Genomic DNA, 144179 nt, shown 5'->3' on the forward strand with positions numbered 1-144179 from the left:
GAACACTTTACCTGTTATTGTTTGACATGAGAACTTTTGCCTGAATCATTAGTTCTTTGTTGTTGTTTTTTATTTTTCTTTTGTCTATACTACCTTGCCAGAAACAGAAGAATGTGATTTGGTATATTAAGATTGTTTGGTCTATGTTTGAGTGGGAGTGTCCTGCAGAAGCCAGTATTTAAAATAGGCACACACAATGTAGCCCATATGTAAATAGTTGTGTCTTAATTACCTTCTACAACACCAAATTTAGTTGTATGTGTTTGTAAAAGAAATGGCTTCAGAAGCTATCTCTTGTTTCTGTTGCTGTTAACACGTAAGGGCATTCCTGACCCAAGAAAGGTTCCTTATGTTTGTAAGTGTGGTCTAATCCCCAAATGTGCCCTTTTTTATGGATTCAGTCTCTTGAAGGATACTTCTAAATCATAGAGAAAATTTGGCACTTGGAAGAAATCAATTGCCTTGGATCATATGAGTTATTTTGTGAAACAACAGTTGTCCCTTCAGAAAGGAGTGACCACTTTTGTATGCTAAAGCATTTCATAGCTTTCTAGGAAACTTTATTTAGGTATAAATGGTCATCTTATTATTTTTCAAAAAGGTATACTTTAATAATCTTACAATTTATGTACAGTTTGTGACCAGAATTTGAAAACTGTTTGTCTCATATCAGGTATCTTTAAAAAATTGTACCACTACAGGACGTATCATTTCAAGTTTATTTTGCACAGCTAAAGAATAGCAAAAGATGCCCATTAGCATGATAATGGTATCTTCATACTTACTGTATTTAACTGAAATTTAACACATGTTGAAAAACATACTCATCCATTTTCTCTCTTAATTTCAAATTATGTACTTGTAAGAATAACTTAAAGCTGCACTGGAAATCTGAGAATGACTGACTGGTAACTTAATTTTTTGTGTGTGGTTTTAGAGCAGTCTTTTTTTATTTTTTAGAAGACTTTGTTAACATCTAAACTGCCATTTAATGTTTTATGAGCACCAGCATTAGAAGGAATCACTGCTTTAAGGGCCTTATGTAATGCCTAGTACCTTCTATTTACAGTGAAAAAGAGGAGGCATTTATGGTCATTACCAGAAATTGAATTAAAAGCCTTGCATTTTAAAGCAAAAAAAAAAAAAAAACAAAAAAGAAAAGAAAAAAAGCAATGTAAAATCAAAAAACAACTGTTGTCATCAAAGCAAGAATAAAATATTAAATCAAAACTTCTAGATGCCCTACCGAGGTCCTGAATCGCACAGAACACGCCGAATCAGCCCGCTGCAGACAGGCAGGTCTGTGCACGCCCCACCGAGGTCCTGAGTCTCGCGGAAGACACCGAATCACCCCGCTGCAGACAGGCAGCCACCTGATTCCACACTACAAAGACGCAGAGGACACCAGGCCACCAGACCAAAGTACTGAGTCCCACTGTTCCCGGCCCACAGATAGGGGCTTCTGAGCCGTCGTCCCACTGCTCCTGGTCCAGAGGAAGGGGCTGCCCGGCCACCATCGCTCCCGCTGCTCCCAGCCCAGAGGAAAGGGCTTTTGGGCCACCTTCTGTCCCGCTGCTCCTGGCCCAGAGGAAGGGGCTTCTGAGCCACCATCCCACTGCTCCTGGTCCAGAGGAAGGGGTTTCCCAGCCACCATCCCTCTGGCTGCTCTCAGCCCATAGGAAAGGGCTTTTGGGTCACCATCCCTACCGCTGCTCCCGGCCCCTGTCCCACCTCACCCAGCTCAGAGGAGGTAATCCGTGCAGGCGCTAACAGCCCCCCACCCCAGTCAAAATGAGAAAACACATAAATAAGTCTCAAAACCAGACTTCCAGATCACCTACAGCAACCCCAAAGGGAAATGAGATGGAACACTCTGATACTCAACCACCTGGACCCACTGAACTGGCAACAAAAGGGGATCTGGAAAAAATAAAAGCAGAAATAATTTCTCAGATAACAGGAGAAATTGTGCCCCTAGTGCAAGACATGATTAATAAATCTAGAGAGGAGCTCAGGAACATGATGGAATCCCAACATAGGAAACAAATGGAATCCATAAAACAGATGCAAATAGATTTCCAGGACATGAAAAACTCCAATGAAAGTCTACACAGCAGAATGAGCCAATGTGAGGACAGAATTTCTGATATAGAAGATAAGATTGCAATTAGTGACCAGGAAAAGAAAAATTGCTTCAAAATTATAAGGGAACATGAGAAATCAATCCAGCAGCTGCTAGATGATGCAAAGAAGAATAACATAAGACTGATTGGACTCAATGAAGAAACAGGAGAGAGTGGAGATGACATAAAAAACCTCTTCACAGACATAATGGCAGAAAACTTCCCAAGCAGGGGAAAGGAGCTTGACATACAGATAAGTGAGGCATATAGGACTCCAAATAGCCTTGATCAAAAAAATCTACACATAGGCATATAATTGTTAAGATTCCAGAAACACAACAGAAGAACAAAGTTCTCCAAGCAGTGAGAGAAAAGAAACAAATCACATACAAAGGAAAGCCCATCAGAATCACAGCAGACTTCTCAACACAAACCATCAAGGCAAGAAGAGCTTGGAGTGACATATTCCAAGCCCTAAAAGAAAACAGCCTCCAACCCAGATTGATGTACCCTGCAAAACTATCTTTCAAAATGGTTGGAGAAGTAAGATACTTTCATGACAAAGAGCACCTTAGGAACTTCGTGAATACCAAACCAGCACTCCAAAGAATTTTACACAATATCCTAGGAACAGACATTGAGGATCACAACCCCAGGAAGCAAAGCAGAATGAACCCATCTGGCATGACAAGAAATTAAAAGTCAAGGGGGAGAACCCAACAAAAAGAAAAAGTCATGGCAATGACAAGTCAATGTGTTTCAGTTATAACCATCAATGTTAATGGTCTCAATTCACCAATCAAAAGAAATAGACTGGCAGAATGGGTCAAGAAGCAAAATCCAACAATATGCTGCATACAAGAAACACACTTAATTCAAAAAGAAACTCATAGGCTGAAAGTTAAAGGGTGGAAAACAATACTGCATGTGACAGGAACCTGAAAAAAAGCAGGAGTAGCTATCCTCTTGGCAGATCAAGTAGATTTCAAACCAACACTGATTAAGAGAGATGAAGAAGGACATTACATCCTTGTAAAGGGAAGAATCCAAGAGGAAGAGATGACAATCATAAATATCTATGCACCAAACACTAGTGCACCCAACTATATAAAACAAATACTAACGGACATGAAAAGTCATATATGCACTAATACAATAGTAGTGGGGGACCTCAACACCCCACTGTCACAAATAGATAGATCAACTAGACTAAAAATAAGTAATGAAATACTGGAACTCAATCAAACTCTTGAACAAATGAACTTAACAGATGTTTACAGAGTCTTCCACCCCACAAAATCAGAATACACATTCTTCTCAGCTGCACATGAGTCATTCTCCAAAATAGACCACATACGCACACATAGAACATGTTTAAGTAAGTGCAAAGGAATTGAAGTTGTCCCCTGTATATTATCAGACCATAGTGCTAGGAAATTGGAGATCCATAGCAAAAGAAACTCCAAAAATTTCATAAACATGTGGAAATTGAACAACACACTTCTGAATAACCAATGGGTCACAGAGGAAATTGAAGAAATCAGACAGTTTCTTCAATTAAATGACAATGACAATACAACATATTGGAATCTATGGGACACAATGAAAGCTGTCTTACGAAGGAAATTCATAGCAGTGAATATGCATATTAGGAAAACAGAACGAGCCCAATTAAACAACCTGATGCTGAACCTCAAGCTTCTAGAAAAAGAAGAGCAGGACAACCCCAAAGCTCATACAAGGAAGGAAATTATAAAGATCAGAGGAGAAATCAATGCAATGGAGACTAAGAGAACGATACAAAAAAATCAATGAAGCCAAGAGTTGGTTCTTTGAAAGAATCAACAAAATTGACAAACCTTTAGCCAACCTTGTCAGAAAAAGGAAAGAAAAGGCCCAAATCCATGCAATTAGGAATGAAAAGGGTGAAATGACAACAGACCCAGCAGAAATCCAGAGGATCATCAATACCTACTTCCAGAACCTATACACCAATAAGATGGACAACACAGAAGAAATATTCAGATTCCTAGATACATATGAATTAGCAAAGTTGAACAAAGAAGACCTAAAAATTCTGAACAACCCAATATCAACCAATGAAATTGAAAATGTAATTAAAAACTTAGCAACTAAGAAAAGCCCGGGCCCTGATGGCTTCACTGCTGAATTCTACAAGACATTTAGAGAGGAGCTGCTGCCACTACTGTTTAAACTCTTCAATGAAATTGAAAGGGAAGCAATACTCCCAAATTCATTCCTGGAAGCAAGCATCGCCTTGATCCCCAAAGCAGAGAAAGACCCAACTGAAAAAGAGAACTATAGGCCAATCTCACTAATGAACATAGATGCAAAAATCCTTAATAAGATATTGGCAAACAGAATGCAGAAGATCATCAAGAAGATCATACACCCTGATCAAGTGGGATTCATCCCAGGGATGTAGGGATGGTTCAATATACGAAAATCAATTAATGTAATACACTATATCAATAGAGCCAAGGACAAAAACCATATGATTATCTCCATAGATGCAGAAAAAGCATTTGACAAAATCCAACATGCATTTATGATAAAAACCCTACAAAAAATTGGAATAGATGGTCTCTACCTCAAACTGATAGAAGCCATCTATGAAAAACCAACAGCCAATATCATACTAAATGGTCAAAAACTGAAATCCTTCACACTAAAATCAGGAATAAGACAAGGATGTCCACTATCACCACTCTTGTTCAATATAGTTCTGGAAACATTAGCCATGGCAATTAGACAAGAGAAAGAAATAAAAGGAATAAAGATAGGAAATGAAGAAGTCAAAGTGTCATTATTTGCAGATGACATGATACTGTATATAGAAGACCCCAAGAACTCCACCAAAAGTCTTCTAGACTTAATAACCAAATTCAGTCAAGTAGCTGGTTACAAGGTCAACACACAAAAATCAAGAGCTTTCCTCTACACCAATGACAGACTCACTGAGAGAGAAATAGGGCAAATAATTCCTTTCACAATAGCATCCAAAAAACTGAAATACCTAGGAATCATCCTAATGAAAGAAATCAAAGACCTCTTCTCTGAAAACTATGGCACTCTGAAAAGAGAGATTGAAGATGATATCAGAAAATGGACAGACATCCCCTGCTCCTGGGTAGGAAGGATTAATATAGTGAAAATGGCCATACTTCCAAAACTGCTATATAGATTTAATGCAATTCCAGTTGAGATCCCAGCAGCATACTTCATGGACCTTGAGAAAACAATCCAAAAATTCATTTGGAACAAGAAGGGACCCAGAACAGCAAAATCAATTCTAGGTAACAGAGACATGGCAGGGGGTATCACAATCCCCAACCTGCAACTCTACTACAAAGCTACTGTGATAAAAACAGCATGGTACTGGCACAGAAACAGGCCTGAGGACCAGTGGAACAGATTAGAAGATGCAGAAAGAACGCCAGACACACTCAGCCATCTCATCTTCAATAAAGGAGCCAAACAGCCTCACTGGAGGGAAGACAGCCTCTTTAATAAATGGTGCTGGAAAAATTCTGCTTCAACTTGCCAAAGATTAAAACTAGACCTATATCTCTCACCATGCACTCACCTAAAATCAAAATGGATTAAAGACCTAAATATTAAAATAGAAACTCTGAACCAGTTGGAACAGAGGTTAGGTAGAACCCTTGAAGACATTGGTGTAGGAAAAGATTTTATGAACAAAACCTCAGTTGCCCGTGAACTAGCACAAACAATCAACAAATGGGATCTCTTCTTATTAAAAGGCTTCTGCACAGCAAGAGAAACCACCAGCAGTGTGAAGAGACAACCCACAATGTGGGAAAAAATCTTCACCTGCTCTTCCTCAGACAAAGGTCTACTATCTCGAATCTATAAAGAACTTAAAAGATCAGACCTCCCAAATTTAAAGACACAAGGGAAAAATGGGCATCTGAAATGAACAGACATTTGTCAGACAAAGAAGTAGAAATAGCAAATAAATACATGCTCAACATCACTGGTCATTCGAGAGATGCAAATGAAAACAATGCTGAGATTCCACTTCCCTCCAGAAAGAATGGCTGCTATCATGAAATCAACCATTAACAAATGCTGGCGGAGCTGTGGGGAAAGAGGAACCCTGCTCCACTGCTGGTGGGAGTGTAGACTGGTGCAACCACTGTGGAAATCAGTATGGAGATACCTCAAAGAACTAGGACCGGAAGACCCATTTGACCCCGCTATTCCACTGCTGGGGATCTTCCCCAAAGAATTAAAAGAATCATACCACACTGATATATGTGCACCCATGTTCATAGCAGTGCAGTTTGTAATAGCTAAAACTTGGAAACATCCCAAATGCCCATCAACTGGAGACTGGATAAAGAAAATGTGGTTTTTTAAATAAAATGGAGTACTACTCAGACATAAAAAATGAGAAATTAGAGACATTTATAGCTAAGTGGATGCACATTGAGGGAATACTCTTAAGTGAAATAAATAGGACACACATGTGTAAATACCGAATAGTTTCTCTGGTGTGAGAAACTGAAAGTGTAAATAAGGACTAAATGTATAATAGGTCATGTGAAATAGAAAGAAAAGGGGCAAAGGGGAAGGAAGTGGGAGGGCTAGGGGAAAGGATAGAAGGGAATGGGATTAATATGAGAAAATGGAAAAATAGGAACAAAATCTTTGTAAATAGGGAGGACTGGAGGGGTTGAAGGGAGGGCTGGGCAAGGGTGAAAAGTAGGAATCAAGAGAGACTATTAAAGGTACAAATTTCCCATGATGAATGTCATTATGTTGTATACCTAAAATGTACCAATGATTAGAATGAGTAATTGATAGTGTAAAATAGGAAGAAAAGGTTCAAAGGGGTAGGGATAGTGGGAGGGCCAGGGGAAAGGAAAGAAGGGAAAGGAAAAAATGATGAGAAATGGAAAAAATGGAAATAAAGTCTTTGTAAATAGGGAAGGGTGGAGGGCGTGTAGGAAGGGCTAGGAATGGGGAAAAAATAAGAACCAAGATGCATTATGTAAAGGTACAATTCCCAAAGAGAAATGTAATTGTGTTGTATACCTACAATGTACCAATAAAAGAATTTAATACAAAAACAAAAACAAAAAACTTCTAGGGGCCAGTGATTTAGCTCAGTGGTTGCACCGCCTACCTTGCAAGCACAAGGTCACAGGTTTGATCCCTGGTACCAAAACAAACAAACAAAAAAATCTTGTAGGGCCGGGGATTTAACTCAGTGGTGCCATGCCTGCCTAAGAAGCAAAAGGTCCTGAGTTTGATTCCTGCCAACCCTCCCCCGTACTAAAAAAAAAAAATCTACAAAGCTTTAAGGCCCTTAGGCAGTTGCTCAAAATCTTCACATGCACCCTAAGATTTACTCTAAAATGAGATCAGAAGGCAAATTTCAGAGAAATTCTTTATTATCTTGGTTTAATAAGAGATCACTTAAATTTAGATAAATATTTAATATCATTGCCATACTTAAGGTTTGTAATTCTCAGATTGACAAGTGACTTCTGGAATAAATTTATTTATAGTAATATTTCAATTTCTCTTACTCTATCAACACTAATAGAATGCCCATCAATTGTGTAGTGTGGACCAAAATACTAAATGACAATATGTTCTTTGCTTCCATGTCAACTCCAAAGTTAACAAGTGTACTTTATTATTTTTCTTCTTCAGAGCAGTTGTGGCAGAAAATAGATAAGGTATCATTACCTCCTTTGGTGAAGTTTATTATGGATTAAGATTAGGATCTAAAATATAATCTGCCCAAGTGTGCATGTTTTATAAGCTCAATTTTGTAACAAAAGCATAGAGACATGCTAGGGAGTATTTCCACTCCTTTTCTTTGTATTTCCATCATATGTCTGTCCTCAAAGCAGTAATTATTTCTTAATGTCCTTTCCCTTCACATAGTGATTTTTGATATTTGGTAAATCATTTATCCCTAAGAACCAGCTAGAGAAATTAGGGTCATTTACCTTATGAATCTACGAATCCAAGATTTGAAATACAATACAATGAAACAGTATTCTGGTCAGATTGTTATGTCTAGCACAGTTTCTTGTCTCTTGCATCTTACATTCAAATGCAAACACATTTTCATTATTTGAACTCTGAATATCTCATTGTGAATTCTGTAAAAGGAGATAATTATAATATTCATCGGATAGCTAAACAAATATTGGAACATATCTACCCCAACACTTTTTCTCTCTGTATTAATGAACAGAATTTTGCAAAATTGTCAAAATAATGCTGGTTAATTTAGCTGTCAAGTTTTTTCAATTTTGATTTTGCTTAAGCACTGTGAAGCTCATTCTAGTGTTTTTAGTGCTTAGGCTTTGTAACATGTTAACATTAAATCAGCTTGTAGTTACTGTAGTTATTCAAAGAATTAACAGAAGCACATTGTCAATATAAAAACTGGGAATTAAAATTTTTCCTTGGATATTTTAAAGAAAATAAAAAAGAACTGACATCTAAAGAATAAAATAATCCAGGAATACTGTTGTGTTCATGTATTATTAATATAAAAATGTGGCCATTCATAAACTGGCAATAGGTAGCATTTGTGTCCCTGTGACCTTGATAACAGCATATTAACCTTCCTTCCCTGGTCACACTGAGGTCTTTCATTGAGTACAGTCTTTGCTCATCTTCATGGGTTTAGGCCTTTCTTCTTTTCTTATAGGGCATGGTCAACTCTCTTCTTTCTGCTTCCTACTTCACCTTTTTTGTTTTGTTTTCTTTCTTGATTTTTTTTTTTTTTTTTTTGTACCATGGATCGAACTTGGGACCTTGCACTTGTGAAACAGGCGGCGGAACCATTGAGATAAATCCCTGGCCCATACTCTGCCTATTTTTTAAAAATGCCCCACCAACTTGGCTTTCATTAAGCTCAGTCCTTGTGTGATTTTTAGAATGCTTACAACTCTCTGATCTACTATATACTTATACACTTGCATTTTCTGTTTATCCTCTCTCATAGGCTGTAAGCTGTGAGGCAGGGGATTTTTTTCCCTTATGGTTGACTGATGTATCACTTACTTAAAAAATATTTGCTGATTGAATGAATACATGATACATCTTCCCATAGTAAAGTTTCTACCTATCTCTACTATTAACCCATTAAAAGGTAGTTTGGCAATGTGAACGTATTTATGGATGACATTAGTCCACGGATATTGACAATGATTACAATTCAAACTTTAACAGTACAGAACTGAGTATTTGAAATGAACTCTGTATTTTAATTACATTTCTCATAGCTAAACTAAAAGTTCAAATAGGAAATAGACATTCTTTTCTACAAAACTTTATGTTCTTCATACATTCCTTTCAACCCCTGCAAAAATAAACATAGATTTCAGCGATCTTTTATTCTGCAGTTATTTCAGATCCCAATGAAATCATCTGTTGCCTCAAACTTCTAGTTTATTAGCTGAATGTGATATGATTAAACTTTATGATTATTCAATGGAAACCTCACCCAAGTTAAAATATATCTTTATGTGGACAGAGTTTAAAGAAAAGCCCTAATTCTTCCTGAGGTTACATGTGATGCATAGGTGAGTCAAACACAAAATAAAACATGCTTCCCTTCTCATCTAACTCCTCTCCATAGTTTGCATGACTGAATGGCCAGAGTCAATTGCTTTCCATAAAACCCTGGCTAGCACTGGCTCACCTCCAGGGGAGTCTAGTTGGGTAATGCAGCCATGCAGTTCACAAGACAGTTTTCCTGAGTTAATGAGTGTGACAGAAAGGCATGTGGTCCCTGGCTCAGCTTCTTGCTTTATTGGTTGTTCTACTTCCCAGGCCATGAGATCTTGTGACATTGCTGTAATACATTATTAAAATAAAATACCTTCCAACCTGTAATTAGGAGATTGATATTATTGGTTCAGTTCTGCTCCTAATCAACTGTGTGAATTTAGGTGAATTTTTCACATCTCTCAGTTCACATCCTCATGCTTAAAAAAGACTAAGATATGTAGCCATTTCTTCTGTACTTTCTGTGTGCCAAGAATTCTTTCTTTCATATCTTTAGACTTTACAGAGTTTTATAATGGTGTGTTTATAATGGAATGTCTTCAAAATCCCATTTTAGGAATGAGGAAGCTGCACTTCAAAACTTTAAGAAATGACAAAAGTATTTCTCAGGATTTTTCTAGCCTATTTGTAACAACAACAACAACAACAAAAACAACAGGACAGGCTTGGGTGTTATTTTTTTCTAAGATGTTTCTCTGAGACACAGGTCTTGTTAGTTGCCCTTATGCCCTTCAGCAAAGGGTAAGACCCAGTGCAATCTATTCATGGCATTTTCTGCTATTGATTTCTGTCTCCCCTGCCTCACTTCTGGACCTCCCACCTCTTCCTCATTGTGCACACTTTGAAACGAATGACACACCTAGCAGGTGTTGGTGAGTAGCATGGTTTCCAAGGTAGGAAAGACAATCTGTCAAGTAATTTCCCCCATTTTTAATAGTTTACAAGCATATTTAACAGCAAAACTACAGCTTTTTTTCCACTATGATGAAGCATATATCTTTAAAAGTAAAAGAAACATTTAATAATTCTTGTCTCTTTTCTTTTGCCTCCTCCCTCCTTTCTATAACAATTTGAAAACATAAGTGGGAGTCCAAATGGGACTAATAAGTATCTAACAATAGCAGTTTCCTTCTACAAAAGAGGAAATTGAAATTTAAAGATCATGAATTCAGTCACAGCAGTTCACACAGCAGGTGAGCAGTGGGGCCCCCAGTCACCCCCAGCACATACCTTTCCTTGAACTTTGATGACTTTCACTCTCCTAGGAGAGATGGTCTCATCCAGTCACACAGAAAAGGGGACTCGGCTTCCACCTTTCCAATTCAGAGTGAGCTGGAGTCTAATTCTCCCTAAGGTTCCCTTGCTGTCTTACCCTGTGTCACATAGGTAGCTCACTGGACATCTTTTGGAGCTGGCTTTGGAGTGATGGCTTTTTCTTTTCTTTTTTTTTTTTTACGTACCCTTGCAGCTGAAAGCCATAAGCATCTGCAAACTTTTACTATAAATGTCCCATGTATTAATAAGAAAAAGTATTCTCCTTCCACCTTTACAAAGGAACAACTAGGAAGAGAACTGGCTTCAGAGGTGTTTAATAAAGCATAGGAATAGTTTCTTCGGTAATGATTTCAAGAACCAAATTAAGGGACTTGTGTTTTTCACAACCCTCTTTCCTGCTCCAGTGTTGAAATTGTCTTGTACAGCTTGGTGCTTCTGCAGGAACACACAGTGTGTTCATGTGCATCGTTTCCTGCTGTAGATAAACCACACACATCCCATAGCTGCTGGCACTGACAGCCTCGATGGACCTCAATGAAGTAGAGTTTGTGTCCTTTGATTCATCTTTGAAGTAAATGCATAGAAAAGCACTTAGGAAGTTATCTGTTTGCTTATAAGAAAAGAGGTACAATTTTTCATCTGTCAGAAATACTTTCTCCACATTCTTTCCTTGGGACTGATTTGAGGGACGGTGTACCCAGTGCATCTGCTAGGAATGTTGGAGCTCCTGGAGTGTTTCCACCAAAGAAGACTTAGCGGGGAGTGGCCAGGGCTCCTGTGCCTTCCCTGGCCTCAGATTAAAGCTGTAGTCTCTCTCTGAAATCTCTCTGCTCACAGACGTTGGAATTAAACTACACCATGGAACCAAGATCAGTCTACCGAAGTTTTCATCTTGTAAGGTCAGTGCTGATATTTCTGGGACAGGTTGTAAAGTAGAAGTGTGATCTTTATATATTTGGGTGGCCAGAAACTTGGTGATTCCTTGTTTGTGATCCATAGCACATCCCCTGTCTGGTTTGGGAAGATTTTGCAGCTGGTCGGGGTAAAGAGGCTAAGCTGTGATGAAATCCTCGGATGGAATCCCTTCTACCTTCCAAGCTCACCTTCCCTCTGTAGGACTTTCTCTTATTCCTGGCCCTGCTGCTGTCTGCTCAGGATCAGACTCCTCTCTGCTGTCGGACTTGTTCAGTCTCTGCATTTCCCCCTCTGAAGTTGTCCATTAGATGTCTATTTTTCTGCTTTGATACTTGGCACTCTGGGAAATGTGCAGATCCTGATTTGGGGGCCAGTTCAGAAAGTTAAAAGGCACTTTTTGATGACTCAGGATTTCTTTTTTCTAGGATGCAATCTAAATGGAGGCTTGTGATTTGCTATTTTACATGATGTGTAGGGAGGATGCTAGAGAGAGAGTTGTTCACCATTTCATTCACTGTCATTCTGGCCTGACTGTATCAGTGACTCTTTCAGTATTATGTGTCAAACTTTGTGGGTGAAAAAGAGCCATGTGAACAGCTACTCTTAGCTTACAAGAAAATGTTCACATCAAATGAGACAACAAATGTGAACACCCTTTTAAATGATAAGATCATAGCTCAAGAAGATTATATAATGTAGGATTATTTCATTATATTCAACAGATTTAATAAAACATATAGTAATATTGGGGCAATGAGAATGGAGACAGATGTTTAATTCTGGAGATAACAGAGAAATGATTTTGATCAATTCTCATTTGGACTGGTTAAAATTCCAACAGGTCAACATCAAAATTAAAGATGAAATAAAAGGAAAGACAATGTATCACTGCCTAATGCTTCCCCACATCAGTGAGGTTGGGTAGTTTGGAAGTGCTAGGAAACAATGGCTGGATTCAGTGAGAAACTCGGGGCAGTGCTGATCTCGGCTAATGTTTGAATCTTGTCAAATTGCTGCTTTCTTGCCTTCACATCTCCAGGTATTTTTCTTTGCTTAGGTAAAAATGAAACAAAATAAAACTGTATGACCTGGTTTTTTATGATCGTCTAGTATGTGCCACGAATTTATGTCTTATAATGTTATGGTTTATGGAGAATGCAGTTTTTATGAAGATTGCTTCTGTGTTTACCTGAAGCAATGCACCCTTTTTGTTATCATCATTAGTGTTACTTTATTTTACTTGCAGTTCTGGGGATTGAACCTGGGGCCTTGTACACAATGATAAGTGCTCTACCATTCAGCTACATCTCCACTTCTTTGTGATTTCTTACTCTTAGTAAACTGCTCCTTTCTCTATACCTTCTTTCTCTTGATCCCTCATCTTGAATCAGTGTACTGAAATGATGTAATATTTCATTTTCTCTTTTGTATTTGTCAGAGGTAATTGGAATTGTCGGGGATAATTAATCAGAAAAAAGGAAGAATATTTCAAGATCCATACAAAAATAAATAAATAAATTTAGAAATATTGAGCTAGGATAAAGGTAATAATTGGAGTCTGAATTCCTCATAACAGTGCTAGCTTATTTACTATTTTAGCTGGATGGTAAAGAAACAAAAGTTTATTTAGATTGTATAACTTTATTACAAGTAAATAAACTGAATTACTAATTTTGAGGTACTAATTCTACTTAGAGAAATCTAGCATGAGCTTGCTAGTGTATGGGTGTTTCAGAAAAATTTGTTTGAAACTTTTATTTACTACATTTGAAGCCATAACCCCACTCTTACTCATTTTATTGAAACATCACTGACCAGCTGACTCACCTCAGGCTCTTTGCACTTTGGGGGAAAGAAAATCACTTGGTATAATCACCTATGGTTGTGAGGAGTTTGTTTTACATTTTTGTTTTGGTACCAGGAATTGAACTCAGGACCTTGTGGTTTTGAGGCAGGCATGGTGCCACTGAGCTAAATCCCTGGCCTGGAATTTCTAATTTTATCTATGTGTATGTAATCCATCCAATTTGCTTCTAAAACACTTAAGGATATGTTTCCGTGGCCTATTCTAGTGGGTGCATAGTTCAATAGGTTCCTGGTACATGCATAGTGACTGATACAAAGATGCTACTGATTTACTGATGGAATTTTCATCAGAAAAAGGAAATCCACACAAAATTAAATAAATAAATTCTAGAAATATTATGAGCTAGAATAAAGATAATAACTCACAATTTAAAGTAATAGATTATACTGGAAAGGGAAAAATTGATAGATTTGATCATATAAAATAAAGATCTCAAAATGTAAAGATATCAAAAATTTAACTGTTGGGCTGGGGATTTAGTTCAGTGCCACTGCACCTGCCTTTCAAGGTCCTGAGATTAATCCCAGGTACCAAAAATAAATAAATAAATAAATAAATGAATATAAACTTAACTGTCAAGAGAGGAAGAGAGGCACCTAATGCAGAACTGATAAAATATAAGAAGTAAAAATAAACAAAAATTTTATACTGTCATCAGTAATTAAAGAAATGTATGTCCTAACTTTTATTCTAGAAACCAAGCAAGTAAGACATTGCCTCCGGTTATATTTTTATTAAAAATATGCTCCATATTATTAAAGTTTTAGAAACTATGGGAAATAATCCAATTTGTACATAAAAGGGATATTTAACCAGACATATGTATATCTCTAATTCTGAAAAATCTAGGATAATATGTGAGGAATTAGCAGTTACCACTGGAAAGTGAGATTGGAAAACTGTGCATTTTTGAAGGGTACTTTATAACCCTGCAATCCACTGTAAACTCTGCAAATTTTATTGTGAAAATATGTCTTTTCTAGAACTAAAATGACTTTAGTCAATACTGGCTCAACAACATTCAAAGTACATTTGGTAATAGTCAAAATTATGAAAATACACATATATTATGCTTCAGCAATCCTCATACCTTATTTTAATGAAACTATTAAAGTGGAAAATATTAAATGAGAAGAGATTTACAGAAAAGTTTTTATGACAGTAGAAATTTGAAAGCAACTTAAATAAAAATAGAAGTTATGAAAAGCTGATATGTTAATTTACAGTGGCTAAAATGGATAATTGTGTTATGCATAGTCTGAAAATCAGAGGTAACATATTACAAGGTGACTGAAATTCTATAGATACATGTACATAAATGGGACTAGTGTAGAGCAGTGGGAAAACATTTGGATGTTGAAATGTGGAATAAAATTTTAAAAATGTTTTAAGAGACAATAAAAAAGGAGCAATACAAAAACCTCTGGAAAAACGGTAAGAATATCATATATCAGTTAAGACATTATTCAGATTAGAGATATATAATAAGTGGCATATTAAATTTGACCCATAAGATATGGGGTTCATTGCTAAAGTCTAACATGAGTCCTGGATTGTTTCAGATATGTAAGGATTTTCCTTAATGATGCCATCTTCAATGATTTATTCAAATGTCTCATGTGTCCAGACCAAAAATGAAGGTACAGTTATGGCCAAGCTGAGCCAAAAGTTGAGGAAATAATTTCTTCTTAAAGCATAATCCAGCCAAGCTACCAAAGGGAAATAGTGAGTTGAAACTGGTATCCAAACCAAGAAATGTATTTTTTCAAAGGATGTTATAAAATTTCATACTTCTAAATTATATATGGATATTGTTTTGCAATTTAGAAGCATATACAGTATTGACACATATATAGATTTGTATACACATAAAAGTGTCCACTAGAATCTTTCATTTTCATATGAATACATAATTTCAAGACATTACATTGACTTGACTAATGCCATGTAAAACACCCATTGGTTCTTAGCTTTGGCAGAAGGCACACACCATTTTTTAGTATTTTCCCACCCACAGATCCCAACAAAAAAATCTGTGTCTCACACAGGACGACTTTGGATCAATGTTCCTGGTTAACATATGGGCAGCTTTTGAATAAATTCCCCAAGTGATTATTATATAGGGAAAATCTCTGAGATTTGCTGCCTTCTGTATGTGGATGTATTCACAACTGCAAGGTTTAATTGAGTTCAAGTCCACTGCTCTTGCCAAATCATCTCTTTACCAATTTTCTTTGCAAGTCAACTATTTCTCAGCTGTGTCCTTTCTATGTTTCCTGTGACTGAATAACAGCATGAATGAGTTCATTCTATGTGGGTTAACACAAGATGCTCTGGAAGAGAAAACAGTGTTTGTGGTCTTCTTGGTCCTCTAGATTGCAACTCTGTTGGCAAATTCCTTATTGTGATGATGATTAGATGTAGACAGATGCTGAGGGGGCCATGTCCTTCTTCCTTTTCTACTTATTTTTTGCAGATGGCTGCTTTTCAACAACCACAGCTCCTAGGTTAATGATAGATCTCCTACAGGGAGTGCATGACGCAGGTTTTGCAGCCCACTTCTTTGGGTGCATGGAGATCTTCGTGCTCATCCTCATGGCGTTCAATCGCTATGTGGCCATCTGTAGGCCTCTGCGGTACACAACCATCATGAGCCAGTGTGTCTGTGGGTGGGGTCTTGCATCCATGCTTTGGCACAGATTTTCCTGGCTTTGAGACTGCCCTTCTGTGGCCTCAATGTTGATCATTATTTCTGTGATTTGCAGCTCTTGCTGAAACTTGCCTGCACAGATATTTATGTCATCAATCTCCTGGTAGTATTAATAGTGAGGCCATATGCACCGTGAGATTCATACTCCTTGTCTTGTACACACATGTTTTACATTCCCTGAGCAACCACAGTGCAGAAGGAAGAAGGAAAGCCCTTTCTACTTGCTCCTCCCACGTCATCATGTTCGTCCTGTTCCTTGTCCCTTGTATATTCACTACACTCACCCTCCCACCACCTTCTCTATGGACAAGATGGTGGCCGTGTTTTACAGCCTTAGGACACCCTCGCTCAACCCTCTGATTTGCACACTGAGAAACGCACAAGTCAAAAGCACCATCAGAAAGTTATGGCTTCACAAACTCTGACCTGAGGCAGAGGCAGAATGAAAAAGAGCTGATGGTAATCCTCATCTTTCTGAAGTTTGCAGGCCAGACCCTGGCTTTTCATACTTGTACTCCTTTTGTACACTATTCTGGTTGAGAGTTTTCTTCTCCATGTTTCTTTCCCAACATTATTTATTTATTTATTTATTTATTTATTTTTCGGTACTGCGGATTGAACTTGGAATCTTGCACTTTTGAGGCAGGCAGCAGAACCACTGAACTAAATCCCCAGTGCCCCCAACATTTATTTATGACACTCATTTTTTTTGCAAATAATATCCAGCACTACTGAATCTGCATCATATATTTTCTGGCTCAACAGTTAATAGCTAAGACATGTATTTCTCAAGCAGCATACATAGCAGCTAGCAAAGCCCTCTTTGACTTTTTTGGTAACAGACTTACAAAATGGCTTCATATTCCTCTCATGAACATGAAGGGGGGTGGGGAGAAGGGGAGAGGGAGAGAGAATTCATTCTGTTCACATAAATACAACACTAGTTATAATGCACACATTGAGAATATTAATGTATATATTTTTTTCATGCGTGCAAATATCTTATTTTAAAACCAACACACAATACCCAAATCCCTTACTTGATTAATTGAAAAACTTTTATAAAACTGTAAGATGATAAAGACCAATACCTTATAGATGAGATATAATTATAAAAACAGCCACTACTGATATATAAAGACTTCATATCATAATCAATCAAAGGGTGATGTGAGATTCCCAACTTAGACATGCTGAACAAAGTATATCAAGGAAGGGAATTCTTTTTTTTCAATTTCAGCAAAATTTATTGAGCACCTATAATGTGCATGGACTTTTATTAGACACACTGAAATTCAGGCATAAAACAGAGATGCCTGGCCTTGGATACCCTATAATATAGTTAGTACAATACAGATTAAAAACAGTAGACAGACAAGTTACATGCTAATGCTCAGTTACCAGAGTCAACATTAAAGAGCATTAAAGACCTGTGGTTTAGGTGATCCAAAATGGCATCTAGTCCTACATTTATAACATGTATTTGGCCTTAGAATACACAGTACTTCAAACAAGGTAAGTTCGACTGCAGGTAAACATTCACAAAGATGCAAACACACTGAAACACGAGCACTGTGAAAGATTTTTGTTATTTTGGATCTGGAGCTTATGGCTAATATGCGTCTCAGGGTTCAGTTCTGCTCTTCCGGCCAGGGCATGGTCCTCAGCACCCTCACTGCCGGTCAGCACCTGACAGTTTGGTTACTCCCAGTGTCAAACCACTGATCAATGTTCTCAATGTCAACGTGCTCACAGTCTCCTGTATTCTGTAAAACTGTTGCTAAGTTAGCAGCTAAAATGGCTCCTTCATCAATGCTCATAACCCTATTTTCTCCACTGCCAGGGAAATGTTTTCTCCGTGCTTTGGTTATGGTGCTTGCCTTTATCATGATCCAAGCCCTGGACACCTCATAAATTGCACCCAACACTGTCAAGCTCTAAGGAAGGGAAATTTTGATCAGGCATCAGGCACCGTCCTCGCGTTTTGTGTTCAGTGTGTCTGTCTGTCAGGCACACCTCGGGGTTAGGTGGCACATTTCAGCTGTGGCTATTTGACCCCGTAGCCAACTATGCCGGTTGCTCCGATGCTGCTGGTATAAACCGCAAATATACCAGCTTCGCTCAGACTTTCTTCCTACGATCAGGATAAACGCTTCGGTGTTCTCGATTTGTATATTTTGCTCATCAAATGCACATAACTAATGGGTTTAGTCCCCAAGAGTCGTCTGGGGGGGGGCAGTGAAAGCTCACGTTGGGAGACCCAAAATTAGAACCCCCGCAGGCCTAGGAGCTGCAGCCCAGTGCCCCGGCGCACCCGCGCGCGCCCTCTGCTGGCGGGATTCGCACACTGCTCTGCGCCGCCGCCGCTGGCCGGGAGCGGACAGGAGGAGCCAACAGGAGACGAAGCTGTGGTGCGGGGGTCGGGGTTCAGGAGCTGGGGTGCGAACCGCAGCCGCCCCCTCCAGCCTCTGCTTCAATACACGCTTTTACATTTTAAAATGTTTTCTTTTTAAAATTTTTAATTTAAAATTTTTTGAAAGTATTTTATTTTTAGGCAAAGATTTTTAATTTTTATTTTTTTCATTTAAAATAATTTTAAGCGAAGCCTCCCCCTCGGGCTGCCCCGGTCAGCGCCGCCCCTCCACGCCCCGCACCCTGTGGCCGCTCTGGCTCCTCCTGGCCCTGGAGGAGGCCGCGTGGGCACTCGGCGTGGGGCGTCGCGGAGCGGAGCACGGTCCCCCTCGGACCCCGCTTGGCGCCGGGGCTGGGGGGTCGCCGAGAAGGGAAGCGGCAGGAGGCCGGGGCTCTGGCCTCAGCCTCAGCCCCAGCTCGGGCTCCCGTCCCTCGCCCTGGCTCCCGTTACCGGCTTCGTCTTTCCGGATCTGCGGGCCTCAGCCGCTCCCGGGTGCAGTTCTGTGCGGGCGGCGGGGACCCCGCTCCTCTCCACGCGGAGCCGCTCCAGGCGCGGGGAGCAGAGGACGAAGGCGGGGGCGCCGGGCTCCTGGTCCTTCTACCCCTCCCCCCCGCTTCCGGCCGATCCGGGCTCCGCAGACCAGGGCCACTGAGAAAGTCCTGGGGTCGGGGCGCAGAGCTGCGCTAGGACGGCTCACTGCTTCCTCCCCGCACCAGCCCTGCTGCAGCGGGGCTGTCTAGGAAGAAATGTGTGAGGCGGCGATTTCACTTCTGGCCAGGTCAGGGCAGACTCATCCGGAAGCGGAAGCGGGGTGAACCGACCTCAGGCTGACCAACCTTTCGTCTCAGGGACCTCGCAGAAAAGCCTCTGTGTCCTCGGACCATTCTGGTCCCCAGGGCGAGCGCGGGTCCGGGGCCCGAAGAGAGAAGACTGCGGAGGTCCTTTGGGAAGCAGCAGGGGACGAGGGTGCCCGAAGACAGCAGGCACCTAACTGCTTTTCAGAAGCCTCTACTTTAGGGGTCAGGTTCCAGGGTGAATTTTGGGGGGTCACCAACACTCCGCACGTGGCATAATGGCTGCAAGTTTTACACTCGGGAAATCGATAACTATCTACGAAGAAGTGAATACTGATATGGATACTTGACGGGAGTAGTAGTGACGTTCTTTTTGCTCCTTCCAAATTTAAGATGTTTATTAGACGACCAGATTTACCCAGGGAGATACCTGAGCCTGAAAAACACGCAGAAGCCTGTGAGCATTCAGCACATAGATGACGCTGACAACTAAGGGGTCAGGTGCATTTGCTGGAGAAGTTTCTATGGACGGGAGGAGAACCCAGGGATCGGCTACTATGACCGCATAGGAGAGGGAGAAAAGACCAAGTCGCAGTGCAGAACGGGGAGCCAGTAACCTGTGGAAATCAGGAAACCAAGGTAAAATGGAAACCGTGGATACAGTTTGCCAGGAATTAAGAGCGATCAAGTGTTTCTCATCCTACGGATCCGTGGGTGAGACTAGCAGTTGGGAGGAGGGATGTGGCAGTGATTTGTGGTCCTGGCAACTCTGTGAAGTGGAGTGAATGGGAGACAGACCCAACACAGGTCCCACGTGGAACAGGGAGAAGACCTTTGGAGGCCCGGGACAGGAGTAAAAGTTTTTTCAATGTATTTTCCTATGAAGGGAAGCAATTGCCAGAGCTGGCAATATTGATTATGCCCAGAATATGCTGTAAGCAGTGCAGGCTGCAAAGAGTAATCCCTTGATTGGCTTACCTTAAGAAATGAGTCTGACTGAAGCTACGTGACTCACAGAAGCATCTCCTGAGCACTGTGGTAGCGTGCAGGTTAACATGACCTCCTCGATAACGGCCACAGCCAAGACCAGAGTAACAGTCTATGAAGCTGTGGGGCTAAGATGAGGTAACATCCATAGCTGAGGTCAGAGTAATCACCCAGACTCCATTCCCACAATCAGTGGCTTCATAGCTTGAAGGACAATCACATATTTTGTTCATCTTGCTTCTAATTTGAAAATGCTTTGACTTCTCTTTAAAGCATTGCCTGCCTTGGTTTCCATGGTAATTTTACATACTGCACATCTATACATGCGCCTTTAGCCTGATTGATAGATAATAAAATTCAGTGGAAAAGATGGCCTTTTGCCAAAGGAGCATTGGCCATTCCAGTTCACACTTTCTCTTAATTCTGTCTTCAGTTTTTCTTCAACCTTGTGTCACACTCTGGGGAGATGGGGACTAGAGACTTACTGCAGGAGTCTCTGGCAAGAAATGACAAAATAGCTGCGTGAAGGAGTTAAAAGAAAGACTTTCTAAATTTTATTTAATAATTGTATTAGCTTATAAGGTACCTGAGATGCTGTGATGTGCATAACATTGTGGAAAGACTGAATCTCGATGATTAACGTGGCTACCGCTGTGGTTTGGATCTGGTTCCCCCCACTCCCTCCCTGCTCAGAGGCAGGGCCTTGTGGGTGGTGATTGGATTAGGGGCTGCTGCATTGGCTTGGTGTTGGGGGGTGGGTCACATGAGAAGAGATGGATACCTGGGGCCTCCCTCCCCAGCTCCTTCCTTCTCTCTGCTTCCTGACCAACATGGGAGGAGTAGCTTTCTTCTGCCCAGGACCTTCCATGATGGGTTCCAGCCTGCAGCTAGCTGACTATGGACTAAAAGCATGAGCCCAGCTCAACCCCTGTCCCTTTGAGTTGTGAATGTTGGACGCTGTGTCCCAGTGATGAGAAAATGACTAAGACATCTACCATGCTTATGACCTCCGTTCCCTTTTCCTCCAGCTTAATGCATCTGTCTAACCAAAACTTTTTACTCTTTGATGAAATTTCCTTCTTGTGCAATGCATCTTTTCCTAAATTCCCCAGAGTTCGGTAACTACCATGGTACTCTTGTTTCTAAGAGTTCATCGTTTTTAGATTCCACATATGAGTTAAGGTTCGGCTATAGATTTCTTTCAGTACCTGGATGGCTTCTCTCACTATAAATAAATGTAGCATTTTTCAAACCAATATAGATGTTTCTCAAATTCCTAAAATACAATTACTGTGTGATGTAACTATCTTATTTCTGAGTAAATAGCCAAAGGAATTGAAGCTCAGTATCTTGAAAAAATATTTGAATTTTCACGTTTGTCTTAGTTACTTTTCTCTCATTGCTGAGAAAAAATAGCTGACACTGAAAGTTAAAGGGGAAAGATTTATTTAGCTCACAGTTTATAGAGGTTTCAGCACATAATCAGCTGGCTCAAAGGCAGGGTGGATGGCAGACAGGCACCGCAAAGGAGAAACAGTTCATGGCACACACAAGGTAGCAAAAGCAACAAGGGACCTTAACAGTCTTTCTGCCACTTTTGTCTTATCCAGACTAGTTAATCCCAGTGCCATGGAGCCTAGCTGTGCACCATGAATCAGGTCCAGCATCACACTCTCTCAATCCAGGCATCTCTGAAAAAGCCCCATTTATGACCACATGAGGCTTTGGGGGGAAATCTAAGCACAAAGCATAACGATGTTCATTTTAGCATTATTCATAAGAGACAAGATATGGAAACAATCTAAATGTCAATGGATGGATGAATGAAGACTGTATTATAGTTATGTACTATACTATAGTTATACTATAGTATATATGCATATATACTGTACTATAGTTGTACTATAGTATATATATACTATATATAGTTGTATACTATATACTATATATAGTTATATATGATATACTATATATTGTTAATATATGATATACTATAGTTATATACTATACAGTAGATAGCCTTGAAAAAGAAAATTCTGTCATTTGAGATAAAAGGGATGAACATCTTGGACATTTTGTTAAGAGAAAGGACTATATAAGTTGGAGAAAATAATAGGATATTTTCTGGATGAAACTTTAGAAAGGAGAAAGTTGCTAATGAGAGGAAGAAATGATCAGAACGTTGCCTTCTTGCAGACAAGAGGAAATGTGACAGAGCACAGTGGAGTTTGTGATTTTAGACAGTAGCCAGGTTTATAGAAGGACCAGAATTCTAGACCTACAGAGCAATGTTCTCAGTTTAAAGAGCTCACAGGACAGTCAGGTCATGAATTTAACTGAGAGCAGTTAGTGTGGCAGTGGGGAGATACAGGGTTAAACTCCAGCAGGGTTAAACTGCAGCTAAAGATGTACACAGTCTATTAACGTTTTCCATTTACCTGAGCAAATCAGCAAAATCCCCAAAACGTGCTGAAACTTGGCAAAACTTGGTCTGGCATTTGACTTGGGCACCACCTAGTGGCTCAATCATGTAAAGGCTGCATTAATAATAAATCCTGTTAATAGGGAAATTAACAGTAGCTGTCAACAGGGTGGTCCTAATTGAATAGAAATTATAATGTGTAGTTTGTTCCAGTAACAACTTACAAAACGAAATCAGAGGATTTAAAATAGCATTGTCTTAGCTTATATTTCCACGGATGTGATAAATTTTCTCTTTAAAAAATGAATTGCTAGCTTTCTGAATAAAATGCTTTTTCCGTTCAGGTTCATCCTGTGTCTCCATTGTTTTCTGAAATATTTGAACAGTGCTGTGTTTCAGTTGAGAGTAATATAAATGGCCTACGCTTCATCCTCTCCAGTAGTTTTTCAAACACAAAATTTCTCCCTGTCATACCTATTATTGAAATTGTGATTCCCATCAGTTTTCATGGAACAGATTGTTTGAGTCATTCTCAGGGAGTTATCTTCATTCAGAGCATGTTACAGCTTTTGCTCAGGGAGAACAATTTTTCCAACTTCATCAACCAGGATAGGTATCTACATGGATGGAGATTGCCTAATTACTATAGTATGGAACTATTCCTCATAGTCTACTGTTCTTTCTTTAAGATAATACCATTTTGGGCCAGGAATTTAGCTCAGTGGTGCACTGCCTGCCTCACAAGCACAAGGTCCTGAGTTTGATCCCCAGTACCAAAAAAAAAAAAGAAATACCATTTTGACAATTTAATGCTATTTCTAATATTTCATAAGGTTTTTAAAAAGATAAGTATCACTCAATCTCACTTAAATGTAAAATCCAAAAAGTTGAACTCAGAAGCAGACAGTAGATGGTTTGGGGGAGTGCCTGGGGGGTCAGGAGTGGTTTGTGAAGTTGGAGATGTTGGCCAAAGGATCAAAACTTTCAAGAAGACAGGAGAAAAGCATTCTGGTCACTTATTTCTCAGTGTGGTAGTTTAGTTAATAGAGCGGATACAGCAATACCTCAGTGAACAGATGCATTCAGCAAAATTTTGCTTCTGTTCATGAACTCCACATCGGATGATGAACACAACCAGAATTGTGGTACCACTGTATTAACAAATTGGTCAAAAGCTGAATTTTAAATGGTCTTACTACCGAGAAAGAATAAGTGGGAAAGGTATAAATACATTAATTAGCTTGCTTTAATCATTCCACAATTTATACTTCACATTGTACCTCACAAATATACAAAACATTGCTTTATCAGTTTAAAAGAAAAAATATTTTAAAACTACAATAAGCACAATAATTTCCCCTGGCTTGGGAGTGTATTAAAAGTAATAACATATTTAATTTGGGTATTTAATATTTGGGATATGAAAAATACTAATATGGAAATTATTTCATGACAAAATTTACAATTTACAATAAGCCAAAATGAATCAATATTGACATTTGCTCACATAAAATTTGTAATATTTGTATGCACATATTCATTCAGTTCTGTCCTTCATTCCATTTGGTAGTACGATTTGCTGTTTTGGAACTATTTTTTTTCTCAATGAAGGACTCATTGAAACATTTCGCGTAGTGCTTCTGGTGCACATGCTTTCCTTGAGTTTTGTATACCAGCATCACTTGCCTTTGTCTTTGAAAATGACATATGTTTCCTGAGAACTGATTGTAGGCTGCTGATTTGTTTGACTTTGTTTCTGTGAAGCTGCTGGCCCTCTCTCTCCTGGGTCGCACTGTTTCTTGTGAGGACCCCTCTGCGATTCTTCCCACGCCAGTGTACTAGTCCGTGTTTGCAAGAGGACAGATTGAACGCAGGCCGCAGATTTACAAGGGCAGCTTATAGTGTTTGCCCACAGAGTTAAATGCAGAAGAGTGCAAGGGATCTATCTGAGTGCTACAGATCCGAGGAATCCTCCAGGGGCCCGGATCCCATGGCAGTGTCCCAGGCAAGTCTGCACAGAGGCCGAGGAACCTGCACGGAAGACGGGAGGACCTGGAAGGGAAAGTCCATGGGCTGGCGCTGGCAGGCTGAAAGGCCCATGCTGGACGCCAAAAAATCTGCGCCAAGAACCAGGAGAGGACGCCCAAGGCAGAGGCGAAGACCAGAGCTCCCAGTTGAAGTGCCCGGGCCAGAAGATGGCCCTCCAGGGGAAGGCAAGGACCGGAGCTCCTCCCAGGGGAACAGAGCCTCTCCACAGGAAATCGGCATTCAACTCTGCCTCCTGTTCTCCTTTGGTTCCATTCCGCAGGACCCACTAACTCAGTTCAGTTGGGTGTCCCACGCGTGTGCTGACCATCAGTTAACTAACTACCACAGGCAGTGAGCCGGATTGTCAACCGGCTTCCTGTAGAACTGCGTAGGAGTTCAGTAAAGCTCACTTCCGGGGCTGTCTGTGTGTGTCACTGAAGTGGCCCCATCTTCTCCGGTGCTCTTACCCTTCTCTGCTCCCCACCCACCATGAAATAAGCAGCTGTGTTCCACCGATGTTTGTTCCAAGATGCTTCTCCTTTAGAGCAAGGCAAACATGGACTGAGTTTTAGAAAACCGAGAGCCAGACAAACCTCTCCTGCTGTGAGCTGTGGGTGTCACGAACTGGTCCTGCTAACTAATAGAGAAAGTTGTCGGTGCCAAAGAAGTGTCCTTGCTGTAATTATATCTGCCATGTTGTTTCGAAGCCTTTGGAACAGTTCTGAGGCAGGAATTTGGGAAGATTAGGAGATAAGTGCTAGAGAAGCCCCAGAATGCTAGAGAAGCAGAGTCTTAGTGGGATTTTCTTTTTTCAAAATTTTATGAACAATTAAACAAAATCTCTTAACAAAGTAGTTACTTAGGGTAAAAGACAAGAACCAAGGAGATTCTTATTAAGAAGAAAAAACATAATACAAAACTTTCTTTTTCAATGAATGAAGATAAGCTAGTAATATAAATGAATATCACATACATATTAAAATGTTTTTGAAACAATGAAATTTGGAAAAGTATATGAACTTCCTACTTTCTACTTTTCTGTGTTCTAATTTGCTCTTTGTGTATATGTATATATATATATATATATTCTCTCTATATATAATTTCTCATATAAGAGAAATGATACTTGAGCTCATGTGTCTGACTGATTTCACTTAACATTATGTCTTCAAATTGCACCCATTTACCTATGAATGCCACAAGTTTATTTTTCTTTATAGCAGTATAGTACTCAATTGTGCATAAATACTACATTTTCCTCATCTAGTCATCTGTTGGTAGACATATATGCCGGTTCCAAGATCTAATGGATATTTCTGATTGTCAGAATGCCAGAATGCTGATAAAATGCACATAGTAAATTCATTGCTCTGGAGATTTCAGACACACACACACACACACACACACACACACACACACGGAGAGAGGCTCTTGGGAATTGAACTAGAGGCAATGCATCTTACATTTTGGCAAAGAGGTTGTCTATATTTTGCTCATGTCCTGAAACTTTTCTTGTCTTAGACATTTTCCTATCACTGAGACACAGGACCTTACAACCATGACTTAAAGGAGTGGTATAATTTGGGTCACAGTTTCAGTCCATGGTGGGCTGGCTCTAAGACAGAAAAACCTTGGCAGAGGGAGATGGTCAAGGAAAAGGTGCTCAGCCTTGTCAGGCAGCAAGCAGAGTCTGAAGAGAAGAGCTGGAGATGAGAATAAACCCTTCAAGATCCTGCACACATGGACCCACTTCCAATCAGGCCTCACCACCTAAGGGCGTGTTTATGAATTGAATTCATCCCTGGGTGAATCAACAGATGACTATAGTGCCCTTGGCATCCAATCAACTTCCACAGATACGAGATTTTGACAGGTTTTTTGGATGTAAACTGTAACATTCCATCCCTTGCCCCCAAATACTAATGTCTATGTCATTATGAAAAGTGAACTGAGTTTTTCTCTAGAAGTTACCTAAGTCTTTAAAGTTACAACATTGCTGAAAAGTCCAAGGTCAAAGTCTCCTCTGAGACTCAAGTCAAACTTAGAGCCCTAATCTCTTGTAAAAATCAAAATAAAAGTTAAATACTCCCAACCTACTATGGCACAGGGTGAACATTCCCATTTCAAAAGAGAGAGAGGGTATAGGAAGGAGTGAGATGAAAGCAAAACCTCAGGGGAAACATTAAATCCTGTATCATGTCTAGTATCCTAGGGAAGTTGTGGCGAGTCCTGAACTACAAAGAGCTTGGGTAGATCTACTCCACAGGGTTACCAGTTATAGCCTTCATGGCCTCTTTTCCGTGGCTTCACTCAGTTTTTGCAAATTTCCTCAGCAGTTATCCACACATTCCTGGCATCTCCAAATTCCTAGATTCTTCATTGTGTTTTCAGTTTCAGTCTCACACCTTCAAAGATTCCCCTCTTAAGGGCACACTCCTTCACAGGCCTTTTTCTGACATTTATGTGAATGCTTCCATGATCCCTTAAGCCTTACATTCTGCATGTCTGAGAAGTCAGCAGTAGATAGAGGACAGCGAGGTCTATGACAAGGTCAAGCAGTACCCAGACTGCCTTAAGTCATGATTGCAGAGGCCTCTGAAGTGCTGAAATGGCTGTGCACTGTGAAATGAAACTAGGTGGGCCCTCTCCAGAAGGGAGGATGGGGCATTTTCTCTCAAATAAAAGTTTATAGCTTTAGACCCTTGAACCTACAAAGGCTTGGGTCATGCTGAATTCTGAGATGCTTTCAAACCATCTCTCCTACTTCTTATTCAAAGTACTTGGCTTTTAAAAAATGTTAATCTTTTCAGCAACCTTTCCTCCAACCTTTGCTCACATTTGCTCCAACTTCACAGGCACTTTTTTTCATGGCAAATGTGTTTAAAAACTGCCAGCACTACCTTTGAACAGCCAGAATATTGGGCTGCTTTTCCTTGATTAGTTATTCCACTGTCCTTATTTTAAATCTCCTGCAAAATAGCAGAGCATGTCATGGGCAAAATACAGGCAAATTATTCTGCCATGACACACATGATTTCTAATCCACTGGCCAATGGACTTCTTGTTCCCAAGTAAAACCTCCTGAGTCTGACTTTTACCATCTGTATTTCTATCAGCATTCTGGTGTACTGAGGTCCAGCCAGAATCTCCAATCAAGTGCAGCATAGAGCATTCTAGGGCTCCTGTAGGTGGGAAGTCATTCCAAAACCTGTAGGAACCCCTTCCCAGTGCTTCTGTTCATTAAAAAGACTGTGCTGTGATAGGTATAGAAAGATTTTACCTCAACTAGATAGAAGTTTTTCATGTCAGTCTTACTCCCAAAATTAGATTAACTGGGGAATAGCTGAAATCTTTCCCTTAAAATTGGGAACAAGACAAGCATGATACCCTAACCCCTCCTATTTAATATAATACTGCAAATTCTAGCCAGAACAATCAGGAAAGAAAAAGAAATAAAAGGAATATGTGTATAAAAGGAACAAGTCAAAACATCATTATTTGGAGATGACATGATCCTCTACATATAAGAACCAAAAATTTCCTAGAATTAATATCCAAGTTCAGTACTATAGCAGAATACAAAACCAACACCAACAATGAACTCACTGTGAAATAAATTAGAGAAGCAATATCATTCACAATAGCACTAAGAAAAATTAAATACTTTCAATTCAACCTATCCAAGGCAGTGAAAGACCTCTAAACAAAATCTATAGTAATCTGGAAAAGGAAATTGAAATGGACATGGGACTATGAAAATTTACCCTTCCCATTAATTCATAGGTAGAATGAATATAGTCAAAATGGTCATACTTCCAAACTGATACAAAAACTTAACACTATCTCAATCAAAATACCAATAACATTCCTCACAAAAATAGATAAAACAACCCTAAAATATGTATGGAACCAGAAGGAACCCAGAATAGCAAAAGCAATCCTGGGCAACAAGAGCAAAGCAGGAGGGATCACAATATCTGACACAAGTTATATCACAAAGCTACAGTGATAAAAGCAGTATGGCCCTGGCACAAAAAGAGATATGTATATCCATAGAACAGAATAGGGGATGCAAAAACAGCTCCTAGAACATTCTTCTAACTGATCTTTGATACTGGAGGAACAATAGGCTAGTTAATGTTGCTGGGAAAACTCACAATTCACCTGCAGAAGATTGAGTCTAGACCCATGTCTCTTACCCTGTACTAACCTTAAATCAAAATGAATCAAAGAACTAAATACACAAACAGAAACACTTTACTTACTGGAAGATAAAATAGGTAGAACTCTTGAAGACCCAGGTGTATTCAAGAACTTTTTGAACACAACCCTAGTTGCATAAGAAATAATACTAAAAATCAGCAAATGAGATGATAGCAAAGTAAACAGCTTCTGAAGAGAAAGGAAACAACCAACAACATGAAGAGACAACCTACAGAAAGGGAAAAAAAATTGCCACTATTCCTCAGACAGAAGATTAATATATAGAATATGTAAAGGACTCAAAAAAATTAGGTCCCCCAAAATGAAAGAAACAAATAGAGAATATTCTGTTCCAGTTGCATCTAAAATGTTCACCAATATTTAAAACAAATAACCATATATTGACATTGAATGTGATTACTATGACTAATTTATAATTGTGCAGTTATGTAGATTGGACATGACAATGAACTATGCACTCATATTGATGACATAAAAAATAAGAAGATATAAGAAATAACACCGGTGGGTGGAAGCATTTAGCTCTTTCATCCTTCAAAAGGTGAAGTTTAAAGTGGTCAAATGATATTGGCTGAAGATCAAGACCAAAGTTGAACTTCAGAACATCCTTATTAAAAATAAAAGCTGCTACAAGAAACTCAAATTTGAGAAAAAATTGTCTGCATGTAATGTGTAGACAAAGAAATTCTCAGGTGGTGATGTGTGAATAAACAGTGGAAAATCCCTAGGAACCCTCAAGACTCAGAGAGATGGGAGCAGAGCCCACACTGTGATCGAGAGGAAGGAGAAAGAATCATCTTAGGGAGATGGTCTTGCAATGGCATATTTGGCATAAAGAAAGGGCACAGGTCCTAGTGACATTTCTGGAGGGGACAGGACACTGGAGACAGGAACACCATGTAAAGTTTCTGATGTGATTGCATCAGAGAATATTTTACTATGTTGAAGGAACTGGAGCCATTTTCATAGCTCACTATCAGGACTCAGCTCTGAAGCTTCTTGCCAAGAACATGTTGATTTCTGAAAGTTGTCACAAGGGAGCTGATAAACCAGCAGTGCCTATTAGTGTGGAAACCATGTTGGCAGCAAATTTTCTGAATAATTAAAGCATTGGCTCGGTCTAGGATACCAAGAGACCATGTTGGAAGAAGACATTAGTTTGGCACACATCCCCGGGACTGCACTTTTCATTTCCTCACTTCATGAACCAAAGGCAGAGGTTAGAGCACTAAGTGAAGCCAGTATAAAGAATACATCACTTTCATCAGTATCGTCCATGATCCCAAGAAACACTGGACACATTAAACCTGTACATAATTTTTCATAAGTCATAACGGGGTTTTAAATTAAGAAATAAGATGTAAGTTGTGATGCAGATTAATTACACTTTTTACCATTCCCAAGTGGCCCTCCATAATGAGCAAAGATCCTCATTATGCCAACCCTTAGGTTTCCAAACACGGGTTCACCACCCCTAAGGATGCAATTCCTACCAATCACCTGGGTGGTGAGACAGAAACCTCACAGATGCCACTGGGGGCAGTAGAAGCCTGGAATTCATGGTGAGCCCTTTGTCCGAGCTCAGAAGAGTGTCCAGAGAAGAAGGAATCCCGTCTGTCCGTCTCATATTTCACGGCAGCTGAGAGATTTCAAAGGTCTTCTCTGTGTTTTATACCCCAGGGGTATTTAATTAGTTACACTGACAAGTTGCAGAAATCCTGCTCCAGGAACAAGGCCTAGATAGCTGGCGACGATAAGTCTACCTCAAAATGTTGCATCTCAGTGCATTCTAGTTATTCTGAAAACTGCAAGCAAGAATGGGAAGGCCAAGCCTGCCCAGCAAGGAGCATTTTGTAACTGTATCTTTGATTAGCAGCCTTTGGAACTCATATTGCAAGAAATTTCTTATAGGATGAAGTAACTGCAGACAGAAGCTACCATTCTAAGTAGTCTGGTAGACTTAGGGCTCATGGTTCTGGAAGTTCTATTTACTGAGCAGAGTAAAGATGATACATTTCATTTTCCAAATAGAAAATCTTTTTGTACTTGGCAAGACTTTTGAGTCCATGCTATACTTTAGGAAAAATTCTCATTTTCACAAAATATTCTAAGATTCTTTATTATCATGCATCTATCTGCTAACTTTGGGAACATAGTTAAATGGATGGAAACATTCTTTACAAATTTTTTTCAAACTAATAGAAGCATAATTATATGTGAAATTTAACTTTTAGGTCACATATTTTAATAATACTTAATATATAATAAAAACATTTTTATACCTCAAAGAAATTCTCATTCTGTCACAGGATATTGGTCTATTGTACTGTAGTGTTAAAGGAGTCTTATTTCAAATATGATTCAGAAAAAATGACTAAGATTGACATTGAAAATATAAGCCTAGGTTGTTTTGTGGATTATGCATTTGTCTGTTCCTAATTAAAACAAATAAAAAATAGAATATTCACAAAATTAATCCTTTTCTCACAGTGTAGAAGATATTAAGTCAGTCCAGAAATGTACCAGGCCTCTCCATTTTTGACTCATAGATTGTCCTGAACCTCTTGTGAAAATATATATTATTTTATGTAGTCAAATATTTGAGTATCTTGCAAAACTGTTAGTTGGACTGGAAAATAAGTTCAGAAATTTCCACAATACAATGTTCATTGGAGTCAAATATTTATTGAGAAGATTAGGAATAGCACATTTTAAGATAATCACGTAATGAAATATAGTATAGGAATTATAGCAGTGAAAATAAATCTAAAACTATGTTCAACAACCTACAAAATTTAATAGCTTAATTTTGAATAAAAAATAAAAGTAACCCTTAAGGTTTCTATGTAATACACTAAATTATTTAAAATTCAAAACCTGGTAAAACTAAAAGTAGACATAAATGGAAAAGATATTTTTCTTTTCAGAAGCAAGATATTTGTATACATTTCTAAAGTCAGAATAGTGTTTACTTTTGCAGGTGTGAGGATAGGGAAAGTATTAAAATGAATTTAATTATTGGTAATACTTTATTCTTGATATGAGTAGTGCATTTACATTTTTGTATTGTTTAATTTTAGAAAACAATAATATAAAGTAAAATTTAAAATGATGATAAAATGGTTTGGAAATATATGACTTGCATATATATAATTTCATTGTAAGAAGAAATCTTTATGTGCTGCTGAAAAGAATGTGTATACTCTTGTTATGGGACACAATAAAAGCAGCTTTAAGAGGTAATTTTATAGATGTGAATGCTCTTATCAATAAAATGGAGCAAGCCCACATAAATAAACTAAATGTGCACCTCAAGGCCCTAGGAAAGCATGAACAGTCTAAATTCAGAGCTAATACAAGGAAGGAAATTATAAAGATCAAATCCAAAATAAATGAAATGGAGATTTAAAAACCAATACAAATAATATTGAATTGAAGAGGTGGATCTCTGAAAGAATAAACAAAATAGAGAACCCTTAGCCAATCTAACAAGAGAAAGGAAAGAAAAGAGACAAATCAATATAACAATAAGTGAAAAGACTGAAATCATAAAGGACACTGTGAGATTCCACAAGATTATTAGCAACTACTTTGCAAACCTGTACACCAATAAATAGGAAAACTCAAAAGAAAGACATGAATTACCAAAACTGAACCAACAAGACTTAAATGTCCTGAATAATTAAATAACAGGGAATAAAACTGAAGTAGTAATAAAAAACCTAATAACTAAGAAAAATGTAGGACCTGCTGGATTCATTGCCACATTCTACAACAACTTCAAGAAGGTCTGACATGACTATTCAAAATATTTAATGAAATTGAAAGGGAAGGAGTACTCCAAAAGTCATTCTTACCCCACCTACAAAACTAGACAAGGATCTAATCAAAATAGAGAACTACAGACCAATGTCTCCATTGGACAGAGAGGCAAAATTCTTCAACAAATTATTGGCAAATAATACAACAAATCATCAGGAAAATTTGTGACCATGGCCAAGTAGGCTTCATCCCAAGGATGCAAGGATGGTTCAACATACACTAATTAATAAATATGACCCATCACATAAACAGAAGCAAAAAAATTACAATCTTCTCAGTAGACACAGAAAAAGCATTTGACAAAATCCAACATCCATTTACAATAAAAATCCTGAAGAAAGTTGGTATAGAAGGACCTTATCAAAGTCTGATAAAAGCCACTTATGAGAAATTGAGTGCCAACATCATAGTAAATGGGGAAAAACTGAAAGTTTTCCTCTAAAATCAGGAATGAGACAGGGATGTTGATCATCACCACTTTTGTTCAACATAGTCCTGGAAACATTAGCCAGAGTAATCAAGCAAAAGAAAGAAATAAAAGGGGTAAATATATGAAAAGATGAAGTCAAAGTCTCATTATTTGCAAAGGAAGTGATTCTGCACCTACAAGAACCCAAAAATTCCACCAAAAGACTCCTAGAAATAATAACAAAATTCAGGATGCAAAATCAACACACAAAAATCATTCACTTTCCTGTACACTAATAATGAACTCACTGAGAAAGAAATTAGAATAACAATACCACTCATAAAAAAATTAAATACTTGGGAATTAACTTAAGAAAGACCTCTACAATGAAAGTTACATCACTCTAAAAAAGGAGATCAAAGAGGACATCAGAAAATGGAAAGATGACCAATCTTCCTCCATAGGCAGAACCAATAGAGTCAAATGACTATATTTCCAGTACTAATATACAGATTTAATGCAATTGCAATAAAAAAACCAGCAACATCCTCACAAAACTAGAGAAAACAATCCTAAAATTCATATGAAACCCAAATGAGACTCAGAATTGCAAAAGCAATCCTGGATAACAAATATAAGGCAGGAGGCATCACAAATCTGAGATTTGAAGTTATTTTACAAGCTACAGTAATAAAAGCAGCATGAAACAGAATTAAGGCAGCAGAAATTATCCCAGGGAATTCAGTTATTTGATCTTTACAAAGGGGTCACAAACATACACTAAGGGAAGATGGCCTTTATAATAAATGGTGCAGGAAAAACTGGAATCCACAATAATAAGATTGAATCACGACTCATATATCTCACCTTGTACTAAACTAAAATCAAAACAGATCCAGATATAAGTCTTAAAACAGAAACAATCTGCCAGAATGTAAAATAGGTAAAATTTTTGAAGCTATAGGCATAGGCAAGGACTTTCTGAACACAACCCACAATCCCACAATAGTACTAGAATGAAACTGAGAATCAACAAATGAGATCACATCAAATTAAAAAGCTTCTGCATAGAAAAAGAAACAACTACCAGAGTGAAGAGACAATCTATAGAATGGGAAAATATTTTTTACATGCTATCCTCTAACAGAGCCCTACCGTGTGTGTGTGTGTGTGTGTGTGTGTGTGTGTGTGTGTGTATAGAGAGAGAATTCAAAAAATGATACCTCCTCAAAATAAAAGACCCAATAAAAATTGGCACCCAAAATGAATAATCACTTCTTAGAAGTACAAATCGCCAATAAATACATGAAAAAAATGTTCAGCATCACTGGTATTGGATAAATGCCAATTAAAACAACACTGAGATTCCTTCTTGCTCTGGAATGAATGGTTATCATCAAGAAATCAAATGATCACAAATGCTGCTGAGGCTGAGAGGAAAATGGAACCTTTATACATTGTTGGTGGGAATATCAACCACTATAGAAAACAGTATGGAGATTAATTAAAAAAAAACTAGAAATAGAACTTCCATTTGACCCATCTATTTACCTTCTAGGTATCTTCCTAAAATAATTAAAGACATGAAATTCCAGTGATGCATGCCTACCCATATTTATAGCAGCACAGTTTATAAGAGTTAAATCTTGGAAACGTTCTATATGCTCATCAACAGATTTATAGATAAAGAAAATGTATTTACACACAATAGAGTACTCCTCTGCCATAAAGAAAGATAAACTTGAGACATTTATAGGTATATAGATGCCCCTTGGGACCATAGTATTAAGTGAAATAAACAGATGCATGAGCTTATATATCTCATAACTTCTCTTATGAGAAATCCAAAATATAAATAAAGACCTAATAAAAGATAGCTAAGAGGAATTAGGGAGATCTGTTTCAAATGAGAAGGGGAACAAGAGATAGTAGGAATGGGAGGGAGGAGAGGGAAAGGATATGAGAGAAAAATAATTGCAAAAAATATGGGAATGGAACTTTTGCAAATGGGAAGGGGACCAAGAGTTGGAAGTAGCAGGGAGGGATGGGAGTAGTAGGGGATATAAAAGGAATACAGTTGTTTTATGTACATATACCAACTTCCCTTGGTAAATGTAATCATTAAATACTGCAAACATGTGCTAACAAAGTATTTATTGTAAGGACTGGTTCCTTCTGCTTATCTGAAGACTCCATTTCCTTCTATGTTGACTTTCTCCACTAGGGTAAGATTATAAGCAGGAGTCCTAGGCCAGTACTTTTAGAAACTGTACTAAGGAAAACAAGAAAGATTTCTCTCAGAAGTTCAAACAATAATTTTAACTTTGGACTTACTTGCCAATATACTCTTGACTCAATAATTAAACCCCATGGCTTATGTTTTCTGATCAACCTGGCAAGAATAATATTTTTATACTTGGAAAATTATACTACCCAAATCTTATAGCCAAAAATGCCAAGACTACGTGGAGAAAAATTTTTCAGTTATGCAGAGAAGAAAAATGGACTCATGTTAGATATAAGCAGAGCCCACTAATACACGTTATGCAATCTGAAGGCAGCATCCTTATGATGTAGTCCTCAGCACAGATATCAGCATTAAGCTTACTAAATGCATGACCCAGGAACTCTGCTCCATTTTACATGTTTCAATTTCCCTCATATGATATGTTATTTTAACACCTACTTTATGGAATAGTTATGTGGGTTAAAAGAAAATTTATATAAAGTGATAAATATGGAGCCCTTGTTTCTGTCTGGTTCCTGCATATGAGGAGGGTTGAGTTGACTTCTACTGGGCTAAGGAGACAAACCAAAAGTTAAACTTATTACAACATCCAGGATGTTTCTGGTTAGCAGGGGAAGGGAATCTTTGGGGAATAGTACTGCCTAGGATGCTAATGTGTTAGATCATATGTGTTACAGTATTCCCTCTGGAAGGCAGGAAGAACACTTTTTTCAGTATCCTATGGGAAAAATTTTTATCAAAAGGGCAAAGATAGGTGAAGCTAGAGTAGAAAGTCCTCTCACAGGTAAGTCTCTCCATCTTAGTGAGCTCAGAGATGCATCTTATTGAAAAATTCTGCATGATTTTAACAGATTTCTATATATGTTTTGAATATACTGCTCCCACATCCTCTGACAAAGAGCAGAAAAAAACGAAGAGCACAGTGTTTTAAAGATTGCTTTTATTACAAGAAATAGATAGAATGAAACATAGTCTTCAGAACAAAGCAATTTTTTGAATTCAACAAATACTTTTTGGGCACCATGGGTGATAAAAGCAATCATTATTGCGTGAGAAGAGAAAGAAACCTTCCATGTGTTAAGGATGATCTCAATTTCCTGAGGTGGTAGAATATGGAAATGTTCCTAGAGGCATTTCATGGATGGTGATGTGGAAAGGTAATTCTCATGAAGATCAGTAGATACCAGAAACTTAGAAGAGACTATGCCTGATCAAAAATGAGAGACAAGGTTAATAGAGAATAGTGACCTTGACAAAGCTTCTGGATAATGTTACATTTTTCCATCTCCAAGTGACATTTTGAGTAGAATAATGTAGATTGCAGTATAGAGTTATTAGTCTTTGCATGTTTCCAAAGGAATATCGTTAAATATGTGACTTGCACTTGACCTGCACCTGAGATTTAGTTGGAGAAGTCAAATAACTACCTTTCACATCAGGTTCAGACCAAAAATGACAATGAGGAGAATAAATCTACATGATGCAGGTGAAAGCATGGGTAGGGCTGTTGCTGAAAATATTTTTAATAAAAAAATCTTCACTTCTGCCAAGTATCTGACCCATTTATAAATTTTGTTCAAATATTATCTTTTTGATCTTTAGTTCTCTAAAATGTTCCTCTTTTCTAGGAAGATTCAAAAAGGTTAATTAAATATGAATTTCATGATATCTTGGGCAACCAGACATAGCAAGCATAGACAGTGGACATTGAATTTTATGACAATTATGTTCTCGTTCTAGACTGTTTTCCAGTGTTTCACCAGTTCTTGAGACCTGAAAGATATAGCTACACACAGTGAAGAGCTCAACAAGGGTTGATTATCTCTCCCTTTAATCTTTTCCGAAAGGTGAAATCTGAAATACAACATAGAAGCAGAGAAGGAGCCACCTGATACTCATCTATTTCCAACTTTTCTGGGTTTCTTTTCTTGCAGCTCCTCTCTATTGTCTGCAGCACCAACACAGTGTTCAATATTGCTTCTACCACTGTAGGCATCATACAGGGGGCTCCTTGTGTTTGAGAAACTTAAGTACAGTAGTTACCAGGACATGTGCTATATCATTGGTGTTGCCTTTGTCTCTGGACCATTATAATCCATTTTTTGTGTTTGATTCCTTTGAGAACATGATGAAAGTTGTAATTACTTCTCTAGGGAAAAAAATTAAGATAGAGTCATACACACAGACACCCACAAAACTGTGTGATATGGCAGGAGGATATGGAAAATGTGAAGGTTCTCTTCGCAAGCCTTAAGGGCCAGGGATTCACGGATGTTTTAATAAATGCTTGCTATAAATGTGTTCTAGGTGTAATCTTGTGTCTTTCTTGGTGTGTGGTGCTATACAGAATACATCTTCAATCCGGATCCCAATGCTGATTCAAGTTATTTTAAATCAATCTCTGCTCAATTTTGTTTTGTTTTGGGCTGTTCTCTCTGGTGGCTTTACAAATTATGAGCATACTTGTTGCTCTCCTATACCTGATAGATGATAATCATGTGAGTGTGTTTTAGAACTAGAAAAGTATTAAAATAATCAGATAAATAGTATCACATCTTAAGATGTAACAAAGAATATTTTATTAATAAGCACTAAATCACTATGTTGAACAAGTCCTTGTATTTGGATCTGTAGAGAATAAAATGAAACAATATACAGATTTCTATGGTTCTAATTCCAGGAAGGAAGTTAAAAATGTGCACCCTGAATTGTACTTAGGCAATAGTATGTAAAATTATAGTTGTAAGAAAAACTATAAAGGAAGTCTTCTGAGAGCCACAGAACAAATTTTATTTGTCAAAAGAAAATCATGTGTAGCAACCTGGAGGTTACTTGCCTATTAGATTGTTAAATTTTCATGCAATTGAAGAGGCTAGAAATGGAAAACCATTCTGGAAAGGAAAAGTATCATTGATGAAACATCTTCATGAAAGATTTGATAAAAAGCCAGAATTATTAACAAGTTAATGAAATGCATACCTATGACTCTTAATTTACATTAAAAGATATATATGAGGGCTGGGGATTTAGCTCAGTGGTTCCGGCGCCTGCCTCCCAAGCGCAAGGTCCCGAGTTCGATCCCCAGTACCAAAAAAAAAAAAGAAAAGATATATATGAGGGAAATAACCTTGTTCTAAATATGGACATTCACATTCTAACAGTACTGATAACAAAAAAGTTATGCAGTGAAATAAATGGCCAAAACACTGGACTATTAAAGGGGAAATATTATTATATGAACTTGCCTCCAAAGATTAATGTATTTTCAAGCAAAATTATTTTAGAATAAATGACTGAAATGGGAAAGTTAATTTTACTTTTTTTGGGTATTATGTTTATTCTCAGATTATGGGAAGAGAATTAAAACAAGTGTCAATAAATATTTTCTAGACAGTAAAAAGTTTTAGATTAATAATTATTTTACTATAATGATGAAGGTATCAAGACTCAGTTTCCATATGGTTTAATAATTTTGCCAAAGATCACATGTTTTGGGGAGAACTTATTATGCTTTTTTTCTTGGCACCCCAAAAGAGACTAACTGTATTACACATTTTCTGATAAAAGTTATTAATTGGGAGTATGTTGAAGAGCAAGGAATGTTTTTAAAAATAAGAAGAAAATAGAAATGAGGTATATGATGTGTTACTATCACAGAACATTTATTTCTTCCCACTTGGATATATATATGTTCCACACAAAACATTATAAGTGTGTTTCATGGTAGCAGCAGATTATTTATAGGACATAGGAATTTCTTGATTTTTTTTTCAGTGTGCAATATCTGAGAGAGTATAACATATATATTTACAAATAGACAATTATGTGCAACACATAATATAGATAATACATTTTATGGGGTTAGGGGTGTGAAACTTTATAGCCTAAACCTTCAATGATAGTCAAAATATCCTTTTTTATACTTTTGTTATTTTATTTTTTTGTTTAGCAAAACATTTATTGGTGGAGCTGGGGATTTAGCTCAGTCATGCTGCTGTCTGGCTTGAAAGCACAAGGTCCTGAGTTTGATCTCTGGTACCAAAAAAGCAAAAAACAAAAAACATTTATTGGTACATTTTAGATACACATAAATGTGGCATGAAACAAAATGCAAAACTGATCCTTCAAACTTTATTGAAAATAAAAAGAATGATGGGAACCATATGTCTAAATTTTACATCCAATGAAATGTTGAAATTAATCAGAGTCATGTCAGAGCTAACAAGGGTTTGTGTTTGAAGAATGCTGTGGGAAAAAATGTTTACAAGTTTATTTTAGTCTGATAATGATCCTATGTAATAGTCATTGATACAACTAGAATGTCTCCAGTAATAAATACTTATTTTTGGTTGAAAAATTCTATAACATCATGTGGTATGTGGTAAATTAGTTCCTTTGTTTTTGCAGACAAATCACTTCACAACTGCCCCTTTTTGTAATTCTTGAAACCATGAAGCTGAATACTAATGTGACTGAGTTCATTCTGCTTGGGTCGATGCAGGATCCCATTAGAAAAAAGATAGTGTTTATAACATTCTTATTTTTCTACTTGGCAACGTTGCTGGGTAACTTGATGAGTATTGTTACCATCAAGACCAGTTGGGCACTTGGGATCCCAATGTACTTCTTCCTTTTCTACTTATCCTTGTCTGACACCTGCCTCTCTACTTCTGTAGCCTCTAGAATTATCGTGGATACGCTTTTGAAGAAAAACAATTTCCTTCAGTGAGTGCATGATCCAAGTCTTTTCAGGCCATTTCTTTGGCTGCCTGGAGATCTTCATCCTGATCCTCATGGCCATGGACCACTACGTGGCCATCTGGAAGCCCCTGCATTACACGACCATCATGAGCCGCAAGGCCTGTGCAGTGTTGATGGCTGTGGCCTGGGTGGGTTCCTGTGTGTATTCTTCAGGTCAGATTCTTCTGGCCTTGAGTCTGCCTTACTGTGGTCCCAATGTGATCAATCACTATTTCTGTGACCTGGAGCCACTATTGGAACTTGCCTCTGCGGACATCTATGTGGTCAACTTGCTCCTGGTGTCCAACAGTGCGGCTGTATGTACAGTGAATTTTGTCTTGCTGATGTTCTCCTATGTAATCATTCTGCATTCTCTAAGAAAACACAGTGTTGAAGAAAGGAGAAAAGCCCTCTCTACCTGCATCTCCCACATCATCATGGTTGTCTTGACCTTTATCACCTTCCCCATGGATAAGATGGTAGCTGTGTTTTACATGATTGGGACACCTTTGCTCAATGCTCTGATTTACACACTGAGGAATGCAGAAGTGAAAAATGCCTTGAGGAAATTGTGGAGCAAGAAACTGATCTCAGATTTAAGATTAATGGAAGTTGGCACAGTTTTTGTATTGACCTAAAAACAAAACAAAACAAATGTTAACTTCTTAGAGTGACTTAAAAATAGTACTACCTTGAGGAATGACTGTTAAGTCCTTCAGGAGAATGGGCAGTGTGAACACACAGGCGGTTCATGTTCAGTTATTTTGATGCAGAGAAAGAGCAGGATGTAATCACATATATGCAAATCCACTGGCTTTGCTATTGTCCTCATGTGTCTGTCTGACTCTCTGCTTTCCTAATATCACCTGTTGTTTTGGTCTAGAGTTTTTTCCAACCTTCCCATTGACTTCTTATATTTCTGTGCCAACAGTGACCTGTCTGTATATATCCACAACTTTGACCCAGAGCCTAGCATTTCTACTCCTTCAAATGGTTTCCTTTATTAGACATTGTATCTCATATTTCATCATGGACCATCCATTTATTGTTCTTGGGTCAGGATAAAGCACTAGATTAATATATTTATTTTGTAAAGGATTCATTTCTAAATGAATCCTTATCTATTCTAAAAAGCTAAAGAGAGAAAAGTCCCAGGCAAGTTTATGTAATTTTCCACTCAATTCTTCAGATTATTCTTTAAACTCTTTCCAAGCCTCTACTTAGACCCTTGTACAATAATGACAGAGTACCATCCTTCTAAAGCAGTCCTTTGATATCAGGAAGACTACCACTTGGTATTATACTTACCACATTATTTTATTTGTAAATTTCCATTTTACCCCTTAATTGCTACCTTTAAACTTTTAGGGAGTATTAAGGTTTCTCTTGAATCATAGCAATTATAGTTATTTGTTTCTTACATGAAGTTATTATTTTATACCATAAATTGTCCAAATTGAGATAAAGATACAGTTCTTCAGTTCATGAATTTAACTTGTTCCATGATTCTGAGAAAGATGGCCACTTTCCTGTTTGAGCTTCAAAGATGGCCACGGTGGTGTTCATCACCCCAAGGTGAGTTTGCAAACAGAAGCAAAATTTTGCTGAATGCTTCTGTTGCAAGCTGAATTGTGTGCCAACACTTTTGATAGGACATTTGAATATACAGAATGAAGACTGTGATATTACTTTGGGTTGTTCTTACAGAAATAGTCACACCACAAGTAAATATAAATTATTTTAGAGACCTTTAAAAACAACTCGAAGATAATATGTTGAGCAAGCAGAAGATATTGGTATGAAAGGTATATGTCTAAGGTGGAGATGGATGTTATATTATGTTGCTAACCATCAGCACCACTATCTATAATTACATGGTCACTGAGACGCTCTGATTTTATTTTGCTTCCTTATTTGTTTATTTTATCAATATATAAAATTACACATGGATGATTTTATCTGAGACTTCCATTTCTTTTTATAAATTACTGAATTATATGAAGATTGCTATATTTATGTCAATTTTACTGACCTTGAAACTTCAGAGTTATTTTTATCTTGAGGGAAGTACTGTGTTTCTCTACAGAAATGAAAAGTTGTGGATTCTACCATGAACAACAGTGATGTACATACACCATCTTTTCTCAGATTCTGTAAATTTCAGGTTTAAATCCACACAAGCAGTTCATCACTAAACACAGCAGTTAAACTTTAATTATCCTGTCATAAGATTTACACTGTAGTATATTTCACTTGGCAGAGATTTAGCTGGTGTCTTCTTTTACTTCAAGGCATGGAAAACATATAAGGGCTGTAGAGTGGATACAACGTTAGTACCTCCCCAGATGCAATCTGTCTAAGATGTCTTCTGGACACAGACTCAAAACAGAGCCCAGTCTACTGTCTCCACCTCTCTCCTTAGGACAGAGACTGTGCCTTAAACCACGTCTGAGATTTTGTAACACAGATGCAAAGGGCACTGAATGTGTAATCCCACCAGGTTCTGTGGTTGGAGCCTGTGTTCTCACAGAGAAAGAGTGGAATCTGAGGACTAAAATAAGCAATATTTGTGGGAGAAAGATGAGACACATGATCCCATAAACCACCTACTTCCTCTAGGTTGTCATAAGCAGCTCCTTCTCCATTGAAAGGGGAGGACAGTCTTTCCTTGCCTGGACAATGCAACCATGTTATTGGGAGATCGTGTCATTCTCTGAGATGTGCTGTCACCAAGAGTGATCTCTGATACCATGTACTGTTTCTAAATAGCCCACCAAGAGGGTCCAAATGGTCCAGACTTGCTCCAGAAAAAAATGGATATAAGTGAGGAAGTTCCAGCTTTGGTTAATATGTATAGACTTGAGCCAAGGAGATTTCACAGTTGGGATAGATGTTGAATTTATTAGCATAAAGTAGCATAAATCCAGATAATTAAGAAATTATTCAACATTGAAACTCTTCCATGACCTGAGATGTGAGTTTTCTGTACTGAATTATGGCCTCCAGGAGAATGATATGTTGTAATACAAATTCCTAGTAGTACAGAATGTGATGATCTTTAAAGATAGTGTCCTATAAAGTTAAACAATCACATTTAAATAAAGTCATAAGCATGGCTTTAACCTAATATCACTTTTATTCTTTACCCCCAAAGGGGAGGATATTTGGACACAGAGAGACACCAAGAGGGATGTGTGATAATGAAAGGAGAGATTGGGATAACACTTGCAAATCAAGGAAGTACCACAAATACTTTCCCTAAACCACAAGTGTTAGGCAAGTGACATAGAATAGACTCTCACGGTGTTCAGGAGAAACCAACACTTTCAAGACCTTGATCTCAGCCTCTTTTAGCCTCCAGAACTGTTATTTACACATTCCAGGGTGTTAGAAGTTTTCACAGAAGCTTCAGGAAACTAAAATATACATTTCAATAAGAAGATTTAGAGCTGGATTTATTACACAGATGCAGGATTTTAGCTATATTAATTTTCTGTTGCTGCCATAACAAATAACCACAAACTTGATGATTTCAAATAACATAGATTTATTATCTTCCAGCTCTGTACAAAGCTTGACCTGGGTCTCACTACTCTAAAATCAAGGGGAGACCAGGGCTATGTTCCCTTCTTTTCCTTTATTGAAGCTGAAAGGGTGAATTCATTTCTTTGGCACTTCCAGCTTTTGCAGTCTAATCACCTTGCTTGGCTTTTGGCCTCATAATCCAAACTTCAAAGCTAGCCACCCTACATATATTTCACTACCCTTTCATCATTGTCTCTCCACCTGACTGTCTTTTCTGCCTTCTGCATCCACCGTTAAGTAGACTTCTGGTTACTTGGGATGATTTGGTGAATGTAAGATAAACTGCTTTAAAATCAACTGATAAGAAACCTGAACCTTTCTTTTGCTGTGTAAACTAATATATTCACAGGTTCTAGTTATTAAATTGTAGAAATCTCCATGGGCTTTTATTCTGCTCAGTACAGTAGCACTCAGAAAATGAAACAAAGATGCAGGAAGTTTCTTGGCAAAGTTTTGAGGAAATAATTAGAAAGCCCATATTGGGGAAAATGTTAGAATTTAAGGCAAAGAACATCCAGCTGACTGTGTCTTTTTGGAGTAGGCAGAAGACCCTGATTTCACTAACAAAATTAACATTTGCTGTTAAGAAGCATATAAAAGCATTTGAGACCACCAGTGAAAGTTATAAATGAATATGTTAGTGTAAAATTTTGCTCCTTTGTATTAAGGGCCCTGATGAGTTTCTAGAATATCAGGAAGTACCATTAATATGTGTTACAAGGACTCTGTGGGGCTCTGTGACAATGACAAATTGATGTTGGTGGTTCTGGGCTTAAGATGGATGGGTATAAAATTAAGTGAATGAACATGCCACTAGAGTTTGCAGGAATTGTTTAACGATGGTAATGATAATGACAAATGATGAGAACAGTAATAAAAAGAAATGTGGTTCATGACCCAGGTTCACTTTTATGTAGAATTTAGACTTAGAATCCTTTTTGTTTGTTTGTTCACCTGAGATCAAACTCAGGACCTTATGCTTGCCAGTCAGGCATGGCACCATTGAGCTAATTCCCTGGCCCTAGACTTAGAATCCTTTGACTGAGTGGATTCAAGTAGAGTTCAAGTCTTCTTGAAAGAGGACTATTGCATTGAAAGTATATAAAGTATTTCAATACTTCCCAAAAAGGATCTTTTAAGTCAATGTGAATTTGTGTAATAGAAGAAGGAAGATTACAAGAATTTAAAAGGATTATTTTGCTGAGAATAATGTCAAGGGGCCCCAAAAATCTAGTCTGGCTCATTATATTTAGAGTAGGAGAATATGGAGTTCAGGCAAAAGAGGTACATCCAACTCATATCCTTCAGTATGTAGAATGAATTCTTGGATTCAACTACCTTAAATTTCAGTGTAATTTGTCTTAGTTCCCCAGTCTTGACCTGGCAACATTTCTATTGATTCCTGTCCTGTGGAATATGCCCGTATATTAGGAAGGAACAGATGGAATTGAAGCCTCCTTAGACACACAGCTGTAGTTAGAAACTGTAGTCAATCAGAAGCCATTCCTCACTCTAAATGGCACTGCATAGAAGAAATTAGGCTTGTGACACAGATTCAGATAATGCAGAGCCAACAATGGATTCCATGGTCTCTTTTGCTAATCTGCCCAGCTGCTGCAAAAGCAAATGTATTCTAGAGGACAACGAGGGAGTGCAAGCACAGCTCCTTAACCTGAGTCTTTAAAATTTGGTGTGGACACAGATATTTTGATTCTAAGTGAATTCATATTCTTAGTCCTCATAAATAAGGAGGATAACATCAGTTCACTTGACAGGCCAATTTAAAAAACATGGAATGACCAGAAATGCGAGTAGAATTTGTACATTGAACTATATGAACTGGATTTTGTGAAAGTAAGTATGCCTTAAATTTTAGAGTGTGCATTAGCCTCAGCTGGTAAGGCATGGGCCTTAAAAGATCAGAAAATGAGAGTATTTTATGATCCAATTAAAGATTCTGACCCTCATATCATCCACCTCTGTTCAATCATTGTCTCCCCCTTGACTCTGGCCTTAAAGGCAATATTCTGTGACCAGCTGACCGATCAGGAAAGGAACCTGGTCTGATGTACAAAAAAAGCCACCATAGTCTTTACATTAATTTGGAATGAGCATCTACCCATCAGGGCCTGAGCCAATGGTGATCTCACAAGTAAGCAGCATAGGGAAGTTTAGCTACCAGATAGAGCTCTGAATAATCAATTGTTTTTGACTCTGTTTGGAGGAAGCAGGGTCCTGGATTATGGATATGTCCTGACTCAGGGATAGTAAAAAGGGGCCACACTGAAGAGGGCACCAAGTATAAGCCACCAGAGATTAGGCTCCAAGTGTTCTGATGAATGGGCTGAATTTTGCCCAGAAATGATCCAGCAGAAAGACAGCCTGCTATGCCACTGTAAGCACGTGAGTAGACAGTCTACTGTAGAAGGATATAGGCTATGAATGGCCTCAATGTGGACTCCATACTATGAATGCTGATGTGCCTTCTGCCCCTGCTGAGTATGCAACTCCCTAGCAACATATTCTCACTATGAGCTCAGCCTATGGAGGTCGGTCATCTCCCCGACTGTACACCGATTACATCAGACCTCTTCTACTCTGAAAGTTGCAGCCACTTTTCCTTATAATGGTGAGCACTTTAGGTTTGCTTTCTGCCCCCACAGCGTTTTCAACTATACTAATATTTGATGGCTTGCAAACTGTCTAATACATTGACATAATATCCAAAATGGACTAATCCAGGGATGTGTTAACCACTAACATGGCCAAGGAGATGGTACCTATTCGAGGGTAAAGCAGATGTGAAAATATTCTCATGATTTCAGAGTTCACTGATCTTACCAGATAGTGGATTACAATTACAAACATCAGCCTGACAGAGCAGAGGAAAAATGTGTAAAAAATTTATTTAAGGGATCAGCTAGGAGTCATTTGTGTAAGGATTTGGGATGCTCCATAGGAACTGAATTGCAAAACAATACCTAGCATGTTGGGGTCCCCACATATCCGATACTATTCTGAGATCCAAGGGGTGTTCAGATTAGAGGAACACATTTTCATAGCCTTCATTTTCAGTAGGATAGACTCATGGTTACTGCAAAGAACATACCTTCCAGGGATGCAGTGGAAACCACCAGATTTGTGCTCCTTATACAAGTGAGTGAACTAGCAGGAAAGGCACTCAGTTTGATTATTAGGGCAGAGTGGATACATTACAACACACTGCAGCCCAATAACAAGATGATTCAGGACCGAACACTTGGAAAAGAAGTTTACAGTTAGTTATCTCTCAAGGCATACAAATCAAACCAATGGAAGTGCTCATCAAGAGTGAGAGAGAAATGTAGGCAAGACTGTAAATGGGAGACGTTCTAAATCAATATGATTCTTGACATTGCTACAACAATAAGGAGAGTATCTTACATCTGTTCCCTTCATTTTTTTCCTGACTGACATTCTTGGTTAAGGATACAAATGTGGTATATTTACTGGAAGAGTAAAGCTGCCTTCATTTTATAAATCTTGAGTTATACATTCTCCAATTCTTGTGACAAAGCTATGAATTTTCAAAAATCCTTTATCACTGTGGTAGCTAGAATATTTGGGATTATACAGGCATTAAAAGATTAATAATAGATGATCATAACCAGTAGGAAGATACAGTCAAACAAGTCTGGTTGACTCTAAGACATTAATCTTAGGGCCCTGAATCGTTAAAGGAAGTAGAGGATTTGCTGCAACTAAATGACTAGATTATCAATTGCTCCTTGTCTTCATTTGCCTTTCTTTTCTTCTTTCTTTCTTTCTTTCTTTCTTTCTTTCTTTCTTTCTTTCTTTCTTTCTTTCTTTCTTTCTTTCTTTCTTTCTTTTTGCCTTATACACGGTCTCACTTTATAGTGTAGATTGGCCTTAAACTCACTATGTAGCCCAGGCTAGCCTCAAACTCTTGAACATCCTCCTGCCTCATCATCCCAAGTGCTAGGAATACAGGGGTGTACCACCATGCCCTGCTTTCTTTGCTTTCATTTGAACTCAAGTTTCTATTGACCAATTTTCACATTTGCTAGTCCTGCCATTGTACCCAAAGGCAGAAACTCTCAATTTTTGCATAAAGGTGATGAAACAAAAGTTATTTTGAGTCTCCAGATCTGCAGACAGAGTTTATGTATATAAACTGGGCTGACTTGTGGGGTTTTTTGGTTAATATATTTATCATATTCTTTCTACTGGAAAAAAAAATGTCCCAAACTTCTGCTTAGGGTATGTGGGGGAAATCAACTGGGTCATGATGTGATCTGGTTGCTGACATCCCAGGGGGAACAGGAAGAAAAGGAGCTCTAGCTGTCTGCGGATTTCTATTTAGATCTAGAATTATTTATGTCACCACTGTGTATAAAGTGTTGCAGTACTGCCCACACTCATTGCGGCGTTAGTGAGGCATCTACAAAGAGGTAAAATTCTAAACTACTAGCTACCAGATATCTAGCCTTCTCAAATTACCTCCTTGTGCCCCTGTCAAAATATTAATACTATTAACACATGAGGTCATTTTATACATTGGATTTTTAAATCCTTTTAAAACCTTTTTACCTCAATTCCTACTGTAGTGTAATGATTTTTAAAATCCTTTCTGTTACTTTTGCTATTGTGCAATTGAAGTTATTAGATACAGAGTAAGAAAAAGACCGGTCTTTTCACTTAGCTGAGAAAACACCATTACTAAGATTTATGCTGTGTCAGGTGCTCATACCAAATATCCACGATAAATGTAAACATTAAATGTCATAAATATTAAATAAAAACAAGAATAGTAACAATAATGAAAAGGGAACCAGAGATTTAGATACAAAGAGAGAAAGGGAAAGGGAATAAAAATGAAACAAGATGTGTTACATAGACACACCTACTCCCCGAACTTCATGTATTGCAAACAAATACTAATAAAAGGAAATTAATATGAAACAAACAAACATAAAACAATATTAAAACAAATAAAATTAGGAAACATATATATTAGTTTTTTTATAAAATGGGATCAGAGGAAATTAGGCAGTAGAAGTGCAATAAAATGACTTGGGGAATGGGATATGGTAGAAAGAAAGAAAATATAATGAAAACAAGCTTTATAAAAAAGTTTTTCAAAGATTGAATTTACTTATGTTAAGAAAAAGCCATATACAATGACTAGCATAAAATATTAGCCTTAGTCATGGGAGCTGAGGAAAACCACATATATAATGAATGAAAATAATGATACTTATATGCTAATGAGTAATGGTCATAAAATATATATTTGATATTTGACATCATATATTTGAATTTAAAGCATCTGAAATACAGTCCACTTGAAATGCCAAAGCAGTAGCAAGTTTAAATCATCAGTTTGATTTTTCAAACTTGTCCAAGAATAACCATATGAATTGTCATTACATCCACTTCTGCATCTCCGCAATGCTTAAGCTTCTCTTTCTGACTGCACCTGATGTCTTTAGGAGCCCCCGGACCTCTGGAGTTTAGGAAACTCAGCTCAGGTTCTCATATCACATAGAAGCAAGAAACTCAAAACTAAAAGCCAGATTCCATTTTCCTGTACTTTTGTGATGTAATTCTCAGTCTCCTTCCAAGTCTACATAATGTTAGTTTTAGGTATGTTTATTTTAAAAAGTAATTTATAAATGTTATAGCTAACATCACTAATTTTTCCTAAAATGTGCATTTATTGTTTTGCTTTAGAATAGATTCTTTTCCATTCATTATTCTAACTTCAAGAAACAAGGCTATCCATTCAATTTTAATAGGAATTGATTGATATCAAATATGTGAGTTATTTTTGGTTTTTTCTTTGTGTAAAATTATCTCTGAATATTTATGGAATAATTCTGTTTTGATCTTTTGGGAAGAATTTCCTATTGCAAATATTCTTCAATAATTTTCACACTATTCTAAATAAAGTAAAAATTTGGGATATTAACAGTGTACAAGTCAGCTGTAAGAGATTTGTTCTAGGTGGTCGAGGTGGTGCATGTCTTTAACCCTGACACTCAGAAGGCTGAGTTGGAGGCCAGCCTGGGCTACATAGTCAGCCCAAGGCAGCCTGAACAACTAATTAAGATCCTCTGACAAAAAATTGTATTTCTAATATAAAATGTAAAATGAAAAAAACAATTTTCAAATACTGGCTTCAAATCTGAACATGTTAGAGGCTGGGGCAGGAAGCTCAGAAAATTGAGGAATGTTTTACACTCTGTGTCATATAAAAAGTAATGGTAAAGATCATAAGGATTTAAAAACCTCATTAAATAGCTCAGATGAGTAACAAGCAGAATTGAGTAATGAGGTGAGTGAAAATCATTAATAATTTCATACATTCATTGGTTGATATTTTAATAAATCACTTGATTGAAAATATTAGTTCTTTATAGATGGAAAAGTCCATGGAAACTGCAATTGCTCATATTGTCAGAAGAAATGATGCCTCTGGAATTTGAGGGAATTTTTCTAAATCATATAAAGGGAGCAGCAGATCAGAAACAAGGTGCTCTTTGTCTGCCTTAGAATATCATAGATTCTATCAATTTTATAATAATGTGCGGAAGAAAATTCTAGTGATCACTGTTGGAGGAGTTTAAATTATATAATTAATGGTTATATTTTATATATTTTTCCACAAAACTGAAAAGACCTAAGGAAAGTGTAAGAAAAATAATTCTTTTTGGAAGTACTTGATTTGATTATTCATAGCTATAAGTGTTTTCTTTTGTAACATATTGGATTAGAGATCTTGTTTAATAAATGTATTACCTTGATTTAAGCTCTTCTACTTGTGAAATGGAAAATTTTACTTCCTATTCCAAATCTTGGTACTTAGTTTAGGATTATCAATAAAAGATAGTTGCCAAGGAGCCAGGAATTTATCTCAGTGATTCTGTCACCTGCCTTGCAAAGCACAAGGTCCTGAGTTCGATCCCCAGTACCAAAAAAAAAATAGTTGTCAAAATATGTCACAATGTCTACATAAATCTATGTAGAAAATGCTAAACTTATTGAAGAAACTAAGTTTCCCTTCTCTTACAAATACCTTACAGACACAAATTATTCTTTTAAATCAATACTAAGCTAACATTTAGTTAATCATTGCATTTATTACATATTCATACCTGACCTGTTCTATATGGAGTTTTTTTCTGCTTATTTCTCACAAGAATCATTTTAGGAATATGTAATATCATCATTTTACAGATGAAACTGAAGCTCAGAGAATTTTGAAATTGGCCTAAGATTATTTAACAGTTAGGTTTTTAATGCATATTGGAAACCTAATTTAGGCACAGTCACCTGTAAAGATAACATGTTTTCTTACGTATAACACCCCTAATTTTATTTTAAAGGCCAAGTAAATATCAGTATTGTTTCCTACAGGAAAAAAAAAGTGAAAGTAAGGACTCCAAGATGAGGCTGAAAATCAACAGTCAAATATTTTATTATTTTTGCTTCTTTGATAGAGAAGATGATGAGACATTGGAGTTCTGAGTGTTCTTCTCAAGATTATGTTCAGTGTAGATTTTATTAATGAATTTCTTGGAGGAGAGATGACAATATCAAGTATTTAGAAGCTTCAAATATAACGGTTGTCTTAGTTACTTTTCTCATTGCTGAGACAAAATACCCCACACCCAAAGTTAAAGGAGGAAAGGTTTATTTGGCTCACAGTTTATAGAGGTTTCAGTCCATAGATGTCTGGATCCAAAGCAGGGTGTAGGGCAGAGGAGCATCGCAGAGGAGAAATAGTTCACAGTGGGCAGAAGGCAGAAGGTAGCAAGTACAAGAGACAGGTGACAAGCAAGGATGCTCTTTCTGTCCCTTATATCTTATCCAGGCTAGGGTGGGTAGCACTCACATCTTTAATCCTAGTGTGCCATCTTTGATCCCAGCATCACTCACCCTACATCCAGCCTCCTCCAAAAAGCCCCACTTCTGACTGCATTAGGCTTTGGGGAGACATCTAGATATAAGCTGTAACAGTGACATTTCTACTTACTGCACACATACCAGGGGCTCTTAACCATAGCTGTGGCACACCTTGAGCATTCACCATTCTCGCAAATTTTTTGTGAATTTACCGCCCATTTCTGCTAAAGATGTAGTAAAATCCAGTATTAGTGCAATAAAACAAAGATCCAGAAAAGAGTGCAAGTACATATTGAGTTCTCAACAAGATGCCAACAAGACAGGGAAGATTTTATAGCACCCATTCTCCCATAGAGACATTGAATTGAACAATTATCCATGCTTCAAAATACCTTCATAAAGACTAAGAAATCCAAGAGACTTGAGCCCTTGAATGTAATGAAGACATAAGAAAACAATGCACTGAAGAAGATAGGTAGGCTCACTTCATTCCTTCACCTACCCAGACAGTGTTGCCTGGAGAGTGCTATCACCTGGTTGGGGAAAGAGGACAGAAGTCAGCACCAGACTTTACCTTGGAGCCCAGCACTTGTCACGCTTAGTAAAAGCTGATGTTGAGCAAGCCCCAGGATCTCAAGACTCCAGGCTGGTAGCCATGAACGAGTCTTCATGCCCAACCTAGTACCAGGTCTCTCCCATCAGCCCTGGGATTTGGGCATACACCAATGCTAGTGGGCTCCTCACACACACAGCTTCCAGGCCCATCCTACTGCTGGGTCAGCACTCCTGGCTTTAGTCCCTAAGTGTGGCCCAAGACAAGTAATAGCCTACAGTCTCATCCTCCAGCTTAGTCCCTGGAACCTCATACTCTAGCATGACCAGTGAGATGGCAGGCCTCATCAGCACTGAAACAGTCAGGGCTTGTGGACCAGGCTCCAGCTCGATCCATGTGGAACCACATTCCCAGTGGCCAGTGACTGAGGGCCACCCTGGAGGGTCAGGCCTTTAGTCCCAAACACTCAGCTCCAGGCCAGGCTCTGCAGACCCAGTTTTCAGGTGATTCATCACAGCTTCAAGCTCCAATCCAGGTCCCTGGTTCGACACAAGAGTCTCTACTACCCTTTTCTATTCATATAGAATGTTCAATGAAATTTCAAAAAATAAAATAAAAACAGATATTTACATATGTTCTATTGAATACATACATTGAAAATCATTAATTCAAGGAACAAAGTATTCAACCATGTAATCACTCAGTTTGCTGAATTACTGTGGGTGAGGGTAATGATCCTAGGTGTGAGAATTTATTCAAAATGAAGCAAATCCATTTCTAGTTTTTAAAAAGTTAAAAAGAAACCTGTGCATTAAATCGTATTGTTAGGTATGTGTGATGGTTGATTGATTGTATCAATTTGAGTAAGAGAAGCTCAGCTAAATTGGCTCAGAAATTCCACACCCTAGGTGCGGAAGACCCACCCCAGGGCAGCTTGACTGCTGGATGGAATAAAGGGGAAATGGAGAAGGATGGATCTGCTTCTGTTTCTTTGGAGGAGCTCCAGTCTTTCCCTTCCCCTTGGACGTCATCTCCTGGCTTCCAGCACAGATCCTTCAGCCTCCTGACATGGACCCACTTGGGACCCTGCAGTGAGCTCCAGACCTTCAACTAAATCCTTTGGTCTCCAGTGTGTGGACAGACCCTCTGCACTCTTCCACATCTGACTCTGTGAGTGGCCATTGTAAGCCAGTCTGGTAAATACTTCTGTACTGGTATATCTTGTATTATATCTGTTTCTCTAGTAAACACTGACTGATGCAATATGTGATTTGGTTCTGATTGTGGTGGAAACTTTGAGAATGAATTTTCCCTAAGGTCATTATCATATTGCATCACTATTTTAAATAGATTTTATTATTAGAGAAAAAGACCATTTATTGCTAAAGGTACTGTGAAATAGAAGATTTCATTAAGTGAGAGAACAAGAAGCAAGGAACAATAGTTTCAGCCAGCCAGCCTGAGTTTAGGCAGTCAGAGATTTTCTGTACTAATTATCCCCAAAGCAAGTCCTTGAACATCACTCTTTACTTCAGACAGTTGGACCCAGATTATACTAGGAAAGTAAAGCAAAACTCAAGCCCTGGAAGACATGAGTTCCTTTTTTCTTTATCTACTGTAGAATGTTTGGTGTTCTGGGGTATTAAGCATGCCTGTTAAATTTTAAACATCTGCCTTATAATTGCAAGGCACTATTCTAATTATAGAGGAAACAAATTAAATTGATAAGATAATGTAGTACATCTGTACATGACTACACCTAGGGTAGCACAACTGTGAATAAAAAAAGCTCGATATTTAATAAATTGAGATGTTAGCATGTTTGAAATGGTCAGAAAGGTGAGGAGAGATTCCTTTGGGATGGATCTTGATTTAAGATGATAAGTTTCTCCAGGTGATTGGAACACATACCCAGGCTTGTGTGTAGTTGCACAGTTTCTTCTAAAGGAAGTCAAGTAATGTAATTCAAAGTTGTCAAAAACTGCTATGATTTGAATTCTTTTAATCTGAGAGTCTATAGCAGAGAATAGTACTGATTTATAAATTCAGCAAGAAAGCAAAATGAGAAGAAACATTAAAGAATCAGAGAATGTACTCGGTTCTGAATCTGAATTTAGTAATGCTACTATCATTCTCATTGCTATTACCACTATTTTATGCTACAAGAGAAGGCAGACGTGTAATAACTATGATAATATACAGATAGGACAAAATCCAGTTTTCCAAAAGTTGGATGTGCCTGCTCCATTATTATTGTAAACAGCTAGCAGGATGTTGGTGCTTCCTACTCATTTTCCTACCATTATTACTTCAATAATTATAGAAGTAGTAGAGATGGAGTCTCAAAGAAGAAACCTACTGAGGGATAGCTTGATTTGAGAACCTTGAAATCCCCTTTAATCAAAACTTCTCCTTATGTTCTTCTCCACATGAATAATAAAGGTGACTCCACTAGTGCATCTGAAATTCCAACACTGAAGATTTATCTATTTAAATTGAAAATCATTCTTTTCCCAAACCTGTAAGAATTATCTTTAAATGAAAATCTCTTTCTGCAAAACTGAACTCATCCAAACTAGAACTGATAAATGCTGCCACGAGACATGAACATGTGAAGGATTCATGAAGGAATATCAACATTAAAGGGCAGAGTCTTTCCTTTTCATGCTTTTTATTTTTTATTTGGGTTTGTTCTTATTATCGATTATCTGTTTGTTTCTATTATTTTACTAGACAAATGTGTAAAATACCAATGCATAGAAAATCCTAGGAAATCATCAAGCACTCTGAGTTTGCAGATGAAGAAATTACCTGAGACTTTATGTCCCAACTTCCAAATAAAACAGGGCTAACTTCTCTACATAATTTATTGTATTTCTTTACATTATCTTGTTTCTGCCTCCATTTTTATGCTATCCTAGGCTACAGAATGGTTATGCATCTTGATAGAAATCCTAGTTATCATAATAGGTGACAGTGAAATTGAAAGCTTGTCATTTCATCACTGGGATAAAAGAAGCACCAGAGAGCTAGATGATTTGCTCATGTTAGGACTGCATTCTTTTAGAGGGATATTTTGTGCACTTTTGGACCCATTTCTATCCCACCACACTGCCTCTTGGACTAGAGCATCTTGAGATTAAATAGAAAGTCATAAACTCATGCACACATAGGCAGATCTGAAGGAGAAGCTGCAGAACCCACCCAATTTCTGCTACTCGAAGACTCCAGGAGTGGAGGTGTTGCCCAGACATGGTGGTGTTCAGAATAGACATATGCAGATATATTTTTATTTCCATGAATCAAATAAGTTACATAGGTGATACCATAACCCTAAACAAAGTATTGTTCTGAAATTTGAGTGTCTTTATGTTATTTTTCCATCCCCTTTCCCTTCCCTCCCTCCTAACTCCACCCATCCTTTAACCCTCCCTTTTTTTGTACGTATTAGCAGAACATAATGAATGCCTTAAATAGAAAGAGTGCTAAGAAAATATTTACCCATAAACAGATAAATAAAACTTTAAAAGTTAGGCATGTGAAACACTTGGTTAGATTTGCAACTGAGGGGATTTGCTTCGTTTCTCTCAACTTTGCTTCTACATCTGAAGTGCAGACTAGCATTTTGAGGCAAGGTGATCAGAACAGATTAACATTAAATACTTTAAGTCCTCATTTTTACATTTTTAATTGCTGCAATTATTCACTTATTCTGTTAGACCTAAGCGCTCATATTCTTTCTTGTGCCTGTCTTTCAGGTAATTTAAATGTCTTATCAGTTGGTTGAACTTAATCCACGGAGAGAAAAAACAAGGTAACTGAGTTTATTTTCTGGGGTCTTACTCAGAACCCAGCAGTTGAAGAAGTTTGCTTTGTGGTGTTTTTGTTCTTCTACGCAGTCATCATCCTGGTAAACCTCCTCATCATGCTGACAATGTGTATGAGCGATCTTCTAAAGTCTCCTATGTACTTCTTCCTCAACTCTTTGTCTTTGTGGACATTTGTTTCTCTTCGTCCACAGCACACAAATTGATTCCTAATTTATTAGCACAGAACAAAACTATCTCCTATGAGGGGTGCAATTGCAACTCTTTGGGGTACATTTCTTCGGGTGCACTGAGATCTTCTTCCTAATCATCATGGCCTATGATTGCTATGTGGCTATCTGCAAACTGCTACACTACACGACCATATGGACCAGGAGAGATGCAATAAACTGTTACTGGGGACATGGTTGCGTGGGTTCATACACACTGTTATCCCAGTGTCTCTGGTTGTCCAGCTCCTCTTCTGCGGCCCCAATGAGATTGATCACTACTTTTGTGATGTTCACCCTGTGCTGAAACTCACCTGGAAGGACACACATCTAATCGGAGGCGTGTTGACTGCCAACAGTGGGACCATCACGCTGGGCAGTTTTGTCATCCTGCTCATCTCTTACACTGTCATCCTGGTGTCTCGGCAGAAGCAGTCGGCAGAAGGCAGGCACAAAGCCCTCTCCACCTGCAGTGCCCACATCACTGCGGTCATCATCTTCTTCGGTCCCTGTACTTTCACGTACATGCGCCCTGATATCACCTTCACTGAAGATAAGATGGTGGCCGTGTTCTACACCATCATCGTGCCCATGCTAAACCCTATGATTTAAACACTGAGAAATGCAGAAGTGAAGAATGCAATGAGGAAACTGTGGAGCAGGAACATTTACAGGGAGGCTCAGGGTAAATAGTTGGAAATAATTTATTTTTTATTTTTATTTTTTTGGCCTCACGTGCTTTAGAGCACAAAATGTTTTTTATTAACCATTAATCTTAATACACAGATTAAGCAGGAGTCAAAAATAGCACATATTAATATATTCTACTAGCATCCTCCTTTTTCCCCTCAACTTTAAAATGTGCCATGTAGATCACTAGTTCTCTCTTACAGTAGTAGATATTTGCAGAGAATAGAAATTTTGATCTATTTTGCAACTATTTTTGCTGAATCTAAAATGACATTAATTGAAAAAAAATGTTACTCAGGACAACAAGCAAATTTCTATCAATTTCATTTTAAATGTTCGTGTCAAAGTCAGAGCTGACATTTAAACTTTCCAAATGAATTTTGGTACATTCTGAAAATTGTTTCCAAATTTTCAATGTGATCTGTCAAAATACAGTGTCACAGCTCTGGTAAACTTTTTTTGTGGCACTTAAGAAAGATGAATTGTTTAATAAATTTCTTATGAATATATAAAAGGGGAAAAAATCAATGAAATAAATAATTTAAACTTGGTGATCTCATATTTTCTCAGCTTTGGTTAAGTCGTCTGTGTAATGGACAAAATAATAACATCACTAGATTGTCACGTAACGGAGGAACACATGAGAGGATAACATTCCACAGAAGTAAAGTATGACTTGACATTGTTATATTTATTTGACTATTTCAAAAATCATACAATTTTCTAAAATATTAAGGCCAAAGGAAGCTTAATAAGCTCAGAATCTCAGTCTAGTCATACTGTGCATCACTATATATTTTTTTAATTTTTGTCTTTTCTCATTTATTTAAATGATGAAAAAATTTCTTATGAAATATTTAAAGTTGTTTCTGGGGGTTTGAACCGTGGTCGGCATGTATATGGTAGATATGTATAGTAGTGTGAATGACAGAATGTATTAAAAACAACACAAATGTGCTTACACTTTCATTCTGTATCCTCTAAGACTCAGTGAAAACTAAGCCTGCTAATTTTGGAATAAGAGCAGAGGTATGCATGGAGATTCAGAAATATAAAGCACAGGCATCAGTGACACATATTTTTCCTCACCTTCTGATGGAGAAAACATCCTGTTCCATTGTTGGATTCATTTTCTTTTCTCTCACACACAAAAGAGATTGGTAGACACACCTCTAACACTCCCTTCCTATTCATTGTAACATCTCATTAATATTCGGTTTCTTAGAGTCTCTAAACTTTACTTGGTGGTAGTTGGAAATCCCTATTCATAGAAAGTGACTACCAGGAAAATTAAATAAACTAAATGAAAACAAAGCCACATGTGAAGTACAGGTTATGATGATTAAATTAACAGAAGAATTCAAGCTTGGAAAACCATAATTCCTACAATGTTTGAAACAAACAGCTTTACTTAACACAGTGAAAACTTTATCACTGGCTAGACTTACCTAACCCCTTGTCCATCCCTGCATTCCTCAAACATTCATACTGGAAAAACATCTTTTTCTTGTCTTAACTTTTATCAGCGTTGGTGATCGATTCCCCTTTTACTATGAACCACAGACTGCTATTTATTTTCTTATAGAAAATAAACAGATCAATGGTTATTTCTTTGCCATTCTTTCACTGAATATCCAGAAATCTCAGAGCCAGGTGTATCCTCTACCTAGGTTTGTGTTCCTAGCTTGGGGTGAGCTTTATGCATTACTTGAAGAAAGGACTGCGAGGCTTAAGAGTGAATCTGATGTTGACACATACTCAGAATTAAAACAGAGAAATCAAAAAGATGCAGCATATCCAATGATAAAGTTATCAGTCTCTCTCTGGAATCATATTAAGGCACAGTTATTATCCCAGTTCAGAATGTTTGCACTAAGTCTCTGTGTACCTCTGTTAGCTCAATTTACAAAAGGGAGCAAGGGCAATGCCTTGCAAAATAGGCTGGCCATAAAGGTCACTTGTGAATTTTTTTTGAGATGCAATGGAAAATATTCTGAGACATTCTGACCCATTAAGTCCAGGTTATTGGTTATGCAAAAATCTGTATTTTAGCAACAACCCCTCATGATTTTTATGTGGTCAGTGGAACATGTGAGCACTTAGATTTGCAAAGCTGAAAACAGATGACCTTTAATGTTCTTAGGACACAAGGGCTCTATGAATCAATAGAATTCAAAGAGCACCATCTGTGCTGCTGAAATTGAGCTGAAGTTAGGAAACTGTGAGAGGTAAATATTGTCCACTTGATCATTTCTCCACAATACACTTTCCTTTATTCTTTTGCATTAAAGAATTGACTCTTGGGCATATAATGGAAGTCCAGTGTCCTTGGGAACCTTGCAGCTGCCTAATTCGTATTTGTTTGTTTGTTTGGTACCAGAGATCAAACTTGGGACCTTGGGCTTGCAAGGGAGGCACCAGAACCACTGAGCTAAATCCCCAGACCCATACTTGTCAGACAAAGAATGTGAACATATGAAACAAGGCTGAATGTAAATTTTCACCTTTTCACAAAAGTTCTTGTGAGTCAACTCCCACTGTAGAAGCTCAGAGAGTCTCAGTATAATTTTTTGGAATAACATGACTATGAATCACGAGAACTCGAACTTTCCCCAGTTTTAGCAATAGTCAACTGATGAACAACAACACCTCATTCCATAAATTCATGATCACAACGTTGACTGCTGTCCCTGTAGTGTAGTAGCCAGGCTGTGACAATGATGGGACAGAGCACCTTGGTTGGAAAATTCACTGATGAAAAAGATGGCAACCCTTTTCATTTAAAGTTAAATTTAGTTTATGTAACGGGAAAAAATAAAACTATTTCTGCCTGTAACTGCTAACCAGTTATACTTCTTTCCCCTGGATCAACATAAACATTATGAACACATTTCTAAGCAATGTGCTCCTCCATGTGCTTTTCCTTCTCTCACTGTCACATATCCAGGAAACTAACATTTATTCCACCTAAGAGTTTCCAGAATTAAAGTAACTTGTGATTTCTGAGTGATGATGCTTTCTTTTTTTCCATGTTCTTGTATAATGATCAGTTGTGTCCTCTGAATGACAGAACAATGTAACATTTCTTTTGTAACTGGGAGGAGAAGCTACCAGGAGGTACTGGGGCCCACGGTGAAATATGAAATTAATCCCAGCCACATCCAGTCTACACTAGCTGAACTCCCACTTTAGCCAAACACATGTGAAAAATAATTAAGTGATTTTATATCAACCATGGGCTTCAGAGTGGATTTTTGCATGCCATTGTTGGTCTTATTGATTGTATGGTCAAAGTAGAACTGGGGACACTGAAGTATGTTCATGAACTAATAAAATCACCAATAAATTTAGTGTCAGGTACTTTGAAAGCAGGGATGGAAAAGGTCAAGGTACAGACTGAGAACATGAGAGACAGCATCTGGCGTGGGTTATATTTACAATGTGCAAACCCCACACATCTAGGTACACAGTGGCCAGCATTCTTCCTGCTGTTTCTTCCATAGAAGACACATAAAAGAGATGCATAGGATCACCCATGACTGGTGTGCCTCTTTCATGCCTCTTTTTGATAAATTTTCAAATGATTCATAAATGACTTGCGTAAGCCATGTTCAAAGAGACCCCTGTAAGGTCTCCTTTGGTAAGAGACCAAATAGCAACTTTTCACAATAAATAAAATTAGGTACTGGAGGATGTGTCTTGCATTCATATCAACAGGCTTATTAAAAAGAAACAGCAGGATTAGATGCCTGCCCATGCAGCTCTCTCTTCACCTTTCCCTTTCTGGGTGAGATTTTCTCACAGGATAGAATCTACAGAGCAGCATCAAAACTAGAAACTGGTTTGCTATCATCTGTTTATTTCATTTATTTCATTTCAATTTAATTCATCTTAATTTCTTCTAGCTCTCTAAGTTTCCTAATTTTCAAGCAGGGGACATATCAATGTCTTTTCGAAAGGGAAAAACACTGCTGAAATCTTTGTCACCCCTTGGCTACTTTCTGCAAATGTTCTCACTACCTTAACACTCGTGTTCTTGTTGCACAAACAGACAGATGCATTGAGTGTACAATTCACTTCAGCGGAACTGTACTGTAGGTGACAGAGCAGCACAAAATATCAGTTCTAACATGTGAATACCCAGCAATCTTCTCCCATTCTTCAAGCTCCAGTCCCTTAGCTGTGTGCTGCAGTGTGGCTGATGCTACATGACCTCAGAAGTCTCCTCCAAGTCACAAAAATTGAGAATTCAAGCACGAATGAAGCATATACCCCCCAGTTTTCAATTAGTTTTGCCAGCTGTTCCCTCTTTTTTTTCTGAGATGTACTTTTTCTGAGATATAATTTAAGGTATGTAATGTGATGATTTCATAGGTGTATACATTATGAAATAAATAGCGTAACCAATGTAATTTGTACATTCGTCATTTTACTTATGTTCATTTTGAGTGTGTGTGTGTGAGTGTGTGAGTGTGTGTGTGAGTGTGTGTGTGCCGTGGTCCAGCTTCTGATTCCCATCGTCTTTCCTCCATCCAAGGATGAGGACTTCCGTGAGTGGTGTGGACACAGATTTGGTTAGTTTACAAGCTGAAACAATAATGTGAAGGCTGTTTACATGCCCATGCGTACAGCTGCCCTGACTCATACATTACTTTTCTCATGACTGACATGCCCCAACATAGAATAGCTATCATTGGTGAAAACAAGTTGACACATCCTTATCACCCAATGTACATAGTTTTCAGCAAAGTTCACTCCTAGTGTATGTTCTGGATTCTGATTATTGTGTGGTGGTGTGAATAGATATACAAAGTAACATGGAGACTAACTTGATTGCTCTAACTTCCTCTTTGCTCTGCCTATTTAACCTTCCCATCCCCTTAATTCCAGGAAGCCACTGGCCTTTTTTACTATCTCCATCATTTTACCATTTCAGAATAACAAATACTTGGAACTACACAGCTAAAGTTTTTCAGACTGGTGTCTTTCACTTATAATATACACTAATTTTTTGTCATTATTTTCATAGCTAATTTCTTTTTAGGGCTAAATAGTATTCCACTTATTTTATATGCAATCAAGATGTACCAAACATTTTTTATTAACCTACTAAATATCTTGGCCTCTTCTGATTTGTCAACTGTGAGAAAGCTGATGTAAACATCTGTGCATAGAAGACATAAATTTTCAAGTCATTTTAATTTTTTATAAATACCAAGGCATCTGATTTGTAGAATCATATGATGGGTATGTATAGTTTCAAAGAAACTGCCAGACTACCATTTAATGTAGCTATGCAAGTTTTGCTTCCCAGTGTTGATTATTACAGTTTTTTTTCTCCACAACCCCACCAGCACTGAGCATGGCCAGTGTTGTGGATTTGGCCATTTTATTTAGGTGCATAGTAGTATCTTGTTTTAATTTTCATCTACTTGATGACATATGTTGAGGAGCATCTTTTGACAGGCTTACGTGCCACCTGAATATCTTCTTTGATGATGCATCTGTCAAGTACTTTGCTCACTTATTAGATTGTTTTCTTATTATTGAGTTTCACGGATTTTTTATACTTTGGGATAGCAGTCCTTTACTGGAGCTTTTCATTGCACATGTTTTCTCTAAGTCTAAGGTCTAAATTTTCATTCTCTTCATACATTGTCACTGATAGAAACAAATCTCTCATTTTATTAAGGACAGAACATTAACTCTTTCTTCCTTTTTGAATATTTGCTTTACTTCCATGAGGGTCCACAAACAGAACATGGACTTTCTGACCCGGAAGAATACAATACTCTACAATGGCTGCATGGGCCAGAGGTCTTACACCCTCCTCTTTGCTGTCATTAGTATCTTCATCCAGGTGGTCTCGGGTATGAGCACTACGCAGTCATTTGCAGACCCCCTCACTTTATGATCACCATGAGAGACAGGCGTGCTGTGTCCCCATGGTGGCCTCTATTACTGGAGCCTTTCTCCCTCTGCTCCTGCATGCATTCCTCATTATCCCACTTGCCTTCTGTGGCCCCAGTTGGACAGAGCACTACTTCTGTGAGCCGTTCCCCTTGCTGACAATGCCTGCACGGACACACAGCTCTTGGTTATCGCAATCATCACCCCGTAAGTGTGGATGTCCAGTTTGATCTTTATTGCCTTGGTGATTTCTTACATCACATCCTCATCCCGTCCACCTTCAGGACCTGGTCACTGGAGGACCCCACATCCCCCTCTCCACCCGCCTTTCACACATGGCCAATGTGCTCGTGACCATCTCGTCCCACCTCATCTCCTGTGCTCCCACGACTGACCCCATCCATGGCGACCAGGGGCCTGCTCTGCTTTACACCATGATCGTGCTCTTGGCCAAGCCCCTCATCTACAGGCTGAGAAACACAGCCATGAAGAACGTTAGGAGGAAAGGGAGTGGGCAAGATCAAAGCCTCTGCCATCGGACCCCTTTGCTTAACCTTGTTCTATCCAAGGAATCGACCTCAGCAGACACAGCAGGGGGGGTGCTGGCACCAAAAGCCATATGCCCTAAAGAGAGAGGACCCCGCCACTGTCTTTCTGTTTCCTTCATTATTATTGTATGCAGAGAAGGGGCTCATATGAGCTCGGGCTCTCCCAGCTCTGACCTTCTGGAACTTCTACTGCCTTTCCAGATCCATCCCACCACGGACATCATAATGCTGTTATCAGGGCTCATTATAACACCCAGGGTTGTGCCTGCTTTAGAAAATGTATCTCTGGACTGAGATACCTGTCCTAAGTTGAAAGAACATCTAACAATTTCCATTTTGATATCTTCATTACACTAGCAAAAGAGCGAGGGGAATTAATGGCAATGTATCTTTTACCTTAATCATTTTAAGTGAAACAAAAAAAAAAACATAAAAGCGAAGCTGTGCCAAAATGTGTACATGTTATGCATCTTAACTCTTTCAATTGAGAACATAGGTTTCTGAGAAATTGCAATTCATTGTAGTTATAAGATTCACATTTCACTAACGGAAGTTACTGTAATTCATTTTTAGTAACTTATTGGTGGTGCATTACAGTAATTAGAATTTTGAAACAGGTGATGCACATTTTCTTCAAACTTAAAAATATTTCCCTGTAGGGGGTGGGGATTTAGCTCAGTGGTTTCGCTGTCTGCTGAGCAAGTGCAAGGACCCAAGTTCGATCCCCGGTACCAAAAAAAAAAAAAGAAAAATTTCCCTGTGATTGTATTTATAACCAAATTTTAAAATTCTTCTTCTTCTTCTTTTTTTTTTGGTAACGGGGATTGAACTCGGGACCTTGTGCTTGAGAGGCAGGCGCCGGAACCACTGAGCTAAATCCTTAGCCCTTAAAATTCTTTATAAGTACACAAAATTTGCTGTTTTGTAAATTTACAGCATGAATCTTATTTTGTCCCCATTTTCCTTCCCTTCCTTCAACCCCTCTACCCTTCCCTATTTACAAAGACTTTGTTTCTGATTTATCCTTTGCTCATATTTTTCTTTTCCCTTCTTTCCTTTCCTATGCCCTTCCCACTTCCCCTTCCCCTTTGACCAGATATATCATGTACAGGTACAAATTCCCAATGATGAATGCCATCATATTGTATAACTAAAATCTACCAATAAACTTAATGAATTAAAAAAATTTACAGCATGAAAATCTATCCAATTTAGGTAAGGCTTTAAAGCTATAAAAGTGTATAAATGAAGACATGGACAACCTTGGTTTGAAATTGTTCATTTTTATTGCATGTGTAATATGTAAATAAGACTGATTTTTAATTTCAATTTTCAAATTTTGCAAATCTATAACCACTCCACACAGATATATCTTCATCATGGGGAAGAATAAGTTCTGTTGGGTTAAGAAGAAAGATAGCCACATGTCTACTTACACATATGCACACTAGGAAGTATGATCATGGCTGTTAATTAATGTGGTCATGGTAATCATTTCACAATGTATGTGTACATCAATTCACTATTTTGTACACATTGAATATAGAAAATATTTAACAGTTATGCCACAATAAAACTCAAAAAGAAAACATGAGTAGGTGGTACACACTGACACTGGAATATAGGCCAATATAATCTTTACCATAAGCAGGCTTTTCCTTCACTTCAACAGGAACTGGTGAACTGGTGCATTGAAGGGACCTCAGATCATCTAATGTCATCCATTAACAGGCATTTACCTGATGACCTGGGCCAGACAGGGTGGTTGAATGTTCACCAACTATTAAATTATAATTTTGAGGACACAGGACTGCTATTTTCTTGTTTTCCACCCTTTTCAGGACAGTGCCCACCAAAAAACTGAATTGTGTACAGTTAAACTCTCATTTTCTCCCAGGGAAACCAGCCAGGAGTGTAAACGTAAGGGATACATTTGCCATAGTGCGATACATATTTTGGCACCAGTCTCTTTTTCATCTAAAAAGACTTAGACATGTGTCCTACTTTTAAAAAGTAGGAAATGTAGAAAGGAAGAAAAGTGATGATGTATGACAAACAGGGGATAAGTAGATCATAACAGGTGCAGTCGGGTTCCTGCTCTCGTGCTGATCTGGCGATGATTGCCTCCTGGGGAGATTACTCAGAAAACTGAAGGTGAGCAGAGATGTGTGTGGCCACGCGATCAGGTGTCTGATCTTGGTGTTTATTGTTAATAAAGCCTGTTGTCAATATGTATATAGGATGCAACCTTCACTCCCAAATTAATTTTGCTTGTGGTGAGAGATCAGTTATCATCTTTCTCTCAATATAAGACAGACCTCTCTTTGTGTGTTTGAACTTGGCTCATGAATTTTTTTAAGCCTTCCCCTAACAATCAACAAGAGAGAAGTGAAGGATTCTACCCAGGCTTGATTACCCTGAGGCTCATTTGTTCCTATGTTTGGCCTATGGAGGGAACAGCAAGGCTGGCTGCTTTGTATTTGGGCATTTAATGCTTATTCATCATGTATGGAACCCAGGTTATATGCTTCTCTTCATGTCACATCTATTCTCTGTAGTTTGAGCTTTTACACTGCTCCTCTCAAAGCACTTTGCACTTAAGTTCTGGAAGATGTATTAATTAAAGAACGTACCTCAGCATCCCCACTTGTAGAATTGGACTGTGTCCTTCTAGGATGGGCAGGGTTAATAATGCTGTGTAAAAAGAATAATAATAATAATGCTGTGTAACAGGCTAGGGTACAGTGCAGTGATGGAGAGATTGCCTACCATGCCCAAGACCCTGGGTTCAATCCTTACCACTGCAGACTAATCGTATTAGTAGTGATAAAAATCATAGTACTAGGTCATTCAAAAGATTCATGGCTTATATAACACGCATTTAATTTTAATTCATGTTTCTTTGGATCATCTTTACCTCATCTCATCTAGGCTTGGCTTGGCTGGGCTTATGTCAAGATTTCAAGGTAGGCTCAGAATTCAACTTAATATTTATTCTTCTCATGTACATATAGATATATTACTTACCCTTTGCTCATTGGATTATATTAATAATCTGTCACTGTATAAGAACAAGACACAGCAGAACAATGACTGAAGGAAGCATCCCCTTTCAGATAACTTGAATGTAGTTAAATTCTAGAACCCCAATGTGCGATAAATATTTTACTTACCTAAAATATGTAAATGAAAACAGGAATGATATATGGTAGAACATGAAAGTTGTGTTTACGTGTTTGTTTGGAACTGCACAGAAATGCAATGATGATATTTTATAATGCTTTAGAAGATAGAAGTATAACCACTGATTAGAAGAAATACCTTCATTATTTCCACTATTAAATAAGCAACTTTCTTTTCAACTTGAAAATGAGAACAATTGTCCTGTTTTTCACCAATGAAGAGCCAGTGTATCATGAAGCACCTTATCTCAGTAAGTCTAAAACTCTATGAGGCTGTAAATCAGGTTGTGATCAAGCATTTGTGGGAGGAAATGCTGTTTTTGATCAGAATTACTTACAATAAAACTGGGAGGAGTTGTCCCAATTCTTATCAATATCTTTCCAAGGTCTTTCTAAATTTTATTGATTTCTAGCTCGCTTGTGTTCTAGGAATGTCAAAAATCACAGAGCCAGGCATGATGGTGCATGCCTATAGTCCTAGCATTGTGGGTGGCAGAAGCAGGGGGATTGCAAATTTGAGCCTAACCTGGGAAATTTAGCAACTTAGTGAGGCTTAACCTCAAAATGAAAAATAAAAGCCCGAGGGATGACACTGTGAAGGTACTGAGTTCAATCCCATATTGCTAAGTGAAATGAATCAGACAATAAGGTAAAATATTGCAGGCTTCTCTAATTCATGGAACACAAAATATAAATAATTTAAATAACAAAAAAGAGAGATGGTAGGAAACAGGGAGGCAGAATCTATGGAGATAATAAGGAATTCCAGGGAGGGAGGAGAGGAGAGTTCAAGAGAAAAGGAGGCAAAAAATGATAAGCTCATGACATGTCTGTGCACCAGTTCCCTAGGATGAGCATAATTATTATGTATTGGAAACATATACTAATGAAGAAATTTTTAAAAATTCCCAGTACTGCAAAATAATCCGAGTTTCCAAACCCAATTTCCAAGATATGCAACTAATTGTATACCAGTTACCAAAGGAGCTTGTTAAGAATAGAACTTTTGTGTATCTCTCAACATTAGCCTAAACTGATAAGAATGTCTTAGAACACATCTTGTTATCTGTGAAAAAATCAAGATGAATCTAATGATCTGCCAAATTCGTAAAAAATTGACCCAGTCCTTGTTTGAAAATTAAACAAAAGAGGTCAAGCAAATGCAAATCTAAACTGGGGAAATCAACATGGATTTGTGTGGTTCCAGGGCAAGATTTATAACATGGTGATAACTTCTAATCTAGATGTTCTGTGGCTTTTAATTTGTTTTTTTTTACCTTTAACTTTTTTACCTCAACATCATAGATCATTTAAGCCCTATAGTTCTTTCAGTGGTTAATGTTTATACTCTACCCCCAACCATAAACACAAAGTCAAGTACAATCTATAGCATAGATAATTAGATTTCTGGAAAAGGAAATGAAACAATGGCAGATACAGTCAGTGATACCTACCGTTGTCTATGAAAAGAAAAGGAATCTTGTGGTGAGGTTCCTAAGGAAGGAGAAATATATCACTAGTAAAAATATCAGTTCACACAAAAAGAAATATTTGTCCACAGTGAAAAGAATACAAATGGCACCTTACAAATGTAAGGAGAATTTTACAGATGAATCCATCCCATCTTCTTTGTGTTTGCGTAAAGAGAACAAATATCACCTTTTCCCCAGGATCAAGGGTGAAAACTAATCTTTTGTATTTTAAGCTCATGCGATCTCTTTCACACTATTTACTTACGTTGGCTCACATTCCAATCTTACTAAATTAGTGTTCTTGTGTTTGGAGAATTTTTATCAGACTAATTTGGTTTGGATGTATTTTTCACGTATTATAATATTTATATCATTTATAAACACTGAAAGTCCAGTATCTACCAGTCATGGTTCTAAACCTTAGAAATGGCCTTCAATACCTCACAGAACACTCTCATTTTTAAAGAACATGGGAGAGGGTAAAAGGAGGAGGAGAAAATAATGATGCTGAGAATAATCATGCTTGAGATTCTGATAATGCACTTCAGGAAATCATCTGATCATAAAATATTACAATAATTATGACATAATAATTTCCCCATTTCTGTAGAATATATCACTTTCTTGAGTATTTTCTTCCAAATCCCGTGAGGTTGTTCCTACTTCTTCACCATACAGAAGAATTAACAAGGCTGAAAAAAATTTAACATCATCCAGGTTTAATTATTTTCAACTATTTGCTATTGGCCTCCCAGAAAACCTTCCTGCTCCACAGTTTCTTCCTTGCGTTCTTTACTTCTGCATTTCTCAAGGTATAAATCAGAGGATTTAACATGGGCATGATAATGGTGTAGAACACAGCCACCATCTTGTCCTCAGAGAAGGTTGTGTCGGGCCGCATGTACATAAAAGTACAGGGACTGAAGAAGATGATGGCCACAGCAATGTGGGTACCACAGGTGGAGAGGGCTTTGAGTATGCCTTTGACAGACTGCTTCCAGGGAGACACCAGGATGACAGTGTAGGAGATGAGCAAGATGATGAAACTCCCCAGGGGGATAGTTCTGCTGTTGGCAGTCACCAAGACACTGACAAGGTAGGTGTCTGTGCAGGTGAGTTTCAACACAGGGTGAGCATCACAAAAGTAGTGATCAATCTCTCTGGGGCCCCAGAAGTGGAATTGAAACACAAGAGCCACTTGGATAATGGAGTGTATGAAACTATCCAGCCATGTTCCCAGCAACAGTTTATCGCATGTCTCCTGGTCCATGATGCTTAGGTAGTGTAGGGGTTTACAAATAGCTACATAGTGATCATAGGCCATGACAGCGAGGATGAAGATCTTGGTGTCACCGAAGAAATGTACCCTAAAGAGTTGCAACATGCACCCCTCATAGGAGATAGTCTTGTTCTCTGCTAATAAGTCAGTGATCATCTTGGGTGCTGTGACTGAAGAGTAGCAAATATCCGCAAAAGACAAAAAGTTGAGGAAGAAGTACATAGGCATCTTAAACAGGTTTCTATGGCAAACTGTCAGCATGATAAGGAAGTTTCCCAGGAGAATGACCATGTAGAAGAACGAAAATACCATGAAGCAAACTTCTTCCACCTCTGTGTTCTGAGAAAGACTCCAGAAAATGAATTCAGTTACATTGTTTAATTTTTGCTTGGAATGAGTCCACGAGACTATGGTCCCAAGAGACAAAGAAATTACCTGCATGACACATAGAAAAGGCTGTTATCATTTATTTCCAACAGGAACAAATAAATATTTGCAGTAGTTGGAATTGGAAAAATGGGTGCTTATCATTGATTGATATGCATACTTAAAAACTTACCATACATGTATTTCTATCTTGTTATTTCAATATTATATCTCTTGTTTCACTTCAGATAAGGAAACAAACTTCAGAGAGATAAAGGTAATCCCTGGACTCTCATGTGCTAGAAAGCATCTCTCCTTTATTACTTTTTAAGGTTTACTGGTCTGTTTCTAAATTTACTTAGTTTGGGTTTTGTATAAGCCACTCTGCTTAATTTTGAAATAACTTCTGTGTAGGGCATATGGCAATGTTTGTACACCCAGGAATGTGTCTTTTATTTTTGATGCAGAAGTGGAAATACATGTTACATTTTCCCTTCTGAATGCTGCCATGGCTGGTGACCACATTCACTCATGGGGCCTCAAGCAACTGACCCCGGGCCATCTTTGTAGGTTCTCGTACTTAGGAAACTTGGATCTCGTGGAAATGAATGTGTGGCTCTTCGTCTGGTTGGATCACAATCAAGATGCAGCCGAGTGTGGTAGAGACCAAATTTACACAAACCCAATTCTAACACTATGATGCTACAGCTTATGTAAATCATTTAACTCATGCGGTTCTTGTCATTTGTGGAAGGATGGAGCTTCGATTTCACTATCACCTTGTCCTATTAGCAGTTATCTCTGTCATGAAAATTAATCACCTGTGTAAGTATAGAATAAACAAAACCCTGATATGGAGGCACAAAAAAATGATGAAGCAACTTTTAAAAATAATGCAGACAAAGCTAGTACTATTTGATTGAAGTGAAAAGAAGTGAAATTAGGCAATTTCTTCATCTACAAATTCAGATTATTTTAGGATTTTTCAAGAATGAATTTGATTTGTTAGTTAAGTATTTATTTGTTAACTGAAACAAAAAAAATAAATAAAAAGAAAAACAATCTGTCCTTTGAGGCTAACATTTCTTCATGTATCCTAGTATTTCTAGTTTCCAGCGGTGTTAGGTCCCTTACTTTGGATGAATTCAATATTTCAAGAAGAGATTGTCACTGAATGATAATTAGAATGAATTTATGAAAGTTAAAATATTTCCTTTAAGTGCATGAATCTTCAATGATGGAGTTTTAGCCACTCCGGTGGGAGTTACTGATGTGCCCTCTACTGATGGGGGTTACTGTTGTAGGGGAAAAGTATACCTGGAATAGTTGCGATTAAAAGGATTTCTAGGTTCTCAAATGAAGCATAAATAAAAATGGTCTCTCTGGCTACAGCCGTCCACCTGAGAACACATTCCCTAAAGATCTACTAAGTTTAAAGTTTGCTGCCACTGAGCTCTGTGCTTTCAGTTAGCTCTCTGCAGCAACACCGTGCCCAGTACTTCCAGCTCTGGGGAAACTGTCAGGCTGTGTTCCATCGGGTCTGTCATTTCAGGTCTTCCTGTTCTTGTGCATGATAGAATAATGATAATACCAGTGATAGTCACAGCAATAGCTATAATAAAATTCAGATTCAGAATCAAGCACATACACCTGATTTTACATGCTTTTTCTTCCTTGCTTTTGCTACTGACAAAAAATATATTTCTCTGCTGAGAGAGCCCTTCAATGTAAGGAAGCTCAAATCATAGAGCATTTATGCAACCGTTATGTATATTGCTTGGTCCTCTTCTAGAACAGACCATTTACACACAAGCCTTGGAATGATTCCCCTCCTGTCTGAAACGTAAGGCCCCAGTACACTCTTATTGATCCTTAAACCAAGACACATCTCAAAGATCCCTTCCTCCCCTTCCTGAGAATTTCAAAAGTGTGGTGATTTACTATTCTTTGAAATATGTAGCATTGCCTTATTCAGGTTTATGCCACCTTATCCCATATTCACATATAGAAACACTTTCTCTTACCATCATAAGTCCATCCTGCTTTTCCTCAGAAAATAATATATAACAATTGTATTACAAGTGCACAGAAGCTACCAATGTAACAGAATTTTTTTTCCCACAAGCATTCTGTATTAGTTTTAGAAGAAAAACGATTCTCACCAGTATTTTTCAGGGCTTGAATTTGCTTTATTTATCTATCTCTTCCTTAGATAATGGGGGGTTAGCTGTCCAAAACAAATTAAGATTGATACCTGTGGAGTTGCTTGGTGAATAATTACTACCAGACAACCCCTCAACGCTAAACTCAAAGGCTGGTTTGTTCCTTAGTTCTCTCACCATCTGAATTCTGCCATTTCACAGTACCTTGGGTAATAAATGCTCCTTTTTTTTTTTTTTTTTTTTTTTTACTTCTTATAGGGTCTATTTAAAGACAATGAAGCAACCAGATAATAACCTTAGGGAAAGCTGTTCCCCAAAGTCTTCCTCCATAGTTACTCCAAGTTGCAAACCTAACAATATGCTTTAATTTTCAGTGCTTGTTCAATTAAAAATGTATTGATAAATACAACCATACATTAAAGACAATAAATTCTGAGAACATAATCCTAAACTGAAGCAATTTAGCAAACAGAAGTAATTATTTTGTGATTTCATAATTTGTCCCTTGAATCGATGTACTCTAATATGCATGCTAAATAGCATATATGTATCTAATATTAGATATTAAAATATCTATTTGCATGTTATTGATTGAATTTAATTCTTCTACTCTTTTTAATGTTCTGGAATAGGATGAATTCAATTACGCAATTGGGACCCTGTGCTCTTCAGACTAATTGAAGCTATGTCAGTTTCTGCAGCAAAAAGATGGGATAAAGTGAAGGAGAAGTTCGGGTCTGGCTGGGTCAAGTACGCCGCACTCCGGTCTCTTGAGCATGCTCAGAGACAAAAAACAGAGTTGAGCAAGCTCACTCCAGTGTGTAGAAACTAGATCAAGTCGACCATACCTCTTCACTCTTTGGGTCGTGACTCCTTCGCCTCGCCCAGACGATCACCTCATACGGTTTAAAATAAATTTAACTATGTTCTCCATTGTGTATAATTATACCTCTTTCCATCCAATTAAATTATGCCAAGGCTAAAGCTGTTATAACTTCGCCTATGTAATTGCCCTTTTATTTCACTATATAAGCTTGTGTAGTTCCTCAATAAAGCGGAAGAGTTCCAGAAACCTCCCCGGAGTCGGCTGGTGACTCTTCACCTTACCCTCCCGGTCCGGGCTCCCGAACGTAGGTCTGCTAGTGGGCTTGCGGACAACAATAAAGTTCATTTCTGTATTGTATTTTGAATAGTGATCTTGGCTTTAATTCCTTTGCTTCTTGACTGCAAACTAATACAGTGGTACCTCAGTTCACAAATTAATTTGTTCCATGATTCTGGGGAAGATGGCTGAGTTCATGTTCATCACCTGATGCGTCACTGGATGTGAAGTTCACAATCGGAAGTAAAATTTTGCCAAAGCTTCTGTTTGCTAATAGAATTGTTCATGAACAAAAGCATTCATGAACAGAGGCATTACTGTACACTCTTGACCACATAGTTCCTCTCTTTTTCATGTCCTGTTCTTCTTGTTTCCTTTCTGTTCACCCTTACATTTTTTTATTTTTCCCTTCTTAACTTTATATTATCTTTTTTTTTCTTCATATAACATTCAAAATATCAAAGAGTTTGCTCACACTCCCACTACCTATGATTATCAGAGGAAATGAGTCCATCATACAGAGCCTGGACAGGAGGAGAAATATGCTGAGGCTTCTGGAAGTTCTCACATGATTAAGTTTTTGTAATAGTTCCTACTGATGCCACAACAAATCCCACAAACTTAGAGGCTTAAATCAATACAAATTTACTACCTTAGAGTTCTAGAGGTCAGCAATCTAAATTTGGTCTCATTAGGACAAAATTATAGCATTGGAACCATTGCATCCTTCTAAAGCTTTCTGGGGAAAACCTCATTCCTTCATTCTTCCAGCTACCTCCCTAAGTGTGGCCTTCCTTCCACCTTTAAAGTCAGCAGTGTAAGATCTTTAAGGGTCTCTGTGGCTTTTACTTCCTCTTTGGTCTCCCTCTCCTCTTTTAAGAAGGCTTGTGAATGCAATGGGCCAAACTGAATGATGCAGAATAACATTTCTGATTTAAGACCATTTTATTAGGAAACTTGATTTTATCTGCAAACTGAGTATCTCCCTGTATCATGTAACAAAGCACACTGACAGCTTCTATGGATTTGGTCATGGACGTTTAGAGGAAATCTATTTTGCTAAGCACAAGCTGAATGTTTGGAAACATCAGTTCACCTCCATTTTCCCACTTTTCAAGATACACTTATTTTTTGTACTGGGGATTGAACTCAGGTCCTTGCAGTTGTGAGGCAGGCAGTGGAACTACTGAGCTAAATCTCTGGCCCCTCAAGATACACTTTAATATCCAGGAGATATATAGAAATTAGTTCTAAAAAGTGAAAAATGTTAAATATAAAGAATGCAATATTAATGTCCAGATCTTATACATAAACATAGGAGCAAGGAAATGCTGTCAGGTGCAACATCTTGAATGGAAAAAGACAGTTACATGTATGTGATAGCTGAATGACAGTAAAGTAATAAAGAATATTATGAAGTAAAGTACATATACAGAAAATTGCACAGATGCAAAAGCACCACTCAGTTAAACATAGAAGGTGACCACTCTGTGAATCCAGTGTCAAAGAACAGACTATTTCAGCACACCAGACACCTACCTAGTGATCCCTTTTAGTCACTGGGGTTTTCTCCATCCATAAACTTCACTTGTTTCTGCATGCATACTGTTTATATTGTGATAAAATGCTGACTAAACAAGACTTATTCATGGCATATAGATTGTGTCCTTGAATTAGGTGAAAGATAATTACAAACAGGTGCAATAGATGGTGAGCTAAATAGAGACATCCTGAAAGGAAGTTCCACATCTTTGAAAAAGAAGAAGAAATTTTAGAAAGTCAGAATTTATTTGATGCATTTATGGTTTAAATTTTAAAAAAAAGTCCTACATGGCCATGCTCTGGGGTCTTGGCTACCAGCTGATGGGCTCTGGAAGGTGATTGAACTATGAAGGTTGTAACCTCATCAGCAGATTAATTACATTATGCCATTATCAGTAAGTGATGGAAACGTAGTAGATGGAGCTTACCTGAAGACTGTGCATCATGGAGGCAAAACCCTGATGACTTTATATTGTTCCTACCCTGTCTTCATTAGATCTTGCTTTGTCGGCTTCCATCCACCATACTCTGACAAGCTTTGCTCCACCCCTCTCTTCCACCATGGTAAACTGCCTCACCACAGGTCAAGAAGCAATAAAGCCAGACAGTCATGATCTGAAAACTTTGAAACCATAAGCCAAAATAAATATTTCCCCTGTAAGTTGTTTATCTCAGGTAATTTGTCACAGTAGCAGAAAGCTAAGACAGAAAATTGGTACTCAGAAGTCATGCAACTGCTGTGACTATATCTGACAATGTGGTTCAGAAACCTTTGGTGTTGGCTTGTAGGAGATTGGAAATGTTTGGAGACGCAGCCAGTGAAGCCCTGGAATGCCAGACAAAAAGCTCAATAAGCAATATGGGTGCCATCTCAGAAGACAAGAATGCTGATAGGAATACTGTCTTAGTCACTTTTCTCATTGCCAGGAGAAAATACCCAATACCCAAAGTTAAAGGAGGAAAGGTTTGTTTCAGTCACCTGACTCCAAGGCAGGATTGCATGCCAGAGGAGATTGGTAGAGGAGAAACAGTCCATGGCAGGGTAGACAGGAGGCAGCAAGCAACAAGCCTCCCTTTCCCTTCTATCCTATCCAGGCTACAAGCCTATTGGGTGGTGTCACTCACACCCAAGGTGGGTCTTTTCATTGTTTATACCCACTACTATGATAAACCAATTAGTACCACACATCCTTATAATCCCAGTATTACACACCCTAGATCCAGCCACTTCGGAAGAGCCCTACCTATAACTGCATGAAGCTTTGGAGTGAACATCTAGATACAAGACATAACAAGTACAGACAGTAAGACTTGGCTCATTAGGTTTTTGATAAGAATGAAAACTCTATTAGGAAAGTAGAAGAGATAATTTATATTACATTCTGGCAAAGTGCTTGTCTACATTTTGTCCATGTCCTGAGACTTTGTGTGAAGGTGAATTAAAAGGCATTATGCTTGTCTGGTGAAGAGAAATTCAAGATAATAGCTAGATTTCCAGTGAAAATATGGAACAAAAGTGAAGTAGAATATCTGAAAAACTTGTCGTTTGGATAGAAAAGAAGCACATGTAAAGCTGAGGCTCAAAGATTGTGGTTGCTGAATAAATAAGTGCTGTTAAAAAGAAACCAAGTACTTTGTGCCAGGACAATGGGAAAGGTGCCTTGAGAGCAGACCCCACTCCTGGTACAAATCTGTATTGGTCAGGCTTCTTTAGAGACACAGAACCAATAAACAGATATAATTATTAAAGGTGACTCATTAGATAGGCCTACAGGATCAGAGTCTGGACAGTCCCACAATGGCCATCTGCAAGCAGAGAGCCAGAAAAACCAGTACCTGCTCAGTTTAAGAAGTGGGAGACTTCATAAAAGAAGAAACCATGTTGTAGCCACATTTGCAGGCTGATGGGCTTAGTCTATGTCAAGAGACTAAGAAATGGGAGTGTGATGTCCGTGTATGATGACAGCAACAAAAGTCACACCCATTCAAGAAGAATCAAGCTTGCAAATATTGGCTGGCTTCCTCCTTCTGATTTTGTTCCATCTGGATCTCCTGCCTTTGAGTGATCCCACCCACATTCAAGGAAGGTCTTTCCTTCTCAGTTCACTAACCAATTTTATCAATCTTGTCAATCTTATCTTACTATTCTGTTTTGAGTTATTAATATCTAAATTTCAGTTACCTGATTGTTAGAAAATGTATACTATATTTTATATATCAAGTTTCTCAGTAAAATATCCTTTGTTCATTTCTTGATTTTATTTTAATTGTTTTCTAATGGTTTAGAAAATTTGAAGGCTTATTTTACTATTTACAATTAAAAGGAGAAGAGGTTTATTTCAGCTCAAAATTTCAGTCCATGGTCAGCGAGTTCCAAAGCAGAAACAAGATAGCAGAGCTGCCTGGCAGAGGGAAAGCCATGCAGCTTGGAAGCAGAGGGTAGGGAGTAGCCAGAGATAAGTATTCTGTATACTCTTCCAGGTCAGGACCCATGCTGATCAGGCCCCAGCTCCTGAGAGTACATTCTGCTATGAAATTCACCAGTGCATAAGTTCACTGATGAATGCAGCACCCCATGATCCAATCATCTTACATAAGCCTCAAATCTGAATACAGGAGAACTTTGTGGGACATTCTTGATGTAAACCATGACATAAGGTTATATGGACAAAAGTAAATATTTCCTCCCATTTTTAATCTTCTAGGTAGGCAGATTTATTCCAGTTATGCTAAAAATAAAATCCCCTCTGAAGATCTTACTTTCTATACTGTGTGTCTGAGAATTTGTATGCACCTGTGTGTGTGTGTGTGTGTGTGTGTGTGTGTGTGTGTGTGTGTATTGGGAGATGGGATCTGCTATCAGCGTGAACACACAGCATTTTTTTTTTTTTTTTGTACCTGTGATCAAACTCGGGTCCTTGTACTTGCGTAGCAGGCAGCAAAACAACTGAGCTAAATCCCCAGACCAAGCATGGGTTTTTAATGTGGGATTCTTTCCCTTACTGGGAATGAATAAAGTCAAATTTTTCTTTCCTTGAATGTAAATTCAGAATTTACTATTAAACTTAACCTGGCAATGAACTCCAACTGCTACCGTTAAGATCCTATTTAACAAAATTTCCTATTAGAGATTACCTATTTGCTAATCTACCTAACATAACCTAATAAGACATGCCTAGGAGAATTATTTTATTTACATATTTTAAGCTCCATTGTATAAATGACTGTTTTCAGAGTTTTTTTATATCTATGATTTACAGGCAGCTATATCATATTGCATGTCTCATTGCATAGATACTAGAAGTGCCAGGAAATTTCACTTATTTTAAGCCTTTTATCACACTCAACCTGGTGTTTTCTATGAATAATAATAATAATTATTATTATTTTTTTGGTACTGGAGATCGAACTCTGGTCCTTGTGCTTGAGCAGCAGGTGGCGAAACTACTGAGCTAAATCCCCGGCTTATGTATTTTGAATAATTATTTCTTTTTAAACTTTGATGTATTATATTATATAACAGTACTATATAAAGGAAAGGTATTGAAATGAGTAATTATTTTCTCAAAACATTTTCTTATTTACAGTACAATGAGGAAACAATAGAGGACATATAATGTATTCAATGAGACATGATTCAAAATGTGAAAGCAGCAAAATACACAAAGTCCCTGGGTAGAAACTGCACAAATGTGTAGTCACAAAAGAAGAGAAAAATGCTTGACTGTGTAATAATAAATCAGATACTACACATTAATAAAAAAAATCACATCATTCACAAGCCTGAAAAAAGACTCTCACAAACATAATAATGGAAGAGACAGACCCAAAAGAGAATAATCTGTATCAGTCTTATTTTACAAATTACAGGAACAGGTAAAACTAATTGATTTTAAAGATGATTATGGTTAAATTTGGGATATATTAATTATTCAGAGACATGAGGTGGACTCCTGGGATACTCATAACTTCTGTTCTTACTCATGTTGCTGATTATATGATAGTGCTTAGTTTGAAAAAATTCATAAACTACACATTAGTGCTATATGCATTTTTCTGTATTGTCATGTATTTCAGTAATTAGCTTTAAAAATTGAAGGCAATATTTTATTCAGTTAAAGCACTTAATTTTAAGACACTGAAGTGTAAAATCTATTTCTTTTTTTCAGGATAATATTATATAATCATTTATTTTTAAAATAAATTTGGTAATTTCATAATGTGTGTATAATCTTAATAATTAAGCAAGTTTTATGGGAGTATGAATAAGAAAAATCCTTAATCTACTGATGGGGTTGCAATATAGAAACATAAAGCAACAGAAAAAATATTTTTAGTGTTTGCCCATTTACATATCTAAACAACAGCAGGTAGGCGAGAATGGTTTCATTAGCGCTGTGTCTCATGGAACCATGGCATGAAAAGCAGAAAAAATTCAGAAATTTACTTGTTTTTCAGTAGGATTTGGTGAAACCAAACTTGTCTCATGGCATTCTTCATCTCCATGTTCCTCAGTGTGTAGATCAGAGGGTTGAACATGGGAGCAATGATGGTGTAGAAAAGAGCAAACACTTTATCTTCTGGGAACTTTGTGGCTGGTCTGATGTAGATGAATAATGCAGGTGTGAAAAACAGGACCACAACAGTTATATGAGAACTGCAGGTGGAAAGTGCTTTGCTGCGGCTCTCCACAGAGCATGCTTTTAAGGCGTACAGTATGAAAAAGTAAGAACATCAAGACAAGAAAGGTCACCAAAGAAATTAAACCTGAATTAGCAATGACTAAGAATCCTATTGTGTGTGGGTCCATGCAGGCCAATTTCAGCAAAGGATACACATGGCAGAAGTAGTGGTCTGTCTAATTGGGCCCACAGAATGGTAAGAAGATGGTGAGGAGGAACTGACTGGCAGAGTGCAGAAATCCCCCAGAACAACAGGCTATGATGATCCAGTTACACTGCTGCCTGCTCATGATTACAGGGCAGTGCAGTGGCCTGCAGATGGCCACGTAACAGTTATAGGCCATCCCTATGAGGATGAAGATCTGGACGCCTCCAAATAAATGGGTGGTAAATGGGTGGTAAATGGGTGGATGCAGTTGCTGTAGGAAATAATCTTCCTTTCAGTCAGTAAGTCACTCATTAGCTTGCGTGTCACCGTGGATGTATAACAAAGGTCAGAGAGCGAGAGATAATTGAGGAAGAAATAAATGGATTGGTCAATTAGCTGTGTGCATGTGATAGCCATCATTATGAGCACATTTCCCAACCAAATAGCAACGCAGCAAAATAAAAATAATACAAAGCAAAAGATTTCAATGTTCTTCTTGTGGGAGAGTCCCAGGAGAATAAATACAGTGATATTATGTCCCTTTTCCATGGTCTGGTGGAGACAAAAAAAAAAATACATCACCTGAAATGACACAATTCATGAACATACAAGTGTTTCTTGAATAGTGCAATGAATATATTTTATTTGAGGAACTAACTAGATTCAATTTACTTCATTCAAGGATCCTAGAGAAAACTGAACCACCAAATAACTTAATAAATAAATTTTTTAAAAGGCTCTGCACTGAAGAATATTATTCTAAAGTTTGCTCATAATGCAGGCTATTATATTTGATAAGTCAAATACCTTTTAATATTGTGATCAAAGGTATACATTTTTCTAAATTTGTCTAATTCAATCATTTTTTCCAATTCCATGAACTTTCCAGACAGAAATGTGGTTCATATGCAGACAAATTGGAACATAGTCTGTATTCTTTGCACCATATGATACTAGGCCTTTGTCTTGTGTCAATTATCTCATTTATTTGAGCACAAATAAAGAAAGTGAGAAAACATGCCTTATCTTTAATTCGTGCCATTGTGACATTCACAATAAAATATGACATTTCTTTGTAATTTCTAGACATATTTGTATATATCATTTAAATAATGGTATGAATAGTAGTTGTCTAATGCTATATAAATATCAGGGAAAGAGTTCAGTAGATTTTGAGCAAATACAACAACGTTTAACAATATTAAAGTATTTTGAGCCCGATACTCTCAGTCAACCTCTCAATTTCTTTCTTTATCAGGGAGAGATTTTAATTTTAAGTCAAAGAAATATGTGAATGGTGTGACTCTCATAATCAATCTGTAAACATTGTATCAAATCAATAGGATTTGATTACCTAAAGTCCATCCATAGCAATGTGTGGTAACTTGACCTAGAGTTAAGATGTTACAGTTGCAGATGTTGCTAAAAAGATGACACTGAATTATTTCTATCAATTTTTGTTTTTATAATTTTAAGTTAAAATGTTTACAATTAATTCTTAACAAATCACCTTAAAATGCATGCCCTTTGATAACACACATTCTAAGCCCTACCCTCATACTTTGTCTCTTGGTGAAATCTTACTAAATTTCCTCCACTACTCCTCATTACCAGTGATTAAGCTAATATTCTTACCCAAACAATAAATAATCACTTTTTAGCAGAAACCGAATTTAAAAATAAAACACATTCTTTTCCATGAGAATTAGATGAATGTCACCTTTTTTGAGAAATAGGTTATGATCTTCCCCAACTCAGGCCACTACAATACATACTTTACCAGTAAATAAGAAAAAATATTTTACTTTTTTGGATAAAATGATAAGATTGAATATAATAATGTTTGGATTTTTCTAAAAATGATTTGACATGCATTTCTGTGTTCATAAACATAATCATATATAAACACAATTTAAAATCTATCTGAAAAATACTGCTTCATGCATTTCATTCATAGGAAGAGTATCAAATGAAATTAAAACTCTGAGTAAGGGTAAGAGTTTTCTCATCAATTCTAGTAAATTGATTTGTCTTCATTTGTTGAGTTCCCTAAAAATATTACTTGGATTTCGAGTTGCCTTGAGCAGAAGAGTATGGCTGATGCTTAATTTCTCTACCTGATAATTTTCCTATTTGATTGAGACTTCCCACCCACAATATTCCATGATTAACTGTTAGAATTTTAAAATTTTACCAGTAAAAATCTATTCTTTATGATTTGGGTCAATTTCTGGTCACATGGCATAATCTAGCCACTAGTTTCAGATGTGATTTTTGAAAACTTTGATATTTTATTTGAGAAAGAGCTTTTACTTTATTTGAAATGTAACAAAATACATCTTACTCTGTAAAATTAGTGATTGGTACTGAGGCTCAACTTTGACAATAGACGGGAAAGATCATTCAACAGGATGCAGTGATGGATGAATGTTGTTATACTAATAGTAATGCAACACAAAGAAAAATAAATGAAATATATTTTAGACTTATGTAGGTGAAGGAATTCGTACATATTTACATAACCAATATATAGCAAGCTAACCAAGCCTTAAAGGCTGAGTTTTTTCTGCCCTTTTACAGAGGAGTTCACAAGCATCTCAACATGTCCTTTAAAAAGTTAAAAAAAAACTAAAGCACTGAATAAATTCGACACTAAACCTCTTTCTCCTCCACTGAAGTTGCACACATGTCTGAATATATCACAGAAAGCCAAGAAACCTGGATTTCCATCATTGCCCCACTTTAGCCATTCGAAGAAAGGTTAGGCAATCTCTAGATAAAAACCACAACCAAATCACTTCAGGCTTCTTAAATGTGTACACCAACCCTGGAACCCTGGAACAGAGCACACACTTTTGAGGGAGTGATTTCTCTTTTATTCTCCAAACATGGGCAATGATGCTGCATTCTAGGCTATTGTTCATGTAAGAAAAATAAATAGGAGAAAAGAGATTGGAGTTCACATCCCACCAGTCTCATTTCTTAATGTGTGAGCTTATACTCTCAGTTTATGCACATGTCTCTGTAGAATGCATGTAAGACAGTCCTCAACTGTCTCTAAGAATCCTTCACAGAATGATGTTCTTTTCAGATATCAAATCACATTCTTAAAGTTCTACTCCCTCCCTACCTAGTGTTGGAGTACCAACTCCCCTTTTTCATGTGAAGTCCCCCAATAAACTAAGCAAAATTATTTAATTTGATCTGAATTTTCTAGAATATGCTCTTTCACTTTCAATGAGAATTCAAGACTTCCTTGAACTTCATGCTGTCTTAATCGAAAATCTCTTAGTGTATAGAATTTTAATAGAGGCTATTTAAAAATGAACTACTAGTTAATCTGTTTGTTTAGTGAAGGAATAAAAAAATTTTCAACAAACATAATATAAATTAATGGTAAGAGAAAGAAATAATTTACTCATATGTTTTGTATCTATTTTAAATTACTATCACTCTTATTTAAATTATTTCATATTTACATTCATATTTGAATTATTTCCTTGCAATTTATTTTTTTCATTATTTACTTAGTTTTTCAATTTTCATTTTTTCATTAGTACATATTTGTGGTAGGTAATGATCACATTTCTTGTGTGGAGTTGGTACCTGTACAGAACTCATTTTTTGCAGCACAGTCATTGCTACTGAGGTTTCTTTTGTTTCCCCCAAACTTATGCATGAATTAACACAAAACCCACTGTGTTTTAGTAACTGATTTCATCTATCACAAAATTCCCACTATTTTAGTAATTGCTGTCTTCTATCACATCGCCACAGTAAAAAACTGATGGGCAGTCACGTCATAGGAAAAAAGTTAAAGGCAAGAGTATTTTTTTTTCAGAAACTAGTTAAATATTGGTCTCCCTAGAATAAAATTATTTGTGAGCATTTTCACACTCAAATGCCAAGTAAATATTGGGTAAATATTGCACTCTAAAGGTACATTTTTATGCCTCTGAAAGCATTGTTTATGCACTGAAACTTAATTATTTATATATGCCCAAGTAATCAACTCACCAGTTAGCACCCTTTTAGAACCAGGTTACCAGCACAGTTCCATGACTGGATTATAAACACCCTGCAGAAGACATACCTAGGGAGAATGTCTCTTAAATCCCATTGACTGGAAACATTTTGGATGACCAAGTTAGGCTGCTCATGCAATTTGAGTTTCTTTTCCCCTTCTCTGTAATGTGAGGAGAAAGCTAAAGTTCCGGGCTTTATATTAAGAAATGATCTCCCTCAATCCTGCATAGCATCTATTTTGTTCTCTGGGGAAGAAGTGTGTTTGTGAATGTGCACTTTTATGCACTTCTGTTTAATGTAAATTGTCTTAAAATTACAAACATGTAGAACTTTCTGCTTTATCACTTTGAGTTCTCAAAATGCTCACTAAAGTATTTAACAATAAACTCAAAGATTCTGTAATTTTTCTAGTCTGAATAAATGAGCAAACCTTTTTTACATTATTCAAGGCCGTGAATGGAGTTATATTTCAATATAGTGTGAGAATGAATTTAAAATTTAAAATGTCTGTACTCCTGAAAGTGTAAATAAGGATTAAAAGGCATAACAGAAAAAGTGAAATAGGAAGAAAAGGTCCAAAGGAGAAGGGGAAATGGGAGGGGTTGAGGAAAGGAAAGAAAGGAATGGAATCGGTATGAGAAAAGGAAAAAATGGAAACAAAGTCTTTGTAAACAGGGAGGGGTGGAGGGGTTGAAGGAAGGGCAGGGGAAGGGGGAAAAATAAAAACCAAGATATATCACGGAAAGGTACAAATTCCCATGATGAATGTCATTACATTGTATACATAACTTGTACTAATAAATTCAATAAAAAATGCTTGTTCTGATTTTTTGAAGGAAGAGATTGCTTTGAAATTAATTTGAAAGAGGAGAGAATAGAAATCATAATAAAATCCTGAAATCTGATTCATGAGTCAGCAGACTGACCTACAGGTAAGTAAATTGAATAAATGACAAAAATTTCCCATCCAAGAAAAATCTGGTACTTTATGGTTTCACAGCTGAATTCTACCACATGCTTAGAAAACAAATGATACAAACCCTTCTCAAAAATCTGAAAACTTTGAAGACAGATACACATTCTATGAAGCCAGCATTATTCTGATATCAAAGAAAGACAAAGACACTGCAAGAAAAAATTTCAGACCAACATCCTTGCTGAGTGTAGTGTGTAAAAATCCTCAACAGATTCCTAACAAGCAGAATTCAACAGCACAACAAAAGATGATTCAGTATAGTAAAGTGAATTTTATCCCATAGATTCAAGCATAGTTCAACATATACAAGGTTATAAATGTGATGCATCATATTTAAGAAATTAAGGTTAAAACATTATCATTTCAATAGATGCAGAAAATGCATTTGACAAGGTCCAACATCCTTGCATGATAAAAACTATAAAAAATAGGAATAGAAGGAAATTGCCTTAATACAACAAAGGCCATCTACAAAAAAAATCCCTCAGCTAATATTATATGCAAAAGTGAGAAGGTGAAAATCTAAAAAGTTCTTTGTAAGATCATGAATGAGGTAAGGGTGATCATGCTGGTCATTTCTATTCAAGAAGGATCTAGAACCTGGATCTACAGTGTGGTATTAAGTCTCAGATAACAGAATCTTGCCTGGCTAAAGGACATGCTGGGGTGGGCCTGCATCCTGAGTCTGCAGGAACAGACCTCCTGGACACTGTGCCCCTCTGGCTGGGGGCCACAAGAATAGCCTGAAACTCTGGCTATGCCAATGTTACAGGTGGCAAAGAGCACAGATTTGTGAAGGCCCTTACCTGATTCTTGATTTTACAAGGAAGATGCTCTGTCACCTGCATTCTCAGGCACTTTGTTATCTGAAAACTAGCTCCGTGAGGACTTTCCTGGATTCTGGATCCATGAGTGCAGGTTAATCTTATGTCTGCTGGTGTTGGTATATTGTTTGAGCTTAGGGGTCCCAACCCAGTGTGGGGGTGAGCCTAGAGTCTTGGAAGCCGAGGGCCTCCTTGGCACTCGATGAGTCTGAATCCTTCATGCACAGAGCAAAACCTGATGACTTGGGGTAAAGGGTGATCCTATTGCTACGATTGCCTGAAGACCGATTCTGCGGTGGCTTCCTGTGGCCTCTGGGATTAGCCTAACGCTGAGCTGGACCTGGACCCTGGGAACTGGAGTTGCTGACTGGATTAGAAGAGGGATTAAAGGCTTTGTGCGTAGATACCAGCCTGGGCCCTAGGATCACAGAGGCCGGTAAAGTCCTGGACAGGCCTGGATGCTTAGTCTTCAGGTTCTAGTCTGGTGTCTGGGGCCATGGAGCTCTCCTAGGTGCTGAACTCTCCTGGGGCGGGCCCAGCCTGGGGTCCCAGGCAAAGTCTGCTGTCCAGTTTCCCTGCACTAACATGTGCAGGGTGACTGCCGTACCGCCTAGGGTTAGGGGAGAGTGATGTAGGTGTTGTATAACTGCCTCTTCTACACCTTTTGATGTCGTTTTCTTATTTCCATAGCCTCTGTATTTCCAACAGGAAAGGAACAATAATAGATGTGTGAAGAGCTCCTAGGGGCGAAACATCCACAGAGCAGATCCAGCACTGAGGGCAAACGCTATCTGTCTGTGTTCTCCCTGCCTCTCTCGCCGGCTGTGGGGCAGCAGTGATGCAATGGGGGAGCGGTGTGGCGAGCAACTCGGTCTTGCGGTGTCTGGACTGCAGGCCACGGGAAGTGGGGATCATGGCCTGGAGCTCAGATTGGGGCACGGATTTATAACATCTGAGGGGAATGGGTGATCAGAATCGTAGCGCCTCCCTAATGCAGAAAATAAAGAAGAGGGATTCATAGGGGCTGCAAGCCGGCTGGGTTTCACTCCTTCACTGACAAGTATTCCTGAATCCACTTGACAGTTTTGGCCCATTGGCTATCATTTGTTTTATTACGCATGCATATGTGATTACTCCTGTCATACAGGGATGCTCTAGACACGTGAGGAGAGTGCATAAAGTCAAATACTATGTCTGAATTCTTCTTAGAGGATATTTTGATTGTTAAAATAAATCATACATGCTGTTTATGTCCTGAGTCCAATTAAACAGGAAGGATTTATTTTGCTTTTTCATAAACTGTGAAATACATATTGTCCTATAATATAACATAATTGATCATTTTCTACACATTAACTTCCAACCTTTATAGTGACAAATGTGATGTTTCATCACACTTCAATTTAACCTTGGCAGTATTTTTTGATTCATTGATGACATCACTGATATTTAATTTGTCAAATACTTTCTGTTATAAATTCGACTTAATTTTATCTTTTTCATAATTTTTCTTCACTTTTTACTTAGTACAGAAATTATTAAACATTTGGTAAGGAAATCTTTTTTAAAGTAAGCAATATAATGACAGAGGAAAAAGAAAACAAGAACTGTAACTAACAAAGGTCCCTAAATTGGCAACCAGTGAGTTAGTTTTGGTATAGGAAACTTTTAGCTGAAGGAAGATTTTACAAAAACAGTGATGAATTTCACAAAAACTATCAAAGGATGAGTCGATTAGCATACATAACAGAAAAGGAATGGATACTATTCCTCCTGCAGCCACTTCAAGCAGTCAAGACTAGCAGATTGCAGTTTTTCCTGTTTATTGTATGCATGTGGTAAAGACAATTGCAGATGATAACCCAGTGATAAAAGGCCACATTAACTGAGATGAAGACCTCAGTACCCCCAAAGAGGTACTGGCCTGCAATGAGCATTACCGTAAAAAGTAGATTCTGTTCACTCAGTGTGTGTGTGTAACATTAGTAGTATGGAAGAGGCCCATGGAAGACAAATAGCCAAAGAAACAGTGCATTTAGTTTGTACGAAAGAGAACTGCATTGAATAGAAACAACAATTAGAAGGCTGCCATCTAACACTGCAGCATTACAAAACAAAGGGAACACAAACAAAAATATTTGTATGTACTGGTCGCAAGAAGTTCCAAGAAGAGAACATTGTTGCCAATGCATAGTGGTATATCCTGAAAGGCTCTCCTTCAAAATTGAAGAAAAAAGATCCTTCAAAATCAAAAGGCCTTCCAAGATTAAAACAAAAAGCTAAAGAAATCCATGACCAATAAGCCAGTATTGCAGAAAATACTTAAAAGAATCCTAAACAGATATTTTGAAAACAACAGCCAGAAAACCAAGGGAAGAAATAAATTTCACTGGAAGATTAGGTTTTTAAAAAAGAGAGAAAATAATGAATCAAACAGTGCAAAAAATAAAAGACAGGAATTAGTGCATACATTTCAATAACACTGTAAAGGATCTTAACTCTGTAATTAAGACATAGACTGACAGATGGGATCAAAATATAAGACCCATTTCCATGTTCCCTCAAGAGATACACCTCATCTACAAAGTCTGAAAGTGGAAGAATGGAAAAGGAGCTGAAGCAGCTGGAGTCCAAGAGTACTCAGAGATAGCTACACTTATGTCTGATAAAATCAACTTCATACCAACACTATTTAGAGAGAGAAAAAAGATCATTACAAATGGGTAAATGGAAGAATTCAGCAAGAAGCAATAACAATTGGAAATGCATAGGCACTGAATTTTTGTGCACAAAATTTCATTAAGATATCTACTTGTAATAAAAGGTCATGAATACAATCATATCAGGGAACTTTAATACCCCACTCACAGAAATAGGTCAACCTGACCAAAAAATGAATAAGGAAATACCAGAAATTAGACTATTGATCAAGTGGGAGAGGTATCTCTATTTCTTCTTTGAAAAACAGCAAAATATAGTTTTGTTATCCTATGGATTTTTCTCCAAAATAGAATACATTTTAGGCCATAAGGCAAATTATAATAAATACAAAACAAGTGAAATTGTCTCATGCATCCTAAGAGATTGCAATAAAATAACACTAGAAATTAACACTAGAAATGACACTAGAAGAAACCACAGGAACTACAAAGAGAAGTGGAGATTGAATAATACACTTCAGAATAATGAATGAATCACAGAAGAAATCAGGAGAAAATTAAAAATTCCTGGAATCAAATAAGAGAAGCACAACATATCAGTATTTGTGTCACACAATGAAAGCCATTCTGAGGGAAGTTTCTAGCTATATATGTCTACATTAGAAAAATCAGAAAACTCCCAAATAGATAAACTAATGATGCATCTCAAGGTCCTGTGAAAAAATGTCAAAAAAATTTTAATGGACGTCAAGAAAATCTTAATCTTAATGTATTTGTGCATTTATGTGATACATACATACATATATATGTATCTATATATGGAAAGAATTGAAGAATAAGGGGATTATGTTAGACACAGAAGGTAAAATGAAACTATGTCTTTCAAAGCTTTTGGCTTCAGGCTTTCTTCGATTCCTCGTCTTTGACTTCCAAACCAATTCCAGGATGATATGTCCAACAGTTTTGGGATTAAAGAATGCTTTCTTGTGATATGAGTGGATAGCCATCCTGTTAAGGTATTCCTTTAATAAATTTAGTACTTGTCAATATTTAAATTACCAGTAAATTCCTGTGTAATTGGATAGACTTTCTTAAACCACCCATTTACAATAATAACTATTTCTTAACTGTGTTGTTTATGCTCATACACAGCACAAAACATTGAATTAAGTTCTCCTCCACATTTAACTAACAGGCATTTTTTGCAAACACTAGGCCTTATGAGTAGCCTAGAAAGTGAATCCTAGAAAGAACATCAAGCAAGAAAAAATTAATCTTAGATCAATAGATTGTGTTTATGGTCTTATTATATAAAACCACTTTAATTTTTTCATAAAAATTTGTGGACACCAGAGAAGCACAAGATAATAAAAGGTTTTATTTTTTCTTGTTTTGTTCTGTTGGGCAACATTCATTATGATTGGATCAACACTTTCCAGAGCCCATCTGAAAATCCACATGGACTCCTGGCCAAAAACACAGGGACACACTCTTCAAACAAGAATATTTGTGCATACTGCATGCCTCTACTTAAAGAAAAATTCAAATGCTCCGTGGAAAAATTTGAGTCAAATAAAGTTATAGGTCAATAACTACGTAGTCAGAGAAAATTTCCTTTTTGAATGGACAGTGTTTTCCCTGGTAGTTCAAGTTTTGCCTAGAACCAAGAGAAATAATAGTGATTATTAAGCGCATAATGGACAATATAGGGAGACCTTAAATCGGAAACAGAAAGATGAGAAGGAAAAAAGAGGAGGAAGGGAGGACAAGGAAGAAGAGAGAGAGGAGGAAAGGAAGAGAAAGAGGAAGGAGGAGAAAAGAAGGCAGAAGAAGGTGATTAGATATTTCAAACTTTCTAGAGTTCAAACATGAAAAAAAGGAGATGTAGCATCAAAAACACTGCAGTCTCTAAACTTTTTCCTTGATATTGACATTGTTTTGGACCAGGAATAACCCTATCAAGGAAGTTCTGTAGTGCATTACTTCAGCAATTCTGCTGAGAAAAGACAGGTACTGAGTACCTAGGAAAATACCAGATGATGGGAACAAAGCTCAGATCTCAGGTTGGATCAAACTGTGCTCAAGACATGGGGGAGGGCTGGGGATTTAGTTCAGTGGTTTTGTGACCTGCAGCACAGGTGCAAGGACCTGAGTTCAATCCCCAGTACCAAAAAAAAAAAAAAAAAAAAAAAAGACATGGGGAAAAATTACAACTAGAACGGTAGTACTTCTCTAATACAGAAAATGAAGGAATGAATTGATCAGTCAGGGGGCTGACAGGGGGCTGGATTTTATTCCCTTGCTAAAAGGCACATGGAAATATGTGTTGATATTTTTTCTCTTTCATCCGTAACTTATTTTATTATTAATGTATGATTGTTATTTACATAAAAAATATTCTAAAGATTTAAGAACAGCACAATCATCAAATAGAAAAGAATTAGCACCTTTGTGTGTAATTCACTGTTATTTTCCCCCTAAAATTTGTAGCAGAGCTATTGCTCAGCAAAAGAAAGATACAAAGAAAAAATAAAAATATAGCATATAAATGTATGGTTTATTCAAATTGTAAAAATTGTAGTTTATAAGCAGAAACACTACATAGAAGACCCCAAGAACTCCACCAAAAGTCTTCTATACTTAATAACCAAATTCAGTAGAGTAGGTGGATACAAGCTCAACACACAAAAATTAATAGCTTTCCTCTACAAGAACAGCAAAGTCACTGAGAGAGAAATAGGGCAAACAATTCCTTTCATAATATCATCCAAAAAACTGAAATACCTAGGAATCAACCTAACAAAAGAAATTGAAGACCTCTTCTCAGAAAACTATAGCACTTTGAAAAAAGATATTGAAGGGTATATCTGAAAATGGAAAGACATCCCTTGCTCTTGGGTAGGAAGGATCAACATAGTGAAAATGACTGTACTTCCAAAATTGCTACATATTTTCATTGCAATCCCAATTGAAGTCCCAGCAGCATACTTTATAGGCATTGAGAAAACAATCCAAAAATTCATTTGGAACAAGAAGAGACTCACAATAGCAAAAGCAATTCTAGGTAACAGAGACATGGCATAGGGTATTACAACCCGCAACTTGAAATTATACTACAAAGCTCCTGTGATAAAAACGGCATGGTACTGGCAAAGAAACAGACCTGAAGACCAGTGGAACAGATTAGAGATGCAGAAATAACTCCAGACACACTGAGCCACTTCATCTTTGACAAAGGAGCCAAATACCCTTGCTGGAGGAAAGATAGTCTCTTTAATAAATGGTGCTTGAGAAATTGGGTTTCAACTTGCCAAAGACTAAGACTAGACCCATATCTCTCACCATGCACTAAACTAAAATCGAAATGGATTAAAGATCTAAATATTAAAAACAGAAACGCTGAATCAGCTGAAACAGAAGTTAGGTCACACTCTTGAAGACATTGGTGTAGGAAGATTTTATGAACAAAATCTCATTTGCCCGCGAACTAGCATAAACAACCAACAAGTGGGATCTCTTTTTACTAAAAAGCTTATGCATAGCAAGAGAAACCACCAGCGGTGTGAAGAGACAACCCACAATGTGGGAAAATATTTTCACCAGTGGTCCCTCAGACAAAGGTCTACTATCTCGAATTTATAAAGAACTTAAAAAAATCAGACCTCCCAAATTTAAAAACCCAATCCAAAAATGGGCATCTGAAATGAACAGACATTTCTCACACAAAGAAGTAGACATGGCAAATAAACATATGAAAAAATGTTCAACATCACTGGTCATTCTAGAGATGCAAATGAAAACAAAGCTGAGATTCTACCTCACTCCAGAAAGAATGGCTGCTATCATGAAATCAACCAATAACAAATGCTGGTGGGGCTGTGGGGAAATAGGAACACTTTTCCACTGTTGGTGGGAGTGTAGACTGGTGCAACCACTGTGGAAATCAGTATGGAGATAGCTCAAAGAGTTAGGACTGGAAGTCCCATTTGACCCAGCTATTCCCCTGCTGGTATCTTACCCAAAGAATTAAAAGAATCATACCTCAGTGATATATGTTTACCCATGTTCATAGCAGCACAGTTTGTAATAGCTAAAACTTAGAAACAGCCCAAATGCCTATCAACTGGAGACTGGATAAGAAAATTTGTTTTTTTTTTTATAAAATGGAGTACTACTCAACCATCAAAAATGAGAAATTAGAGACATTTATTGCTAAATGGATGCACATTGAGTTGATTCTCTTAATTGAAATAAACAGGACACACATGTGTAAATACTGAATAGTTTCTCTAGTGTGAGAAACTGAAAGTGTAAATAAGGACTAAAAGGTATAACAGATAATGTGAAATAGGAGAAAAGGGGCAAAGGGGAGGGGTAGGAAAGGAAAGAAGGGAATGTAATTCATATGAGAAAATGAAAAAGTGGAAACAAAGTCTTTGTAAATAGGGAGGGATTGAGTGGTTGAAGGGAGGGCAGGGGAAGGGGAAAAATAAGAACCAAGAGAGTAGGTAAAGATGCATATCTCCAATGATGAATGTCATTATATTGTACACCTAAAGTGTACCAATAAAAGGATATACAAAAATAAAAAATAAAATTTCACATGTGCCAGGGTAGCCAGGATTGGTGGCACAAACCTGTAACTCCAGCACTTTGGGAGGCTGAGGCAGGAGGGTCCACATTTGAGCCCAGCCTGTGCAAAGAGTGATTTAGTGGGACCCTATCTCAAAATGTAAAAAATAATCAAATAAAAAAATTATAAGGAGGCTGGGGATGGAGTTTAGTACAAAGGCCCTGTGTTCAGTCCCCTTTATTGATACTATACTACTACTACTACTACTACTACTACTACTACTACTACTACTACAAAGGGCTGGTACACAGTTTGGTTTAATCTGCAGTATCATGAAAAATATCACATATGTAATCTACTCTTCTATCCTTGTAAAATATAGTTCATTGCCTCATTTCACAGATATTATAAAATGGAGACATATAATTCATGCAAACTGCTAAAAACGGACATACAAGCTGACAGAATCAGTATGTCCCCCAGATATTCCTGATACCACATCTAATTACTGTAGCAACATACTTCCAATATGATGAATTCTGAGATGAACATGGTAGACCTGACCAGATTTGGAAGATTTCTGATTAAATGAGAAGGCTGGGTTGTATTCCAAAGAAAATAGGATTACCTGAGTATGTTTTTTATTGGAGGAAAAGAGATTTACATGATCTAAGTTGTGCTTGGGTTCTTCAAACTGGCCTGACTGCATGTGGAACTCCCGGAGCTATTTAAAAGTACAGATTGCAACTTCAAAAGCAGCGATTTGAGAGGTCAGTAATACCAACTCCCTGAAATAAACTACATTGTTTCCATGATCTCTGGGAGGATGAAAAGCATAATGAATATTGCCTTACTTACTTTAATTTTGAATGAGTTTTAATTCGAGACCAAACTTTGTGCATGGTAATTTTCATCTCCATGTTTCTCAGCATGTAGATGAGGGGTTTCAGCATGGGAGCAATCACAATGTAACACACAGAGATCTCCTTGTCCCTCCTCTCATTCCCTGCATGTAGATATAAATACAGGGCACAACAAATAAAGCTACAAGCATTATGTGACAGCTACAGGTAGACAGGGCTTTGCAACATCCTGCGCATGACCTTGTCCTAAGATATAGAGAATGAGTACGTAAGAAACCATCAGCACAAGAAAAACGACAACCACCACTATCCCTGAATTAGCAATCACCAAGATACTGACAACACGAATGTTTTGCAAACAAGTTTCAAAAGAGGCTTCATGTCGCACAGATAGTGATTTATCTGGTTAGGACCACAGAAGGGCAAGCTGAGTACCGTGAGAAGCAGTGCAAGCGAGTGCCAATAACCAACTCCCCAGGCGAGAGCAATGAGCACATTGCACCTTTTCCGGTCCATGATAACCATGTAGTGCAGCGGCTTAATGATGGCAATGTAACGGTCAAGAGCCATGGACACCAAGATGAATATTTCCATGCCTGCCAGTAGGTGGGCAGTGAAGAGCTGGGTCATACAGCTGTTGTAGGAGATGCTTTTTCTCGCAGCAGTTAAGTCCCTGAGGAGCCTGGGGACCACACTGGTGTAGCACAGGTCCATGAGGGACAGGAAGTAGTACATGGTTTTTTCGATCAGGTGGCTGCAGGTGATGGAGAGGAAAATGGTGACATTTCCCACTAGGACTGCCAGGTAGCAAAGCAAGAACAGGAAAAAGAACAGGAAGTCTATTTTCTGATTTCCCCAAATCTCCAGAAAAATGAATTCTGTGACATTTTTCTGATTTTCCATGAAGTCAGTGTGAGTCCATAATACACAGAGAAAGAAACTTCCTTCACCTGAAAGAGTACACAGAACAATACAGCTTCAAAAGCTTGTGTATGTTTTGGAGACATTTATACATCAAAAAGAAAGTTGCAGATTTGTTACAAAGTCAATCTGTAAAGCCCATTTAATTAAAAGGCATTACTATATTTTTAATATTTAATAAAAGGGTATACTTGGAAACTTAATAAGTATTTTACATGAATTTAACTGTCATAAAAACAGAACAGATATTGTTCTGACATTTATTTTTCATATGAAAAAATAGAGAATAGGAGGCGGCAGTCAATTATGTTCACCATTAAGATATTAAATAGAAGACTCAAGATAGGAACCTGTATCTCATGGCACGTTTCAGCCTCCTAAGCACTAGGCCACATTATTCATAAACAAAATGGCATTCCAGCTGTTTTCTATGCCTAAAAAAGATATTTCTCTTTCATTATCATCATTTGCTAACTGTATAATATTAAAGAAATCCCTCTCCTTCCCCATTTTACATATAATTTACCTATAAGATCCTAATCTCTCAATAATTCAAAAATCAAATGATATTAATATTTATTAATTTTAAAACTTCAAGGTTCTTAACCATAATAGTAAAATAGTCTGAATTGGTTGGTAATTGTTTTAGTGCTTCTCCAAAGCATATTTGGTCAAAGTTCAGGACACAGAGGAGGTGGAAATGAGGAACCAGGGGCAGCAACACTGGGCATCTATACCGAAGAACATGTAGCTCATTATAAAACCTTTTAACATAAAAACCTTCACCTAGGGACCAGGGATTTAGCTCAGTGGTTCTGGCGCCTGCCTAGCAAGCACAAGGTCCCAAGTTTGATCCCTGCTACAAAAAAAAAAAAGCCAAAACAAACAAACAAACAAAACCTTCACTGTTTTCCTAAAATTCCAAATACACTTATTGACAGTTACTACTGCCCTGGGAGACACATTGGAGACAGCCAGTCACTTCCTGGTGACTTGTTGAGGGACCCTAATGTGATTCTTAACAAATAGCCTGCTTATTCAATTGCACATTCAGAAAGTCTGTGTGTTCAGATGCTGTGCACCTGGGAGCACAGAGCAAACATAATCATCACCTTTACCTGTATCTAAATGTCCTCTTCAGCAAAGCCAGGCTGAAAGAAGAAAAGAATAATTTCAAACAATCTGTGCACTTTCAATGGGACCAGTGAGGAAAGAATCTACTGTTACGTGGAGATGCCTCATCTAAGGAGCATGACACAAGCACTCGTATCAGACTCTCAGCTGATTTCTTTGTTGAGAGCACACATCAGTTGGTTCCCTCCAAGCCTCCTTTTTCTAGAAGCAGAGGGACTCAATCTATTTGCTTTATGCCAAAAGCAAAATAAGTTCCTATAAAATGATCTATGATACTAAGGACTTGCCAAGTCCACACAGCACCCCTAACCCTTGAGAATGTTTACGGAGGAGCAACTTCTTGTAAAAGGAAGTAGACAGCACTCTTTTCATTTAGCAGTTTCCAGCTGCTCTAGAGTCCGTGCTCTGGGAACCACAAAAAGATGGGCCGATGAACTCATATTGAAACCACATTAAGTACAGAAAAAAAATGGTGCTGTAAAGAAGTGGATGTGGCTACATGTTTATTTTGTATTCCAATTACGTGGACAAATCTGTGAGTAAAAGGACAGAAAAGAATCTAGAAATATTTTCCCATTACAAAGAAAACAGAACTAAAGTAAAACTGGCGAATTAAAATTGCAAAAGTGCAAACCTCCCCTACAAAACATTTCCTCCCTGATATTGGTGCAAGCCTCAGCATCTCTTTACATGTAAATCCAGGACTTCTTACTTACAGAGATGAAATATATGTTGGGAAAATGCTGCAAAGCGGTTCCCGTAGCGTCTTTACTAACAACCTCTGTAAAGCTACCTGTGCTGCAATATCCAGAGGCTCTGTCACATCCTCCAATCCCATATGTTCTCGTAATACAGAAAATGCTCAATCTCTATGCCGTCACCTGAACGCGCGCGCGCACACACACACACACACACACACACACACACACACACACACACGATGCACATACTCAGATGCAGGTTTTAAGAATGAACAATTTTTGGACCGAGGATTTAGTTCAGTGGTTTCGCCGCCTGCTGCCCAGGCTCAAGGACCCGAGTTCGATCCCCGGTACCAAAAAACAAACAAACAAAAAAAAGAGTGAACAATTTTCAGTCCATTTTCTATCTAGCTTTCACTCAAAATAAGTTGTCCATAAATCTGACCTTTACTATTTAAATTCTTTCAGCAAGATCTCTGGAGAAATTTATTTTACAAACATATTCAAACTTCAGTTTGACAGGAAAAAAAAAAAGAAAAGAAAAACATGGAAGTACAGTTCTTGGAAAGTAGACTTATGAATAAAGTCATGAGATGAAAGGCGTAATGTAAAATTTCATCAAGAAAGATTTTGTAAGATTTTTCTGCTTCTTTACTTATTATGTCTATATCAATGATAAATGTGAAATGGAAGGACATAGACATAATTTTTGATGCATTTGGAGTAAAATATTTACATGCCATATATTCATAATATGTTCTGAGAATAATAGCATTAAAAACTTTTATTTTCTTACCCATTTCATCACTACCAAAATGCAGTAACTATTGTATCATTGCCTCTGTTTTGCAAATAAGAATACTATAGCCCAAGACTACACAAATACTAAGAGGAAGATCTGTATCTAAACCATGGTGGTATGTTCTGAAAGCTGTAACTTTTTTACTATTTGGACTTATCCTCTCACAAATACAAATCAAGGTCTCAATCAAGGTTTAATTGTTAAAATCAAGGTTTAAATTGTTATCGAATTAATTTACCCTCCAATGCCATTCAGATTTTCCTGAGTGTCTCCCCTTGGGAATGACCACAAGCAAAATAAAACTTAACTCCAGAAATTAAAATTTAAAACTAAAATTCACTAATATCAATTTTTCAAAAACAGTTGTTCACAAAACCAAAATGATATCCCAGTGTAAGAAAACATATATAGGTGCTAATCATAATTCTCACTTCTACCAGATTTTACCTTTCTTTGAAATGTCCAAGTGTTCCTTCAGGCTGGTTGTGCATCTGTTCTTGATTGTAACAGGAAGTAGCCAATAGATATAGAAAGCATCTGTATCTCTCATGAATCTTGAACCCAAACACGCAATTTAGATATTCATCCCTGGGAATATTTTGAGTTAAGACATAAAAGGCCCCAAGGGAAATATTACTATGGGTATTACTTTTTTGCAGCAAGTTCATGTACAGTGATGATGGTAAAAGTACTGCCAATACTATTAAACTGGTCATGTAGATGGTTTAAAAGTTTCTTTTAATCTTTTGTGTTATGATATAAATGATTCAAGATTTCTGTAATGTTATAGTGTGGATGAAATTTTATGATTTTTTATCTCTATTCTCAACCAGAATAATTTCCTAAAGTACTGAAGTTGCTGAAGTTTATATAACTTACATTTCCTAAATTTTATTAATGTGCTAAAAACGTATCATAAGAGCTGAGCATGGTGGTGCACGCCTGTAATCCCAGCACTTGGGAGACTGAGGCAGCAGGATCACTGTGAGTTCGAGGTAAGCCTGGGCTACATAGTGAGTTCAAGGCTGGTCTGAACTACATGGCAAGACTCAAAAATAAATAAATGACTAAATAAATAAATAAATACATAAATGTGTCATAAAAAGATCATGGATATTACTCTTACAAATATTGTCCTCAGAATAATGGTCTTTATCACAAATGTCTGAAGAGTTCCTCAATATTTGATTATTCCCATTAGAAATTTAGAAGTTATATATGCTGCCTTGTGTCAATAGGCAGCAGCTACTTTTATGTAAGTAGTTAGAACTTGGAATATGGTTCAATATCAATACATTTTCCCTTATTTCCATTTGTTTTGCTTGCTTGTGTGAACCTTCCCCAGCAGAATCTAAATGGAGCAGGTTATATAACTTAGACCCCTTACACATAGCAGATTATCCCCGTAGGTCTGCACAAGGCTTCTCAGCACATTTATTGTATTGTAATTTGTAGAGCACTCACTTTCACTTCTCACTCCTTCTGAAAACCAGCTGTATTCTGATCAGCATGTTCAACTCTTAGCTGCTCATAACTTTAGTAATCTATTCTGTAAAGTCTTGAATTAGGGTATTTGATACAGCTCTATTTATTGCACAATCCTTGGTATGTCTGGTTAACAATATAGCCTCAGGTTAATAAAACAATGCTAGATAAGCCTAAATAAAGAAACAAATCCACTTTTCACTGAAAATTTCAAGATTTCTTTTCAATATTGATGAATACAGCTGGTATGAATTCCAGAAGACTATAAAAGATCTCAATGATGTAATTCACAAATATTCAGGTATATATATATAAAATTATACATCCTGAATCCACAATGCTAAGTGAAATAAATGAGCATAGGTTTCTATTATATGGGTATCACAAAATATAATTAAAGACCCAAATGAAAGATAGATGATAGGAGACAGGAAAGTTGACTTTATGGATATTGCAAGAGGATCTGGGAATGGGGAAAGACAGGAAGTGGGGAGGCTTCCTGGAAATAAATATGATTAAACTGGGATATGTTTCTGTGCAGGTTCCCTGAGATGAATGCAATTCTTAGTTATGACAAACTTATACTTACTGGGGACCCCTGAAACATTACTGGAAACCTCTGCAGTAGACTCTGCCTAGTGTGCGATGCAGGCCTGAGGAAAAAACCCTAAAAGACAGAACTAAGAGAGACAAACAGGGCACCAGGATGACCAATGCAGGAGCAACCAACAAAGGTGCTTGCCAGTCCCAGGCACTAATTTTTATTGGCAATCAATTGGGGCAAATGGGAACAACGTGTAAGGCCAGGACTACTTGTGATTTCTATGGAAATTAATGTCAGCAAGGCTTGTAAAAGACAAGACAAAGCACTTTCGAATTAGGAACAGAATAGACAAAATATAAGGTTTTAACTAGAACATTGTCCTTCTAGTCAGGAGGTTTTAGTTCTGGGAGTGGAATTTAGGGGCGAGTTACTCTGACCTTGACATGTAGGCTTTGGCCAGACTCATTTCTATAAACAAGCCAATTGTGGGCCAGGGATTTAGCTCGGTGGTTCCGCTGCCTGCCTTGTAAGTGCAAGGTCCTGAGCTTGATCCCCTGTACCAAAAAAAAAAAAAAAAAAAAAAAAAACAAGCCTATTGTGAGGTTAACTCTTCACAGCCTGCTTTGGGCATAATCAATATTATGATCTCCTGCATATACTAATAGAAAAGAAACTGTAGAAGGAGAAGAGGAAGAGGAGGAGGAAAAGGGAAGGAGATTGAGAAAAGAAGACAGGACAACACTGGATCTTGGAAAAATCCTGTACAAAAAGATGAATTTTGAATAATATAGATAAAGATAAACAAAGCTGACTATATGAATGATAATGTGCATAAATGCACAAAAATATAGATAACAGAAAGCTATAGAGTATTATCAACAATTAAATAACAGTGATTTTGAACACAGCAAAACTAGGCGTTTTCTAAATCAAGATGAATTACAAAGACTTCCCAATTATTAACTATAAAGAAACTAGTTTATTATAATTTTGTCAGCAATAAATTATTACTTAAAAATAGCACCACAAGGAAATATCATATCTGCATAAATTAATAAAATTCTAACATACTTTTGAAAATATATTATGTTACTATTAAGAAAAGTCTTCCACAGTAGAGTACCAAGCACACTAACACCCATTTATTTTGCAAGACTATTGTTCCAAGGAAATAAAATGAATTACTGATCAATGTCCCTACATAATGAAATTGACACATCTTGAAGAATTAGTCCACCTACTGTGCATATAGAAAATTAATGCTCCAATGCCAGTTTTATTTCAGAAATTCTAAAATAGTTTGAAATTATAAAATTCTTGATTCTCATCAACCAAACAATAAATTGAAAGTTACAACTAATTTATCATGTAGTCAGAAAGTGGATACATCTAAATGTTTAACATTTAAAAGTTTATCAACTACAAATCTCAAAGTATGATAATAATATGAAGGAATATGCTAGACAAAAGATTATTTTATTGAATACCAGACACAAGGGCATACATTTGACTTGATAACACTTGTAGGATAAATCTTAAATACTTTAACTCATTGATTCAGAGAGTGAAATGGTGGTGCTCTGACTGTGGAATGATAACTTGAGCACTGTCCAGTCAAAGAGGGGAAAGGTTGGGTACACAGGTTTATTAAATTCCAGTGATCAGTACAAGACAGAGCTTGTAGTTATCTATACTGTATTTGAGATTAAAATTTTGTAAAAGGGCAAATCTTGTGTTAGGTGTTTGTGTCACATTGATAATAACAAAGAGCAAAGTGGGTGAACACTTCTGTAAGTTGTTGTATAGGGCATGGGGTAAGTTTAAGGCATAGATTTTGGTGATAGTTGCATAAATGTATTCTTGTCTCCAAACTCACCAAGCTGTATGTATTACATATGTACAACTTATTGTATGTTATACAAAATTATGCACAACAGATAATCTGTCTGTAACACATTAATGATAAATAAAACTACCTGAGAAAAACTTTAAATGAGTATACACTTTGTGAAAGGCAAAATACTAATGTTGACAAAATCTGCACATCATTAGTCATTAGAAACTTTCAAATTGAACCCACAGTAATTTACCTCTATGCACTGCCTAGACTAACTAAATGGGAAATAATTAACAATACCAAGTGGAAAAGTGAGGAATGTCTTCTCGTGTTTTGAGTAGCTTTCCAATTGCGTAATGCCTATTTTTCTGTATGGACCAGCTCTCAGAGTCCCAGGATTAACTGTAATATGGAGTCTTCTGGAATTTTTATTAGTCCTTTGTCTGAGGAACAGCTGGCAAAAAACTTTTCCTGTTCTGTTCGTTGTCTCTTTGCTCTGTTGGTGATTTCTTTTGCTGTGCAAAATCTTTTTAATAAGATGAGATTCAAGTTGTTGATTCCTTGTAATATTTCTTATGAAATCAGGGTTTTGTTCATAAAGTGTTTGTCTATGCCTATGTCTTGAAGAGTTCTAACTATTCTTTCTTCATTAGATTGTGTTTCTGTTTCAATGTTTAGATTTCTAATCCATTTTTATTTTAGCTTAGTGCATGGTGAGAGACATGGGTTTAATTTTAGTCTTCAGCATGTGGAAAGCCAGTTTTCCCAGCACCATTTATTAAAGAGGCTATCTTTCTTCCAGTGAAGGTGTTTGGCTCCTTTGTCAAAGATGAGGTGACTGAGTGTGTTTGGAGTTGTTTCTGCATCTTCTAATCTGTTCCATTGTTCTTCAGATCTGTTTATTTGTTTGTTTTTTTTGCCAGTGCCATGCTGTTTTTACCACATTAGCTCTGTAGTATAATTTCAGGTCAGGGATTGTGATGGCCCCTGGCTTGCCTTTGTTGTTCAGAATTGATTTGCTATTCTGGGCCTCTTCTTGTTCCAAATGAATTTTAGGATTGTTTTCTCTAGTTCTGTGAGATACGCTATTGGAACTTTCATTGGGATTGCATTAAATCCGTGTAGGAATTTTGGGAGTATGGGAATTTTTACTATGTTGGTTCTTCCTACCCACAAGCAAGGGAAATCTTTCCATTTTCTGATATCCTCTTCACTCTCCTTTTTCAGAGTACTGTAGCTTTTGACATAAAGATCTTTTACTTCCTCTGTTAAATTGATTCCTAAGTATTTCATTTTTTCAATGATATTGTAGTGCAGTTTCCCTAATTTCTCTCTCAGTGAATTTATTTGTGTATAGGATGCTATTGATTTTTAAGTGTTGGTTTTGTATCCAGCTATGAGACTGAGTTTGGTTATTAAATAAAGAAGTTTTTTTGTGGAGTTCTTGGGATCTTCTGTGGAGTATCAGATCATCTGCAATTAATGATAGTTAACCTTCTTCCTTTCCTATCTTTACCTTTTTATTTCTTTCTCTTGTCTAATTGCTCTGCCTAGTGTTTCCAGAACTATACTGAACTGGAGAGGTGATAGTGGACATCCTTGTCTTGTTCCTAATTTTAGAGTGAAAGCTTTCAGATTTTGATCATTTAGTATAATGTTGGCCATTGGTTTGTCATAGATGGCTTTCATCAGATTGAGATAAAGACCTTCTATTCCCATTTTCAGCATCATTGAATAGAGAAGGAGCCACGTTAGAGCTTCTCAGAGAAAATCCACTGAAAACACAGGTAATTGGAAGAAAGAGAGGGACATGCATTCTGATGCCAAAATCAATCTGAAACAAAAGACTAGTAGACTCAACAAAATATAGACACTTTTTAAAGAATTCAGATTTAACTTGGATTACTTGGATAGTCTCTGTGCAATTTTTACCTTGTGTCATTGTACTTTGAGATTATGTAGGCTATTTTTTATTTTTGCAGACATTCATAACTAAGAGTTTGGCTTTAATCTCAAAAAAACCTTGACTTGGGCTTTTGAGAAATGTGGAAATCTTTGAAACTTTGGGAAAGGGATTATTGCATTTTTTGTTATAAACTAAACAGTTGTATCATATTAGGAAGAATTATTAACTTATCATAGTGTTATTTAGAAATTAAATATGGATTAAGGAAAAGAGTTCAGTTATCAATTTGACAAGGGGCAGGATATAATAATTAAGCTTGTCAACTTGATTGGCATGGAAACTGCCCAATGGGTGATGAGAGCACTCTCCTGAATGTCTAAGTAGGCCACGGTGGCCTGTCTTTGGGTGCTACAGCTGACCCCTTCCTCTGTGACACTGTTGTCCTACTTTTTCCCTGGCTACTATGAACTTAGTAACTTTACTCCACTAGATCTGTCAACCATCATATCCCTACTTTGACCTTCATCCCTGGACTGAATTATCTGAAATAAGAAGCCAAAGAAACCTCTTCTTCTTTTAAGTTTCAGGTTTCAGATAGTTTGTTCCAGCAATGGGAAAGTTGACTAACAGAGTATCTAGGTACTTTCAGGCCATAAAACCACTTGCCCACATATCCTGTACTTGGCAAGGAAGATTCAACTGTGTTTCTAAATGTTATTCTATGCTTCAGAACCATTTTCTATTGCTAGTTTTATTCCAGGTTGACATCTATAAGAAAGTGATGACTCAAATTATAAAAATAACTAATGTCAGACAGGAAATCTTATTCCTAAATGCACAGTTATATTCCTTGAGCAAGAACCTCACCACTTCTTGTTTACTTGCCTGGTGGTTTCACCCATTCCTTCATTCTTGAAGGTTCTGGCTTATTTTTCATCCTGGCTAAGCTGGATTGTAGTTTCAAACTGACCTTAATAATATGACATGGTAATACGTGGAGGCCCTTGAGGGGCCCACTGCACCCCAAACAGGTACAGATGGAGATCATCAGCAACGGCAAGCATTCAACTTCTTTTCACTGTTTTTATTCCATCTAGGTCACATGCCTATTGGTTTGTGTCACCCTCATCTGAGAAGGATCCTCTTCCATCCTTTTGACGACCTATATGTGAACCATCCACCTACACATCCAGAACCAGAAATGCTAGGCATTTCTTAATCCATTAAAGTTGATACATGGCTAAGTGTTATATTAATTAAAAAAATAAAAACAAAGATCCTAGATATAAACACACATTTATAGCCTATTGCTTTTTTCTTTTTTTTTTTTTTTTTTGGTACTGGGGATCAAACTCAGGACCTTTTTCTTGCAAGACAATCAGCAGTTGAGCTAAATCCCTGGCTCCAGCCTATTGCTTTTTTTAAGTGCTAAGAACACTCATTCAAAAGAGTCATTTCTAAGAATGGTGGTGGGGTGTTCGTTGGGCATCACACATAGTAAAATTGGAAAGAATGATGGTGGGGATATTGAATGTCCACAGGCAGAAGAATAAAACTAGACCCTTTTCTCTCACCAGTTACAAAAGTCAACTCAAGATGTAGTGAAGACATAAATGTGAGACCTGAAACTCTAAAATTACTAAAAGGAAAGAGGAGAAATGCTTCAGAACATAGGACTAGGCAAGGATTTTTGGACAAAACTTTCAAACCACAGGAAACTAAGGTGCAATTAGGCAAATGGAATTACAACAAAATGAAAATCTTTTTCTTAATAAAGAAAGAGACAGTGTGGAGAATGGTAGAAAATATTTTCAAACTAATAGGATAAATATATTAATATCTAATAAATAGTTAATAGACAGAATAATAAGAAACTAAAAAACTCAATAGGAAAACAGAACTATAAGTAAAAAAGTTAAAAGTGGGCAAAATATCTAAATAGACATTTCTCACAAGAAGATATACAAATGGGCAACAAGTACATAAATAAATACTTAACATCACTAGTTACCAAGACAATTAAAATCAAAACCTCAATGAAATATTAACCCCCCAGTAAAAATGGTGATTGTGAAACCTATTAAAGGGAACAAGGATGGTGACAACGTGGAGGGAAAGCAACAGTGGTACCCTGTTGGCAGGAAGGTGAATTGGTACCTCTGTTACGAAAAGCTGTGTGGGTGTTCTTCAAATATTAAAAGCAGAACTACTCTGTGACCCTCAACCCTTCTCTGGGATACACACCAACAGCAATGTGGTCTGTGCACTGAAAGGTATCTGTGCTACTATGTCTGTTTCAGCCATGTTCATGCCAGTCATTTTTAATAAATCCTGATGTACTTCTTTATAACCGCATTTGAAAACAGCATACCAGCTCTATATGACTTTCAGGCTTTTAATTTTAAATAAGCACATCCTAATGATACCAAAGAATGGTTTTTATTGTGGTGTCTCCACACATGTCCACCACATACTTTGATCATGTCATCTTTCTTCCATCTCCTCCCTCCCATTTTCATTCCCTCCCTGTCCTTAATAGTCTCCCTTCTACTTACATGTCATCCCTACTTTCTAGATCCAACATATGAGAGAAAACATGCAACAGTGTGAGTCTGGCTTATTTTTCATGGTATCTCTAGTTCCATCTATTTTCCTGCCAATGAAATGATCCTCTTCTTCATGACTGAATAATAGTCCATTGCGTGCAGGTACCACATCTTCTTAGTCCACTTATCTGTTGATGAGTGATAGGCCTGATTCCATAACTTGGCTACTGTGAATTGTGCTGTGATCAAAGTGACTATGAAGGTACAGGAATACCTCAATTTACAAACTGTTCTCTTTGCAAACAATTCTGTTCACAAACAAAAACGTTCAGGAAAATTTTGTTTCTGTTCACCAACTCTCCATTGGGTGACAAAGAGGACTGTGGTCAACTTCTCCACACAAACACAAAAGCATCCATCTTTCCCAAAACCATAAAACAAATTAAGTTCATAAACCAAGGCACCACTGTTTTTCTATAATATGATGACTTTGACTCATTTGGTCATACACTGATAAATTGTCTAGCAGGATGAAATGGTAGATCTGTTTTTAGCTTTTGAAGAAATGTCTAGACCAGCGAGGGTGAACCTTTTAGAGCTTTCTATGATAACACACAACCTGCTGTGGCACGTGTGTCATAGGTTTGCCACCGCTGATCTTTACTGTTTTACACAGTGGCTGTAATAATTTACCTTTCCACCAACAGTGTGCAAGGGTTCTTTATCTCATGAATTCTCCTCAGCATTTATAATTTTTTTGTATTCTGGATGACAGCCATTTGCCTGAGATGAGATGGAATCTCAGTGTAGTTTTGACTTGCATTTCCCTGCTGGCTAAGAATAATGAACATTTTTAGTGCACATACTGGCTATCTGAATTGCTCTTAAGAAGGGTCTTTCCAGATCACCTGCAAGTTTATTGAGAGGATTAGTTGTTTCTTTTGTGTTAAATTTCTTGTGTCCTTTAGCAAAGAAATAAAGAAGATTTTTAGTCTGTTACACATTTTGCATGGTAGCCAAGATGTGGAAGAAACTTAAATGTCACTGACAGATGATGGATAAAAATAAGTTATATAAACATGAATGGAACATTATTTAGTCTTAAAAATGAAGAAAACCCTTCAATGAACAACATAGAATGACCATGGAGAATACTATGTTAAGAAAAATTAGAACAGACACTGAAGGGCAGATATGACATGATACCATTTTAGGAAAAATCTAAATTAGGCTAAATCATAGATTTAGAGAATGGAATGGCAGTGGTTTTGACCAGGGGCAAGGGCATGGGTGAGGGGGTTAGAGCAAAAAGTTTTGGTAGCACATGATAATTGAGTTGTAGAGATCCATGTATGATTACATAGAGCCCATATCAATACTGTATTGGATACACTCAATTTTGTTAAGAGAATAAATCTTGTGTTAAGTGTTCTTAACACTACAACACAGCAGCAACAACAACAATAGTATAATAATAATGAAAGTAGGAGGTCAGTTTTGGAGGTGATTGAATAGGTAAATGGAGGAATTTATTGCATAGATAGTGGTAACAACATCACATATGTATACATATCTCCAAAGCAATGAAGTTGTAGATATTATATATGGAAAATTTTGTATTTTAATTGTACTCCTAAGAAGTGGTTTTAAAAATGAAAATGCAATATACTTACTTTGAGTAAATTACATATATATATATATATATTTACAAATTATAAACACAACAGAAGACATATCTGAAATATGCTGACACCTAAAACTACCTAAGGACCCGAGACTCGCTATTTTTAAATTAATTAAAGGCATATATAGAAACTTCACAAAAGATGATACACTAAAGGCCAATGATGTATGGAAATATATACAACATCATTAGTCATCAGGAACTTTCAGATCAAAACCACAATATTTTAACAGTAAGCATTTTCTAGAATCACTAAGTTGTACTAGAACAAGTACAAATATTAGAATAGTTAGAACCTTCCTCTTGTGCTTTAAATAGCTTTCCAACAGTATTCTACACTGACCAAACCATGGAATCCAAGGGGTAACTATAATATGGAGCCTTCTAGAGCGTCTGGCTACTTCTGAAACACTCTGAAAAATAAGAAAAGGGGCATTCAAAGGTAAGTAATTTTAATGGCTGTCATTAATTTTAGGTCCTCACTGTTTTATCTTTCCAGGTGACCAGTAGTAAATTTTCAGAAGTGCTTGTTATTGGTAAGAGTAAAGGAGTTACTCCCCTGACAGGTGTCACCAGGAGAACTACTTCACTAACCCAAAGGCTAGGGGTAAACCACCATATTATTCATATGGTGCTTAGCTTTTCAAATAACCCAGGCTTGTCTATAGGATGGGGATTCTCACATGTGTAGGTTCCAAGTTCAGGGAATGGAATTCCCATTCAAGGGTGGGTGATTCTCTAACATGTTTTTCCAGAACATGATTCTAACACAAAGCCTTTTCATCAAAGGGGATAATTAATTCCTGAGAGAGAAAACACAGATACAAGACAAGATCTCTCAATCTTTATTGAAACCACTTTAAATATTCTTACAATGCAAGATGAAAATATTTTTGTTATAGTTCACACAACCAGAGCAACATTCATCCTGAGTAGGTGATTCATTTGAAAATTTTTCCTTCAAACTTTCTTCTTCACTGAAGGACCAGAGTCAATAATGAAGATAATTTTTTCTATAGTGTGTCAAGAGAATCCATTCTACATTTAAACTCCAGGATTTCAGTGAAAACATTTTTAGGCTGTAAGTAAGAATTTTTAGCCTTTAGATTTACAATGTCACTTCATTTTGGATTTGATACAGAATTTTCTAAATAATCTCTTTGCCAGTTCATGATTTCTTAGTGAAAGATTCTTATTCCAAGAGGTCATTTTGAAGATGGAATTATTTCTAAAAATGCCCAAGTATTATTGAAATCAACTAAGAGTATGAAGGTAAGTTTTTGATTTGGCTGTTGGTTATTTAATATTGTTATTTTTTAAATAGAGTAATAGTTACATTTGTCAAATATAGTCATAGGGTATTGCATCCTCCCTCAAATTCTTAAAAGATATCTAGTAAATATCATTAACCTAACTTCACAGTGGACAGAGACTCAAAGACAGGAGGCAATTTATAAGACTCACTTCTCTAAAATCAAGAAACATCATTTTGTCATGAGAGATCTCATTTACTAACCAAGACTGACGTTGATCATGAAAACAAATTTTGAATGCACCTCAAATGTATAAAACATCCATATATTAAGTGACAGAAGTTATCAACTGGTGAATTCAAGCCCCAGTATGGAGAATTCTTTCTGGGATCAACTGCTAAGAAAATTCTTTGGAGTTTCTTTAAATATAAGATGGTGAGGACTTCTCCTGAGTTTATGGCATAGTAAAATGTTTGCCTGTTTTATTACTCAACCTGTCAATTCTGCTTCTTTTTCATGAGTATAGAAATAGATGTGTTCTCAGAACTATGTTTTATGTTTTCACATAAAAATCAATTATCACAACAAATACAGAGCAATGCTCTCAATCAGAATTTATACATAATGTAGCTGATGTGCAAAGTGCCAGGAATAGACCCAAGGAAGAGAAATTCCAAGTGGAAGAACAAGGATTCAAATCTCAGCTTCCTGACTCTTTCGACTCTTAAAACAATATACTTAACCACTCCGACATATGTTTTAAAACAATCTCAGCAGAATCTGGGTTCACAAAATAAGCTGAGGGAGAGGTCAAGATTCATTTTCTTACTATTTGGGACTTGAAATGTATCATCTTTTGTCTATATAAAGCATGAACGTTGCTTTTGGAGAATTGTGAATATAATAATGATCACTATGGTAATATTAAACAAGATTAAATTGTCATTGTTTGTTATAACATGACGATATGGAGTATATAGGTTAAAGTTAAGAACTTAAAGGAAAATATAAATTGGGAATTGGGGGACAAATAATAAGAACAAGTTGATCATCATTCTTGGCTATGCTATTCATTAGGTGCTTATCCCGAAGCAGAATCTTTGACATATTTGGTCTTGTCTTACAAGTAAAATAACTTAAAAATGTGTTTAAAAATATCAGTGTTGACCAGATAGTGTGTTTGTAGAAAGGATTAAGCCAGTAAGTGTCTGCAGAAACACTTAGAATACATGAAATGTTCAGAAGGTATTAGTTAATATTATCATTGTTACTCTAATGGTAAACATTAGTCTCAGATTTTATATCTATCTGTGAAATGGACTAAATAATATCAACCACACAGGTTATTCTAAGTATTAAAGATAATTGTGTGTGCCAAGGACTTGGTACCATGGTATACATAAAACATACACTAAAATTTTTCAGTACCATATTAACTATATCAATATATTAGACTTAATGAGAAGTCCTAAAATTATCCTATGACAGCTCTTTTATACTTTCATTGTGTTTCCCTCACTGTTACCCTGAAACTGTTCACATGAACTGTTACATATTTAACAAACTGAGATTCCTGTCTTTGACTTCCACCTGTCACTAAACCTCATCCTGATACACACAAGGGAAGAAAAGACATTTACTAAAGTAGTCTCCAAGATTTGCCCTTCTTCACATTTCATGTCATCTCTTTACTCATCTTCTCAATTACCTTTCATAGGCCCCCATTTCTCAGTAATAAAGGATAATATTGTCACTTGCATCAATGGCTCTGTCACCCTTCTTCTGCTGCCTTTGTAGGCATAGCTTCCACTATGTTTGAAAGATATTGCTTTAATTTAGGCTCTTAATCATCTCAGACACTTGAATGTTCTTAATTGGGTTCCTGTCTTGTGTGTTTTCAAGAGGTCCTCATTTATATCCTCTACAGAATCTTCATCTGGATGAAAAATTGAGTAATAAGGAAGAATTTTACAGCTATTCACATTATCTGAAAAAACAAAACAAAAAACAAAACCTCATATAATTTCACAATTCAGTAGAACACAGGGATTTATTGTTTACTAGGATGAAGAAGCTTAATAAAGTCAAGATGTGTTATCATTTTTTCAGGTAACATAATTAACTTCAACATTATGTACATGGCCAATAAAAACAATGTGACAGAGTTTGTTTTACTGGGGCTCACAGAAAGCCCAAAGATTCAGAAAATCATATTTGCTGTGTTTTCCCTCATCTACATCATCTCCATGGTAGGAAATTCACTCATCCTTATCACCATAGCTGCCAGCCCACTATGGAGGTCCCCCATGTACTTCTTCTTGGCCCATCTCTCCTTTATTGATGCCTGCTACTCCTCAGTCAATACCCCCAAACTGATTATAGATTCACTCCATGAAAACAAGACCATCATGTTCAATGGCTGCATGACTCAAGTCTTTGCAGAGCATTTCATTGGAGGTGCTGAGGTGATCCTGCTGACGGTGATGGCCTATGACCGCTATGTGGCCATCTGCAAGCCCTTGCACTACGCAGTCATCATGAACTGGAGATTGTGCAGCCTGCTGGTGGGAGTGTCATGGGTGGGAGGCTTTCTTCATGGAACCATACAGATCCTCTTCATCTTGCCACTGCCATTCTGTGGCCCCAATATCATAGACCATTTTATGTGTGATCTGAACCCTCTGCTCAAGTTGGCCTGCACTGATACACACACGCTGGGGTTCTTTGTTGCTGCCAACAGTGGCTTCCTCTGCCTGTTAAATTTCCTGCTTCTCCTGGTCTCCTACATGGCTATTCTCTTCTCCTTAAAGACTGACAGTGTGGAGGGGAGGCAGAAAGCTCTCTCCACCTGTGCTTCCCACATCACAGTGGTTGTCTTGTTCTTTGTGCCCTGCATATTTGTGTACATGAGACCTGCAACGAATTTATCCATTGACAAAGCAGTTGCTGTTTTCTACACCATGGTAACTCCCATGTTAAATCCTTTGATCTACGCTTTGAGAAATGCTCAGATGAAAAATGCTATTAGGAATTCTTTTGGTAGGAAAGTTCTTTCAGGTGACAATTAAATTTCCCTGGAGCCCAACATTTATTTCAAAGATGAAAGGATCAAAACGATGATATTTTATTATCACACTGAGGAATACTTACAGGACATATACAAACATACTGTCATTCATACATTTTTGTCTTAAGGAGGCAGAAAAAAGTTATACAATGTAACCCAGGACCACTCTTTGAATACTTGGAAAATTCCATCTAATCAGAGCCTAGTTTTGCTACTTTTACCCATGTAGGTAGATTCATAAGCTTTCTTTCTAATAAAAAATAAATAATAAAATAGGTTTTAGTATTAAAAAGTAATATCTACAAGACTCAAAATGGTAAGCACTGTTATTGCTCATCTTATTCTGTAAAAACACTAACAATAGGAGAAGTTCTCAAAATAGATATTGTGCCGAGTCAGAAACCATAATATGACTGATTTTTCAGACTGTACTCTCTACTCTTATGATCACTTCCAGGAGTTGATGATATGGTAGTTATCGTTTTTGGGACAAGAATTTTGCTGGGCACAGTGTATATGGTACTTGATCATCTGTACCTAAATTCTAAAAATGTTCAGTAGTATTCCTTGTGACTTTACCTGTGAAATTGATGGTCATTTCTTTCCAGTTAATATAGTATCTGTAATGGTTAAGCTTAGTTATGAACATGATTGGCTTGAGAGCAACCTAGATGATTAGAAAGCTTATATTTATGTATGTTCTGATGGGTCATTGTGGCCTGACCTTGACTAACATGTCTGGCTGCCTTTTCACTGCTGGTGCTCCTCTGCTCTGATGCCCTGAAGCTATGAATTAAGCCTGTTTTTTCCAGCACAGCCTCTGACATCATGCCTTGCCTTGGAGCTAGCTGACCATGGGCTGAATCTTCTGAAACCGTGAACAAAATTAACCTTTTCTTCTTTAAGTTGCATGTGTCATGTAGTTTGAATACAGAGTAACAGAAAGTGTGCTCATTTCTGTAATTATACTTGACTATGTGTTTTGGAGGCCTTGGAACTGGTTTCCAGGAAGAGTTTGGAAAGTTCTGGAAATAAAAGCCAGACAAGCTCTAGAATGCTGTAAGCAGAGTCTAATGAAAGATGGTAGTTATAGCTTAGAAAACCAGAATGCTGATAGGAATGTGCCCAATAAATGTCAGCCTTAGGAGGTTTCAGTTGGGAACAAGGACTCCATTGATGTTGTGAAGAAAATTTCAAGGCAGCCCAAAATTCAAGCTGTGGCATGGGTACTTCTGACTGATCTTAGACAGGTGTCTAATGAAAATTGGGGACAGAAAAATCAGAGCCAAAATAGTTTTAAAACTTAAATATTGACCCAAAATAAACTATGTATAAAGTTGTGGCTAACAGAAGTGTGGTTGTTGGAGAAATTAGTGCCATTAAAAAGAAACCAAATATTTTGTATAGTTATAAGATGAAAGAGGTCTTGAGGGCATCTCAAAATCAGCGAAACCCCACCCATTGTTAGCTGAGGGGAAAAATGTGTCAATGTTTCGTTTGAGAAGAGAGTCCCTGGGACTTCTACTTGAGAAGGGCCTCCCAGGTCATCAGTTGCCTGGGATTCATCTCACTTTGCTCAGATACTCGAGCACTCAGTGTCCACTCCAGAGGGATCTCACTATGGCTCCAGCTGACAGCAGACTTCGGTGTCACCCAGGTGGTGATGGTTTTACCAATATGCAGAATGCAAGAGTTGTGAGTCAGAAAGGCCTCCATCTAGATTTCAAAAGAAGTCCTGGGAGGCCAGAAAAGAGGTCCCTGAGAAGGCAGAGTATGAATCTATGGCAAGGAAGTCAAAAAGAGAAGGAAGCAAAGTTAGAGATGCCAGGAATGTGAATATCTGCAGAGCAAAGCTACAGGCCATGGTCAGAGCCAACTCAAGAACAAAGCCATGTGGGCTGTGGGCAGCAGTAAGGTGTGCCCTGTAGCTCATATTTTATTACCATGTGCCATGGGTGCTGGATAAGGAACTCCAAGACTTCATGTTCGCCCTGTTAGGTTTCAGTCGGGCTGGGATCTGATTCCTTTCTATCTCCCCATTCTTTCCTTTTGGAATGAGAATGTTTTCCCAGGCCATTGTACCTTGAGATTGTGTAACTGGTCTTTCATTGTTACAGAGGTTCACAGCTATGAGTTTGCCTTAGGTTTTAAAATGACTTTGACTTGGACCTGCAAGAAATGCTGGAAATTCGAGGCTTTAGGGAAAGGATTATTATTCTACAAATATGGGCATTTGATGTCATAGTTTACTGTTAATTTTTGCTCTCATTTCTTTATTAAAAGTTGTTTCTAAAACTATATAACTCTGTCTACACATAAAATAATTTCTGGATTACTTCACTCTTAATATACTCTTAATACACTCTATTTTTACTTCACTCTTAATACATATGTAGGTTTTGGCCCAAGGATTACTGATAGTTTCTGGGAGCAGAGAGGTGAATAAAAAGACACCAAAGTTTTTCATTCACAGAGCATAGACTGAGAGAGTATTTTAAAGAAATTCAACAAGCCTCAAAAGAACAAGAGAAATGATTTAACACTCTAACAGAGAGTTGAAAACAATTTAAAAAATCAAACAGCTATCCTTAGCAAGATATAAAATCAATAGCTTTTTTATATACTAATAGGGAATGTTTTGAAATAGAAATCAAAATAGCAATTCCATTCAAAATAGCCACAAAAAATAAATATCTAAGAAATTTGAACCAAAGGAGTGAATGACATTTATATTGAAAACTATAAGTCGTTGATGAAAGAAATGGAAGGGGATCTGAATAATGTAAAGACATCTTGCGTTCATGGGTTGGAAGAATCAATATCACTAAAATTCCCTAACAACCCAAAATAATTTGTAGATACAGTGTAACTGCAATCAAATTTGCCATAACATTCTTTGTAGACCTAGGGAAAAAAACCCATCCTAAACTTGTATGGAATGGCAAAATATTCTGAATAGCTGAAATTGTTTTGAAGAAAAATAACAAATTAGAAACCATTACACTAATAGACTCCAAAATATACTTCAAAGTGTGATAATGAAAACACTTAATGTACAGCTTGGTGCTTGACCCTCAGTGGGGTTTCAATAAATAACACTTGAGGGCTGGGGGATGTAGCTCAGTGGTGCTTCTCCTACTTGGCAAGCACAAGGTCCTGAGTTTGATCTCCTGTACCTAAACAAACAAACAAACAAACAAGCAAGCAAACAAACAAGCAAGCAAACATACACACAAAAAACAACTCCCGGGGTGAGGTGGAATCACAGTGTTGGTCTCATTTGCATCTCTCTCGAATGACCACCAGTGAAGTTGAACATTTTTTCATATGTTTATGTGCTGCTTTTACTGCTTTGAGAAATGTCTGTTCATTTCCGATACCCATTTTTGAATTGAGTCTTTGAACTTGGGAGGTCTGACTTTTTTCAGTTCTTTATATATTCTAGATAGTAGTTCTTTGCCTGAGGTACAGCTGCTAAACATTTTTCCCACATTGTAGGTTGTCTCTTAGCTCTGTTGGTGGTTTCTCTTGCAGTACAGAAGATTTTAATAAGATGAGATCCCGGTTGTTGATTCTTTGTGCTAGTTCCAGTGCTACTGAGGCTTTGTTCATAAAGTCTTTTTCTATGCAAATGTCTTCAAGAGTTCTACTTAACTTATGTGTTTTTTTTTTTATAAAATGGAGTAGTACTCAGCCATAAAGAATGAGAAACTAGAGACATTTGTAGCTAAATGGATGCATATTGAGGCCATACTCTTAAGTGAAATAAATAGGACACACATGTGTAAATACCAAATAGTTTCTCTACTGTGAGAAATTGGAAAGTGTAAATAAGGATTAAAAATTATTAAAATGAATAACTGATAGTTTGAAATGGAAGAAAAGGTCCAAAGGGGTAGGGGAACTGGGAGCAGAAGGGGAAAGGAAAGAAGGGAAAGGAAAAATTATGAAAAAAGAAAAAAATGGAAACAAAGAATGTAAATAGGGAAGGGTGGAGGGGGTGAAGGGCGCACATGTAATGGGGAAAAATAAGAACCAAGACATATCATGTACAGGTATAAGCACCCAATGATAAATGCAAATATATTCTATACCTAAAATGTACCAATAAAAGAATTTAAGCAAAACAATAACAACAACAACAACAACAACAATTCCTGAGTAAATAGATGAATCACAACCTCAGCTGTATGGGATTGGGATTGGCTAGTTGTCCTGCATACCCCTTTTAACCTCCTGACCTTTTAAAATCGATTCCCTGACCTAGCAATGCTTTGGCCTCGATGACTCCTATTCATTCCACTGACCCCATTTTATCCCAAGAGCACATCTTCTGATTTCCTTTTTTGTTGGTATCCTTTCCTGGTCCTCTCCCATATCTTTGCTGTGCGTCCCTCTAAAATTGTTAAGAGAGTAATTTCAGAATTTCCACCATAAGCACAAAATTAGTGATGTGTTAATGAGCTTGATTTAATTATTCTACATTTTCATCTACCTTCTCTCTATCCACCCATCTGTCCATATCACTGCATCATATTAGTGCATAAATATACACAGTCATGATTTGTCAATAAAAAGATGTACATTGGAATGAAGGAAAGTAGGGATGAAAATTTTTTGATTCACATCATTATTTGCTGAAAAAAATTGGAAATAAATATTTTTGTAATTAATTGAAGAATTTCCCTTAAATGCAATTCATTGGTTTTTGTTAGATTCTCACATGCAAGCAAGAAAGTGTATGAAGTTATCCCAGATCCATCAAGCACTTTCTGAAATCCACCCTCATACAGGATGTTGACTGGAAAATGTTTCTCATTTGCCTTCCCAGGAGGAGTATTTAACATTAATGATGTAAAATATATGAGACTGGGGAAAGTCATTTTCTAAAGGGTTCCTTTGCTCTCAATTAAGAAATATGAACTATATTTGATGTAGAAATTACTCTTCAGCTCGTCTTCTTCAAATTATGGGAAACTCTGATACCATGTACTTGTAATTAAAGGCATTGATTTAGGCAATACATTATATGTTTTAACTAAAATAAAACTGAAAAATGATGACATTAATGTAGAATGGAGACTATTAGAGATGAGAAAAGGGACTAGAGGGAAGGAAGTGACAGGGAAGGGTGGTAGTGGGGAGAATATGATCATAGTATGTTGTGTGCATGTCTAAAAATGTCACAGTGAAACTTATTATCCTTTGCTGTTGCAACGTACTAGAGAAGACTAGAAAACCCTGGACATTATCTCATCCCCTTACTGTTTTCTTATACCTTTCTCCAATAAAATGAATTAAAGCTTCTTCAAAAATGACTGGCTTATAAATAGTGCTAAAAGCATGGCATAAATGGCCCTTCAACATATTCCCTTTATTTCTTTGGATATATAAACATGAGCGAGATTGTTGAACCATATGATAGCTCTATTTCTGAGTTTTTGAAGAACCTCCATACAATTTTCACAATGACTGTACTAATTTATATCCCTGTCACCAGCACGCATGCGTTCTCTTTTCTCTGTATTCCTGCCACCAATTGTTACACAGATATTCCTTGTTCAATGACCTGTCTGCTTAATGATTGTTTGGACTTACTACTGAGGCACAGTTTTTGGTAGATTTAAAATGAAAGAATGTGAGCAGCAGTGTGGCATTTTGGTGGCTTCTACAGTACAATAATATTACAATTTTTGCTGATTGCACTGTACAGTACTGTAGTTTTATGTTCTGTTATACATTACAGGACTGCATGCAAGAGCCATGTAAATAACAGCAAAGTCATCAAGTGGGAGCTTCCTTTGACCATTGATTTTTTCTGAATATTATAATGTATACACTATATACAATTCCTCATTTATACAATTTCCTCCATTTATTTTTTCTGAATATTATAATGTGCACACTACATACAATTCCTCATTTAGTGACCAATTCCCTTAATGAGCTAGTCACAGGACAGCGACAAGCCAACTGGTTGCTCTCACTTACGTCTAGGGTGGGTCTTCTGTCTTCACTAAATCACTTTACCCACTTCCAGAACAGTGCTGATCTAACTTAGTTGGAGGTTTCATACTGAAGTTGACACCATCAGTTAACTATCACAGTATTTTTATTGAGATTAAGTTTTTAGTTTGTTGTAGTCCTATATGTCTGTTTTTTGCTTCTGTTTCCTAGGATTTAGGGGTTTCTTTCCCCCAAAATCCTCCCTTTTCCCGTCATCCTGAGGCATTTCTCCTTTTTCTTTGTAGTAGTTTCAGTTTCAGGTCTCCATTTTGAACTGGTTTCTGTATCTGGTGAGAGAGAGGGGTCTACTTTCATTCTTCTCCTTGAGGGATATAACATTTTCCCACCACCATTCATTGAAATGACTGTCCTTTCTTGAAAGTGTGTTTTTAGCTCCTTGCAAAATCCTGTCGGGTGTAGATGTGTATTTATTTTTAGGTTCTCTATTCTGCTTCCATGTCCTGTGTGTTGTTTACCCCAATAAAAAGCTGTATTTCAAAATGAATCCTCCTGTCTTCCCCCTGCTGGAAGCACAGGGGATTTTTCTCAAGTGTTTACTTGAGAAACTCATAGATCACCACAAGGTAAAACTCACAAAAATTCTGGGTCCTCGGAATGACTCGATGCCCATTACATCAATCTCAGACTTGGGGACTACAGCAAACTAAAAACTTATTCTTAATAAAGAAAATAATTAATAAAAATATTGTGATAGTTAATTGATGGTGTCAACTTCAGTATGAAACGTCCTGTGGTTTCACTTCTTTTATGGATTCACAAAAAATTGTCTATTTACAAGATTATCTATATTTTATTTTGTGAGAATGGCATGGTGACTTCTAGCAGGTTGCATGTTGAACTGGAAATTAGGCCTCTCTGGGTTGTAAAATTTTATCTGTTTTTTTTTTTATAGTAGGCTTTTGGGTTTATAATAAAATATTGTAATTAACAAGTAACAAATGTAAATTAAGTGTATATATAAAATATTTTATAGGTATAACTATCACATTTTATACTGAAACCAAAGTGTAACTCTTTACTTGTGTTATAATCACATTAAAAATACTAGTGCATTTACATTTGTCCTGTGATGGTGCTTTAATTGCCATATAGTTTTCTGCTAAAAATTTTGTGTGCTAAAACTTAAAAGGCATTCATTACCTTTTGGCATCAGTTAAGCAATTGTATTTAAAGGATTTAGGAAGGAAACATTATATATAAATAGATACTATAATTCTCTACTTTTTTCCTGGAGTTCTGGATTTCTAACTGGGAACTTTTCATCATGATACAATTCCTTGACCATGAATCTTAGTTTTGATTATTTGAAAGGATTATTATTTTAGCTACAGTTTTGTAGGTTATTGACTTAGTACAGAATTCTGTGTTGACATTATTTCTCTTTTCTTCTATTTAAAGTGTCATTTCATTTTGATAATAATCTCCCATAGTTTCTGGTAAAAAAATCACTCATCATTATCTTTTCTCCTTTACATATAATGTGTTATTATTTGAATTTTTGTCTCTTAGTAATTTTAAGGTCATTTGTTTATAATTATTATTCAGGTTTTTAACTATGTCCCTATATATGGCTTATTTTTATTTTCCTTCATAGGGACCACTGATACTTATATTTAAGCATGATATATTTCAAATATTCCATAAAATATATATTTTGTATTGTATATGTCCCCTTTTTATACCCAAATACTACTTCTCATAGTTTAGATTGATTGCTGCAAACCTAGAAGTCATTTAATGAGTTTCCGTTTTGAAAGATATTTTTACGTTATTTATAAAAGTATTTTCACTCTGCAATGCTCTATTGATTAATCTTCAAATTAACCAATCCTTTCTTCTGAATCAACAGTCCCACTGGTTATACCAACTAACAAATGCTTATTTCAGATTCTTCTTTTTAACGTATGCATTTAATGCCATCAATTCCCTTCTCAGTCTTGCTTCCACTGTGCTGAACAAGTTTTGATATGCTGTTTTCATTTTCTTTCAGTTCAAAGTATTATTTTGAAATTTCATCTTCTCTTTGATCTAAGGATGAGTTAGATGTGTCTCTAGTTCCAAGTGTTTGGAAATATTCCTGTTACTGTCTAGTTACTAATTTTTGATTTATTTACCTTGCATTTAAAAAGCATATTTTCTATGATTTAACATTTTAAATTCCATCAACAAATTTTATGTTACACCATATAGTCTATCTTGATATCTATATCTATATATGTAGATAGATATATAGATAGATAGATGTTCATATATTTTTGTTGTTTTAGTTAGTAAAAATAATGTGTACTCTGTTATTGTTAAATGGATTGTTCAAAAGATGACAGTTGGTAGTTGGTATTGAGTTCTATATCTTTGCTGATTTGGGGGGATATTCTATTAGTTATAAGGAGAAAATTCTTTATGTGTGTTTTTCTCATTCTCTCAGTTGTTTCATATTTTCCAGTCTATACCTTGCTGCACACATATTAGGATTGCTAAAACCTATTTTAGTATTGGAAATGACAACATTTTACAAAATTATACATTCTTCTGTATTTATTCACAATGACTTATCCATGAGGCTGAAAGAAAAAGTAAAAATTCAAGAATGTAAAAACAAGTTTAGATATGTAAATTTAGACATACAAAGATTATCCTGTGAAATGTAGGTAAACTTTTAATGCAGACTTTTCAAGATAAATGCCAATATTCAAACTGATGCTCTATGGCTTTAAAAAATGCCATAGAGAAAATGTAACAATTTATTCATTAATGATACTTAGATAACACCAGAAGGTTAACATGCTGGGGATGTTGACTGTATCAATATATGACTTAAAAGATGTATTTATTACCAGAAATGTATTTAAAAATTCAAATAAATCATTTTTAAATGACAATAAAATTCTAGGCTGTCTGTTGTGAGCATAACTTTTTAAAATAAACTTCACTATTGGAGCTATTTTATGTTTATGCAGAAATTTCACCTTGAGCACCCTAACATCTAAACAGGCTCCCAGATTGTAATATTTTACATGGATGGGTTACATTAAGTATACTTGTTGTAACTAATAAGTCAGGGTCAATATGTTTTACTGAAATTCACAGATTATTTTAGAATTTTCACTGTGTCTAATAGAGTCTGATGGGTTTTGACAAAGTTGTTATGTCATGTATTTCCCATTACAGTATCATACAGATTAGTTTCACTGCCTTGAAATATCCAGTACTCTTCCTATTATCCATCCTTTCTCTCCTCTTCCTGAACCCCTAGCAACTATTGATTTTATTTATTTATTTTTGTTGGTGTTACTGTCTACAGTATTGACAAATTGAGAAAGACAATAATATTTCATATGTTTTTATAAATATGTATTACAGTGCCCCAAAACATTCTGACTTATTGTTTGTTTTAATGTGTTAATATTTTAAAGCTCATTAATAATTGTTTGCATACTCAGCTTGTAGTCCATTTATATAAATATATATATAATAGTACATAAGAGCGATCTATGCTACAATCATAATAACCCATATTGTAAACAGTGTTTAAAATTGGTATGATTTAAAAGAAATCATGTCACTCCCACAAATTAGAAAAAATCAAATAAAAAGCACAAAGTATATTTGACAAAAAGCATGCCATGGTTAGCAAAACAACTAGCTAAATTTTCCCAATGTCAAAAAATTCTATGACAAGGGTAAATTTTCTTCCCATGTTGTCATTGTTCTAGTTGGCTTTTAGTAAACACGTGGTAAGAATCCTAAGTACAATACCCAAGTATTAGCACATTTCTTTGCACATTGTCCCATAAAGAAGTGAAGCTCACACTATTGTTTAAATCAGATACATTGTGGAAAGTCAGGAAAAACAACTGGGTGAAGCCACATGATCAGAAGTGTCTCACAAAGAAGTATTGCCAGAAAGTAAAACTGCTGTGTGTGTGTGTGTGTGTGTGTGTGTGTCAGTGTGCATGAGCTTACAGAAGGACATCCACAGCAAAGCAGAGAACAACAGGAATCAACATTAAAAGTGCAGAGAAATAAACTAGAAAAAAATCACCATTGACAATAGGCACATGAGCAAGATAGACATAGTGAACAACATTTAAGGCAGCTGTCCTTACATATATGTTTTTAGGTCATATTAGTTCTTCTTAGCATGAAATCAAAACAAATGAACCAGTGTATATGTTCATAATATCTCTTTTCCAATAAAACCTAACACTCATAGCTCCAGGTGGTGCTAGATTAAATCCACTGTAAGAAAATAGTACTTTCTCTTGACTTCTAGGTCAATCTGAAAACTATGAAGAAAGTTTGCCAAATTCCTTTCATCTCACATCATCTGAGATCAGTTTCTTGCTCCACAACTTGCTCATGGCGTTTTTCACTTCTGCATTCCTCAGTGTGTAAATCAGAGGGTTGAACAAAGGTGTTCCAATCATGTAAACCACACCTATCATCTTATCCATGGGGAAGGTGGTGGCAGGGAGTGTGTAAATAAATATGCAACGTACAAAGAACAAGAGGACCAGGATGATGTGGGAGATGCAGGTGGAGAGGGCTTTTCTCCTCCCTTCAGTGCTGTGGTTTCTGAGAGAATGCAAAATGACAACATAGTTGAACATCAGCAAGACAAAGCCTACAGTACAAAGGGCCCCACTGTTGAACACCAGGAGCAAGTTGACCACATAGGTGTCCGCACAGGCAAGTTGCAACAGGGGCTCCAGGTCACAGAAATAGTGATCAACCACATTGGGTCCACAGTAAGGCAGACTCAAGGACAGGAAAATCTGAGCTAAGGAGTGCACGCAGGATCCCACCCAGGCCACGGCCATCAACACTCCACAAACCCTGCAGTTCACAATGGTCGGGTAGTACAGGGGCTTCCAGATGGCCACGTAGTGGTCCACAGCCATGAGGATCAGGATGAAGATCTCCAGGCAGCCAAAGAAATGGGCTGAAAAGACTTGGATCATGCACTCACTGAAAGTAATAGTGGCCTGCTCCGCAAGTGTGTCCACAATCATTCTAGGGGCGATGGAAGTGGAGAAGCAGGTGTCTGATAGGGATAAGTAGAAAAGGAAGAAGTACATTGGACTCCCAAGTGCCTGACTGGTCTTGATGATGGTAATAATCAGCAAGTTACCCATCAGTGTCCCCAGATAGAAAAGCAAAAAAATGATGAAAACTATTTTCTTCCTAACCGGATCTTGTGTCAACCCAAGTAGAATGAACTCAGTCACATTATTGTTCAGCTTCATGGCTTCATGAATGAGAAGGTAAAAATGGGAAAAGACTCATCTGCAAAAGATAATGGATTGCTTTCAGTTGTGCTGAGACTTTTAGAATATTTAAAAAAAAAATTTTTGGTGCTCTGTGAGATTATGCAATATTTAAAACAATGATAATGTTATTCACTGGTGCATTCTATCTACAGTTTCTTATAGGTCACCATTAATCATCAATTGTTAATGATCACTCAATTTTGTGTATTATGAGACTGAAATAAGGTTATGGATGTGATGCTTTCCTGCAAAAGTCTTGGATACAACCGTTTTCAGCATCACATATTATGATAAATTTGCCCCTTTAACTAATGTAAAATCAAGAGATACGATTCAATCTTATTCTCTTCATTTTAAAATATAAACACATACAGGGGCCCTTGTTTTAATTCTATGTTTGTAAAACAAATGAGAAAGAGAAGATGTGTTGATGGGGGTAGCAGAAGTGCTGGAAGCAGAGTGTGGAAGATGCATGCAGGTGGAGCAGTATCAGGTGGCCCCATCCTTGCTTTCTTTTCACATCGCAGAGGCCACCATGAGAAGAAGCACGACTGCTCCTGAGCACTCGCTGCTACTCCATGCAGCCCTCTCTGACTCATACTCTATCTGTGCAGAGTCCCTGCCCTTACTCTACATCAGGGCATAAAGGAGCCATTCTCTGTGGGAAAGCTAATGTATTGTCTCCCTTGCCTTATCCTCTTTCGAGTGATATCATAAGCATGCCCCAGGTCCCTTTCTTCATGCAACTGAATACCATGATTCCTGCTATTTGGTCAGGGGAGGCTCTAACCATTTCCCTGGCATGAGATTCCAAAGTCACCAGAGAATTCAATACCATTGTCTATACTTTATATACCTGGTTGCTCCAAATGTCATATAATTAATATTCTGTTATTGCTCTCTATAAAATTTGGAAGGGAACGGGAGCACTGTGGAGAAATAAGGGTAGATAAGATGATATGTAGAAGAACTCTGGGCAAGGACAAATACTGAAGAAAAGGGAAATTACCCAAGTATTTTCTTGAACTCTCTTCATCCATACATGCCACATTGCTTATCACTTTCACTATATAGGGTCTATACTATAAAATGATTCATGTTTGCTCTGAACAACAGTAAGAAAACATTTCAAAATAAGTTTCAGAAGTGTGTCAACTACAAATTATTCTCCAATGATACAATTTAAGAAGCAAGCAGTAGTAAATTTTGTTGTGCAATACACAATATTCTATTCAAAATTATCAATAGGAGATGAAAAGTTTTCTATTCAACAGAAGCTTTGTCATAGTCAAAATCTCCATTACCCTTTCTCTGGTTTTAAATAGGTATGGTATCCACAGCACATAATGAGGAATTCTCCTGCCCAGTTACTTAATTCAAAAGCATGAATAAGCTTTTCTATACTCTGTAATCTAATACTTTGCAGTAATTCTAAAGGAATAGTGCATCCATCCCTCATTTCCCACATTCCATTGGAATAATGGCATTCAAAAGCCTGGTGCTTGTAAAATGCAATTTGAGATGCAAAGGTTACTTTTCCCTCTAACAGTTGTTCATACTCAGTTATTTTCTATAGTGGTAGAAATCTCATAAAGCAGACTTGGGGTTGTTCTTTTTTTCTGTTCTTTTTCAGAATAAGTGAGAATAGTGTATTCATGAGACCTATGGAATTAAATTTGAAAATTATGCTAGATGATTTTTGATAATGCCTTTCTATCTGAAAAATAGAAATAAATTGTCACTTACCTGTTAGAAGAGTCCATGTATTTTTTTTCTTAAATTCTTTTATTGGTACATTGTAGGTATACAACACAATTACATTTCTCATTGGGAACTTGTACCTTTACATGATGCATCTTGGTTCTTATTTTTGCCTCATTCCTAGCCCTCCCTTCACACCCTCCACCCTTCCCTATTTACAAAGACTTTATTTCCATTTTTTCCATTTCTCATCATTTTTCCTTTCCCTTCTTTCCTTTCCCCTGCCCCTCCCACTACCCCTACCCCTTTGGACCTTTTCTTCCTAGTTTGCATTGTCTATTATTCATTCTAATAATTGGTACATTTTAGGTATACAATATAATGACATTCATCATTGGAAATTTGCACCTTTACATAGTCTCTCTTGGTTCTTATTTTTCACCCTTGTCCAGCCCTCCCTTACACCTCTCCATTCCTCCCTATTTACAAAGATTTTGTTCCTATTTTTCCATTTTCTCATATTAATTCCATTCCCTTCTTTCCTTTCCCCTACCACTCCTACTTCCTTCCCATTTGCCCCTTTTCTTCCTATTTCACATTACCTATTATATATTTTAGTCCTTATTTACACTTTCAGTTTCTCATACTAGAGAAACTATTTAGTATTTATACATGTGTGTCCTATTTATTCCACTTAAGAGTATCACCTCAATGTTCATCCACTTAGCTATAAATGTCTCTAATTTCTCATTTTTTATGGCTGAGTAGTACTCCATTTATTAAAAGAAACACATTTTCTTTATCCAGTCTCCAGCTGATGGGCATTTGGGCTGTTTCCAAGTTTCAGCTATCACAAACTGTGGTGCTATGAACATGAGTGCACATATATCACTGTGGTATGATTCTTTCAATTCTTTGGGGAAGATCCCCAGCAGTGAAATAGCGGGGTCAAATGGGACTTCCAGTCCTAGTTCTTTGAGGTATCTCCATACTGATTTCCACAGTGCTTGCACCAGTCTACACTCCTACCAGCAGTGGAGCAAGGTTCCTCTTTCCCCACAGCCCTGCCAGCATTTGTTATTGGTTAATTTCATGATAGCAGCCATTCTTTCTGGAGTGAAGTGGAATCTCAGTGTTGTTTTCATTTGCATCTCTCTAATAACCAATGATGTTGAACATATTTTCATGTATTTATTTGCTATTTCTACTTCTTTGTCTGAGAAATATCTGTTCATTTCAGATGCCCATTTTTGGACTGGGTCTTTAAATTTGGGAGGTCTGGTCTTTTTAAGTTCAAGGATGTCCACTATTACCACTCTTGTTCCATATGGTTTCGGAAACATTAGCCATAGCAATTAGACAAGAGAAAGAAATAAAAGGAATAAAAATAAGAAATGAAGTCAAATTGTCATTATTTGCAGATGACATGATACTCTATATAGAAGACCTCAAGAACTCCACCAGAAGTCTTCTAGACCTAATAACCCTATTCAGTCAAGTAGCTGGTTACAAGGTCAACACACAAAGATCAATAGCTTTCCTCTACACAAACAACAGACTCACAGAGAGAGAAATAGGGCAAATAATTCCTTTCACAATAGCATCCAAAAAACTGAAATACCTAGGAATCAACCTAACAAAAGAAATCAAAGACCTCTTCTCTGAAAACTATAGCACTCTGAAAAGAGAGATTGAAGATGATATCAGAAAATGGACAGACATCCCCTGCTCCTGGGTAGGAAGGATTAATATAATGAAAATGGCCATACTTCCAAAACTGCTATATAGATTCAATGCAATTCCAATTGAGATCCCAGCAGCATATTTCATAGACCTCGAGAAAACAATCCAAAAATTCATTTGGAACATGAAGAGACTCAGAATAGCAAAAGCACAATTCTAGGTAACAGAGACATGGCAGAGGGTATCACAATCCCCAACCTGCAACTATACTGCAAAGCTACTGTGATAAAAACAGCTTGGTACTGGTAAGGAAACAGACCTGAGGACCAGTGGAACAGATTAGATGATGCAGAAACAACGCCAGACACACTCAGCCATCTCATCTTTGATAAAGGAGCCAAACACCCTCACTGGAGGAAAGATAGCCTCTTTAATAAATGGTGCTGCAAAAATTGGGTTTCAACTTGCCAAGGATTAAAACTAGACCTGTATCTCTCACCATGCACTAAACTAAAATCAAAATGGGTTAAAGATCTAAATATTAAAATAGAAACTCTGAACCAGTTGGAACAGAGGTTAGGTAGAACTCTTGAAGACATCGGTGTAGGAAAAGATTTTATGAAAAAAACCTCAGTTGCCCGTGACTTAGCACAAACTGTCAACAAGTGGGATATCTTCTTATTTAAAAGCTTCTGTACAGCAAGAGAAACCACCAGCAGTGTGACGAGACAGCCCACAATGTGGGAAAAAATCCTCACCTGCTTTTCCTCAGACAAAGGTCTACTATCTCAAATCTATAAAGAACTTAAAAAGATCAGACCTCTCAAATTTAAAGTCCATGTATTAACATGAAGTATCCCCACCCTTTTTTCATAGTAGCCTCTTCATATAACAGTAATGAAAAATGCCCCTCTCTACATTCTCAGGGGAATATTTTAAGACAGTATGATGTAATTCATAACCATCCTACAGAGTACTATTCTCTAAGGCTTCCCTTTCTTTGCTAGACATCAATATCCCAACTGTAATAAACTTAACTTTTGCTTTTTCTATTAAGACTGAAAGAACAGTAAGATACTTCTGTGGACAATAATTAATCAAATGCAAGCAAGGACTTTATTACATTAGGTTGACAAAAATTACCAGGGAAAAAGTTGAAAATTATGAATGGATAAGTAGGGTTATAGAGAACAGGAATATAAAAAAGAGAGTGTCATTTGTAAAAAAGGAAAAGATGTCAGGACACAGCTGTGCTCTTATCCAATGCTCTGTTTCTTCATCTTGTACTAGAAGACAAACATTTCTAAGTCTTGTAATTTATTTGCAAGTACAATGCAGTCAGTGTTCACAATATAAAAACAGAGTTAGCTAGAAAAAATAACCTTTGATGAACCTCATGATAGTTGAAAAACAACAACAATCCAAACCCAAGCCTAGTTTAAAGTGGAAAATTATAAAGATCAGGGCAGAAGTTAATGAAGTTGAGGCTAAAACAATACAAAGAATCAACAAATTGAAGAGCTGATTCTTTGAAAAAATAAACTAAATCGATAAGCTGTTAGCCAAACTTACCAAAAAAAGAGGTAAAAGACCCAAATCAATGTAATTAGAAATGAAAAAGGTGAAACCACAATGGATACAATGACAATTCAGAAAATAATCACAACTATGAAAACAACAAATTGGAAAATTTTGAAGATGTGTATATCCCTTGGCTCATATGAATTACCAAAACTAACCCAAGAGATAAAAATTCTAAACAAACCAATAGTAAGCAATGAAATTAAAGCAGTAATTAAAAAAAAACAATCAACTAAGAAAAGCCCAGGACCTAATGGATTCACTGCTGAATTCTACAAGACCTTTAAGGAGGCTCTAACACCAGTGCTCTTAAAGCTCCTCAGTGAAGTGCCAGAGGCCAGCATCACTCTGATCTCAAAACCAAAGACCCAACCATAAAACAAAATGACAGGTCAATCCCTGTAGTCATAGATGAATAATCCTTAATAAGCTGTTGGCAAATAGAACACTACAAATCATGAAATGGATTATGCATAATGATCCAGTATGTTCATCTCAGAGTTGTGAGGATGGTTCAGCATACATCAATCATTAAAAGTAATATGCCACATAAATAGACATTGGGATGGAAACCACATAATCACATCAACAGATGCAGAAAAAAGCTTTTGACAAAATCCAACAATGATTTATGATAAAAACCCTCAAGAAAATAGGTAAAGAAGTACCTTATATGAATCTGATAAAAGCCATTTATGACAAATCAAAGGCCCACATCTTATTAAATGAGGAAAAAAAAACTTGAGAGGATCCCCTTTAAAACAAGGATGTCCACTATCACCACTTCTTTTTTTTTTAGTTCTTTTATTGGTACATTTTAGGTATACAATTCATTTACATTTATCACTGGGTGTTTGTACCTGTACATGATATATCTCGGTTCTTATTTCCCCATTACCTGTGTGCCCTTCACCCCCTCTGCCCTTCCCTATTTACATAGATTTCATTTCCATTTTTTTTCCTTCTTTTTTTTCTTTCTTTTCTCATAGTTTTTCCTTTCCCTCTTTTCCTTTAGACAGGCAGGTCTGCGGATGCCATGCCAAGGTCACGAGTAGGGTGCAACACGCTAAATCAGCCCGCTGCAGACAGGCAGGTCTGCGGACGCCTCACCACTTCTTTTCAATGTAGTACTCAAAACAGTAGCCAGAGCAATCAGGCAAGAGAAAGAAAGAAAAGGAATGCATATATAAAAGGAAGAAGTCAAATTATCATTATTGCAGATGACATGATCTTCTACATGCAAGACCCCCCAAATTCCAAGAAAACAATTCCAGAATTAATAGTTTCATACACATTGTCTGTTTCTTCTTGTGCAAGCACTAGCAGATAATGTCTTTCAAAGAACTGCTATGTTTAATTTACAATATCAGATTTGTGGAGATATATATTTTCATAGCATTATTTTACTATCTTTTCAATATCCAGCAGATATATACTGATGTCCTCTGTTTCCTTTTTAATATTACTAATTTTTGTTTTTATTTTTTCTTAGTTTGCTTAACCTAGTGCTCATGAATTTTATTGATTTTTCCAAGAATCTCCATTGATTTTGTCAAGTTCTCTATTGATTTCCTAGTTTCAATTTTATTGATTTCTGCTGTAATTTATTTTAATTTTTTCTGCTGACTTTGAATTTAATTTGCTTTGGTCTTTTCTGTTTCTCAGTGTAGAAGTTCACTTATTGATTCTAGATCATTTATTTTTCTAATATACATTACATGTCTAATAATTTTCTTGTATTAAAATTGAGGCAGGTCTGCCCATACCTTACCAAGGTCCCCAGTCACGTGGAACACATGTCAAATCAGCCCATTGCAGACAGGCAGGTCTGTGCACACCCTACCAAGGTCCTGAGTTGTGTGGAAGACTGCTAATCACCTCACTGCAGACAGGCAGGTCTGCCCATGCCCTACCGAGGTCCTGAGTTGCACAGAACAGGCCAAATCAACCTGCTGCAGACAGGCAGTTCTGCTCACACCTTACCGAGGTCCCCAGTAGCGCAGAACACATGCCGAATCACCCCGCTGCAGACAGGCAGCCACCTGATTCCACAATACAAAGACGCAGAGAACACCAGACCACCAGACCAAAGTACTGAGTCCCACTGTTCCTGGCCCAAAGGTAGGGGCTTCTGAGCCGTCATCCCACTGCTCCTGGTCCAGAGGAAGTGGCTTCCTGGTCACCATCCCTCCTGCTGCTCCCAGCCCAGAGGTAAGGGCTTTTGGGCAACTTTCTGTCCCACTGCTCCTGGCCCAGAGGAAGGGGCTTCTGAGCCACCATCCTACTGCTCCTGGTGCAGAGAAAGGGGTTCCCTGGCCATGATCCCTCTGGTTGCTCCCAGCCCACAGGAAAGGGCTTTTGGGTCACCATCCCTACTGCTGCTCGTGGCCCCTGTCCCACCTCACCCAGCTCAGAGGAGGTAATCCATGCAGGCACTAACAGCCCCCCGCCCCAGTCAAAATGAGAAAACACATAAATAAGTCTCAAAACCAGACTTCCAGATCACCTACAGCAACCCCAAAGGGAAATGAGATGGAACACTCTGATACTCAACCACCTGGACCCACTGAACTGGCAACAAAAGAGGATCTGGAAAAAATGAAATCAGAAATAATTTCTCAGATAACAGGAGAAATTGTGCCCCTAGTGCAAGACATGATTAATAAATCTAGAGAGGAGCTCAGGAACATGATGGAATCCCAACATAGGAAACAAATGGAATCCATAAAACAGATGCAAATATATTTCCAGGACATGAAAAACTCCATTGAAAGTCTACACAGCAGAATGAGCCAATATGAGGACAGAATTTCAGATATAGAAGATAAGATTGCAATTAGTGACCAGGGGAAGAAAAATTGCTTCAAAATTATAAGGGAACATGAGAAATCAATCCAGCAGCTGCTAGATGATGCAAAGAAGAATAACATAAGACTGATTGGGCTCAATGAAGAAACAGGAGAGAGTAGAGATGACATCAAAAACCTCTTCACAGAAATAATGGCAGAAAACTTCCCAAGCAGGGGAAAAGAGCTTGACATACAGATAAGTGAGTCATATAGGACTCCAAATAGCCTTGATTAAAAAAAATCTACACACAGGCTTATAATTGTTAAGACTCCAGAAACACAACAGAAGAACAAAGTTCTCCAAGCACTCACAGAAAAGAAACAAATCACATACAAAGGAAAGCCCATCAGAATCACAACAGACTTCTCAACACAAACCATCAAGGCAAGAAGAGCTTGGAGTGAAGTATTTCAAGCCCTAAAAGAAAACAGCCTCCAACCCAGAATGATGTACCCTGCAAAACTATCTTTCAAAATGGGTGGAGAAATAAGATACTTTCATGACAAAGAGCACCTTAGGAACTTCGTGAATACCAAACCAGCACTCCAAAGAATTTTACACAATATCCTAGGAACAGACATTGAGGATCACAACCCCAGGAAGCAAAGCAGAATGAACCCATCTGGCATGACAAGAAATTAAATGGAAAGGGGGAGAACCCAACAAAAAGAAAAAGTCATGGCAATGACAAGTCAATGTGTTTCAGTTATAACCATCAACAGTAATGGTCTCAATTCACCAATCAAAAGAAATAGACTGGCAGAATGGGTCAAGAAGCAAAATCCAACAATATGTTGCGTACAAGAAACACACTTAATTCAAAAGGAAACTCATAGACTGAAAGTTAAAGGGTGGAAAACAATACTGCATGCAACAGGAACCCCCAAAAAAGCAGGAGTAGCTATCCTCTTGGCAGATCAAGTAGATTTCAAACCAACACTGATTAAGAGAGACGAAGAAGGACATTACATCCTTGTAAAGGGAAGAATTCAAGAGGAAGAGATGACAATCATAAATATCTATGCACCAAATGCTAGTGCACCCAACTATATAAAACAAATACTAATGGACATGAAAAGTCATATATGCACGAATACAATTGTAATGGGAGACCTCAACACCCCACTGTCACAAATAGATAGATCAACTAGACTAAAAATAAGTAATGAAATACTAGAACTCAATTGAACTCTTCAACAAATGAACTTAACAGATGTTTACAGAGTCTTCCACCCCACAAAATCAGAATACACATTCTTCTCAGCTGCACATGGGTCATTCTCCAAAATAGACCACATACACATAGAACATGTTTAAGTAAGTGCAAAGGAATTGAAGTTATCCCATGTATATTATCAGACCATAGTGCGATGAAATTGGAGATCCATAGCAAAAGAAACTCAAGAAATTTCATAAACACATGGAAATTGAACAACACACTCCTGAATAACCAGTGGGTCACAGAGGAAATTAAAGAAGAAATCAGACAGTTCCTTCAATTAAACGACAATGACAATACAACATATCGGAATCTATGGGACACAATGAAAGCAGTCTTACAAGGGAAATTCATAGCAGTGAATATGCATGTTAGGAAAACAGAGCGAGCCCAATTAAACAACCTGATGCTGAACCTCAAGCTTCTAGAAAAAGAAGAACAGGACAACCCCAAAGCTCATACAAGGGAGGAAATTATAAAGATCAGAGGAGAAATCAATGCAACGGAGACTAAGAAAACGATACAAAAAATCAATGAACCCAAGAGTTGGTTCTTTGAAAGAATCAACAAAATTGACAAACCCTTAGCCAACCTTGTCAGAAAAAGGAAAGAAAAGGCCCAAATCCATGCAATTAGGAATGAAAAGGGTGAAATGACAACAGACCCAGCAGAAATCCAGAGGATCATCAATACCTACTTCCAGAACCTATACCCCAATAAAATGCACAACACAGAAGAAATGGACAGATTCCTAGATACATACGAATTACCAAAGTTGAACGAAGAAGACCTAAAAATTCTGAACAACCCAATATCAACCAATGAAATTGAAAATGTAATTAAAAACTTATCAACTAAGAAAAGCCCGGGCCCTGATGGCTTCACTGCTGAATTCTACAAGACATTTAGAGAGAAACTGCTGCCACTACTGTTTAAACTCTTCAATGAAGTTGAAAGGGAAGCAATACTCCCAAATTCATTCCTGGAAGCAAGCATCACCTTGATCTCCAAAGCAGAGAAAGACCCAACTGAAAAAGAGAACCATAGGCCAATCTCACTAATGAACATAGATGCAAAAATCCTTAATAAGATAATGTCAAACAGAATGCAGAAGATCATCAAGAAGATCACACACCCTGATCAAGTGGGATTCATCCCAGGGATGCTGGGATGGTTCAATATATGAAAATCAATCAATGTAATACACTGTATCAATAGAGCCAAGGACAAAAACCATATGATTATCTCCATAGATGCAGAAAAAGCATTTGACAAAATTCAACATGCATTTATGATAAAAACCCTACAAAAAATTGGAATAGATGGTCTCTACCTCAAACTGATAGAAGCCATCTATGAAAAACCAACAGCCAATATCATACTAAATGGTCAGAAACTGAAATCCTACACACTCAAATCAGGAACAAGACAAGGATGTCCACTATCACCACTCTTGTTCAATATAGTTCTGGAAACATTAGCCATGGCAATTAGACAAGAGAAAGAAATAAAAGGAATAAAGATAGGTAATGAAGAAGTCAAAGTGTCATTATTTGCAGATGACATGATACTGTATATAGAAGACCCCAAGAACTCCACCAAAAGTCTTCTAGACTTAATAACCAAATTCAGTCAAGTAGCTGGTTACAAGGTCAACACACAAAAATCAATAGCTTTCCTCTACACCAATGACAGACTCACTGAGAGAGAAATAGGGCAAATAATTCCTTTCACAATAGCATCCAAAAATCTGAAATACCTAGGAATCATCCTAACGAAAGAAATCAAAGACCTCTTCTCGAAAACTATGGAATTCCAAAAAGAGAGATTGAAGATGATATCAGAAAATGGACAGACATCCCCTGCTCCTGGGTAGGAAGGATTAATATAGTGAAAATGGCCATACTTCCAAAACTGCTACATAGATTTAATGCAATTCCAATTGAGATCCCAACAGCATACTTCATAGACCTCAAGAAAACAATCCAAAAATTCATTTGGAGCAAGAAGAGACCCAGAATAGCAAAAGCAATTCTAGGTAACAGAGACATGGCAGGGGGTATCACAATCCCCAACCTGCAACTATACTACAAAGCTACTGTGATAAAACCAGCATGGTATTGGCAAAGAAACAGACTTGAGGACCAATGGAACAGATTAGAAGATGCAGAAACAACGCCAGACACACTCAGCCATCTCACCTTTGATAAAGGAGCCAAACACCCTCACTGGAGGAAAGATAGCCTCTTTAATAAATGGTGCTGCAAAAATTGGGCTTCAACTTGCCAAAGAGTAAAACTAGACCTATATCTCTCACCATGCACTCACCTGAAATCAAAATGGATTAAAGATCTAAATATTAAAATAGAAACTCTGAACCAGTTGGAACAGAGGTTAGGTAGAACCCTTGAAGATATCGATGTAGGAAAAGATTTTATGAACAAAACCTCAGGTGCCCATGTACTAGCACAAACAATCAACAAATGGGATCTCTTCTTATTAAAAAGCTTCTGCACAGCAAGAGAAACCACCAGCAGTGTGACGAGACAACCCACAATGTGGGAAAAAATCTTCACCTGCTCTTCCTCAGACAAAGGTCTACTATCTCTAGTTTATAAAGAACTTAAAAAAATCAGACCTCCCAAATTTAAAGACCAAATCCAAAAATGGGCATCTGAAATGAACAGACATTTCTCAGACAAAGAAGTAGAAATAGCAAATAAATACATGAAAAAATGCTCAACATCATTGGTCATTCAAGAGATGCCAATGAAAACAACGCTGAGATTCCACTTCACTCCAGAAAGAATGGCTGCTATCATGAAATCCACCAATAACAAATGCTGGCAGGGCTGTGGGGAAAGAGGAACCCTGCTCCACTGCTGGTGGGAGTGTAGACTGGTGCAAGCACTGTGGAAATCAGTATGGAGATACCTCAAAGGACTAGGACTGGAAGTCCCATTTGACCCTGCTATTCCACTGCTGGGGATCTTCCCCCCAAAATTAAAAGTATCATACCACAGTGATATATGTGTACCCATGTTCATAGCAGCACAGTTTGTAATAGCTAAAACTTGGAAACGGCCCAAATGCCCATCAACTGGAGACTGGATAAAGAAAATGTGGTTTTTTAATAAAATGGAGTACTACTCAGCCATAAAAAATGAGAAATTAGAGACATTTATAGCTAAGTGGATGCCCATTGAGGGAATACTCTTAAGTGAAATAAATAAGACACACATGTGTAAATACCGAATAGTTTCTCTGGTGTGAGAAACTGAAAGTGTAAATAAAGACTAAATGTATAATAGTTCATGTGAAATAGGAAGAAAAGGGGCAAAGGGGAAGGAAGTGGGAGGGCTAGGGGAAAGGATAGAAGGGAATGGGATTAATATGAGAAAATGGAAAAATAGGAACAAAACCTTTGTAAATAGGGAGGACTGGAGGGGTTGAAGGGAGGGCTGGGCAAGGGTGAAAAATAAGAACCAAGAGAGACTATGTAAAGGTGCAAATTTCCAACCAATGATGAATGTCATTATATTGTATACCTAAAATGTACCAATGATTAGAATGAATAATAGACAATGCAAACTAGGAAGAAAAGGTCCAAAGGGGTAGGGGTAGTGGGAGGGGCAGGAGAAAGGAAAGAAGGGAAAGGAAAAATGATGAGAAATGGAAAAAAATGGAAGTAAAGTCTTTGTAAATAGGAAAGGATGGAGGGTGTGAAGGGAGGGCTAGGAATGGGTAAAAAGTAAAAACCAGGATGCATTATGTAAAGGTACAATTCCCAATGAGAAATGTAATTGTGTTGTGTACCTACAATGTACCAATAAAAGAATTTAATACAAAAAATTAGTTTAATATTCATCATATGCCTTATAAATAATAAAAGGTGTTAACAGAAATAGTTAACTTTACATTGTGTGCGTGTGTGTGTGTGTGTGTGTGTGTGTTTTGTTATGGTTGACAAGATTAAGCACATTTATTGTGGCCTCATATCTTTATTGTGTTTTAAATATATGACTGTCCTTGTGCCTGACATGTCAACTGTGGAACAGAAATGTAAACTCTGGACTTCCTAATGTCTTAGGAAACAAAAAAAAATGAGCACAAAAGCATCTTTGGTTAGTTTAGTAGATTTTCTAAAATATTGTCTTTTACAAGAGACATACTTAGAATTCTTTACTCCAATTCAGTAACCAGGAGCAAGATTTACAATGAAGTGGAGCCTTCTAACAGCACTAAAACTGAGATTCACATTAATCTGGTAAAATTGAAGGATATTAGATGTTCATGATAGAAACTTTGATTTGTATATCTCAGGCACAGCTGTTCACTTCATCTGCAAACTTTAAGCATGAAAATTTCATTAGAAATTCTAATTTGCCAACTTATTAAGCACCACAAATATAAAAATGTGTCTTCCTACAGCACCACTGGGGTCGCTTTAAACTTGCTCACAAAAGAGAAGTGTCTTATTTCCAAATAACCAGGTTAATTGGATTTATTTCATTAATATTATCAACTTCCACTAAGTAGATCATGTAATTTTTATTTCAAATATCATTTTTTTTCTTGCTGCTGTTCAGTGTCAGTAAATATACTATATTCCTAATATGGTTAAATATTTTAGCTTAGTTTTACAACATCTGTTATTTTAGTTTTATAAATCTTAGTGTCTCATTTTCTGTTATAGGTTCAATACACAACATAAAGGTTGGTGAGAACAAATAAGGGAAAAAGAAAAACCTGAGGTTGAAAGATTATTGGTACATAATTATTCGAGTTAATCTGTATCTATCACTGACACAAAGAACCATGGTTCTTGAAATTAATAGTGGATATATATAAAATTGTATATAGTGCTTGGGGTTTTAAGGTATTCATAACAGTATCTTATATCTGCACTATTTAGACATGATTACATTAGAAATCTATACTAATACAGTGAAATTGCAACTGAAAAAGTAAAGTAATCACACTGGGCTATCTATTCACCTTTTGATTTCTGCTGTCATTTTCATATGCCATAACTTTCTTATGGCATTTGTCACCCCTGCATTCCTCAGTGCGTAGATGATGGGGTTGAGAAACAGGGTCCCAATGGTATAAAACACGGCCACCATCTTGTCCATGGGGAAGGTGGTCTTGGGGCACACATAGATGAATACACAGGGGCCAAAGAATAAGATAACGACAATGAAGTGAGAAGTGCAAGTGGAGAGAGCCTTCTTTCTCCCTTCTGCACTGTGGTTTCACAGTGAATGCAGGATGACAAAGTATGAGATCATCAGGAAAATGAAACTGCTTGAGCAGATGGCTCCACTGTTCAACACCACCAGCAGGTTGACCATGTGCGTGTCCATGCAAGTGAGTTTCAACAAGGGCTGCAGATCACAGCAGTAGTGGTCAAATGAGATTGGGTCCACAGAACGGCAGCCTCCAGGCCAAGATGGTCTTGAGCTGTGGGGTGTATGAAAGACCCCACCCAGGCAAAGACCATCAAGAGGAAACACACTTGCCTGCTTATGATGCTTGGGTAATGTAAAGGCTTACAGATGGCCACATAGAAATCAACGGCTATGAGGATGAGGACGAAGATCTCCAGGCAGCCAAAGAAATGCAGCATGAAGACTTGGGTCATGCACTCATTGTAAGATGTGACTTTCCTGGCAGAAAAAGTACCTGCAAGCAGTCTAGGGGCTGTGGCTGTTGAGAAGCAGGAGTCAGCAAAGGACAAATGGAACAGGAAGAAGTACAGGGGGCTCCGTAGAGTCCGCCTACGCTTGATGGTCACCATGATGAGCAGGTTGCCCACCACTGTCCCCACATAGAAAATCGAGAAGATCAAGAACACCATTTTCTACCTCAGAGGATCCTGGGCCAATCCTAAGAGTATAAACTCAGTTACATTGTTATTTAGTGGCATTGTTTCAACCGATGTCGGGAAATCACAGGTTGGAAACCCTTAACCTGCCAAGGAGAAAAGAAAAAAATATGAAAAGAATTCTAAATTTGGGGACTGAATACATACATATTCTCTATCATGAAACTGTGACTTCCTAACAGGATATCACCCATCAATCTATGTTACTTTTCTGAAAAATATGGAATTTATGCCATTTATTTAATACATTTATCAGATTACACATGAATATAATGAAAGAGAAAATGCTCTTTCAAACAAAGTGAAGGATTATTTTAGGGGTTTGGCCTAAGTAGTAGATAGTTGATGAATTGTATGTTTTTCATTAGTTTGAAGCAATGACCTATTGATGTTAATTAGAGGCTTTTGCATTATTTGAGCTCAGTAGCTTCTCATGCCAGAGAGAGAGAGAGAGAGAGAGAGAGATAGAGTCAGAGAGACAGAGACAGAGAAAAATAAAGAACATAAAATTTTAACAATGAAGCAATGAAGAACACTCTAGTCATTCCAGGCCAGAATAAGACTTATTTTAATCTCTTGCCTTTGTCTAAATTTAATTTAAATTGATCTCTCAAAAATTTCTAGTTCTTTTGAATTCTAAATTTACACTCTATTACTAAACATTTTACTTTTCCTTATGCTATGCAATCCAAAATTAAGTGTTCCTGATATTATTTACTGAGTTTTTCCACAATGATTTAGAAAAAGACACTAAAACTAACATAAGTAATAAAAGGGAGATCAATTGAGTTACTTCAAAACACTCACTCAGATTTCATCTTTTCAGGTGAGGATTGGGATTTAGAAAATGATCTTGGGATCCTTCAGACATAATTGATAATTCTAATGGAATTCTAAGTATAATATTTGGTATTCCATACCCTGAATTCACCAAAAAGGAGCCAGACATAAAAAACAGAATTAATAATTACTTGTATTTGTTAAATAGTAACTAAAAGTTCTTATTTAACTTATAATATATCTATATTCCTAATAACATATCAAAACCAAAGTATGTGCCTAAATGGCACAATACATTCATAACATGTACACCAGACAACAGCATAATTTCTTTTAATATACATCAGTTTCACAGTCATAGACACAGCAGAATTAAAAATGGATAAATAGTTCATTAAATGCTCTTATTAAAAAGTGTAAACTTGAAAAAGCTCAATTTCATTAACAGTTAAATACATTCAAATTAAAATTCCAGTTGATTATCCTTATACCCATCAGATTAATAAAATAATCTTTTGATAACTGTATTTCAACACAGGGTCCTGACAAATATGGGAGAATCAGTCAATTCCCCATCTGTTCGGTGATGGTTTAAGTGTTTTCAATTTCTTAGGGAACAATTACAAAGCCTATGAGACATGAACCACAAGTGGAAATTGATCCGGATTCCATTCCCACTGACAGAGCTGTGCAGGCTCACAAACAGTGGTAGTGAAACAGGCAGCGATTCCACCTCCCATCAAGTGAATTAAGGAATCAAGAAGGGCTCTTTCATATAAATATTAATTAACATGAAACAGATATATTTGCCTCTCTACCAGTGATAGCGAACCTCTCATAGACCGATGCTCAAACTGCAACCCCAAAACCACTTGTTTACCTCAAAGAGCCAACACTGCAATTAAACCCAAATATCCAATGCTTGGCCACTGGGGAGACTTGGCTCATTCACAGAAAGGGCTCTGCCTGCCCCCTGTGGTGAGTGCAGTAGGTTCAACTCCATTGCTCTATAACATCTCTAAAATAGGGAATCATGTCTTTTTTCTGAATAAAATGGAATATATAGTGATTATTCCACTAATGTATATTGTCTCTGAAATATATTGTCTCTAACATATGTGACAAATTAAAATTGTCTCTATCATATGTTATAAATTGTAATTCAAGATTCCATTTATATTTGCTTAGGATGGTAACATTTTCATTAACAGAATACAAATAAAATACATTGAGAGGACTTTTTAAAAAGCATAATATATTTAGTTGCTGAGTGAGGAAATCATTGTTATTCAAGATGGGAGGAAAACATTCACTTAGGAAATATTTGAAAATGTGTTATAATTAAGACGTGTTATGTACATACACAAATTCCCCATGAGGAATGTGATCATTATGTATAGAAAACATGTACTAATAAAATAAAGTTTTAAAATGTAAACCTTACCTTGGGAGATTGCTATTTATATTGGCATAATACTGAGCCATCGTGACTTCCTTCTGTTGTAGACACAATGGACAGTGGCATTTTTTAGACTTTTTATGAAACTCAATGCTCTTTAAATACCTCTGGCAGCACCACAGTGCTATTACACATTGCTATTACATCTATTACATACATGCAGTTGCTTAATCAGATGCTTTCCAAGTGTAGTATTTGTGGAAGCCCTTTAACAAATGAAATGAAATATTATGTTGGAACCAGTGGACTGAGTAATATAATATATCTGTATCTTCTATCTAGATATAGATACAGATCTGTACTTACATGAATAACAGATATATACCAGTAGACATCCTGATACATTTGTGTAACACACATAAGTTATAGATATGAATTATAGGTATAAGAATTGTATGTACTAGCATGAAGTCACACCACAGAATTACAAGATTTTCTAAAGATTCAAATCAGTTATGCCCCATACCATTCTATACTTAATCGTCACTGAGGAAAACAAAGGTCTGCAGCCCTTATGCACAGCACACCTTCATGAATCAAGTCTTGAAATTCCCAATAGATACTCTTTCTGTTTAATTATATCTTCCACTTCCATGTATCAATCAATAGCCATGTCTAGTAGTGTCCATTTCCATCAGGAAATACTGTGAGTGACTCTAATTTCCACTGCTCACTTTAAGATTGTAAAACACTCCAAAGCATCTTAGGCCCAATTATTCTATCCTTCCACAAGTGCCTGGTGAAGCTACTGACTGCGATATCAATCTGACTCATTTTCTGCAGAAAGAATACAAGTAATTTAATACAAATCTTATGAATTTTGGTAAGACATTAATGCATGGTTATAATGTTCGGTTGGCCGCTTTTTTTTTCTCCCCAAAATGATTTAAAGTCTACTTACTCAAATGAGAATTTGTAAAGTGCTTCTGAAATAATGTGTGATTCTTCTGGAATCAGGATCTCTTTGATTTTGCAAAGAAGTATATATTCCCATCTGCATGCTGGAAGGAAACAAAATTGGCTCCAGATTCCTTCAGCACTTTCTGAAATGGATGCTCATAGCGGTGTTTCACTGGGAAGTTCCTCTCCTTTGCCTTCCCTACCTGTGTATTTAGTATGAACAGTGCCCAATACGGGAGCCTGAGGAAATCATTCCCTAAAGTGTTCCTTCCTTCCCAATTAAGAACATGAGCCAGATGTGATAAGGAAGTTAATTTTCAATTTGTCTTAGATTATGAGAATAATAGGTAGCTTACTCCTACAATTAAACGTATTAATTTGGGTGATACATGACACTTTTGGGCTAGAATAAAACACAATCATCTAGTGTCAATTTCTTTGTTTCTAATACTATTCTCCAGAAGCATGATCCGAGCCTTTTGAAAAACTGCCTGTTTGGAGATCTGGCCTGAGAGTGCCTGAGAATTGGAGCATCTTGTAATGGTAGAAAAGTAAGGATGTGCTAAAACAGACAACTAACGTAATAATATGTGAAACACTTTTACTTCATTCTGGGAATTTCTTAATTTCCTTCCTGATTTCTCGAAAAGAGCAATGATCATTTAACAGTGCATTGCTTAATTTCAAAATATTTGTTCAAATTTTCTGATTTCCCTTGCTATTGGTTTCTCATTGAGGTATGATCCAAAATTGAAAGAAATTTTTCTGTGTTTTGCATTTGCTGAGATATATGCTTTATGGCCCCAAATACTATCTATTTTAGAGAATCTTTTCTGAGCTGCTGAGAAGAATGTGTGTTCGGTGGTTGTTAAATGGAATGGTCTGTAGACATCTATCAAATGCATTTGATCTATGCTATCTCTTAACTCCGAGGCTTCTCTGTTGATTTTTTTTTTTTTTTTTTTGGTCTGGATGACCTATCTATTGATGAGAATGGATTACTGAAGTCACCCATTATTATTGTATTGGGATCTATGCATCCATTTATGTTGAGTGGTGTGGGATCTCTTTATGAAGTGGGGTACATTGGTGCTTAGTTCATATATATTTGGACTTACAATAACTTCTTGGTGGATTGTTTACTTTCCCTATATGCAGTAGTCTCCTTTGTCTCATCTAATTAATTTTGTCTTGAAGCCAGGCTTGTCAATATGAGTTTAAGTACTCCTGCTTGCTTTGGGGTTCCATTTGCATGAAATAATGTTTTTCACTTTTGCACTTTCAGTCTGCTTGCATGTTTGCTAGTAAGGTGTGTTTCTTACAAGCAGCATAGAGTTGGGTGTTTCTTTTTTTATTCAGTCTTCTAATCTGTGGCTTTTAATTGGAGAATTAAGACCATTTGCACTCAAAGTTATTATAGAAAAGTGTGTGAGGGCCGGGATTTAGCTCAGTGGTTTCACCACCTGCTGTGCAAGCGCAAGGACCCAAGTTTGATCCCCTGTATCAAAAAAAAAAAAAAATAGAAAAGTGTGTGCTAATTCCTGTCATTTTGTGTTTTTTGTAGTGTTATGTTCTTTCCTATTTATCTATAGTTTTCTCTGTTCTTTGTCTTTTCTATGTAAGATTCCTTTAAATATCTTCTGCAATGTTGAATTAGTGTTAATGGATTTCTTTAGTTTATGCTTATCTTGAAAGGTCATTATTTTCTTTCAATTTTGAAGGATCGCTTTGCAGGATACAGTAATCTTGCTTGGTAATTACTTTCTTTCAGAGCTTGGAATATATCATTGTATGCTCTTCTGGCCTTTCAGATTTTTGCAGACAAGCCTGAAGTTATTTTGATGGATTTGCCTTTGTAAATGACTTGGTTTTTCCACCTTGCAGCATTCAGTATTCTTTTCCTGTTCTTCTCTCTTGCCATTTTATCTATGATATGATATTAGGAGGTTCTTTTCTGGTCATGTCTGTTTGGGTTTATAAATATCACCTGTAGTGCTGCCTGCCTGCTATTTATTGATGGGGTTTCTGACTTTCTTGGTTCTTTCCAGGTTCACCTTGTGCTTGTAGAGTTGGGATTCCCTCCTAGCCCTGGGAGCCAATGTTAGCATTTCAGACTGCTGCATTCATTTCTCTGCATTGTCTTCTGTTCCTTTGTGATTTTTATCTTTCCTATAGGCTCTTTCTTGATTCTTGAAGTTCTTCTTCTCTTTATCTTTTCTAAGTAGTCATTTTCTGGGTGTTTCAATTCCAGGTTCCAGAGAAGTTGTAACTTGATGCTAACTTCTACTCCACCATCTTAAAGCTTCTACAGACAAAATTAAGAATATCTAGGGTTGTAGTTAGAAAGCTTGCTGTGGAAATTCTTGGCGGGACCTGCTCTTGTGCCTTAGTCAACAGAGGAGCAGGCCTTGTATGTGGGTCCATGGAATTTTTCTTGAAGTCTAGATCCCCTGAGAAGGATCTGTTCATCAGGCACATCGGGGTGGGCCTGAAGTCGATGTCCCCAGGGATCAACTTGAACCCTGTGCCCATGACAGAGTCTGACAATATGCAGTGGGCTTTAACTCCAGTCTGCAGAGGCTTCTGAGCATTGAGATAGGTCTTCTTGCATCCACTGAATGTATCCCATATCCTGTTCCCACATTTACCAGGACCACAATATGGGGTCAGGAGGGTCTGTAGTGCACTAAATTTCACTGGGTCAGCCACAGTTTTAGGTCCTGAACAAAGTATGTTACTAAATTTCCACTTTTTCTGCCACTTCTCTCCATTTCTGGGATCAGGAAAATGGAAAACGTAAAACTTCTTCCTATTTTCTTCAGTGTGTCTTTTCTGACATCTGTGCTATACACTCGGTGCTACAATTTCTTGCCTAGATCCCTTAACTCTTGTGAAGCTGTGGGTATATGGGTGGTTGTTCAAACTGCTGCTTCTCTGTGGGGATGAGTGCTGTACATTTTTCTTTCAACACTTCGATGATAGCATTACCACAATTTGGAAATTCTGATGACTAAAATACATCACCAGTAGGGTACTGAGAATTAATTACAACAACTTTAAATAAATAAAAGTAAATAATTATGTAAGTGCATTGCATAATTACATTACATTCCTTATTTTAGAAGCATAATTTCTTAAGGTAAATCATTACAACCTACAATAGATACATAGTGTGATCTAAAACTAGGGTGAATACTGTACTTATGTTTTTTTTTCTTTTGTACTGGGGATCGAACTCGGGTTCTTGCACTTGCGAGGCAGGCGATGGAACCACTGGGCTAAATCCCCGGCCCT

At 37.1% G+C, this 144179-nt stretch overlaps 6 protein-coding genes and 3 pseudogenes across 7 annotated transcripts; 4 read left to right on the top strand and 5 right to left on the bottom strand.

Moving 5' to 3' along the window:
• Positions 1-16046: 16046 nt before the first annotated feature.
• Positions 16047-16899, top strand: LOC106008594 (olfactory receptor 4C11-like; annotated as a pseudogene).
• A 2262-nt stretch (positions 16900-19161) lies between these two features.
• LOC101720456 (olfactory receptor 4S2-like) lies at positions 19162-60741 on the top strand. 2 transcript variants are annotated; one of them, XM_087207880.1, is made up of 3 exons: positions 19162-20320; positions 53516-53777; positions 56366-60741. In XM_087207880.1, exon 3 carries the CDS (start codon positions 56800-56802, stop codon positions 57253-57255), a length of 456 nt encoding a protein of 151 aa, XP_087064006.1. In that variant the 5' UTR covers positions 19162-20320; positions 53516-53777; positions 56366-56799; the 3' UTR covers positions 57256-60741. The 2 variants fall into 2 exon arrangements, with proteins under 2 accessions (XP_087064006.1, XP_087064007.1); XM_087207881.1 differs by having other exon boundaries at positions 53605-53777.
• LOC101717668 (olfactory receptor 4C16) lies at positions 20319-53509 on the top strand. The gene is given in 2 exon segments (XM_087207879.1): positions 20319-40531; positions 40533-53509. Coding segments are annotated over 2 exon segments (927 nt in total). The 5' UTR covers positions 20319-40271; the 3' UTR covers positions 41200-53509.
• An 8422-nt stretch (positions 60742-69163) lies between the features above and the next one.
• Positions 69164-73423, bottom strand: LOC101720814 (olfactory receptor 4S2-like). The gene is made up of 3 exons (XM_004874063.4): positions 73360-73423; positions 71590-71702; positions 69164-70159 (listed from the first exon to the last, which is right to left on the bottom strand). Exons 1-3 carry the CDS (start codon positions 73421-73423, stop codon positions 69179-69181), a joined length of 1158 nt encoding a protein of 385 aa, XP_004874120.4. The 3' UTR covers positions 69164-69178.
• Positions 73424-79339: 5916 nt separating this feature from the next.
• Positions 79340-80384, bottom strand: LOC106008577 (olfactory receptor 4P4-like; annotated as a pseudogene).
• A 13255-nt stretch (positions 80385-93639) lies between these two features.
• On the bottom strand, positions 93640-94551 carry LOC101721155 (olfactory receptor 4P4-like; annotated as a pseudogene).
• Positions 94552-110599: 16048 nt separating this feature from the next.
• Positions 110600-111529, top strand: LOC101721518 (olfactory receptor 4C13). The gene has a single exon (XM_004874064.3). It carries the CDS (start codon positions 110600-110602, stop codon positions 111527-111529), a length of 930 nt encoding a protein of 309 aa, XP_004874121.3.
• A 10339-nt stretch (positions 111530-121868) lies between these two features.
• On the bottom strand, positions 121869-122801 carry LOC101721873 (olfactory receptor 4C16). Its single transcript, XM_004874065.2, has one exon. The coding sequence runs from the start codon at positions 122799-122801 to the stop codon at positions 121869-121871; it is 933 nt and encodes a 310-aa protein (XP_004874122.2).
• A 14052-nt stretch (positions 122802-136853) lies between these two features.
• Positions 136854-137788, bottom strand: LOC101715238 (olfactory receptor 4C11). The gene is given in 3 exon segments (XM_004852581.2): positions 136854-137270; positions 137272-137316; positions 137318-137788. Coding segments are annotated over 3 exon segments (933 nt in total).
• Between the last annotated feature and the right edge of the window lie 6391 nt (positions 137789-144179).

This window comes from Heterocephalus glaber, unplaced genomic scaffold (assembly GCF_053883595.1).
Source record: "Heterocephalus glaber isolate CG9 unplaced genomic scaffold, H.glaber_assembly_v1.0 deba00000896, whole genome shotgun sequence".
In the NCBI taxonomy this organism is placed as follows: domain Eukaryota; kingdom Metazoa; phylum Chordata; class Mammalia; order Rodentia; family Bathyergidae; genus Heterocephalus; species Heterocephalus glaber.

What these genes read in the sequence shown, in the direction of transcription:
- LOC101721518 (XM_004874064.3), top strand. Translation starts at nt 110,600, where the DNA reads ATGGCCAATAAAAACAATGTGACAGAGTTTGTTTTACTGGGGCTCACA.
- LOC101721873 (XM_004874065.2), bottom strand. Translation starts at nt 122,801, where the DNA reads ATGAAGCTGAACAATAATGTGACTGAGTTCATTCTACTTGGGTTGACA.
- LOC101720814 (XM_004874063.4), bottom strand. Translation starts at nt 73,423, where the DNA reads ATGAACTTTATTGTTGTCCGCAAGCCCACTAGCAGACCTACGTTCGGG. An exon ending in CGGGAGCCCGGACCGGGAGG is followed by an intron (nt 71,703 to 73,359) that starts GTAAGGTGAAGA and finishes ATTTTATTATAG; the next exon opens with CTATTGCTGTGACTATCACT. An exon ending in CAGTTTCCCCAGAGCTGGAA is followed by an intron (nt 70,160 to 71,589) that starts GTACTGGGCACG and finishes TGTGTCATGCAG; the next exon opens with GTAATTTCTTTGTCTCTTGG.
- LOC101720456 (XM_087207880.1), top strand. Translation starts at nt 56,800, where the DNA reads ATGGACCAGGAGAGATGCAATAAACTGTTACTGGGGACATGGTTGCGT.